The following is a 144,179-nucleotide window of genomic DNA, read 5'->3' as shown; positions in this document are numbered from 1 at the left end:
TGTGTTCAGATGTAATTGTCACAGGTAAACCCTGTGCCATAAAGAGGGGCATTAGCATTTTAATTTAACAAGGTAAAGAGTGTAGAGATATTCTGTGATCCGGCTAACAAATCACTAAGGACGGCTTGCTGATGAACTAAAATGGCAGTAAAATTAACCCGAAGAATTGGGACAAGGAACATTGTGTTTCACTGAGATAGCCATTAGGAAGTGAGGAAATTCAGCTGAGTATGGAAAAGCTACGGTGTCTGGGTTCTTATGCTATCAGGTATTTATTCTTTCTCTCTCCCTCCCTCTCCCCTATTCTTGCCATCAGTACAACTCTCACACAGTCTTTGTAATGCAGTTTTCTCTCAAAATTTTATGTTCCCCTTCAGTAATATCCTACTTCCCTATTTCTAAAGTTGGACTTCATCTCTTAATACAGCAATTTAGGAAATCTGTATTTGCTTTTTTTGTTACTTAAATACTTAAATTCCCACTTCAGCCTTTATCATAAATTATTTCTTTACATAAACTATTCTCTGCTGAATTGTGTTCTGCTAGCCAACTCCTAAGGGAGTTGTTTTGTATTTTCACTTATTTTACAATTATCTATAATCATAACACGTTATCACACTGTATTATGCTTTTGTAATTCTTGATAATCTCTTTCTACTGAGTTAGTATCTGAAGAGCAGGGAACATATTTAGGGTGCTTACTGTTGTACCCATAATGTCTATCTAGTATAGTGCCTGGCCTATAGAAGGGTCAAATAAATATTTGTTTAATTAAAATCTTAATAAATTAGTTGTAGAAAGTTCAGAAGGTGCAAAGTAATGCAAAAGAAAACGAAATTTTAGAAGTTTGTATTCTCATCATCCAGTTTTAGTTAAAAATCCTATGTACAGCTCCATATTTTCCATGTGTGTACAGATTGATGTGGTTCATTGTGTTAAGAGTGCAAAAGATTTTTCTTACTTAGAATCACCACTGTTTCTTGAGGTGTTTTACTTTTTTTTCCCCAAAGTGAAATTTTCTTCATATCTTTTTTACCTTTCCATACATTTGTTCCTTTCTTGCCCTCATACACACTCACACACACACCCTAAAACATACACAGAAATCTGGGGGTTCAGTTTTGTCTTAGATATTTTGCATTGATCAGTGTTTTCTCTCTTGGTTTTCTTTTCAATCCCCAAATTATCAAGAAGAGTCTTCTAGCACCTTCCCTGTCTTTGTGTCCTGTTTAGCCAACCAGTTCTTGACTCTAGTACAGAGAATGAGATAGCAGCTTGGATGCCATTGATGTTTTTATGTTTTGTGCAGCTCTTTAGCTGTCTGGGTGTTCTGGGAAGAGTAGGTTTCTAGAATTTGGAGTGTCTGGAGTTTTGGAACTTTATTTTTGCTTCCTTCTTCTGTAATTTAAAAAAATAATATACAAGTTTTGGGATAGCAGGTCTTCTGTGTACATACAAAGGAATTCCCTTTTGCATCTTTTTATTTCTTTTCCTGAAGGTGAGCTGCCAGTTGCCTTAATAGCTTCAGGCTTTTGTTTGATGTGTCTTTTTAAAAAAATTACATTTATTTTATGTTTGTTGATGTTATTGTTGTTATTCTTTTCCTTTTCTTTTTTTTTTTTCCCCAAGACTGTATCCCTACATTATTACATTTCCCACATACTCTCATTACTTGCTTTGGCCCGAGATGTGGGTGCCATTTTTCTTTCCTTTTCCTTTCCTGGCTAGTATAAAAGCAATATTTGTCATCTGTGAAGAAGACTTCTAAGTGAAGGCTTATAGCTTCAGGTACCATGACAACACATGTGGGAATATCCTAAATGTACCTACCAGTTTACTTCAGTGCACAATTCTCCAGAATCGGGTTGCTGTAGAATTTTCTAACACTGGGGAAAAAAATCTTCAGTTTTGATGAACTTTGGAATCCTTTAGTTGTTATGCCAATGGTATATCCCTAACTCTTTTACAGGTTTTCTTTGCTTATTTTTTTCTGATTATTTGAACAATATTTTCTCCTTAAATCTTAAGGATATTGGCACTTTTTTTCAGGTAATAGCAAATCTCTTTAGATGTTTGTGATATTTTTAACAGAGGTTTTAACATTTGTGTAGTCAGATCTAGTATCTAAATAAAAATATTTGCTTCTGTATTTATAATCTAGACTGACTTGTGATTTTTCTTTTATTTTGCTATATTTCTAAGATTTTAGTACCAGCACTGTGCTAGCTTCATAAAGTCAGTTGGTAAAATTCCATCTTTTGGTAAGCCTTATAATAATTTTGTGGCAAGGAAATTATTTCTTACATGTTTGAAAGAATATAAATGCACTCATAGGACAACCAAATTGTTATCTCAACCCAGATCTCTTAATTAACTACTGACCCACCCCGCTGTGAAGTTTCAAAAGCTTCTAAAATCTAGCATAATCAAAGCTGAATCCAACACATCCCCAACCCATGCTCTGTTCTAATCCCAACACATATTTTCTCTTTTTCATGCCAGTGAATAACCATCAGGTTTTTATCAGGTTCATCGTAGAAACCCGGGTGTCATGCTGACATCTCCTTTTTCCTGAAATGGGTCCATTTCCATGCCCTGCCTGTTCCGTATCTCTTGGATCTACCAAGTCCATTTCATTTTTTTGCTATCATCTTACTTTTAGGCCATCAACATCTCATTCAGCTTTCCAGCTGGATTTCTTTCCTCTGTTCTTGCCACCTTTAATTACATTTCTGTAGTGTAGCATAATCTTTTAAACAAAAGTGGGGTTTTGCCTCTAACCTATATAAAACTTTTCCATGTTTCCCCATTGCCCTTGAGATAAAGTTCACATTCTTTGTATATCTTGCATAGTCTTTCCATCAGTCTCTCTTACCATTCCCCACCTCACACTCTAAACTTCGACCACACTAAAATGCTCTCAGATTTTGAACAAATTTCATCCTTTTATGGTTATGGATAATGGTCATAACTTCCTGCAGTCTGGAATGCAAAATACAAGCATCCACGGATGGCCAGCCACTCTTCCCTATTTTCACCTTGCAGATGTCTCTGAATTGACAATCATGTTTTAGCTCAGAGTCCTCCTCTTTCAAAAAATCTTTTTATAAAGTTGGGTTAGAGATCCTCCTATGGATACAATTATCTTCACCTACCTTACCATTGATAATATTCACTCTAATTGTTCATTTGATGTCTCATACAGATTGTGTGTATGTTATATATATCATGTGTTCCTACGAAATGGAAATATATGTGAACATGTATTGTATAATCAATTTTATAGTTTGATTTTATAATGGTTGTTGCACATATTTCCATATTGATGAAGGTATTTCTAAGGAGCATTTCTCAAAGTCTCTCTGAGAATACCAATTCCATGAGAAATTCTCAGCAAATATTCATCAATTATAGATACACAATGAATAACAGCATATTCCAAAAGATCCTGAAATACAGAAATCATTTTAACATTTAAGTCAGAATTTAAATATCTATTTTGTGATAGGGCCTTTGTCTCTCACATTACATTTTAGTAACTTCAGAATAAATTCTGAGGCATAGACTTTGAGAAATATTATTCAACAAGATGACTCTTATTTAGGCCTTATGTTGGTATTTATTTGTGTGTGATTATTTTCCCTTGAACAAGGAAAGGTCTGTAGACACCAAATATTTGCTGAATGATACGGTGGAGAGTCTCCTTGTTTTCCAATACCTATGCCTAATTAGTTTCAACATCCTTTTGTCAGATATTCATCAGGAAGTTGGAAGATTTGTATAGTTCCTGTGATGCTTTCTGTTGTCCAGCAGCCATTTTTCTAAAAGGAGTCTTCTGAACTGAGGAGGAAGTTCCAGTTTCTGCTACTTCTTAGACTTGTTATGTATCATTTTATTTTTATATTGTTTTCAGTTATTTTAAGAGTCTCCCCTTTCATAAACTGTAAATTGCAAGCTGCAACACCAAGGTATATATATATATCTCGTATTGGTTCTGTTTCTCTGGAGAAGCCAGATTAATACAATGATTATTGGGAAGCTTTGGTTTATTTTTGTGTTACTTAACCCTGCTTTTCTTTGCTTCTTCATTCCCTGTTTCGTGCCTTACGTTGCAATTATCTGATGTTCATTATTCATTTTCTTCTCTACTATGATAAAATTGTGCATTCTATTTATATTATTTATATTATTGCCCTTATATTTTAAAAATGCAAATTAAACATTAAATTTTCTTAACAGTGTGACTACTATGAATTTTCCACATACTTTAGAAGATTCACAATGCTATAATTATTTTCTTCCATTTCTATGTTATTGTAGTCAAAGATTTTACTTTGGCTTTGATTTTATCTCACCAATTTAGTTTTCTAAATATTCTTTATGCTCAAAGCTGACTTAAGTTTATCAACTTGTTTTTTTCCTATTTTTCAAAATTTCTTTTTCTATTTTACCTCATCCATTTCAGTCAGTCTCTTTATTATTTTTAACAAGGATCTATAGATAATAAAGATTTTTACCTTTGAATGTCTCAGTTTTGAATTAGATTCTGGCTCTTTTACTCATGCATGATCTTGGAATATATTGGTTTGTTGAATTATGCATATATCCCAAATAACAATATATAATATCAAAGATCACATTTGTTAATATCACCACTGATCTCATCAGGAAAGTCTTTAACTACTCTGAAGCCATAAAGCTCATTGTAGTGGGAGTGTTTTCTAAAATTCTGATTTTCAATTGAAAGCTTAAATTTTATCATTGGTAACAAATATGTCCATTGTTTCCCTTGAAGTGACAGCTTCACTGTGTTCATTTCTGAAAAAAATCTTTCCCAAATACCCAAGTCTGAATAAATACAATTTTCTGTCAGTCATGACGCTCCATGATGAAGGTAGTTAGTTCTGCTCACAGCTCAAGTAACGGCCCAAGTGCTTTTCTTCAAGACAGCTATCTTACTTTGCTGTGGCGAAGAGTGCTTTTTGCATATTTCTCATTTCATAACACTGAATATTTTTAAAAATGTGCTTACAGGTTGAGATTTAATTAAATAAATAAAAATCACTGCTTCATCAAGGCATGGAGTAAAAAATCACTTGTTTCCTCTGAGGGTGTGATTGCGAAGGATGCAGTGACTGCTGGTATAAGGAGACAGCAGTTTTGCCCATCCTTGTAACTGCACCGTATTTGCTGAAAAATAAACATAAAATCCTAATATTATTATAAACATATTTGACCTCATGGACCCCCTGAGTCTTGAAGACCTCCTTTGGTCTTCTCATGGATCACACTTTCATGGTAATGCTTAGAAAATGGCAAAGAAATAATATTTTTATTTTATTTTTTAGTTCTTTCATTTTTTTTTTTGCTGTAGATTGCTTTTTTTCTTAAGAAATAATATTTTTAAATAGTATTTTTCTCTTGGTGGTAAAAATTTGGAAGATATTTTATCCTTTAGAATATTTTTATTATGTTCTACTATAAGTTCATATTATTTTCATGAAGAAGAAAAGAATATTGTGATTCAGATTCTTGCTTGTAAACTGATAGGCTTCTAAATAGGAGAATAAAGTTTAATAAAGGATACATGTTTTTTTTCTAAGTGTGCAAGATATTTGGGCATGTTTTGGCTGAAAGTGAGTGACGTGGAGGAAGCTAAGTCTAAAGATAAAGAAGAGGGTATCACTGACAAAAAAGGTCACAGGTGACAAGAGGGCAAGTGAGGCCAAAGTATATGGTCCATTTACATAGACACACAATCATTTAAGGACATGGGAAGACAGGTGCTTCTACTTACGTTCTTTTCAGATGGTCTTAGGGTAAATAAATGGAATGAATGTCCATTGAACATGCGAAAGAGAGAACTGAGGTGTTGAGAGTCCTCTAATCAGGACAGACAATATAAAGCATGGGATCTAGTACAAAAAGAAAACGGGGACTCCTTGTTCCAAAATTATTAAGAATTTCAAGATGGCTAGTACGTGTGAGGCCCTCCTAAAGACAGGAGGCTGCCGGGTTGCTACAGAGGCTGCATATTCATGAACTCATACTAGTCTAACAGTCTAAACGTGTTTTAGAGCCAAAATTCTGTCACAGTGTATTTCATTCCCTGAAAAAATTCAAATATTTTCCTCCAATAACATAATAAAAAACATAATAAAACAACAGGATATCTGCCAAATATGGGCTGCTTCTTGAAAAAAATTGTTTTTGCTCTTTGGGGCTTTCAGTAAAGTCAAAAATTATCAGAGCTTCATTTGTGGAAATGAACATTCAAAGGATCATCCTCTGTAACGAGTATTTCTAAACTTGACATGTTATGTTTTGAAGTTTGTTCATTAAATATTTTCTCAGTTTCACACCTTTGTAGTTTAGAATAATCAGTCATTTTGGCATGTGTTTCCAAATGTAACATTGGCTGTTGTATCTTCAGATTTAGGTGTTTAGTAATGTAATGTAACTGAATATCTAGAAACATAATTTATCAGGGAATAAGTGTAAAGATTTTCAGAAAAGTAAAGCAATCATATAATAGGTATTCAATAATAAAAAAGGAAAATAAAATTTATATGTATTTGTACTTTATACATTGTTCTTTCAATGTGGAAAAATTATTTTCTGCTTTCTTTTTTCTTTTCTTTAAAAAAAGTGGTTGGAGTCAAATCGTGTTGTCTTCTGGTAGATCAGTTACAAAATGTCCTTATTTCTAAGGACAGAAAATCAATTCCATGAAAGGGTGATGAATGAGACAGGATTCTTAAAGTTGATCTCCTGCCCTTTTTTGTATGTAGTGAACCACTTTAACTGATGGCAGGTGTTTCTTTTTTAGGTACATTTCCTTTAATAAGGGTATATTTTTTTATTTAAAATTTTTATTTTAATGAAATTTATTTTCTTTCTAATGTTACAAGCAATACATGTTCATTGCAGATAACTAGAAATACATACGAGCATAAAGTAAAAATTAATAATCACCCATAATCCCCACCCCCCAGAGACAATCATCATTAGCATTTTGATGCATTTCTTCCCTGAGTCTACATGTTTATTTCCAATTTAGTTATAATTAACCTGCATCTCTCTGTTAGTTCCAGGTATATATAGCATAGTGATTAGATATTTTTACACCTTACAAAATGATCACCATGATATGTCTAGTTACCACCTGTCACCACGCAAAGATATTACAATATAACTGACTACATTTCCCATGCTGTACATTTCATCCCTGTGACTCATTTTTTTTTTTGAACTATTGTGTACTAAAGAAAAGAAAGAGAATGGTAGATTCTCTCAGGCTGCTCCTGATTATTAGGATATCACTGGGGAAAATAGGAGGTAGGAAACTCTATTAAAAGTAGATCATTCACTCATATTGCAAATATCATGACACTCCAGGGTTTTTTCCAAGTCTGTGCACTCAGCATTGGAGTCAGGGTAATAGTTGCTTTTTGTCAACTGAAGCCAGCACTAGTGGCTTCTGGCTGAGTTTAGAATTAATTATTTAGCTAGTCCAGATCCAGAGTCGCTTGGTATGGTATATTCTCATTTTGGCCCAGAGGCATAAAATCACAAAAGCAATAAGTGCAGTGTAGAAATTGGTAGAAAGCCTCAAGGTGGCTCTTGGGAGAATCACTGCAAACTATACACAGTTGCCTGGTCTTGAATTTTAATCTCACTGGGTGCCGGAGAACTGTTAACGCTTTGTAATTTTGGCCACTAGAGGCAATTTTGTTGTTTGTTTGTTTGTCTGCTTCAAGGAACCAAAGTTCATCAATGAGTCAAAGACAGTTACTGTCTATAATGCACAACAAGTATGATTGGATTGTTTTCCATGTTTCCTTCTCTGTGCCCAGCTTGCTCTCAGAGCCGTCACTGTCTCCTCCTGCTGAGCCTCTGACTCCGTAGACTTTCTGTCTATCCCTGAGGTTTTGAAGCCTGCAATACAAGACTTTAAAATACCTTCTTCTCTTCCACAAGAAGCACCGGGATTTATGTTCACTCTCAGAGTATTGGGCCTGATAGCCTCCTTTTCTCTCTTTGTAAATACAAAATACATGAACAACACTATATTGGATATGGAACTTTAATTTTTTTCCCTAGAAAGTAAACTTGATGGGTTTTATATATAGGAAAACACTTTTTAGAGATAAATTTTCCATTTGGGTTTTTGCCCAGGTTTACTTTTTTCAATATCATATACAAGATCAAAAGAATTCAGGAAATGTTTTATGAGGTGTAGCCCTAGGTGGTAGAATGAAAACTAAGGTAAATTACTATGACATAATAGTAGGGGGATTAAAAGAGAGCAAAATGACTTGATGCTACTACTTAAAGGGAGAACAGGGCAACTTTGAGTGAGGAATTTTATCTATATTCTGCCCCAGAACTTCACTGAACCTATTTACACTATGGTAACCTCTGAGTTTCTAGGAATCTTATCCAATGGATTCTTTTTTCTTCTTTGTCATTTTTACTTACTTCTTTTGAGTAATTTGACAATGTGGACACTCTTCATCTTGAAATTCTTTTTCCTCTTGCAACTTATTCCCTCAGTTTCTTTTGGTCTTATTCTCTGACCACCCCCTCCTATGTCTCTTCAGTAGATTTATTTTTCTCCACCCATGTCTTAAAAAATTCTATTTCCAAGGATTGAAGCCTAGGCCTTCTTTTCCTTCTATTTTATTGCTTTACTCAGGCACTCTTGTTCATGTCTGTTCTTTCATCTACTAATTTATAATGATGAACCCAAATTTATATTTTGATCCAGGATTTTTTCATGTGCTTTAGAATTATATATAAAACTACCTTTTATATATTTCATGTACTCTTCAGACTCAGCATTTCAAAAATAGGAATCAGTGGCTTCCTCTATCTCACCTGAGATGCTTCTACTGCATTTCTTCTCTCATTTTGTGGCACAGACGCTGATATGATGGGCCTGACAGTCATCTTACCTGCCAACTCTTTCTTCATTCTTACACTTTGCTGTAAGTCATACTACTAATGCTTGTTAATTCAGTATCATATTTGGTCCCATGTTCACCCTCTCTATCCCCATTGACAATGACTTATTTCAAGCCTCCTTCATTACTCATTTGACCCTTTAGCAATTCTGATTCACTCTCTCCAGTCCTGCCCTCTCCAATCTATCTTCCATATGGCAATAAGAGCAATCTTTCTAAAATGGTAATTTGAAATCATTCCCCAGATTTCCTATCTCAGTGGCTTCCGAAGTCTATAAAATATGATTCATATTTCTTATGTGTGCATGCATGTGTGTATGTGTGTTGGAATTAAGTCTGGGACTTGAATTCATATCACCAGATTGTGGTGATGGGGGGAGGGAACCTATAGTCATCAACCATATCTATCTATTGGGGACTGATTATCTTCTCCCCAAATTAATAAATGTAAAAATCCAAAATGGTTAGGTCAGCCCACAACACAGGTTAAGGAGTTTGTATTTAATTTTTAAGAAAAAGGGAAATCACTAAAGTTTTTGAGCTGGGTGATTACTTTGTTGGTTAGTACATGATGCTTTTGAGTCACAGAAAAGGATTACTCACTGGTAGAAAATTAGCTTCAACTCTTGCTAAACTTGGTGAAGTTTTCTGTATATAAATGTGTATCTGAGCTCTATGAGTTCATGTTGATGTATTATCCCAAATTCATAACTATTTCTACTATGCTTACTTCTAATAATAATCATAAGAGCAAACAGATCTCAGAACAAATATTACTGGTTTTCAAACTTGGGAGTTTCCTGGGTGAAATCTGAAACTGGCCTCCATACATGGAGGGCAAGGAAAGACCAAAGAAAGAGGCAGACCACTCTAGATTGGTAGACAGCAGACTTAATAAAAAAGGGAACTTACTTATGAGGCTTATCTTGGGCAGCCACAAGAGGAGTGTATCTCCAAACCTACCACTAGAATCTTAAGTTTATAAAGGGGCCTTTACAGGGTTCAGTCACACAATCCAGATGGTCGGAACAACACACTGGTCTCTCAGGTCCATGTCTTTGAAAACAGCTCCCACTGTGGGAATGAAGGGCAGAGTGCACATTCCAAGGACAGGGAAGGGGGTAAGAAGCCCAGATTGCCCTGGTCTTGCTCTCAGGTCAACTGGTAGTCATGTCCTCTCAGTGATCTCCTCCAACTCTTTATCCTTTGTGACTAGCTCTAGCAATCTTATATGTCCTCCTCTTTTGTAATGTGCCCTGAGCAATTCATCAAGGGGTTTTACAAGCATGGAGGTGGCTCCTTTCATGACGATCTGGTTGCTTTGGAGGCAGATACCACAGCAGCAATAGAGGCACATGCAGTACAAAGCACAGATCAAGATGATACCCAAAATAAGTAACAATTGTTTTCATCAAGAGCCCCATGATCCAAATTGCTAATTTATCAAGTTCCCTAGGCTGGGGGTGAGATCACTCAGGGTGATTTTATGTTTTTATATAATTTAATAATGATGATACGTTACTAGACTCATCAAGTATGAACATGTAACATTTTGCTTGGATAATGGCACAGGTGCCTCCTTGAGAGACAGTAATAATGTTCAAGTTCATCTTATTTTGGACGATGGCTTTTTTTCATTAGAGACATTTTAGCGTTCAGTAAAGCCAGGCTTTGTTATCATTTAAACCTTGTTAGATGAATTTAGTAAGGGCTTCTATGTGTGTTATATTGTCTTTGAGGTCAATGGAGGGAACAAAACTTGCAGCCAAATGATCATAACAGTGGAAAACAGGATATGTTCATCTTGCTTTAGGAGAGGGAGACGGGCAATTTTTGTTATCCTGGGGCAGATTCTTCCCTGTGCCCAGGGAAAACTCAGGATGTATTGGTGCAACTACCCAGGTGGAAGTCATGGCCAAAGATTTGTGCCATATAATCATTGAGCTCTATTTGGGATGAGCTATTGAGCCTCTACCACGTGAAGGTAAATTGATCTTATGATTCAGTGGCCAGGAGTCTTTATGACTTTAATGCATTTGTGGTCATATCATGAACACTATGCAACTAATTGATGAATAATTTTGTTTGTTTGTTTTGGACTTTAACATTTAGATTACTTTAAGGCATTATTCTTCAAACTATTGTAATGCCAAAAATTTGGGTGTTCTTGTATTTCTCATTCATCTCTGTACTTATTATTGATGTCTTTGTTTTCTTCATGCATACTTAATTGTGGAGTGAGGGCATTGGATACATCAAACTTGGTAGTTCTTTTCCCCCAATATTCAGAAGACGTTCCCAAAAGCTCCAATCCAGGAGAGGTTTTGCAATAGTTACTCTGAAACCAGTTCTCCCCTTCTACCATCCTACAACAGATCAGGAGGATTGGGCAGCCAAATAAATGAAAAATAACAGTGAGTGAGACTAGCTCTCCCAGCTATATTTCTTTATTCTTGTGGTTTTGGCAACTTTGATCAATGCTAAATTTCTCTGTTGTGGAGTAACGAACATACAAGCATGAATATAACTTATGAAATGATTAAAATTCAATTAAAGTTAAAACACCAAGTTACTTTGTGTCAAAGCCTTAACAAAATTTAAAATTTACTTTACTACTTTCTGTTAAGCTCCAGATGTGGGAGCCATAGTTATACTTTAATAACACTAGGCTATGTTATGTATTTGTCTTAAATGTGTCAACCTGTTGGGAAGAAAAAGTGTCAGAAAAAGATGTTAATATTTCAGTCTCTGACAAGCTGTCTACCAAATGACTTTCCTATGACAATAAATAGGCTTTGCCTGACATGTTTATTTACATGCTATTTAATATACCTTGCATTGAAAGGAGAAAAATAACTTGAATCAGTGCCAGATTACTTTGCTTTACGCATATAAGAAGATAAATTCAAGATCTCTGATACAAAATAACACTAATCTTTCACTAGTGAATGAGAACCACAAATTCTTCATGCCTTACTTTCCTTTGTTTTTCACTTTAGGGGAATCCTGTTCTTGTTTTCTCTTTTTGAAGTGAATGAAGTAACTGAATAAATAGAGAAAAACAAATATGATAAAATTCTGGAATTCACTGTACAATGGTTTTTCCCCTTTCACAAGTTTGCAAATAGTAAATTTATCAGAATATAATTATGGATGATATTTTTCTCTTTTTTTATATTTCACCATTCATTATTTTGGAAAAGTTGTTTTAGGTTTTTGATATTTTAGAACTCATACAGCTTCTAAGGTTAAAGACCAGCATCAGAATCTTAAAATGTACATTATTAATTTTTTTCATAAAAATTTCTTCTTAGATGCAACAAGATTGCTTTTATAGTTCAAAACAAAATGATCTGAGCAGGTGCTTAAATTTAACATAATTTGGGGCTTTGTGGAGGTAAATTATATATTTAAAACAATTCTTGTTTGATAGCAATTTCAGAATTCGCTGAAATATCTATTAACAAAAATATAGCACTTTGATGATATGTTTTATAAATGACCAATATTAAATAACTATAAGAAGCCTTTTCAATGAATATAGTAAAGAAAAGGGGTTCTGGATTGCTGTTGCTGGAAAAAATATGGAGGTGGACAATGTAAACACTGCCCAAAACAGCCCTGAGATCCACCATCTTGATCTCATTATATTCAGACTTTGGATATAAGGTAAAAGTTTAAACAGGTGACCCAAATTGGCTAACTGGAGACCAGTAAGGTCAGTATAGGTAATAAAACCTCTACCACCACAGTAAGTCTCTTATATCAGCAAAAAGGTATTTTTGCAAATAAATAAATTCATTAGTACTTTATAGTATATTACACTTTTATATTTCTTAAGGTATAAATAACCATGGAAAGATATATTGTAAAATTAAAGGAAAGGAAAAGTGAAACTAGTTACACTCCTTCCTGAGAACCTTAAATTTTGCTGGAATATCAACATTCTTCTTGTGTCTGAAAGTTTGGTGTGAATATTTGTAAGGCAGAATGTATTTCCCAGTTAGTCCACACATATCTGTGGTCTTCTTTATATCATACCTGAGACATTTCTCCAAAATTTTGTCCAAATCATCAACAATGAGATCATTTTCATCACTATGTCAGATTGACATAGACAAATCATATCATCACTACCTTTGTAACTGTTTGTGTCAGCACACAGATTTTATTTCAATGACTTTTTTCTTCACCAGAAAGTTAGGCAACCTATAAGAAATTTGGGTGAACACTTAAGACACCTTTCTTGAAATTAAAATTAACTCAGGAAAATATAGCATTAGCAATCCTGAAAAATTATGAGTTTATTTGAAGAGTCTCAACTTTATTATTTTAATCTCAATTCAAATTAATGGAAAATAAAATTCGTAGACAAACCAGGCAGAATGAAAACCATTGAAATACATTTTAATCCCAAAACTGAGGCTTATTTTCTGTTGGTGGCCTCATTTGAACTCTGCAATTTTCTCTTGCCATGTAATGGCAGTGCAGAATACTGGCAGCTGCCTTGCATCAGAATTGGAAGCTGTCAAGGTAAGTAGGTATGAAACCTGATAACTTTGGTCAATTACAGGAACTGTTCTCTAACTGCAATTATGTACTGAGCAAAGAGTTCACAGCATTAATTCAAAAGGTCCAATCCAGATTATTGAGGCTTGCAGTCCTTTGGGGGAATTCTTATGTTACTGAGCAGGCTTTTGAGCCCATATTTATCCAAAGCGACAATGCTTTCATCTTGCAGTTTCACAGTGCATCTCCATTTCAGCTGACACACACACACACACACACACACACACACACACACAAAAGAAGATCCATCTTTATAGCCATCGAAGTAATCATGCTTGGCTTTTTCTGCTTTGCAGTGCCAGAGATCAACATTTTGCTACATGCGTTACTGACAAGTGTTGACACTAAACTGTGCAAATTAAAACTGTGTAATAGACCCAAAAGAAATTCAGAAAAAGCTACCTTCCTAATGGCGTTGTCTGGCATATCCAACACTGAATGTAAAAATCCTTAAGAGTATAAACAGAGAATGAATATACACAGTTAGCATTTGGCTGCCTGATAAAATCTTTTGTTACTTTCTAAACTTAATAGTAGGACAGATTTTTTTCAAATATCTCTATGTATTTATGTGTACATTTAAGGCACATCTACCGCCGTATATCTCTCTTAACATACAGTTATATGTATATTTTAAACCTCTGCTGATACTTTGATCCAATAATTAACTACAGGGTTCAGCTGACCACGTGAAATTAGTTTGAAGCTTTGTGGGGGTATTTGAAATCGGTTAAGCTCTCAGATTTGCTTGTCTTTAGTGACATAGGACTGCTGTCTACAAATTATCACCATCCACATGTATCCCACTCCTACTGTATAACAACATTGACAGCTACTCAAGTTATTTGTTTGTTTCTTTATTTGTTTTGTAGGGGAATTTGCACTTTTACAGACGTTTGCTTCAAACTATTTAATAGAAAATAGGAAAACATATAAGAAGGTAGAGTGATGTGAGTTCTTCTGTATTTTAAGAGAGACTGTTACTTTCTCTTGTGGCTCATACGAGGTTATGATAGCAGATAGAGCCCAAATGTAGGTTCATTTCACCTAGTACTTTTTTAGAAAATATTATTTAACGAACTTTTTCCATTTTTGTATTTGTATATAAAATCTATTTTATTTCTCCAGTGATTCCAGACAGTAACACAATGTGTTTTTCAAATCTTTCTCTTTGTGTTGAGAAATTCATGTATATTCCTCCAGTTCATGAAGGACCCTAAACAAACAAGTTTCAAGTTTCTAAAGAGTAGTTATAAATAATGAAAGAAAAATATTTTTTTCACACTATGGGAAAATTTGTTGAAAGTAACCTTTTAGCTTTGTAGAACATAGCGATCAATACTTGATTATATTTTTGCCAGCAAAATATTCTTGCAGCCTGTTCACTACACAAAATTATTGCTATATTTTTTTTATTTTTTGCAAATAGTTCTTTTGACAGTGTTCAAAACAGTGAAAAGAGTGTACTACTTGATAGCAACTTTTCTTGTTGAGACAGCTCTTGTTGAGAGTTCAAAATTATAATTAATTTTCACACATAGTAGGACTGAGATTATGCTTAGGAAAAACATGTTGCTTCATTTTAAAACAATACAAACAAAGCAAGCATTGCAAGCCAGAAAGGAAAATACCCAAATAACTGTTGCTGGGAGGGATCTAAAAGCCCAGTGCAGTGGTTCACGTGAATATTACAACCAGTTATAGGCTTAACGTCTAGGGTTTTTAATTGCCAGCATGGGGACAGGAGGTGAGTTTCCAAATCTGTTTGAGTAGAAACCAAAACTGAGCCCCATACATAAAGCCAAAAATCCTGAAGTACTGCTTCCTCCGTGAAATGGAGACTAGAAAAAATGTCATTAGCCCAGAGAACCGATGTCACCAACACAAAACTGGAATACCAAGCAGGTGCCAAGTGATGATGTGGAGTCTAATTTCACACGACATAGATGGTAAGGGAATTCTCGTGAGAAAAGTGAAATCAGTCTAGATTCTTTGAAAAGCTTATAACCCTAACAGGAACAAGTGTTATGAACTGGGACACTTTTGATAAAAAGGGAGAACCACACACATCATTAGATAACCATAAATAGTTACACCTATACCAGGAAGCAAACTGCTATGAGTGAGACCTAGCTGATATAAAAACAGAAGGTTTATACACTAAGAAGTTTCTGAGAGTGTAAATCAAGTGTATTTGTTTTTTTCTAAATTTTAGTTTAGTTTAGTTGCGGGCCTCTCACTGTTGTGGCCTCTCCCGTTGAGGAGCACAGGCTCCGGACGCGCAGGCTCAGTGGCCATGGCTCACGAGCGCAGCCGCTCCGCGGCATGTGGGATCCTCCCGGACTGGGGCACAAACCCGTGTCCCCTGCATCGGCAGGCGGACTCTCAACCACTGCGCCACCAGGCAAGCCCAGTTTTCTTTTTACTGGAGTATAATTACTTTACAATGTTGTGTTAGTTTCTGTAGAACAAAGCTGTATGTATACATATATCCCTTCCCTCTGGAGCCTCCCTCCCACCCTCCCTATCCCGCCCATCTAGGTCATCACAGAGCACTAAACTGAGCTCCCTGTGCTGTACAGCAGCTTCCCACTAGCTGTCTATTTTACACATGGTAGTGTATATATGTCTATATTACTCTCTCAATTCGTCCCACCCTCCCCATCCCCCCCATGTCCACAGTCCATTCTCTACATCTTTGTCTCTCTTCCTGCTCTGCAAATAATCAAGTGCATTTGAAATGATCTAAGAGAAAGGAAAGAAATCATTAAATAAGAATGAGATTTATTAAAAATAGATTTTTTTAATTAAAAAAAACACCAGATATTTTAAACATTAATTTATAATCTAATAATGCTGAGTAAAGCATTAGTGGGCTTAATTAAGTGGAATATAGATATGCAATCACTGAATATAGATCAGTGAGGGAAAGAAATAGAAGATGTGAAAATAAATTTGAAAAATGCAGGAGTGCAGGCAAAGCTCCAGCCTTTATCTGTTAAAATTTGCAGAAGCAGGGAATTGAGAAAATGGTGAATGTGCAATATTCTAAGATAGTTTGTTAAAGCTTTTCCAGAATTGAAGAAAGACAGGAGTGTTCAGATTGAAGGTTTATACTAAGTTCCAAGCAGCACAAATAAAAACAAATGCCCACACAGGCACACTGTGGTACAGAGGCTGAGCATCAAAGACAAAGGGGCACTGCAGGTCACTTATAAACAATCAGATAGTAGCATCAGTAAAAGTCAGGTGACAGTGCAATAATTGTGAGGAAAAACAAAGACAATTTCAGACTTAAAATACTGAGTTGCTGCTCACAGAGGCTCACTGAAAATTCTTACATAATTACTTCAGCAATAAAACAAACAAACAAAAAAAGCACCCAGATGAAGTAGATGCAAAGTAATTGTACACAAAGGAACTAGTAAAAGTTGTTACATCTAGATAGGTATTGATTGGAATTAAGAAGAAATTCGGGGCTTCCCTGGTGGCGCAGTGGTTGGGAGTCCGCCTGCCGATGCAGGGGACACGGGTTCGTGCCCCGGTCTGGGAGGATCCCACATGCCGCGGAGCGGCTGGGCCCGTGAGCCATTGCCGCTGAGCCTGCGCGTCCGGAGCCTGTGCTCCGCAACGGGAAAGGCCACAGCAGTGAGAGGCCCGTGTACCACCAAAAAAAAAAAAAAAAAAAACACACAAAGCAAAATATGGTTAATTAGAAACCACGAAACTAAGTCATAGAAACTATTTCACAATGCCAGTCATAATAAATAAACCAAAAAGTCTTCTTAATTTAAAGCAGAAACTTTCTGAATGAATAATTACAACCCAACAATGTGAAAATTATAAGGCACCTAAATGTCTATCAATAAGAGGTTGGCATAGAAAATTGTAGTACACTTGTAAGATGGCACAGTATTTACATAGTATTTACAGTGAATGAATTGGATCTACGTGTACTGACATAAGATAAACCTTGGAAACAATTGAGTGAGAAGGAGGTAAGATGAGGATGATATATATGGAATAATTCCTCAGTGAATAAAAATTAAAGTCCATACAGTGGCTTGCACAGCTTACATCATATGACTCCTGAGTATCCTTAGCTCTGCAAACTTCTCTTACCACTCTTCCCTTCAATTATTCTGACCTATTCACAACTGACCTTTTGTAGTAACTGAGCCAGTGTGTCTTCATTGATTGGATACTCAATTTTTAAATTTATATATTTTAAAACCATTTTATTGAAGTATGATTGACGTACAAAAAGTAAATTTTTAATGTATACAACTTGATGAGTTTGGGAATAAGTATAAACCCATGAAAGCATTACCACAATTTATGACATAAACATATCCATTACCACCAAAAGTTTCCTCCTATCTTATTTATTTATATTATTATTTTTTAAAATTGTGTGATAAGAACACAAGATCTACTCTCTTAGCAAAAATTTAAGTTTACAATACAGTATTGTTAACTAGAGGCAGTATGCTGTGCAGGAGATCTCTAGAACTTATTCATAGTGCACAGTTGAAACTTTGTACTCTTTGCTGAATATCTCCCAGTTTTTCCTTACCCTCAGCCCCTGGAAACCACCATTCTACTCTCTGCTTCTATGAGTTTCACAATTCTAAATTCCTTGTACAAGTGGTGTCATGTAGTATTTGTTCTGTTTCTGGCTTATTTCACTTAGCATCATGTCATTCAAGTTCATCCATGTTGTCCCAGAAGGTAGAGTTTCCCTCTTTTTTTAAGGCTGAATTATATTCCATTGTGTGTGTGTGTGTGTGTGTGTGTGTGTGTGTGTCATATCCTTTATCCACTCATGAATTGATGAATGCTTCGGTTGCTTCCATGCTTCCATGTCGTGGCTATTGTGATTACTGCTGCACTAAATATGGGCGTACCAATGCCTTTGAGATACTGATCTCAATTCCTTTGGATATATACCCAGACGTGGCATTTCTGGGTCACATGGTGGTTCTATTTGCTAATTTGTTGAAGAATGTCCATACTGGTTTCCATGGTCGCCACACCAATTTACATTCCCATCAACAGTGTACAGGGGTTCCCTTTTCTGTACATCACTGCCAACACTTATCATTTTTTAAAATAATAGGCCACCTAATTGATATGAGGTGATATCTCATTGTAATTTTGATTTGCATTTCCATGATTATTAGTGATGTTGCACACCTTTTATATACCTGTTGGCCATTTGGATGTCTTCTTCAAAGAAACTTTTATTCAGCTCCTCTGCCCATTTAAAAATAAGGTTATTTTTTTATTGCTATTGAGTTGTAGGAGTTTCTTGTGTATTTTGAAAATGAACACTTTATCAGATACGTAGTTTGCATATATTTTCTCCCATTACTTAAGTTGCCTTTCCATTCTGTGATTGTTTACATTGCTGTGCTTTTTAGTTTGATGTAGTTCTGTCTACTTTTGGCTTTTGTTGTCTGAGCTTTTGGTGCCATATCCAAAAAATCATTGCCAAGCCTGATGCCAAAAACTCTTTCTCTGTGTTTTCCTCTTGGAATTTTATGGTTTCACATATAATTTTGAAGTGTTTAATACATGTTGAATTGATTTTTGTGTATGGTGTAAGATGAGGGTCCAATTTCATTCTTTTGCTTGGATATATCCAGTTTCACAACATCGTTTATTAAAGACACTATCATTCCCCCATTGTGTATTTTTGTCACGCTTGTGGAAGATTAGTTTATCATATATATGTGGCTTAATTTCTGGGCTCTTCTGTTCCATTGGTCTCTATATCTTTTTGTATGCCAGTACCGTACTGTTTTGATTACTATAGCTTTTATTTTTAGATTATCAGTACATATTTTATTCTTTAAATGCTATTCTAAATGGGATTATTTTCTTAATTTCATTTTCAGATAGTTTGTTGCTAGCATATATAAACAAAACTCAGTTTTGTATGTTGATTTGTACCCTGAAACTTTGCTGAATTTTATTAAACTTTGCTAAGTGTATTAGTTCTAAATTTTTTGTGCAGTCTTTAAGGTTTTCTGCATATAAAACCAGGTCAACTGCAAACAGAGCCAATCATATTTCTTTCCTTCTGATTGGGATGCATTTTATTTCTTTTTCTTACCTAATTGCTCTGGCTAGAACTTTCTGTACTATGTTGAATAAAAGTGGCAAAAGTGGACATCCTTACCATATTCCAGAGCTTAGAGGAGAGGCTTTCAGTTTTTTACCATTGAATATGTTGCTAGCTGTGAGATTGTCATATATGGGCCTTATTATGTGGAGGTACATTCCCCCTATTTCTCCCTGTTGAATGTTTTTTATCATGCATGGCTGTTGTATTTGTTTTTTTTGGGGTTTTTTTGGTTTTTTTGTTTTTTTTTTTTTTGCAGTACGCGGGCCTCACTGTTGTGGCCTCTCCCATTGTGGAGCACAGGCTCCAGACGCGCAGGCTCAGCGTCCATGGCTCACAGGCCCAGCCGCTCCATGGCATGTGGGATCCTCCCAGACCGGGTCACGAACCCATGTCCCCTGCATCGGCAGGCAGACTCACAACCACTGTGCCACCAGGGAAGCCCCGGCTATTGTATTTTATCAAATGCTTTTTCTTCATCTATTGAGATGATCATTTGATTTTTGTCCTTCATTTTGTTAGTGCAGTGTATCACATTGATTGATTTGTGGATATTGAACCATCCTTGTATCCCTGGAATAAATACCACTTAATCACGGTGTATGATTCTTTTAATGTATTGTTGAATTCAGTTTGCTAATACTTTGTTGAGGATTTTTACATTTTTTTTCATCAGGGATATTGGCGTATAATTTTCTTTTCTTGCAGTATCATTACTGGCTTTAGTATTAGGATAACAATAGTAATGACAATAGAACCTGACACATAGTAAATATTAAAAAAAGGTAAATATAATTATTATACCATTATAATTACTTTTCTTAATAGCTGGTTAGTCTCTTCCTGATGATAGTCACAAAACATGGACAAATGAAAATATTGGTCTGGAATCCACATACAACAAAAATCAAAAACTCTATAGAATACTGTGTCTATTTGGGTGCTTAGGAAAGTTAATGTTCGTTTTAAAAAGAAATACTTAGTGAAATCCTCAAAATTCTAAATAAATAAATTCACAGGGTAATTTGTTATTACAGGAAAGTGCCAATATGGGGAGACTCATGCATTTTGATGATACAAGTACATACTGATTGATAAGGTACACTTAATCTCATATTTCGGTAGCACTTCAGCGCTGTCAGTGGACTGCAAAATGCTTTTTCACCAGAATTAAATTGATTGTAATAATAGCATCTTTAACACCTTTTTGCCCACTGAGCTGTATGAGATATTGAATTATATGACTTTATGCAAATACCATCAAAGATACTTTTATTAACCTTTCAGAATACCGATCCCTGTGTTTGTTTGGCAATGCCTAATGGTGGCTGAGTTAATTAATTATCTGGGAAAAGTTCTTACTGTAATGCCTTGTCACAGCATATTTTACTTTTATTAGTGACATGATTTAACACCAAATGATCTATCACTGAGGATGCCTTTTAATAGGATAAAGATATGTTTTTAAATTTTACACCAAAATATTTAAATTGTCAATTTATGACTTCATAATATAAATAGATATAATATTGTTATCACATGTATATACATTTTCTTTAAACTCTGTGTTTTCTTCAGTGGAGTTTTGAAAGGTTCTATGGGAAGGGAGCTGAAGGTAAAGAAAAGATTTTATCTATTTAGAGTCATATGGCTTTCGATGGTCACCTTTTCTTCCAGTATACACTGGTTTTAATGTACATTAAAAATCTATTGAATATTTATCACTATGTGTAAAATTCTGTCCTAAAAGGAATATATGTATGTATCAGGAGTGAGGGTGACAGAGAAACCCAAAGGGTGATTAAAAAGTGATGGAGACTCATGGAGAAGAGAATGTGAGTGGAGATATGTCAATCATTGGCAGAATATGGGATTAACATTCCATGTTCCACTGGTGTTAAAGCACAGAATGAGTTTAAATACTTAGAATTCTTGTGGAACTACCTGTGTCTGGGGACAGGAGAGAGAGATGGATGAAGAGAATATTTTTAAATTCTGTGCTAGTAACTTGATTAATGGTAGATATTCAAGACAGAAAGGAATATCTTTTTGAAAATAAGAAAACATAAATGGACACATTTATGAACAACAGTACCCACAAAATGTAACCAATAGCTATACCTTTCTTCATTGTGACTTAATTGTATGGGCCAAGAGGCCCTGGTCAATAGCTGAGTTTGCACATAGCTTAATGACTCACAGATCCTGAAAGCCAAGCATTCTACTGAAGTGCTCTTCTACTAAGTCTATCACAAGCCATTTATTGATCAGTTGAATGCCTTCATTCATTAATTCATTCATTTATCATTTATTTAGCTACTGACTCATTCAGTAAGTAAATGGAGTAAAGCAGTAATAAGATAGAGTGGAATCAGCAAAAGCTGATTAAATCATTTATTCTTCACATTTAGAGTGTGTTTCATATGCCAGGCACTGGGCCTGTGATTAATAAGTAATGCTCCCTTTCCTTCAAGCAAGTCACAGTATAAAAGAGGGCTGTACATAAACACATATTTGAAAATTGGAATGAGAGATACAGTATACATACTTTTGCATAATGCAGTGAGGTCCAGTGGAAGGAGGGACCTACATTTTTGTGGGGCTCAGAAAGGACTTCAAAAAGGTGACATAACTATGGTATGTTTAGAGTGAAGAAACAGTATGGCAAAAGCACAGAGATAAAGATAACATTGTCACAACTGAACAATCCAGTAACAAAATGAATTTCAGGGAAGTGAATATAAAGTCATCAAAATAACCAAATGAATATGGTTACTTTAAAATGTCATTTTTTAGTGAAGCTATTTTGGTCATAAATAAAATATCCTATTTATTGTCTGCAATCTTACCTTTTATAAGAATGTGAAGGCGTCCATTTAAACTACTACCATTCTTACACAGAACTGATATGGGGTGTTTCCACATATGTTAAGTAAAATTTTATTCAGATAATTTTAGTACTTTTCATGAATTTTCTCCTCTCCTGAACTGTGATTTCTTCAAAAGCAGAAATGTAGGATTACTCTACTGATTAATGATTTCCCTCTTGTCACAACAGTTTTTCCCCACTGCCTGTCAGAAAAAAAAGATAACTTTTGTGAAAATATTTAGTTAATGACTAAGAACTTAAACAGAAGTTTATCAATATTATCATGAATTTAGTGTATAACTTAGCCCAATTATATGTCTCTTGTCATAGGTGAGAGTGTGTCAGTTATACTCAATAAGACACAGTCTCACCTATGATAAGAGAACTAAAAACCTGAATTAAAGAGACATTTTCATTGCCCATAAAGCAAAGAAGGGAAAACAAATAAAAAGAACTCTTGTAATCACCAATCCACAGAATGACCTTCAGTTTGTGGCCTCACCATGCCAGACATCCCATTAACCACAGGTAGAGCAAGGAAAAATAGCAGTTACAACTCTCACTGCATATTTCGTGAAGATGAACGTAGAGTAAATGAGAAAATATTAGTAAAACATTTTAAGCTGCTTTGTAATTTAAGCTGCTTTGTAAGGCTTAAAATACAGAGCAGTATTATTAGTCATTTTAATGAGTTGGGAATTTTTACTGCTTGAGAAAGTTTGAATTATGCTGGTCCTGCTTTGCTGTATGTTCTTTGCAGCACCACAAAGATATTTTAAACTACTAACTTTCTATTGTCTCTGAATATTGGGGATGTGGCTCTGTACTTAAGAATTCCAAAGGGAGAGTTTGATATTGAATAGCTTTTGAATTCCATGGCTACGGGTGGCTGTGGTGAGGTGGATTATTTATTATTGCCATGTACAAACGAAAGTCACAATGAGAAAGGCAAATGCTGAACTAGAAAATAGAACCTTATGGTTGGGTTGGTGGCTGCAGAAATCCCAGGACAAACCTTTTTATTATAATAACTCAGCAGTTCTTCTTCCCTTACTCTCTCAAGCAATAAAAGGCAAAGCAAATCATTACAGGTTCAACCAAAGAGCAAAGCTTTGGAGGATGACAATCCACTCTTCATTTCACATAACTGCAAAGAGTTATCTTGGAGCCCTGAATAGTAAGGCAGTGTTAAGCTTTTCTTAGGGAACTAGATTTTACCAATCTATTTCAGAAAGTGAAACTTCAGGTCTAAGTTTGTGTGAATATATTCAGCGGGGCACACTTTACATTTTCCTCTGGCAGATATACCAAAGTTGGTAGGGCTGCTAGAAGAAAAGAGGCTTTGTAGTAAGAATATTTCTTATTATTTTAAGGGCTGTAACACACAGTACTAAAAGGGTTTCTCCTTTGTGAATCTTCCTGCTTGAATCACATTGAAAATATAACAACTAGCATAAGAACTTCCCCCATTTTTCCTTGCCTTTAAGTTTCTAAAGATTTCGGCGCTCACCCTTTTTATATGATCATTGGTCACATTTCTGTATCAATTGGATCATGTCTTTTTTCCCATTATGTACCCTTCCATCTTCCATGCTAACTTACAACATCCACATTGATACCATTAACTTGGCTTCACATAGCTTTGACCTTCCCGAATCAGGAGAACTTTCTTTTGCTTCCCTTAACGGTCTCCCATGACTGATCACCAGACCACATCATCTCTCAGACTGTTCTGTTTCTGAAACTGTAAACCCTATATCTACACCTGTTCCTTAAATGTGAGTCTTCCTTAGAGGTATGTTCTCAGCCCTATTCTTTCTGTTCTTGACTCACTTCCTGGCTTACGTTATTCAGGACTACAGTTTGGGGTACTAACCCACCTCATATTCTAACATAAATAAGCACACTCTTGCTGCACACACACACACACACACACACACACACACACACACACACCTATACACCTTGTGGCTTATAGTAGTTTGTATGTCTAGTCATGATCTTCTTTGCTTTAATCTTACTTGGGGTTTATTGAGTTTAGGGGGCTTACAAATTTTAACTTTTCATAAAATTTGGAAAGTGTTTGGTCATAATTTAAATTTTGCTCTCTGCCCCATGTCTGTCTCCTATCTTTTGGGAATTTCAGTTACTGCTCTATTGGAAGGTTAAAAATTATTCCATGTATTACTGATGGTCTTGTTTTTCTTCATTTTTTTAAAATTTGTTCTTCATATCGGATAATTTCTACTTGTCTAACTTTGTGGTCACTGATTATTCTGCCATCTCAAATCTGCTGTTGTGTCCTCTAGTGATTTTCTTTTTTTCATTTCAGGTATTGTGCTTTTCAATCTCTAGAATTTTCACTATCTCTTTCATAGTTTCCATTCTCATTGATATTTCCTATTTACTCACACTTAGCAATTTTTATTTATTATTTAAACATACCTTCCTTTGATTATTTGAACCTATTTATTATACATTGAAGTTTTGAAGTCCTTTTTGCTAAATTCAAAATCTGTGCCTACTCAAAGTTTCTATCGATGTTTTTTTTTTGGTGGGGGGGCTGGTCTTTTGTATATTATATTTTTTGTTTGAATATTAAACATTGTAGACAATACCGGGTAGCAACTCTGGATTCTGTTTTGTCCTTCAGAGGGTTGTTAGTTTTGTTTCGTTTGCTTTGCTTTAATAATCAGTTAACTTGCCTGGACTCAACTGCAAAATAGTGTGCAGCCACTAACATCTCATATCAGACTTTTTCTTGTGCTTTTTTTTTTTTCTGTCTACCTTCCTGAGGTCTTTCATTCAGCTCTATTGTTTAGTGATTATGCAATTATTTATGCAGAGGTTATGTTGAGACACCTCAAGCCAGAAAGGTTTCCACTCTGCCACCTGAGCATTGCTCAGGTTGAAGAATGCACTCAAAGATGCAGCATATTCACAAGTCTTTCCAGGGGTTCTGTTTTCACAGTGCTCTCTAACATCTCCTCACACATGTACAGTTTAGAACTTGTTCAGTCTTGTGTTTATTGTCTCAGCACTTTGATATATGTTTTCTCTGTGAGTGAGCCTTTCTCACTTTAACAATATCATTCTTTAACACTTAGCTGCTTTGTTGGTTACCCCTAAACTATTCAGTAAGTCTACTACCTCCATTCCTCCAGCTGGCAACTCTATGAGTTGGGGAGAATGGGAGTATCCTTGGTTAAAAAAAAAAATGGTCTTTTTACTTAATGCAGTATGTAGTTTTCATGAATAAACATTTCTCACGTTGTTGCTGGTATTTGGCCACTTTTCAATGCCCTGAATTGATTGTTTTTACTATTTTTGTCTATATTTTTAGATTCTACAGATTAGAGTTGCCTGACTTCTTCATGCTGCCCTTAAAAATGTACAGCCCAGATTACTATTTTAAAATAAAAATATTTAATCTTCAATTTTATTGAAAATTTGCTTTCAGGTGCAAAAGAGAATCACTTCATCCCCAAATTCCTTAATGGCTAAATAATTATTATGATTATTAATTATATTAATTATATTAGTTATTATTATGATTAGCAAAAATAGTGACCTGGTTATATTACAGGTAGGAAAATATAAACAAGATATAACCATTAATTTTTATAAATTTAAAATTTTATGCTTTACTCATCTATTTGAAAAGCACTTTTACAGTGCTGATTTTTCTCCAAAGAGCTACTTTTGGAATCCATGACCACACAAACTCACTTAGCATTGCAAAACAACCACCTCTAGGAGCCTTCCCTTCCTTCCTCTGGACATCTCTGCAGCTCACACCTGCTGCAAACATGTCTGCCTCTGGGTTGTCAAAATAAGCTCCTTAAAGCAAAGGACATGAAATCTTTGTTTCTGAATTGTAGCATAGTTTCCCAAATAGAGAAGATACTAAATAGACCACTACAAGGGGTCAGTTTTCACTTCATCGATGTATAAGACTTTATTTTTAGTCATTTTACTCATGTTGCTCATGCTCTGCATTTACCAGCACAAGTTTCTAAAAAGTATGTCCTAGTTCTGGGGCAGGATGATGAGAGATCTTAGGACATGGGTCCCAATTTTTGGTTCAAAATATGTGGTCAAGCAAATTATTACTATGTATTGAAAAGAGAGTTCAGAAACTATCAAGCTATTTAAGATTTTGTAAACTTAGAAACTTTCTAGTAGATAACAGTAAAGATCTACCACCTCTTTTATTGTTATTTTTTATGTCTCATTTTACTTATACCTAAAAGAAGGACCTTTTACCTAATTAAGTTGAGGCAATATGTTGCCATATCTGAGTGAAACTCACAGAAAAATATTCATACATATTTTGGGAAGCAGAAATAGCATAACGGTTATCAGCATCACATGTAATGTTTTTGACATAATTCAGTTGTTTTTTTCATTCCCCCAACCTGTCACTAACTTGACATCACATATCTCTTTTGTAGTGTTTTTCTTAGTAAAACAAAAAAGGGAAGCTTTAGCAAGGCAGCAGTAAATTGCTTTTTAAAAATTGCGTTTTGGCAATTAACTTTTCCTTGTATTACGAAAAGCATGTATTGATACACAAGCAAATTCCTGTGTGTTCCCTCCTTCAGTATTAAAGCAATCTAAGAAGTTTTAGTTGTACTCTTTAGGCTAAATTCTCTGTAAACATGTCCCTATTAAGATCAATTGCAGTGCCTTTCTCTTGAAAGGATTCCAAATAGACAACAGTAAATCATGCACCTAGCTTTCCAATATTGCAAATCTGCATAGGAATAACAGTAAACAGTAGATTGAAAACAGTTCTCTGAAACTCTAGAGAATAGAATCAATTCAGAGGACATGCAATAATGAGCTACACTGCAAAGCTGGGATTAAGGAAGATAACGATGGCTGGGGAACAATATTTGACAGTTTTTTAGATTTATTTTTTATTGCAACATGGTTAATAATTTTCTTTGAAAATACTGATCAAAATACAATTGAACATGTTTCACATCAAAATGGAGCAGAGACAAATCAATGCAAATACCCATTGTCACATTTGTAACCCCTGCCTCACACAGTGTCCTTTCAATAGCAATAATATTCAAGTCCTGTTATTTTTTTAAATTTGACATTAATAAACTACTAGAAATTGGCATGTATGAGATAGGGAACTTTTTTTGTTGTTTTTTACACATTAATTAAAGACATTTCATCAGCTTAATTTTTGGCCACTACCTTAGCTGAACGTTACTCTTTTATATTTTTCTTTTAGTTTTGTTTGACCCCCCCAAAAAAAAATCACCAAAATTTAAAAACTGAAGGTTGATAATATTTCAAAACTATGCATGTTAACATCTTTTCCAACAAAAATTGTTTCAAGTGGTGCTAAAGAGAACATTCCAATTTTTAAGAAAGCTGCAAAAAATTAAATTTTTAATGTTAAAACAGATAGTACCTCAGGCTGAGTGCTAAACTCTTTTCAATCAAGATCAAATTGAAAACAATTCCAAAGAATAGTGAATCCAAAAGTAATGCTTTTGCTTTCTAACGCTATTAACATCATTAAGTAAGTTTAAATCAGTTTCCAAAATGTAATTCTGAGTTTAGTTCAAAGAATTCTTGATAATGTAAAAAACAGACTAGTTGGTCAAGTGTGTATATAAGCTATCATTAATTTAGTGATCCAGCTAGAAATTTTATTTATTGTTAGCAGCTTCCTACAATCTTTAGAGGTTGAAATGAGAAAATTCTTATTTATCTTTATTAAATAATCTCACAACTCACAATTACTCCATAATGCAGGATTATAGATTATCACATATGCTTAGTTAATGAATGAAAATTTCTGAAACTGTGAGATTTCACAGTGTTAACAATATTGAGTTATGTCCCTGATTTGTAGTCTACTACACAAAACTGTTATTTGAAAATTTCACTATGTTAGACAGAGGCTGGTGAGAAAACTCAGGCAAGATAAAAAAAATTCCAACTGAGCAAAGCCAATATACCCTGAATAATCCACATTTGTTTTGTTTCATTTTCCTATTAATATATTCTCATACTTCTTGAAGGAATAGATCTAAGAATTTTGAATTAGCCATTCTTCTTTTCCTTCTGCTTTCTAAAAGTAAATAGGTAGATGAATAAATAGATTCTAAAATAAAATTTAACAAATGTAATATATGCAAGGATTCCAGAAAAACTTTTGCTCTCTTGAAGTTTGTATCATAAACAAAATCACCACAAAGCATCATTACCATTCCCCTAACCGCAAGAGAATCTGTATATGTGTTTGTACTGTTTTAGTGTGTATTTAGTTTCATTTTTGTTTTTCTGCTGGTCTTACATCTGTGACCACATCATTGTCTCCAACTAATGTTTTACTTGTTAGAGCATCATTTCTGCAAATAGCACAGCATGGTTTTTCAGTCCATGAGTACAGTGTTTACCGAAAAGGGGTATTTTCTGCTCTGATAATTTTCCTGGCCAGACAGAGTCTAACAATAAACATTTGTTTTACTCCTGATCTCCACAACAGAAGATGTCTGCCAAAATTGTGGTTGTGAAAAGCCGTTCCTCAGAAAGGGATAAGGATATAACCATGGATTTGATTGTGTGCTCTAGTCTATAAAATGACTCAGAATCACGAACCATCAGCTAAACTTTCCCTTCCATTTTTTTCTTGCCTTCCATCTAATAAACAAAGCATGAACTTTTTTTGGGAAAAAGCAATAGAGGACTTTATTAAACAACTCTTAGTTATAAAATTGTCACTCAATGTTAATACATTTTGTTGTAATGAAGATGAGAAATAAAGGAAATTGCTGACTAATTGAGAGAGATGTGTTATTCTCTAAGTCCTTTTCTGCTTAAGACATTGCATGAATGACACCGCCTCTAAAAATTTTGGACTCTTTGAGATATGTATAAAAGAATAAAAAGAATTATTTTTCCCTCCACCTGATACTTTTAAATAAATAATTATAGTACACCTGACTAGGTCCTTATAATTAGAGAGTTAGAACCTTTGAGGCCCACTACTTCTAATCTTAGTGGTTAGATGGTAGGAAGCCAGAGTACATGGAAGGTCAAACACTCATATTGGCAATGATATAAAAGAATCAAATGATAGATTATAGAATAATAGAATACAAATCTCAAGGTTAGAAAAGACTTCTAGATCAAAATCCCATCTGTTTCTTAAATCTCTACTTGTACCTTTCTGCCCTATCTTTGCTGCTATAAAAGGTTGAATATTAGTCATCTCCTTCATCATCTTATTCCATCTTTGAATATCTCATCTTTTAATATTATTCTATAAACTGAGTTGTATCTGTTAATGATGAAACAAACATCTTATTGGTCCCAATTCTACTTCATGTGATAATACAGTATGAGCACACTATTTTTTCCATACGATAGTCTTTTTTTTTTTTTTTTTTTTGTGGTACGAGGGCCTCTCCTGTTGCGGAGCACAGGCTCCGGATGTGCAGGCCCAGTGGCCATGGCTCACGGGCCCAGCCACTCTGCAGCATGTGGGATCTTCCCGGACCGGGGTACGAACCCGTGTCCCCTGCATCGGCAGGCGGACTCTCAACCACTGCGCCACCAGGGAAGCCCATATACGATAGTCTTTTAAACATTAGAAGAAAACTGTCAGATTTCTGGTTAGGTCCTCTCATCTAAATGCTCTAAATTAGCCATCATTTCAACTCTGTCTCACTTCATAAAGCATCTCATTCCTGGTTGTTCTCTTTGGCACTTGGTCCAGTGTACCACTTCACATGTGCCTGAAATTGAACACAGTTCTCCAGATTTATCAAGGAATAAAATTAGAAACAATGCTTTCCTATAATTAGGATTCAGATACACTATTGTATCTGCTGGTTTATACTGTTATTCAAGTCTTCTATTTTTATGTTGATTTTCTCTTTAGTTGCTCCATTCATTATTGAAAGGGGAGTATTGAAGTCTCCAAACATTTTTAGTTGAACTGCATATTTCTTCCTTCAATTCTGACCACTTAATACTACCACATCAGTGGTTAGGGTTTCAATGTATGAATTTTGGGAAGACACAAACATTCAGTCCCTAGCAAAAATCTATGAGAAACCCCACTAACATCATACTTCATGGTGCAACTGTGAATGTTTTCCACCTAAGATTAGGAAAAAGAAAGAAATTCACTCCCACCTTTTCTATTCAATACTGTACTACAGATTTTATGCAGGAAAACTAAACCAAAAAAAAAAAAAAAAAAGGAAAAAAGCATCCAAATTGAATGGAAAATTTAAATCTTTGTCTATCTGCAGATGACATGATACTGTATATAAAAAATTCTAAGGACAACAGTTCAAAACACTTAGAGATGATAAACAGATTCAAGATTAAATGATAACAACTGATATATAAAATTCAATTGTATTTCTATATATTATCAGTGAACAATCAAAAAATAAAATTAGGAAAACAGTAACAAAAAATACGTAAGAATAAATTTAATGAAAGAAGCTCAAGACTTGTACACTTACAACTACAAAACATTGTTGAAAGAAATTAAAGATGATCAAAATGAAAAAATATATATCTGTGTTCAAGGATTGAAAGACAATCTTGTTAGTACGGCAAATTTATCTACAGAATCAAACAATTTGTCTCAAATGCTTTTTGCCCCCTGACATTGACAAACTGATCCTGAAATTTCTGTGGAAATACCAGGACCCATAATAACCAATACAATCTTGAAAAAAATTAGAGGACTCACTTCCCAATTCAAAATTTAAGACGGAACTATCAGGAGTTTTAAAAATAATCAAGACTATGTGTACAACCATACAGATAGATATATAGATCAATGGAATAAAATTGAAAGTCCAGAAATAAACCCACACAGTAATGGTTCATTGATTTTCAACAGATGCCAAAACATTTCAATAGTGAGAGAATAGCCTTTTCTACAAAAGTTGCTAAGAGAACTGGATTTCTACATGTAGAAAATGCAGCTCGACCCCTACCTCATTTCATATAAAAAATTAACTTAGAGTGGACCAAAGAGTTAAATTTAAGTGCCAAAGCTATAAAATTCTTAGAAAAAAACATAGGTAAAAAAACATAAATCTTCATTATTAGTTATTGATTTCTCAGATAATTATGAAGCGCCAACAACCAAAGCAAAAGTAGGTAAATTGGACTTTATCAAAATTGAAACTTTTTGCATATTTACTGCTACTACTACTACTACTAATAATAATAATAATAAAGGTAAGCGGAAACTTTGGGAAGTGATGGGTATGTTTATGATGTTGATGGTAGTGATGTCTTCATGGGTGTATATTATGTCCAAACTCGAGTTGTATACATTAAATATGTACAGCTTTTTAAATGTCAACCATACTTCAATAAAATACCTTAAAAAAGAAAAAAAAATTGAAACTTTTGTGCTTCAAAGGATATTATCAAGAAAGTGAAAAGACAACCAACATAACAGGAGAAAATATTTGAAAATCATATATCTGATAAAGGGTAGTATCCAGAATATATGAAGAGCAGTTAAAAATCAAAGACAAACAACCCAATTTAAAAACGGGCAAAGGATTTAAATAGACATCTATTTAAAGCAGATATACAAATGAAAACGCATGAAAAGGTGCTTAACATCACTATTTATTGGGGAAAAGCAAATCAAAACCACATGGAGGTACTACTTCACTCCCACTAGGATAGCTACAATTAAAAAGACAGGTACTGGGCTTCCCTGGTGGCGCAGTGGTTGAGAGTCCGCCTGCCGATGCAGGGTACACGGGTTCGTGCCCCGGTCTGGGAGGATCCCAAATGCTGCGGAGCAGCTGGGCCTGTGAGCCATGGCCGCTGAGCCTGCGTGTCCGGAGCCTGTGCTCCGCAACGGGAGAGGCCACAACAGTGAGAGGCCGCATACCGCAAAAAAAAAAAAAAGACAGGTACTGTCATGAGTTGGAGAAGATGTACAAAAATCGGAACCCTCACACATTGCTAGTATGAATTTAAAATAATGCAGTTCCTTTGGAAAACCACCTGGCAGTTCCTCATATGATTAAGCATAGAGTTATCATATGACCCAGAAATTCCGCACTTAGGTATATAATCCAAGAGAATTGAAAACATATGTTAACACAAAAAAGTGTAATTGCACATTCATGGCAGCTTTATTTATAATAGTTAAAAAATGAAAACAACTCAAATATTCATCAACAGGTGAATGGATAAACTAATGTGGTATATCCGTACTATTTGATATTATTCATTCATAAAAAGGAATGAGGTATTGATTCAAATTAAAACATGAATGAGCCTTGAAAATAGTATTCTAAATGAATGAGGCCCAAGACCAAAGGCCACATATTGTATGAGTCTGCTTATATGAAATATCGAGAAGAGGCAAATCGAGAGACAGAAGTAAGCAAGATTAGGGGAGGGGCAAATGGGGCATGACTGCTAATAGATAGGTATGAATTTTCCTTTTGGGGTGATGAAAATGTTCTGGAATTAGATAATAATGATGGCTGCATGAATACATGAAAAAGCACTGAATTATATACTTTAAAAAGTTGAATTTTATGGTATATGAATCATATCTCCAAGCTGTTCTTGCTGATAAAATATTTTTGGTGTGTATTTAAATATTCCTTCATGCCTTTACTAAAACATAAACCTGTCGACAGTTATGGAGTTCTTTATTTCAGATATACTTGCATTATACATAGATGCTGAAAGAGATACTCTACATAAGGAAAGCCTTTTTTGGGGGGAGGGGGGTGTTCCTTGGCCTTTCTTCAAAGTAGTTCTTTTAGGTTCCACATTAGGGAAATGTTTCTGGTCTCTAGTATGCTCTAAAAATTGCTCTTCTAAAAAGATTTATAATGTCAAGAATTACATAACTCTCTTACGGAGTACTTTATACTTTTTATGGTCTTTCTCAAGTACAAAGATAAAGAGAAAGCTTTTATTATGGCCTTTTGAAAGAACGATTTAGTTAGTTCCTGACAAGGGCCAAACTGAACAAATGATCCTACATGCAGAGTACAGGTTTATCTTCAGTGACATTATTTAAACACCGTGTAAATTTTACCATTCTAACATTTTATATGCAAAGTAATGTAGGATACATTTTCCCTCATTTCTTCTCCCCATACTAATAAGCTCAGTATAATGGAATCGAGAATGTGTACTTTTGTTACTTACTTAATGCTTGTAATACGAATAAAAAACATAGTAAGGTAGGGGAAAACAATTTTTATCTGTCCAATGCATTTGTGTGAATATTAGTCCTGAATAATCTAATGTAAGGAACAGTAAATTGGTAAGAAAGAGCTAGACAGGTTATAATCATTGTTATAATTTAATTTTTTTCTACACCTATGTTTAATTTTGATGATGATGCATCTCAAATGTTCATATCTGAATATTTCCCCCGTACTCTGCTAATATAAAATTGTCCAGGGTACTGAGGACTGCTCTTTTAAATATCCTTGGTACTTGAATTTATTTCCTAATCAAATAATAATATATTTAACATGAAACTAGATTATATAAATACAGTGCATCAGGCAATTTGATTAATCATATATTCCTGTGGAATATGGGATTTTTCTAGGAGGACAAAAGAGCAGCTCCTACCCCTCCTCCCCTTGTGATATTCTATACACGGATATAAAGTATATATTTATTAATGAGTTAACATATGAAAAATCCTAAAATTTCCTGTTAAAAAGCCTTTTAAATTTCCAGAAATTTACTTAACATGGAATTTTTTGTAAGCCAGAATTCTTGATTGTGGTAGGATAATCTCTAGAAAATATATTAGGATCTCTGCAAGGCTGGGTGTATAGCATTTTCAATATATCTCTTCCTTACTTTCATAAAACCTACAGAAGGTGATGTGCAACAAAAATCATGTCATCAAATAAAGTTATGTTGAAAATAGTGCAAGGAAGTCTTATAAAGGGTGTGAGTTAAATAGTTCTGAAGCCGTTAAAGACCCTTCATCACCTAATGACTAGACTGCTGAAACTGTCTCCAAATATGATTCTTACCCTCTAACCTAGTCCACCTCACTCATTCTTTATACGTCCGATAAATTAATCTTCCTGAAATACTAGTTTTTTACAAGACCTGTAAAATCGTAAAATAATGATCACAGTGCTTACATAACAATTTTCATATACATTATCTCATCTAACCTTTACAATAGCCCTAAGAGGCAGGCAGGACAGATATTATTATATCTTTAACGAAGAAGAAAACCAAGATACAGAGATATAAAGTTACTTATCAAATACAAATAGGTTTAAGGGGAAAAGAGTGGAAAAAGACATATCAGGCAGACAGTAATCAGAAGAAAGTAGACTCCAGAGCAATAATCATCATATATTTTATGATGTTAAAGGGTCAATTCACAAAGAAGCCATCATAATCTAAATGTGTACACAGCTAACAACATAGCTTCAAAATATATAAAGTGTAACCTATTAGAAATAAAAGAAAAAATAGTCAGTTACAGATAATTTGCAGACAGTTAGTAGTCACAGTTATAGTAAGGGCCTTCAATAATGCTCTTTCAGTAATAATGCTCTCTCAGCAAGTAGAAAATTAGTAAGGGTGTAGAAAACCTGAAAAACACTAATTGCATTTATAGAGCACACGATAGCAGAATAATTCACCTTCTTTACAAGATCACATGAATCATTCACCAAGACAGACCATATTTTGGGCCATAAAATACATTAAATTTTAGAAATTGAAGCAAACTGTGCTTCCTGGACCTTGTAGAATTAAAATATAAGTGGGTAGTAGAAATATATGTGAAAAATCTGAAAATACGTAAAAATTAAACCTCACACTTGTAAATAACCCATTGCTGAAAGAGAAAAACACAAGAAAATTAGAAATATTGAGTTGAATGAAAATAACACACAGTATTTCAAAATGTGTGAGATGCTGTTTAAAGTAGTGCTTAGAAGGAAATATGTAGCATCAAATACTCGATTAGAAAAGAAGAAAAGTCAGATATCAGTAATCTAAGCTTCCACCTTAAACAATTACTAAAAGGAAGTAAAGTAAAGCCAAAACAAGCAAGAAGGAAGGAAATAGTAAAGATGCAAGCATAAATTAATGAAATTGAAAACAGAAAATCAACAGAAAAAAATCAATAAAACAGAAGTTTTTTTAAATAAAGTTAATTAATAAACAGATAGCCAGACCAATTTAAAAAAAAGAGAGAGAGAAGATACAGATTATCAGTATCAAGAATTTTAAAAAAGGGGAAAACTCAAAAGACTCTGAGGTTATTAAAATATGAGAAATATTAGGAAATATTTCATGTCCTTACATCCTATAACTTAAAGTGGGCAAATGCCTTGAAATCTATGAAGTACCAAAGTTCACGAGGCAGAAATAAATAATCCAAATAGTCTATGTGTATTAAAGAACTTGATCTATAGTTTAAAACTTTCCAAAAATGAAAACTCCATGCATAAATGACTTCACTGGTGAATTCTTAGAAATAATATAAGTTCTATACAAACTTTCCGTAGAAATAGAAAAGGAAGGGATATTTCCCAATGGATTTTATGACGGAATAATTACCCTGCTACCAAAACCAGAGAAAGACATTTCAAGATAAGCCAACTGTAGGCTATTATATGATCTCTTGAGCATAAACACAAAATTTATCAAGACGATTTTATTAAGTAGAACTCAGTGACACATAATATGGATAATAGATCATAACAAAGTATGTTTCATTCTGGACATGCAAGGTTCATTTAACAGTTGAAAATCAAACAGTGTAATTTGCCATATCAATGTACAAAGGAAGTAAAAACATAGAATCGTTTCAATAGATGCAGAAAAAGTTTAACCCCCATTCATTACAAAAACTCTCAACAAGTGAGGAATATAAGGGAACATCTTCAGCTTTATAAAGGGCATCCACAAACAAGCTGTGATTAACAATAAAGTATGTTTATTTACCAATTAAAAGACGTTAAGTTGGTTTCTGTTTTTGCCTATTATGCATAAAGTTTCTATAAATATTCACACGTGAATTTTTGTATGTACCTATGTGTTAATTTCTCATGGGTAGATACCTAGGAGTGAATTTTCTGGCACATATGATAAATGCATGTTTAACTTTTTAGAAACTTCCAAATTTTCCAGTTTTGCATTCCCACCAGCAATTTCTGAGCATCTGAGCTCCACATCCTTGCTGGTACTTGGTACATTGTGGAGAACAATCCTACAATATCCCACTGTCTTTCAGTATCTCGTAGAGATCATTGCTTCAAGGAGTTTTTAATCCCTCCAGGAGGGATATTTATACTGAGCGCTGTGTGGCACTCTGCTTGCTGGGGTCTTTGATTGCTCGCAGGCTAGATCTCTCAATTTCAGGAGACGCTACGTTCCTGTTCCTTTAGATAATTCTCTGCTGTTGTCTGCTCTTTAATCACTGATATCTTTTCCTGAATGGTGGCCTTCAACAGAACTTCCTGGATGTTATTAAATGTAGTGAGGAGACTTAGAAACAACTGACAACTGGCCAGTGATTACAGTTCTAATAGCAGCACAGCCTCCTCTTGTATTCCTATATCACTTGAAATAGTTGGATGAAACTTCTACCAGGTATCACCTGTGAAAGGTACATGGTCATTCTAAAAGTAACAAACCCCTTTCTTTAGATGTATTTTATGTTCTTCTACAGGTTACCAGGTAGTTATTAAATAATAAGAAGAAAGAACTTATACCAATCCTTTCAACTCTCTCCAGAAGATGGAGTATCTTTCCTCAAAGGTTATTTCAGACTCCAAGGGGGTAAAGTATTCAGATACTTGTTATTGCAAGTTCATAAGACACTGTAGCTTATTATGCATATTCAGAACATTTACAGATAAAACGAACAATGGCATAGAGCATTGCTCTTTTTCTTTGTGAAGAAATGTCACTGTCCAACTTTGAGAATACTTTAGAGAATTATGTGTAAGTAATATAAAAATTATTGACTTAATTTGTTTTTTTGGGGGAAAACTATATGTAGTTAGAAGTTTTATTACATCTTTTTTATGAAAATATAAGTATTCTCTTTCTATTGAATTGTTAATCATGGTTATAATGCTGCTACTAACATTTGTATGATAGATATTTTCTAATATTGCTGGAGATTTTTCAATGTAAAACTTCAAACAGACGTTTAAAAAATTCACTAGCAAAAATATATATATATTCTTTTAAGGATTTTTCAATACTGCCTGAAACTTTTGAATTAAAAACTTCTACTCTTACATGTACAAAATAGATATATGCAGTAGCAGAAATCTTGATTTTTGGATCAAAACATAGTTATCTCAAAAAATTGGCCGTTAATTTTTTCTTATTTTATGGAGTAATAAAGACTTGTGAAATGCGCGGAGATGAAGGAATATCAATGGTAGCTATTTTCTTTTTTTTCCTTAAATTCTTAATCAAAGGAACTGATGATACTGATGAAAATGTTGACATTTCAGGTACTGTGGCAGCTGAATGCTTTTCTGACAAGGGTCACTTAAGCCTGAGATCGGTGCAGCAGATTAATTCTGTTGGACAAAGGCAGATGTGGAAGGGGAAGAAGTCAGTGCCTTAGTTAGTTCCCCTTCAGTCCGTGTGTTCTCTAGTTGTCTTCATGTCTAAAAACTAGTGTCCCAAATTAAGTTGTGAGCTGCTTGAGAACAAGGATTTTGGCTTCCCTGATTAGCCATATTCAGTGACCTTCAAATATTGGTTGAATTGAATTGTAGGAGTTTTTCCATCAGTACCATTGCAGGGTGTGAGAGGTTAAGGTTTTGCTTCAAGCAGGCACCTTCATTTTTACAGGCAAAGACCCCTCCAACTGTCCACAGTTACTGGCAACCACTTTTTCACCAAACTGGTGGCCTTTTATCACTTCTCATTCTCCTTACTCTCTGCAATATCTAGCACTGTTTTCCAGTTCCACCATCTTGTAACTCTGTCTTCTCTTGGTCTCCATAACATCACACCCACTGAACATTCTTCTATTCAATGAGCTATTTCCTTTTGTCTCTTAAACATAGCTCTCCCCTAAGACTCCATCCTCTGATCGAGTGGAAAGAATGCAATTTTTGGAGCTAGAGCAACTGTGTTTGATTCTAGACTGAGTGATCTCTCTGAGCCTCTATTTTCTCACCTTCACTTAGTCCTTCTCTGGCACTCTTCCTTTTTTAGGAAAGGATCTGAGTTTCTGACATACGTCATTTTCCTTCTCTCCAAAGAACTTCTTTTAACATTTCTTGCCAGGCAGGTCTACTGACAACAAATTTTCTCAAAATTTGTTTTCTGTGGAAGGTCTTTATTTCTCCTTCACTTTTGAAAGGTACTTTTGTAGGATGCAAAATGCTGTCCTGCATTGGTGTTGGTGTTAGTTTGTTTGCTTTTTTCTCTTGGCACGTTAAATATTTCACTTCATTTTCTTCTTGTTTTCATGTCCTAAGATTGTATATTCACCATATCTAGGAAGGGTAAATATCAGATATAAAAAATAACTAAATCTTATAGACAATATTACGGGCATAAAATGATGAAAATAAAAGTCAATAAATGAAATATCATTGTGAAAAACATTAACAAAACTAATTTTAAAGTGACTAAACCAGAATATTTTATTCCTTTATCCACCTACAAATGTCCACTTAAACAAACTTTATGCAATTTTGGCTACCAACCAATTTATTTATATCAGTGAAGTGAGGCTCTTTCTGCCCTGCTTTTCAATACACATGTATTCTCATAAAAGATACATGACTTGAAGCTCTTGTACCCTGAAAGTATTATGATTACTGGAAATGATAGTATATACATAAGAAATATTTAAACTGATCACTGAGTCAGTGCAATACTTTTGTGCCCAACATTGAATTAAAGGACTTATTAAAAAAGCATCCCTTGGGAAAAATTACCTATTCTCCCCTTGTACTCTTAATCTCTATAAACTCTTCGAAGGAAGGGATCATATATTTAATTATTTGCTTGTAGTGAGAATTTTAGAAGGTGCAATAGAAGTTATTCTCTGTTAGGATAGGTTATTAGCGATTCTATTTTTATGAGGTTTTGATGCACCTTATGCGAAACACAAAGATGAGATATATTGAAGATGGTAACCAATGTTTAGAATTAAACTCTTAGTCAAGTCTGAGGGATAAATGCTGGCCCTGAATCTCCAGAGAATGTTTCAGGGAGGGAAAAAGCTCTGAGGGGAAAATAAATCAGGATATACCACCTGTACTGATAATATTGGTTAAGTATCAACAAATTTTATTTATATCAGTGGAGTGAGGTTGTGTGTGTGTAGCAAGAGCTAGAACAATGCTTGCAGGTATAGTGTCACCTTCAAATGGAGATGATCCTGATGATAAGTGAAAGAATGTAACTAAGCCACAACAGTAATCACAACTGTCACCTAAAGTCACCATGTTAGCCTGATGGATGGGAATCCCATTAGGTCCTGGGAATATCTCAGGAAGAACAACATGTATTCAAAGAAGAGAGCCATAATGATCCTTCAGAGGACACATGCAACAACTCAGGGCTCTTCAGAGAAGGATGAGACTTAGGAGGTGGGTGTGGGTTTCCTACCTTTAAGCCAGTAAAGATTCAGCCATAGAACACTATTATGTGCCCCTAAAAATATCATACATTTTAGTTCCAGAAGTGCTACCAAGACTTAGCACTGTGTAGCTTTTTGCACACAGTATATGCTTAAAAATACTTGCTGATAATGAGGATATTGGGGTTAGACTAGCTCGATTAGAAGAAAGGAACAAATAATATTACTTTCCAGGATATCTGCCAGGAACAGAAATACTGCCTAGGATACTGTTTACCTGGATTGTGCCAAAGTGGTACAGAAACAACTTAAAATGATTAAAGAAAGAAAGAATAAACACCATTGGGAGTAGATGGAGAGAGATTTAAGCATGGTGGCAGGAATAAGAAACTGGAAATGTCCACTGTAAACACATTAAAAATGCATTTCAAGGTACAGTTACCATGATACTTATATTTCTATGCATGCTAAAGAAATGTTACAAAATTACAAAGTCATTAATCTGAATTTCGTCAATGAAGGAAATAGTGGGCCCTGTCACTACCATTAGACTAAGATAATAGTACTTCTCATTCATAATCTTCCAAGGGAACTCTAGAAATTTAAGTTATATTTGTAGCAGGAGCTGGAAGTAGACAAACAACAGATTGCCAAGTATAGTAATTGGAATTTTCTTAATGACAGAATTATAGATGCCCAGAACATTGTTGATTGCCTGGCTCACAACTGCCCACTGGCCAAATACCAACTCAGGGCTTGTTGCCAAATTAGTAGCACAAGACTCTGCTGATTCATTCCCTTACCCCAACCTGTAGTCTTTTCATTCTCCATTTTTGACAGATATTTAATGAGGACTTGTGCTTACAAATACATCTTTGTAAACCATTGTAAAAATACACAATTCTGGGATTTTTGTATAGGACCAAACTAAGCATATCAGATTCAACAAGAATGCATGCTGAAAATATCAAACTGTTTGGACATGGCTTAAAATACAATTACATGTTGTCTGTTCTGTTTTTTATCTTAAAAATTTATATTAATATATCTAAGTCCCTAATGTAGAGTTTTCTTCCTTCCGTAATTATTTCTAATTATTCCTACATACATTCCATGTATAATAAATGCTTAGTCCCATTTTAGTTTCTGGATTACAAATGATCATGATTGGCAGAAAAGTTTTCTGAAAATTTTATAAACCATTGTATTTTTGACTCGTTTACAAAGCAAAGAATTCTCAAAATATTCCAGTTTAAAACAAATAAACTACTGTGAGCAGGCTGACCTGTTTTGATACGGGCTTCTGTATATTTTAAGGTATGTTTACCTTGGAATGAGCCTAACTTCTCATAATTCTTGCTGGCCTATTTCCCTGCTGCCACCTCCAACTCCAGGTGTTTATGGAAAAGTTTAGCACTTTAAAATGTTGACTTGTCTGATAACGTCTTCATTCAGTTATTTTAAGCCAAGCAGAAAAAGGGCTGAAGCTGAACACCTGGCAGCTTTACTCTTCTTATTTACTACCATGACTAGAACACACATATATACAGAAATAATCAGCTACCATGTTTCAGACCTTCCCAAGGGTATACTACTGGAAATGGCGTATGGTGTAAACAGCATGGATTCAGAGTCAGACTGCCAGAGCTGGAATCCTGACTCTGCTATTTGCTAGCTGACTGGCCTTGGGAAATGTTTTCAGTCTCTCTAAAACACAGGTCCTCAAACTATAAAATGGAGATGGGGACTTCCCTGGTGGTCCAGTGGTTAAGACTCCACTCCCAATGTAGGGGGCACGGGTTTGATCCCTGGTTGGGGAACTGAGATACCACCTGCTGCACAGTGCTGCCAAAGGGGGGAAAAAAAAAAAAGATGAAAGAAAATGGAGATGAAAACAGTACAGATCACATGAGGCCATTTGCAAATTAAATGAGGCAATCAATGTAAAAAAGGTATAGTGTTAGCATAGTGACTGGCACAGAATATGCTCAATAAATCTTAGCTATTATTACTTTATCCCCACCATTAAAAAAGTTAAGCATTATTCTATAGCTATAATCCACATACTATAAAATTTACCCTTTAAAAGTATACAATTTAGTGGGTTTTGTATCTTAACAAAGTTGTTCAACCATCACCACTCAATCCAGAATATTTTTATCACCCCGAAGAGAAACCTATATGCATTAGCTGACATTTTCCATTGTCTCCCCCATCCAGATTCCTAGTAACGCTAATCTGTCTCTGTGGATTTGCCTATTCTGGACATTTAATGTAAATAGAATCATACAATTTGTGGCCTTTGCCTGGCTTCTTTCACTTAGATTATTGTTCTCAAGTTTCATCCATGTTGTGGTATAAATTAGTATTGCATTTTATTCTTGGACAAATAATATTCCATTGTATGGATATGCAGTGCCCTGGCTGTGGAACATTCCCCCATATGGAAGCTGGATGCTGAGCTGCTGCTTGGTCACATATTCTTCTTCCTTACTAGGAATAACTTTTCTCCCCTTCTGGGCACACAGTGAACTTTCTTATATTGCTCAGTGTGTGCTCATATGACACCTGGCCGGCCCACCAGTGTATCTGCTTCCCAACCTCCACCCATACCTGGGAAAGGAATGGGTCTGGCCTGTAGCAGAAGTGGGATGTGTTTAGTACAGCTCCCATGATGGTTGTCAGGAGGGACTGTGGCCATGGGAGACGGGAACATACTACATACGCTGATTTTTTTTTTAATTGAAGTATAGTTGATTTACAATGTTAATTTCTGCTGTACGGCAAAGTGATTCAGTTCTCTCTAAATATACATTCTTTTTTTTAAATATTCTTTTCCATTATGGTTTATCATTAGGATATTGAATATAGTTCTCTGTGCTACACAGTAGGATCTTGTTGTTTATTCATTCCACATATAATAGCTTACATCTGCTAACTCCCACCTCCCACTCCATCCCTCCCCTACCCTCTCCCCTTTGGCAACCACAAGTCTGTTCTCTATGTCTGTGAGTCTGATTCTGTTTCATAGATAGGTTCATTTGTGGCATATTTTAGATTCCACATATAAGTGACGTCATACAGTATTTGTCTTTCTCTTTCTGACTTACTTCACTTAGTATGTTAATCTCTAGTCGCATCCATGTTCCTGCAAAATGGCATTATTTCATTCTTCTTTTATGGCTGAGTGGTGTTCCATTGTATATATGTATCACATCCTTATTTTCCATTCATCTGTTGATGAAGGTTGCTTCCATGTCTTGGCTATTGTGCATAATGCTGCTGTGAACATAGGGGTGCATGAATTATAGTTTTGTCTGAATATATGCCCAGGAGTGGGATTGCTGGATCATATGGTACTTCTATTTTTAGTTTTCTGAGGAACCTCCATACTGTTTTCCATAGTGGCTGCACCAACTTACGCTCCCACCAACAGTATAAGAGGGTTTCCTTTTCTCCACACCTTCTCCAGCATCTGTTATTTGTAGACTTTTTAATGATGGCCATTTTGACCATTGTGAGGTGGTACCTCATTGTAGTTTTGATTTGTATTTCTCTAATAATTAGCGATGTATTGAGCATCTTTTTATGTGCCTATTGGCCATACAGATGCTGACCTTGTTGCATCTCTTCTCTTTTCTGTCAGTAACCCATCGTTCTGACCAGTGCCTTGCATGTTGAGTTTGCCTTGGTCACTCCGAGCCCGTAGAAGCTGCAGTGGGCCAGTCTGTGGGCTTCTGCTCCTGGTGATTGGTAGTGTTATGGCCTTTGCCATCTCTCACACAGTGGCAGGTCCTCACTTGCAATTGGTAGCTGGATCTTCCTGCTCCACAGTTTGCATATGTGCAGATAGAAACAAAATAGATGTAATATTCTTTATATTTAATACTTTCATTATATAGCATAATAGTAATGTTAACTGTCTAGAAAATGTCCTGGCATACAGCTAGAAGCAGTAGCTGAGACTTTCATTAAAAATTCAGACTCCACCATTGGTCTGGGGTGATGAGGTGATTACTAATAGTATTTAAAGTCATTCCTATGTAAAGATTTCTCCCAGTCATTAGGGCCCTGAAATCAAAACTGTTTATGTCATGTTCACTGGCCTCTAAAATGAGCAACTTGGTTACCTGTCTGGGTTTACTAATCCAAAGCATAAATAACATCATAGTTGAAACCATGACTGTAATATTAGTGGTCTTTTCAGAAAGGGCCTGAGTTTGTCATGCATCGAAATGAATCCACCTTGCTTCAGTCAGGCGGAGTTGAGATGCTGATCCAGCGACATGGCCCAAGCGATGTCCTAAAGACTGGAGCTGTCCTCATTCCAATTTTCATTCTTTAAGGGTGCCCATATAATGCCTTTAAATTCAGTTTTTTTAAAAAGGATCTCAACAGTTTTGGGGCTTGTTTTTGTCTCAGAAAAGCCTTTAACAAATGGAATTATGTTCAGTGCATGTTGGGGGTTTGTCCAATTGCATCAAGGGTAATCTGATTTTAGGCCCTGAGTGAGCTAAGGCCTGTAGGAGGAAGATACTGCAAGTCTCATTTTTTCACAATGGTCTCCAGCTTTGTGCTGTGTCAGACAGACTGGAGGAGCTGAGAGTGCTTCATCACCCCTCCTAATGTCAGCAGCCACGAAGTTGCATCAGGATTATCTTCTACCATTGTGAGCTAAGCTCAGTAATTCAAGTTTGAGACTCAACCACTAACATAAACCTCTATAGCATTTCAATCAAAGTGGAACATTTGACATTTTAAGAGTGGTTATTCAATAAGGAGTTTAAAGACATTTCCACAATTACATACACAACCCTGTAATGGTCTTGTTTTCAACTTTCTTTTTCAAATCTACCATTGAAATAAATGGCATCGTGTGTGTATATAATTTTAACCTTGTGATATTATGGTTTTATTTCTCTCAACAGAGTCAAAAGAGAAGTGAGTTTTTTATATAAATTGAAGAAAATTCTTGTAACATAATCCTACATCCTCATAAAGCCAAAAGTAGTACTGGGGGAAGAGTTATTTCCAATGATGGAAGATAAGGCATGGATTTACATCTCAGACATTTAACTACTTTCAAAAAAAATCTTTAGACTTTGCTTAAATCATGCCTTGAGATGCTTTATTTCATTGATAAGATCTAATGTCTGAAAATACCCTTTAAAAAAACAATTTGACTAGATTCTAGTGTAGGAATATAACTATAAAAGATGAAGTGATCACTCAATCAACAAAATTTAAATAAATGATTTCTTTGGCATGATATTTCTTGTTCTTAAAGGAATATTTTCATTTTCTTTACATTTGTAGTTCTTTTACATTATTACTATAATAGATGGGTATGAAGATCTTGATTTTCTGAAAGGTCAAAATTTTTTCTAGTTAAACTGTGTTAATAGAAAATTAGCTTTAATTCTGTACATGAGAAGTAAGGACTGAGAAGTGGTCACCCTAAAATAGGCTATGGGTTAGGCTATAGCAGACAGTTATCCTGGAAATATCTTAATTTCCAAGACATGATCAGGACCCAGAAAGGTCTTTTTTTCTTATAAAAAGTCTAATCTGTTGGGGCCAGAGAGGTCAGACCCCATAGAACCATATTTACCCTCAGCATCCTGGATAGTGGGCAGATTCCTCCCATCTACTTAGTCTGTACCATTGGCCCTCCATCAAACTGAGATTGTCTTCTGTCATGATCAAATCATAGAGGCTTTAGGTCAAGAAGGTGAAATTTAACATTTCAACCCACCTCTGTCTATGCCGAACTATCTGTGTCATGAAAGAAGCAATGGATTGGAGTAAGGTTAGGGCTGAAAACTTTGGGTAGCCACACCCTTTTGAAAACTTTACCTGGTGCAGACCATAATGATTTATACAAAATTTATCCCTTACTCTTCTATCAAATGTGAAATTCACCACTGTTTGTTTCTTTTAGACTTATAAACTAATCAGTCATTCTTTGGTTTTGAGCTATTCCCTGTGCACTCAAACAGAGCAAGAGTTTTGAGAACGGCTCCTTCTTGTCTTATCAGCTTATATTGGAAGGCAGATGTATAAAGTGGAGAAAGGAAATAAAATAATGTCTGTTGAGCATCTACCATGTGCTGGGCACTCAGCTTTATATTTTACATAAACAATTTTATTTAATCTTACAATGAAATTGGATTCAATTATGCCCATTTTGTAGATAAACTGATAATACAAAAGGTGAGGTAACCAGTTCGAGATTGTATCATCAATTTTTGGTGAACTTGAGATATAAACCCTGTCCTCTGTGTTCTGAATGCTAGGCCTTTTGAGATTTCCATTTCTCTCTTAATAGTGCATTCTAAATAATAGAATAGATACTATAATTTATCCTTAGAATACTTAGCAGAACCAAAAAGCATAGCTTATTAAGAGACCTTGTTCCCTCAAAGAATGTTTATTAATTCAGTGGTGGTATGACATTATTTTCTCGATAAATCCTCAAGTTAAGAAAGCTAAGAAAAACAAGTGGGTGGTGATGCCAGGAAAGATATATATATATATAAATCTGTGGCATTTTAGTGCCTCTGAACTCAATGACTTGAAAACAACTTAGTGCTACTTACAAAAATATTAGACAGCAATCATTTACCATGGAAATAAAATAATAACTTTGCAGCAACGGCTTTGTATTTGTATGAGACCATTTGGAAGCTGGAGAATCATTTTCCACATATGAAACATTTTGCTCATTAATGGAAAACATTTGATTCATTGCACATCATAGACCTTTTGGCATTTTGTGTTAGATAAATAAACTTAGGCTCAATTTGATGGAGGGAAAGTTACGTGTAGAGATGCTACTTATGATCAAGTGTGACTGGTACCATAAGGAACAATAATTTGTCAACCTCAGTAAGAATTAAAAACTCTAGGCTCTTAATTCTGAAATGTGACAGGACTTGTATTACACGTTGCTTAGAAATATGGTTGATCAAGTTGATAGGAAGATAGGATTTAAACATCAGTGGCTCCTCTGTAGCTTTCATTTTGATATTTTATGAACAATGTTTTTTCTTTGGAATTTTCAACCCTGCTCTTGAAAGCTACAGCATCTATTTTCCTATCTGTATATTGCTAACATATTTATTAATTCAACAAATGTGTATTAACTTCCTACTGTGGATCTGGCTTTATGCCGATGATGAAAGCATTGCATATGCTGCAGTTACTCTGGAAGTTTGATGTTCTCATTACAGTTTACAGTTCAGGGCAGATATTTGGGTTGCCATGGACGTATTTTCATTTCTAAAAATGGCAGTTGCTTCATTTCTGTACCATAATTTATGCTCAAGGTAGTTTTGTTGCCAGATGATCTGAAATTTAATTATCCATGAGTTGTGCATGTAAATATTTAATAACTTGTCCAGTACTATCACATTTGTATTATTATAAAATTATATGTTTGATAATTAATGATATAATTTCTAAATTTGGGGGCTTTCTTTTCCTTTTCTAATGTGGGAAAATGAATTTAAATATACTACTCTTTCAAAAATCCATAAAAATGCTTTGATATAGAAAAAAAGTCTTACTAAAGTCACTTTCTCTCTCCCACCTACAAGTGTGTAGCCAATGTTGGGTCTAGCTTGCTCATAAGTGGGGTTCTATTTCCCTTTTATACACTCTTGCATTCTGAAATCTGCTTTATTTACACTAGTTCTTCTAAAGCTGGCATTCTATTCAAGTATAGTTTGAAGTCACTCACACACGGTCTGGGCATGATGCTCAAATTTGAATTTTATTATATATTAATAAAAACCAGAATGTGGGTATGCTTCATTACTCTAGGAAAAAAGGGACTTGTTCAGCAAAGCTTGATGATATTGCTATTTCAAATCATTTTGGTTCGCTTATTAAATATAAGGCAACTTGTAAACTTGTTTAACTATGTGAGAGGAATAGGTACTAATATTTGATTTAAAATATTTCAGAATGCAAGTTTACCCTCTGTATTTTTTTTTAATATTCATACATCAACATTTCTTTTTTTAAAAAATATTTATTTATTTATTTATTTTTGGCTGTGTTGGGTCTTCGTTTCTGTGCAAGGGCTTTCTCCAGTTGTGGCAAGCGGGGGCTACTCTTCATCACGGTGCACGGGCCTCTCACTATCGCGGCCTCTCTTGTTGCGGAGCACAAGCTCCAAATGCGCAGGCTCAGTAGTTGTGGCTCATGGGCCTAGTTGCTCTGCGACATGTGGGATCCTCCCAGACCAGGGCTCGAACCCGTGTCCCCTGCATTGGCAGGCAGATTCTCAACCACTGCGCCACCAGGGGAGCCCTACCCTCTGTATTTTAAATTTTCACATTGTAGACTGCATACTGATTTGAACTATCAGGGTACAAAACATAGTTCTTATCTGTGATGCTTTGACTTATTTTTCAAGTCTTGAAGATTTCTTTCTATAATTTTAGGCAACAGGTTTACCCTGCTTATTCTCCCTAAGAATAGATAAAATGTCCTCTTATTAATTTTCTGTATCTGAGGGCAAGTCTGATTTTAGATAGTCCAAAGAAGCATAACACGGCTAGCAATTGATAAAACCAGTGAATTTTGTAGGTTTATAGGTGTAGTCCAACTCTGTCCTCTACTTGTGAGTAAAATATAATAAATGAGCATAGCCAAACTGGGGTTCAAATCCCTGCTTTTCACATATCAGTTGTCTGATTTTGATCAAGTTACTGAGTCTGCATGATCGTCTGTTTCCTAATTCATTAAATGGGATTGATAGTTCCTATAAAATCTCTGCACATAAGTGACTAAAAATTTCTCTATTCTGATAGTGTCTCTGTGCAATACCCTATCTATAGATTGGCACACATTTTCTCTGTCTGTTTTGAGTAATCTTGTGCAACTTGGAATCAAATTTTGACTCAAGAAGGACATTTAGAATAGGGAGTAAAGGATAATTCTTTTCCCATTTGTGTCAAGAAGTTCCTATTTCTTGTGTCCTAATGTAGGCAGAAAAGAGAGGCCTAAGACCACCATTTTGAAATAATGTGGTAGAATACTTTAGAATCTGGGGATTCCAGGATAAAATATGGATTGAAGACATTAGTGCCTTAAAGAAGTGAAGGAACTCATGGCTATGAGTATAAGCTCATGGTTGTCCCCCAACCCCAGATCTTCTCTCCTTCCAGGGGCTCATTGAAGGTGAACAACATCCATGAGCTCCTCAGTACCTACGTGGAGTCGGATGCCACTACTGGCCTTGATCATACAACCTTGATTCTGTCTTTTAAAAATATAACTGGTAATCCATATTTTTACCACATGTTTACAGAGCCACTGATTACCTTTGTATAAGCATGCTCATAAGTAAAATGTTTTGGTTGAAATTTAATTCATTCAAACTATTTATTGAGACTACCTTTATGCTTACTGCACTGATGCATAGCTTATAATTTGGGAGTTCTGAGTTCACTCTATTTAACTCTGAGACATGAACATCTTTTAGTTCTGTTGAGTGATGCTGAGAAAGGAAAAGACATGGTGTGTATCATGGGCAGGGTATGTATCATGAAGACTAATTCTGTTCAGTGTAAAATAGACAATCATGGAAAGCTTCATGGAGATGAATGCAAGGATGTATCACCCTGTTATCAAAACAATTCTTGGAGAAATAGCTTCTGTTGTTTGAGAGGTAATGAATGCCTCAGCAGTTTCACCCATTCAGTTTTTACCAAAATTGTTCTTTGCTTCTAGGCCAAACTTCTTCCCATATCAAAAAGGTCTTAGAGCAGGAAAGTGGTATTAAATACCCAGGTTAAGACCAAAGAATGTTGGCATTAACAAAGTGTGAATTGGTGTGGATAAATTCCTGGCATTTGTGCTCAATCTTAAATGTAACTGGATCACTCTAGAAATACGACTGGAGAGCATAAGAAAGAGGAATCTGGCCAGAGCCACATTTTAGCATGGATATGTCAGAAATAACATAAGCACAGGCTTTTGTACAAGATGGTATTTCATTGTTTGGACATCTGGCTGATTTGCTGGAAACATGCATTTGTGGGAAATATATGGGAACATTTCATTTTGATAAGTAAGGAAATACTTCAGTGGAGATTTAGTATTCTTATTTATTTGTCTGTGCTATTTTCTTTCAGCAGTAACAATGTTTTGCTTTTTCTTTGCTTATGTTAGGGGAGAAAAGACTCAAGCTTTATACAATCTCACTTGCTTTTACATTTTAACAAGCTAGAAAACAAACTAGGAAGCCACATACATTATTTCTGCATGTTTCCAACTGTGTGGAAAACTAGTATTTTGAAAGTTCAGGATATTACATATAAATAAACATACCTCATTCATCTCACAGGTAATGCTGATGTCTCTTTGGGTAAATGATTTGATCAGGCAGTAAAGCAATAGACAAAACATTTGCTTTTGAAAGATTGTTCTAAGCTGCTATTTCTCTTTGCTAAGGTACTGTTTTAACAAAATATTTCTAATTTACATTCTGAACACTCATTTTTCTAAAGTATTGAGATGTTTCTCTAGTCCATTCTGTGTCTATAGGTGGCAGTGATCCTTCATTGTTGCAGTGATGTGGATTTAAATGTACTGAATTGTAAATGGAAGGCAAATTTATGAGATGCAGGCAAATCTCAGGAGTCCATTTTCAAGTAGATTCATCTAGTTTTATGAAAGTATGAGCTTATGCTGATCAAAATGTTGTTATGAATAAGGGTAAACTTCAGTTGCCAGCTTTCAGTGTAATGTAAGTCAGCCCTTCTTTCTGATCTTGAGCCATGGTAGACTTCTGATGGGGGATGTGGGATGGGGGATCATCAGCTCTTCTTAGTATACCGAAAGCAAAATAACTACACATTGAGCAACATGTTTCCCATACCCCTGCTCCAGGAGGTCATAGATGGCTAAGCATTAGTGTAGAGTAAAACCTTTTTTGTTGTTGTTGATATGTAGAATATACTAGGAGAAAACATGGTATTTGTCTTTTATAAAATTTGAAGTTTCATGAGTGCCATGATTCTACAGATACTTCAAGTAGGACTTGTTACAACACTGGTGTTTTGGGGTTTGTTTGTTTTTTCTTTCTTTTGGCTGTGCCATGCAGCATGTGGGATCTTAGTTCCTTGACCAGGGATGGAAGCTGCACCCCCTGCAGTGAAAGCACGGAGTCCTAACCACTGGACCACCAGGGAATTCCGACAACACTGGTATTGATGTTCCATATATTTCTGTTTTCAAGGAAACCCTAGTTTAATATTCAGCATAATAGAAGCCATTGATTAGAAACCATTGTTGTTAGGGAACCAAAAATATCCAGGACTTATGGAGTAGCATTTTCTTTAATTAACCAACTGGAGCTCATGACTATGTGTTGGATTAGCTAGGAGTAATAGTAACTGACCACATTTGGTGCGTTCTTACAAAGTATCAGCCAGTCTTCTAAGGTCTTCAGATTATTTTATTCATTTAAATCCATATGATAACTCTGCTATTTTCCACCGATTCTATGCTGCATACTTTAAAACTTTTGTACAGTTTTAAAGTCAGGGTATGTCTTAAGATTGATGATTTCTTACAATTGCTATCCATGGGACAGCAGTTAAGATGGTATTTGTTATTACCTGCACATGTGAAAACATCAAAATCACCAGTCTTAAAACATGCAGAAGAGATGTCAGGAGCTAGGAAGGAAATCCCAGGGACAGTAAATAAAGCACTATTTAACTCCTAAGAGCCACATGGTTGTTGGTGGGTAACGGGGGAATGGTGAGCCACACAGGTTGAGCAGCATTCCTAAAGCCGAGCCAGCGTAGGCTGGTTCTGTAACTGTAAAGCCGGATGAGGGGCCCAGCACCAGTGGTGTTTAGTTGGGTTTATGTGAAGAAGTGCTGTACCATTAACACTTCTGATAGCACAGTGGACAATGCTATAAGGAAAATCTCAGACATTGACAAATCTGATGCAAGAACTGGTTTGGAAAAGTTTGAATCTGAATATGAAAAAGTCTTAGCAATTTCTAATTCCAATTTATGATGCTTATATTTTCCTCTTTATATACGCATGAAACTGGTATATAATTTAAAATGCATAATTAATTCTAAAAGCGTGTTTTCAATAAGCGTACAAAATAAAATTCATAGCATTAAGAGCTTTCTGTCATATTTTAATTGTCTCTGGTTTTCCTTGCCAGTGGTGTTTAAACTTTTGTCTAACTACTGGGAGCTTTTTAGATTTGATATCAACAGTATTATTATCTCTTTTATATAGATGAGGAAATTGTGACACAGTAAGTGACAGAACTAGAATTTAGATTAAGCCTGTTTCTGCATATGATACCTTTATACCATACTGTTTCTGGTGAAGTGATTACAGAAAAATTATAACATGTTTTATTAAAGCATTTTAGTGAAGTTGTTAAAAGACATTTTCAAAATTCTGTTCTTCCCTTTTCTGAATTCCTGTCTCAGACCGTGTTACTAGGCACTTCTCTCCCTCTAAAGAGAAGCTAAAAAATAAGTTTTCATCCTTTTCTCTACACCTCTGTGGTTCCTTCCTTTTCAAGTTCACTGAAGCAAGTTTAGTCAGAGAATCCAACTCAGAATAGAAATTGGAGGGAGCCCATTTTTGCTGCCAGACCAAGTTGCCCTCTAATCCAGAAACTATATTACTAAGGCAGACACTGTATTTTAACTCCCCTCTGGCTCCTGTACAGAAACTCCACGTATGGTTGCACAGGTTGTGTCTATTCTTAATTGGTTCTGCTCCTCTATCTATTTTTAATCAGTTGGAAATCTATGGGGAATGTGGCTGAAGGATTAATTACTTCTAATCTCCCAACATATTTGCCTTTCTAAATCTATGTCAGAAAAACAAAGATATTTCATTCTATATTCATTAAAAAAACTGTATGAAGAGAAGGTAAACCATCTTTCATTTTATATTATTCTTATGAAATATGACTTACAGATAACAGGTTAAAATGAAAATTGTTCCTTGGGATCTTTATATCATGTGAATGTGAAATATTAGAAATCAATTCACTTTTTGTGATCTTCAAAGCCAGACATAAAACCAAGTTTTTATCTCTACAGTATTTTTCATTTCAGTGTAATATGAAGATTTGATTTCACCCAGGTATATGGCCTGAAAAAGGAAGTATAGAAGCTATCAAATATATTGCATCGGGTTAATCTAAAATCCAACCATTTTTTTTTTCCAGGATAGCTTTACTCCAAAATTTTTAAAACAGAATCTTATAATCAGTGATCATTACTTTTGAGTATCACCTTTCTCTTTCATCTTTTACAAACGAGTTGGGAACCATGATATTCTGCTTTTCATTAAAACATACACACACACACACACACACACACACACACACACACACACACACACACACACACACACACACACACACCCTTTATTTTAACCCTAGAGCTATGAGGCAACACGTTTGGTAGAAGTATTTAGTATGCAATAAACAATATTATCACAGTTATATGTTGAAATTAAAGGAAAGAGTACATATACATGGAAACTCAAATTGATGACTTACATCAATTGCAACTGAAAGTTGGCAAATGGGGCCCTTGTATTCGTGGCTGACAGTCCTGTGGTTTTATAGCAAGTGTCCTTTCACATGATTTTCCATTATTCTCAGGCATGGCTCACAATTTATTAATGGAGAAAAATAGTTGTTTCTTACTATGAATTCAGTATCTGCCATTTATTAAATTCCATTTATTAATGGCAGATTCATAATTCATTATATTTTTCTTCCATTATTTAAAAACTAAATTTCAGGAGAAAATAATGCCAATGCAGTCTTTTGTTTTATTCTCAGAAATCATTTAACATATGTTTATAAAATTTATATTAAAAACAGAATATTGCTATGGAAATACTACTATAGAAAAAAAACTGAATGAGTAAGTAAATGGAAAACTTCTATTAGGCAATCTGTACATTTGATGAAATCTACAAAGCATTAAATAAAGTGACTTATTATTATTATTTTGTGAATTATTAACAGTAAAGTCAAGGCCTTTCTTAAAGGGACATGAAGATAGGAACATTTGATGAAAATTAAAGTGGAGAGTTATTTGATCAGTGTTGCTATTTATGGGAGGAAAACAGGTTCCTCAATTGCTTTCTGTACAACTATGTCTTTCTTTAATATTATAGAAATTTTATAGTTTAATTGAAACGGCATGTAAGGAAGACTTGATACTCTTCCCTCCTAAAAAAGTCCTACCCTATTCATCAAAGACACAAAGCAAGTTTATCATGTAAGGATGCAATTTTTCATGAGTACAAAATCCTATGATTTTTAAAAGAAAATTGACATAATCATGTGCTTTTAATTGTTGGCCCATCATACAGACAATGTAGTTTGGGATTTGAGCTGAATTCTACCTTCAGCAGCCCTTCCTTTTATCTGGGAGTGTGATGAAAGATAATAACTCTTAAAATCACACATTTACATTGCAGCCTTGTGACTTTTTAATTTGAGATGCATGTTGTATATTGGTTATCAAGTGGTTTGTGAAATATCTGGCTCAGATTAGCAGTGAGGTTAGATGTTCGAGTTTTGCTGCTCGGTAGGGACTTCACATATCTCTTTGCTTTTGAGTACATTTTCTGTGATTTTCAGCATGTACTCCATCTCTGTTCTCTCAATCTTATCCCTTTTCTCTAACAAATTTGGATCAAATTTGGTAGATTGACACGTTTTACCGTCTAGCAGTGGTTCCACAGCATTAGAAGAGGTGTATGTGCACGTTGGATGAAGAATTTGCATTTTTATTAAATAATGGGGAGGACACGTGTGGGTGGTGTGCTACTTTGCAGATAAGAAAAAAAAAGGCATTAATTATCTAGTGGCCCAAGGGCCAGAGTTTTATCACTCATCATTATTTAGGATCTTGTATTGTGCTTCCAGGAATATCTGGAGAATTGAGCGGATCTAACTGAGAGAAAAGTATCATATGGGAATATTGATAAGCAGCACTTTCACAATACCATCCATTCATGAGTGTTTCTGAGAGACTGAAGATTTGATACTTTCCAGGAGCTTCATCCATCCTAGGAAGTTTATCTTAGGAGAATGTGCTCTGAACAAGGGGTATAATTGGTATTAGCCTTGGATAGAAAGCACTTTAGCCAAAGTCACGCTAACACTCAGTTTTAAAGTAGATAAGATTCAATTTAAATATGAACCAAATGCCTCTGTCAACAATCCTAATACTGTTTTTGAATATTCTGATTTGTTAGTGTCCCATGTTGAAATTAGGGCTTGCTTGCACATGGTTTATGGTAGACGAACCACAAAGATTTCATTTAAGTAAACACATCTTTTTATTGTCTCAATTTCCAACTCTCTTCTATTAACAGCTGATAACAGACATCATGTATTTTGGCTAACACTCATTGTTATTATCGATGCATTCTTTGGGAGTGTAAAAGAAGATAATGCCGAAAGCAGTTTGAATTTTCTCATACAGTCCTTGTTTCACGTCAACTGCCTCTAATTGTCATTTTATTCGAATTAGTGGTCCCTTTAGGAATAGCTACAAAGGGTCAGTGAAATTGATTCAGAAGTATCTTGGATCTGGAAGCTTCTTTGAGCTCAGCATGACTAAGTCCCCTCACCCCTAATTTGTCTGGTTAATATAGTTATTTTCCAAGAGTCTGATATTGGACTTTTCCAAAAATATACACTCTACAATTTTTGCAAAAAAATGAAACATATAATATTTGTCATCAGCTGCAGAGTTTGTTTCTTCAACAATTAAAAACTATATTCAAAATATAGTATATTTTATGATCTGGTGAAGTGATATGTTTTTCATTACTGAGGAGAATCCCTGGATTTTCAGAAACTCAGTCTAAACATATAAAACTTGTCTTTGAAAATCCATTACAGACTCTAAAATGAAGTTTCTCCCCTGGAGAAGAGCCTAATACGTAGATCATATGAGCCATCATGTGGAGATTTTCATCAAGGCAATAAAAAACTTGAAGTTTACATTTTTGGGTTCTAGAAACAATTGCAGTCTACCTATTTATAGACTGTGTGACCATAAGTGACCTATTTAATTATGGGTGAGGATAACTTATCCATGTAGGATCCTTACTGAGGGTCCCTTTTCTTTTCACAGACACTGCCTTTGATTTATTAGGTGGTATTTTATTACCATTGAATGTACTTATGTATTCTTTTCATTAGAACTAAAATATACTGATTTCTTCTGAAAATGTCCTGCTCATTATTAGCCACAATTTGTAGCTAATGCATTTCCCCTCCACCACCAATAGGGGAAAGAGTTGGAATAGAAACAGCATCAATGCTTATTGTGATTTAGAAGCAAAAAGTTGAATACGGTTTTACATTTGTTCATGAAGAAATACTTTGGGGAAATCATTGCACCAGTCTATATCTGACGCTCTTGGGAAAATTCTATTGGGCAAAGACAGAAGGGAAGTAGTAATCAATATGTATATATTGATATATCAGATTTAACTATAAAATATTTGTTTTATAGGCATTGAGACTTTTTTCTCACCTTAAGAATGTTACTTCTTTTAAACTTGTTTTGTTTCTTTTATCATTCTTCATTCACATCTATGATTGGGCCTCTACCTGACCTCTAGTTTTTCAGTGACTCTTCTTTCATTTCCTTAGGGTGTGCTTAGTTGTTTTTTACAGAATCTAAATTCTAACATAACGTTTCTCCTTAACACCCTTGGTGACTCCTCATAGCCTTTAGGCTCAGTTCTATTTCCCTCTCTCAGGTCTTCCACAAGAACTTGGGGGTTTTGATGAGTTTCTCCCTATGGTGTTTACTCACCATTCTCTAGACCTGCACAAGGAGAGAGTCTGTTATGTTAGCAAGAACATGAACTTGTGATAATGTCACCTGCATTTTAATATGAATCTCAGACTTCCTGAGAGCATTTCTCTTCTTAGCATAACTATGTTTAAAAGTAATCTACTCAAATGCAATCTCTTTTCAAGGATTTCCTAATCTCCACAACAGGAAATTATTTCTCCTTCATGGTTTCATATGGTTCCTAGTTTCTGGCACTTCATTCATTCATTCATTTGTTCATCCATTCATTCATTTATTCAACAAGTACTCTAAGTGGCAGACCTGTTCTAGGCCTCAGAGATACAGTGAAAAATAAAAATAACAAAAAGGTTCTTCCATTCTAGGAGGGGGAGACATAAAACAAACAAATAAGTTAGTAAAATACAGGTGTACAATTTACTGGAAGATGATAAGTACGATGGAGAAAAATACAGCAGAAAGGAGTGCTGGGGTAAGAGACTAGGGAGTGGGCTGCCAGGACTTGGTCACAAAAGGTCTCACTGAAAATGTGACAGTGGAGCAAGGATATGAAGGAGGTGACAGAATGATCCATGTGACTGTCTGGGAGAAAAGCTTCATAGGCAGCAGGTGAAGGTATGACTAGCATGCTGGAGTTGCTCAGAGGAGCCCATAGAGGACCGAGCAGGTGTGACTTTGTGTTGTGGTTCTGTTCATGCCTTAATGACCCTCATCACTCAAGGAAAAAGAACATATCATAACATGTTTATATCCCCACAGTTCCAGGAAAAAAAGTTAGTATTTAATGTATGTTTGCTTGAAGTCTAACTATAGGGGCTTGGGGAACTTTGACAATCAGTATTCCACGCATACACCTAAAATACAGAAAAATTAGAAGGAAAGAAGGAAGCTTCTGTGTAATAGATCTTTTTGCACAGATTCTTTCTTTTTTCTAAAGACATTTGCTTCCCATTCTTTTTTTTTTGGTACATGGAGTCTGAGTACCAGCTATCTCCCAAGCCTGCATTAATTTACAGATTATCTCATTTAATTTTTGCATGAACCTTGAACATTTGACTGTAAAGGTCAAGCCAAGCAACAAATGGTCTGGTGTTGACAACATGTTAACATGTACTATCAGGTACAGTTGAAACAGAGTAATCTTTCTGTAGAAGGACAGGCAAATTGGGGGATGTTTACTCAATGCTCAAATTGAGGTTAATTTCCAGAATCTGTTAAACAGAAGCAACTGGATAAAATGATCATCAAGATTCCAGGTGCAAGAAATCAGTATAAAGATTTTTTAAGACTATATAAGGGTCTTAGATATCAGTATGTTTTGCTTTGAAACAAATAGTGCTGTGGATAGGAAATCTGGGACCATAAAATGAACATCAGGGATTCTAGTAAATGGGAAGCTGAAGTACCCAATGCAGAGAAGAATGTGTATTGGTATAAAATAGAATTGATCCTTAAGCTATTGTAGATGTTATAATCTGAGCCAAAATGTGTCTCAGAGTTTGGAATGGAGCAGACAGTACAGGTGATTTATATGAGTCCAGAGACAAAGAGCCAAGTAACCCATTACTGTAAAAATGGATTACTAAGGGTTATTAATATTGAGGAAGAGCCACAGCAGTACTTATCCTTGGGAAATAGAGGAGACAAACAATCACTTCTGATTATTTAAAGTGAGTGGAACATATGAGAAGCAGAGCATCGACTCATAAATGGTTTGACATACTTGAGCTGTATCCATTTGAAATAAACTTAATCTGTTTAGATTGGAGCCCCCTTTTTTTTAAGAACTGGCTTCACATAGTTAAGGAGAATGACTGCATATATGTATTTTGTATAGTCATTAAAATGACAGTGGTGGGATAGATGTGGCACAGCCGTCAATAAATGGATTTAACTGTTGGAAAAGGCCAAATGTGGTGATCTTATTCAGTTTCAAGATAAATGAAATCCTCAAAATTTAGTTGCTGTAAGTCCAATGTGTAGGGTGAATTGATTCATATATATATATGTTCATATATATATCAATATGAATTGATTCATATATATATTCATATATATTATATATATATATAAAATTTCCTAAGCTTATTTTATATTTTTTAGTCTATTTTATCGTCACACCTATTTAGTGATGCCGTGTTATTCTTTTTTTCCCTCTTTCTAGATGAGAAAATAGAATCAGTGTCATCAACTTCTTGCATTCGCTCAGTTATACTTACTGCACACCACTGTATGCAAAGTACCTTGCCATATATTGGGAATAAAATGATGAACAAATTAATCCTTGCCTTTTGAAAATCACAATCTAGTTAGGAATTGGCTTAATTGGCTTGGGATGCTATAACAAAAATGCCATAGACTAGATATCTTACAATATAGTTGATTTCTCACACTTCTGGGGGCTGGAAAATCCAAGATTAAGGTGCTGGCAGATTAGAGGGCATGCTTCCTGGTCATAGATGACCCATCTTCTCTCTGTGTGCTCACATGGTGAAAGGGGTGAGGGATTTCTCTGGGGTCTCTTTTTTAAGGATACGAATCCCATTTATGAGGACTCCATCTGCATGACTTAATCAGCTCCCAAAGGCCCCACCTCCAAATATCATCACAATGGGATTAGGTTTCAACATGTGATTTTTGAAGGAACATACATTGTCTGCAGCAGGGAGGTAGACATGAAATTCATGTATTTGATAGTGATTTCTACAAGAATAGAGGCAAATTCCAAATGTCTTAGGAATATAGGGGACTAAACCCTGATATACACAAGCATATAGTTCATGTTAAAAATACTTTACAAAATGCATGCATGAATTCCAGACGTGACCATAGTCTGGGAACTTGAATATCAGCCCTGCAAATAGATGAGGTGAGACACTCTACATAAATACAGGAGGAAACTAATTTATCAATAAAATGAAAAATAAATTGTGGAGAATAAAGAGATAATTTTCTGTTATTTAATCTTTCTGTGCTCTCTTTCTCATCTGTAAAATAGGAATAACATAGCAACTCCCTCATAAGACTATTGGTAGGATTAATTCATAAATGCAAGTAATTTAAAAATTAATTGTAAATTTATTTTTACAGGTAAAGTGTTTAAAACATAGTAAGTACTCACATGTTAGCTCATGTTATTACTATTACCATAGTTGTTATGCATCTTATTTGCATTTTGGAGGTTTATACATCTTAAAAATTATACATCAATGTAAATATAAATGTAGAAACTATTCACCCTGACATTGATGTTGAGGCATTTGGTATGGGTGACTACTTTGAGACTCATTTCCAAAACTAAAGTACATGAAAATCTCTACTGTTAATTAGAGTAATTCTTTTAGTTAATAAATTATTTTCTCTAAGATGTGTCAAATATCAATTATCAATTGTCTGCTGTCCTCCTCTGACTGAGATGTGATGTAATATATGGGAAGACAGTCTAGGGTCCTCAGGGTGACCAGTGCTCCAGCATGTGCCACCTGTGATTACACCAGGGAGTGGCCATGAGTGAGATCACGAGCACCCTGTGCAATTTAGAGGAATCCACTTAATGATAGCACTGGGCCACACTCAGAATGAGAAATGCCACTGGCTCCCCTTTGTAACTGCCACCCATTTATTGTGCCCTAATAATAGCTAATGACATTTTCAGCCCCCCTCCCAAACCACAGAAAGAAGTTCTGTATAATAGATTTTTATTGCTTTCATTCCAACAAAGAAATGTGTGTTGTATTGACAGATCTGGGATATAGGGTGTGTTTCTATTTCTCTCTCAAGAAAGCATCACGGAATTCGTGACTTAGTATTCTCATGTTCAAAATAGTAACAATTGTATTTTTCTGTTGCGTTTCAGAGCATCTAAATACTTAGATATGTGTTTTCAAAAATCCATGGAACTCAAAGACTTCCTGAGGTTGGACTGCTAAATAAAGTAGTAACACTTTGAGTTTCTGGGTTTTGTCCAGTTGATGAAAGTTGGTTGGGTTTTTTTTCATGATTGCAAACTCCAAGCCTGTTTGTAGAGACAGCCCCAGTTGATGGTAATAATAAATACACTCCATTGTGAAATATGCCAGGAATATCTTTGAGGCAATGCATGGAATACTCTGACATCGTGATTTTCAAACATCTAAAACAAGTTTTTATGAAAACTGAATGTCTTTTGGATGTTGATACGATTGAATATGAGTATTACATCATTCATTTTCTTTCATGGAACTTTATGGACATGAAGCAGGAGCCATTATTTCAAAAATAAATATTATAACCTAAAGCACAAGGCCACATTGAAAATCGGTGTTTTTGTTGGCTGTATCTTTGACATTTTTGCATTTACACCAGAAACCTAGCTTCAGTTTGAATATCTTTAGAAGATTTTGCAGGATCTAATTATGTGGCAAATAATCTAGCACCCTGAACCCACACTTAATAATGTGTCTTGCATTATTTCTGAAGAGCAGCCAGTGCATTTGAAATATTTAAACTTGATTAGAGGGGACTGACTATAGGTTTATAAAATAACAGAATAACAGGTATAAAACTCTCTAATAGGTTTACTAATTTAAATAAAGCAATTAAGCATTTTGGCTATACACAGTCTTTTTAAATTAAATGATGTCAGATTAGTTATGATGAATGTGAAGTAAAAAAACAGACATGAAACAGTGGAGAGAAGGGAAACAAGTGTAGAGGAATGAGAGGAGGTGTGTGATGTATTGCATGTCTACCTTTGCACCTAAGATTTGCTAAGACATTGATGGCTGCTAAAAGGTGTGCTTGACTGACGTTTGAAGGTTCCCCTTAATTATAGCTCACTGCTTGCATTCTTATTACTTCTAATGAGCCTGTTGCTCCACAGTATACTCATCATTTCCTATTAGCCAAGTTTTCAATGATCAGGTTTCTCCAGTTCCCTTTGACCTTGGATAATTGAGAATGCTGCATTGTGACTAGATTTAAATGGATATAAGAACAATATAGGCAGTGTTCCTGACTCAGACCTGTGGCATTCTCAATAATAAGTTAGGAGAAATAATTATCAAGAACCTGGAAATTCTTGTTGACCTGTGACTGTAGGAAAGCCGAGACTACAGTGATGATTCCTCCATGCTCCACTATTATAAAATATATTTAAATAATTAAGGAATAAGAATAACAAAATATGGAGTAAGAATCTTGGTCATAATTTTTTTTTTTTTTTTGCGGTACGCAGGCCTCCCACTGTTGTGGCCTCTCCCATTGCGGAGCACAGGCTCCGGACGCACAGGCTCAGCGGCCATGGCTCATGGGCCTAGCCGCTCCGTGGCATGTGGGATCTTCCCGGACCAGGGCACGAACCCATGTCCCCTGCATGGGCAGGCGGACTCTCAACCACTGTGCCACCAGGGAAGCCCAGTACTTTTACATTTTTATTGTTGCATGTATTTGCTAAACTGAAAATACTATCATCTAAAAAATGATCAACATTTTTCCTTAAATACACATATGCTAATTCCCTCCTTTTTTGTCTTATTCAGTTGGAGAGAATTCAAGCAACAGTGTTAAATGATTATGGAGAATACAAGTGTGACAGGATGGATTTTGATGCCAAGTGATACACTGGCAGCTAATGCCTGCAGTTTAGAACAGAATGCACCCTGATTCAGAGAACTGCCATTTGGTGAGGTCAGTCTCCTTCTCTTAGAGCTTGTTGAGATGTGTGAGCCAGCAAAGTCAGAATTACCCACCCCACACAGTCCTGACTCCCTAGTCAATAAAAGTATGACTAAGGGAGTATTTACGTTTTAGAAATGTAGTGGCCATGAAGAGATGCTATTTTCTCCCTTCAGCTCGCCTTGGAGTTGAGAAAAAAAAAAAAAAAAAAGGAAAAACTTAGGGTATCTGAACTTTTCACTCTTCCTCTTAGTTGGAGGACAGTGATTATCTCATTTGAATGTTGCTCTGCCATTAAACTGCTTAAGTGTACAGCGTTATACAAATGTAGAGAAAGGAGTAGAAGAGAGCGAAGGCAGATCTGAGAGAAGACTTGCTCTTGGACAACCTGCATTCTCACCGTGTGTTCAGTGGAAACCACGAAAGGTTGCTGGAGCTTGAGGCACCCTGCTGATCACATAGCAATTATGATACAGAAAGAGAGAGATGAAATGGTGACTCTCAGACTAGATGTGCCATGTCAAGAGCTAGATCCTCATAACAGCCTCTAAAATAACAAATATGGCAAATAAAAGAACTGGGCAATGTTAGCAGAACAGCAATGGCGACTGCCAGAGAGAATTCCCACCCTCTTCAGTGGTGATCCCAACGAGACCCATCCTTACTCCTTTATTCCTCTTCCCCATCTGAATACTGGAGTGAGTCATAATTGCTAGAAAGTACTCCTCTCCCCCAAACACATACATGCAAAACAAAAGACACTCCATATTTTGGGTGGGTGGGAAGAGGAAAGAAGAATTTTTAATTAAATGAGTTTGCAATTTTAAAATGAATAGGACTGAGGCTTAAAGAATGAAGCCTCATTCTGTATAATTATGAAATCTGACAACAAGTAAAGTGCTTTGTAAGACAGAGTATTTATGGGAATAAAAAGTTTCATTTTTATACACAAGGAATCAGTTATATATGTTATATGGGTTCTTCATTAGAGTGAGCATACTTTTTTTTTTTTGGCTGTGTTGAGCGGCATGCGGGATCCTACCTCCCCTACCATGCCCCCTTCAGTGGAAGTGTGGAGTTTTAACCACTAGACTGCTGGGGAAGTCCCTAGAGTGAGCATACTTTCTAAGTGTTTCACTTTAAGAATAACCTAGGCTGTGGGTTTGAGAAATAAAATACATTTTTTTTTACAATGTTAAAGACGTATTCTGCCTCTCTCTTCCTCCTGGTGCTGCCTCTTCTTACTACTTCTATTTACTCATTCCCTTCCCCCTAAAATCTAACTTCTAAACTCAACACATTACCAGAATAGCTTTTGCGAAATTCAGCATTACCTCTACCCACATTATTTGTGTTCAGTTCTCATCTTACTTGATCTCTCTTCAATATTTTCTGCTGTTGACCATTTCTTTTCTTTGATTGAGAGGCTTCTCAGTCTCCCAATTTCCCCCTGACCTTTCCAGCTGCTCCTTTTCTGTCTACTTTGTAGGTTCATCATCTTCTAGGCCACTTACTTTTTAGTTATAGAGGGTTTAGTTTTGGACCCTCTTCTCAAATAATTTTCTCTAGTCAATCTCATCCATGGCCATGGCCAATTACCACCCATAGGCAGATGATTCAGAAATGCCTTTCTCCTGCCCAAATCTCTTAAAACTCAAGATTGGAATTATTTTTAAAATATTTTCCACTTATGTCTTTTTCTTCTAATTTCTGACATAATTCCTGGACTTCACCTTCCAATTCTTCCATTGAATTTTTATTTGGGTAATCCTAACAGCTTATTTTTTATTTTCTGATTATTTTTACATTGTACCATTCTGTTCTCATTGTATGAATGAAATATCTATTTGATCTTATTCTCAGGATAGCATTTCAAGTTTTGTGATGTCCTCTTATATTCTCAGAATTACCTTTTCCTCATCTATTTTCCTGTATTTTGTTTTGATTTTTACTTTTAGTTTTGGGGTTTGTTTGGGTTTTGTTTGGTTTATTTTTTTCTTGTATTTTTTGCTAACTCTGTGTTAGAAACATAAATTAGTTTTCTGTGTTTTGGTTTATTGTTAGGTAGAAGGCAAAAATGCTGGGAAATCCTGTTTCTTGAAGGGTCCATGTTTTTATTTTGCAACTACATAGCAGTTGTATATTAACACATTTTTCTCTCTCTTTATTTTTTTTGCGGTACGCGGGCCTCTCACTGTTGTGGCCTCTCCCGTTGCGGAGCACAGGCTCCAGACGCGCAGGCCAAGCGGCCATGGCTCACGGGCCCAGCCGCTCCGCGGCATGCGGGATCTTCCCGGACCCGGGCATGAACCCGTGTCCCCTGCATCGGCAGGCGGACTCTCAACCACTGCGCCACCAGGGAAGCCCACATTTTTCTCTTTTGTTCACTAAGTGTCTTGCAGTTAAACACATTTCTGCAGTATATATGAAGTACTATTTTCTCCTCATATTTAAGGATTAGCTTTATAGCCCTGTGCTACACTATTACTTTATACTCATATTTAGGCCTGGTGTTGGCTAAGAGCAGGGTGTTCCATTCCCTTTCAGTCCATGCTACTGTTGATTAGGTAGTAATGGTTTTCTCAGAATTCAGATAGGGGTAGGTTGATGTGAGTATTTTCAACTCAAGATTCTGATATTATGCAGTGTTTGTGGGTAATTTTGAAAGCTTGCAGAAGGATTTCCTCCAGATCGTGCTATCTAGTATTTCTGATATGAGGAACACAAATTATCCCTAGATTAAATATTCCCATAGTACATTTCTCCCTGATGGTGTCCTCATATCCAAGGTATAATTTCCACTGTCTTTCACCTTCCAATCTTGGATATGTTTTACTTATCAGTTTATATAAAATATTTACTGATTTTTAAAGCAATTAATGCATGCTTATGGTACAAACATTTAGAAGTATACACAGAATAAGTCAAAGTACATGAAGCAGAGAATTATGCTTAATGTATTTTTAAATTTATATATTATGTAGTTCAGCCTCTATAGAAGGTTGTGAGAAATTGAGTATTCTGTTTTTTTAAATCATCATTAGAGAATCATCAACTATGTAATTTACAATACGCCAATCAGTTCTCTCTTAACAATTATGTCACTAAAGCATTACTCTGTATGTTTTAGATTCCCCATCTCAAAAACAATTTCTCCTTTTCAGAAACATAAGATTTATAACCTGATACGCTATACACTTAGAAAAATATATTTTAAAAAATCAAACAATAGGAGTTTTGGTCATAGGATAATATAAAGATAATAAAAGCTTTTCTGCATACATATATATATATTTCATAGAATACAGAACTGACCATATACTTAATACTGTGTGTCACCTAAATGTGTGGACCTAGAGATAGGAAATCATAAAAGCCCACATTTGTGAAACCTTTAGAGAATGTTTGGGAACCACTAGGGTACTATGGTGGTGGAAATCCTCCCATCTGCTCTCTTATCCGTTGCCTTGAGGCCACTGAGATATGTTTTCTCTATTATCGATTCTTCTCTCAGTGAGGTGTATATGAGAGTACAGAGGGCATCTCTAGGGGAATCAATAACTCTAATATTCCATATGTAGATAATTTCATATGGACACAAACACATACAAATACATAAAAAATACATATGGGGCTTCCCTGGTGGCGCAGTGGTTGAGAGCCTGCCTGCCGATGCAGGGGACACGGGTTCATGCCCCGGTCTGGGAAGATCCCACATGACGCAGAGCGGCTGGGCCCGTGAGCCATGGCCGCTGAGCCTGCGCGTCCGGAGCCTGTGCTCCGCAATGGGAGAGGCCACAGCAGTGAGAGGCCCGTGTACAGCAAAAAAAAAAAAAAAAAAAAAATACATATGGAACAATATTTTTTATATAAGCATGTATGTATATAAATGTATATGTATGCATTTAGTATATAATTGGAAAGTTTTTGGTTGGTGGATCAGCTTATACATAGATCAAAAATATGATAACTTCCAGTGACCTTCCATTAGAAGCACATTTTTCAAGCCACTCAGTGATAACCTGGATTTATATTATATTTCAAGTAAAACAGCTATCCTCCTTATATGGTAGAAATTCTACCCTCAACTTTCATTAATTTTTGCTTTTTTTTTTGTTATAATAATCATCTTCAGCAGTTTGTTATGAATTGTAAATATTGTAATTGGTATTTTTCCATTGTTGAAAGTACACTATGGTGTATTCACTTAGCCTGTGCCTCTTTTATAAAAAATATTCCCAGTCCACCATCTCGTCTGAAAGGGTGAACCTAGTCAGAGAGGAATGCACTATTTAACCTCACCTCTCTGGCTTCAGCTGCTTAGGCCTGTAATGAATTCTTGTCTCAAAGTAAACTAATCCATGGGCTAGGCTAATCAAATTTTCTCTCTGGAGATTTTGAACAAAAATACTCAGAGAAAGTCATCAAAGTCATCATATAATGGTGAGTGTGAGACTAACAGAGAGTTGGCACCAAAACAGGTCGAAGCTACATGCAAATAAAAATTATAGAGCAGAGAAGGAAGCCGTTCTTAAATAGAAGAAGCCACTGAGCAGAAGAAAGCAGGGAGCGAAGAGCGCAGGTGCAAAGCACTCATCACTTAGCTCAGGGTGGGTGATGCGCTTGCAGCCTTGCACCCTGTCCTAGGATCTCTGGGGGGGGGCTCCTTTCTCTTGATCCACGTTGACTGCTTTGCTCTTCTTTGTTTCTAAATGTTCCGGTTGGGAGTTTCTATCTTGTTCTTTAGGGCTGGGATTTCTTTCATTACATATATTTTCCCAAATTTCCTCCTTTTCTACCTGTGCTAACATATTTTAAAGTGTTAAGTAAAAAAGATTAAACAAATTACAAGGTAAATGAGGAAGCATACAAAGTACATACTTGGAAAAACAAAATGTATTTCTGTGTAGAGTATGTTTATACAGCAAAAAATTGCTATGTGTTAATGTACTGTGGAGTTTTACTATTGGGAGATACTACAAAAATTGCTGGCTTATTAGATCATATAATTTTGTGAAATTTAATATTTAAAAGCTTAGAAACTTTGAATAAATTTTTTTTATTCGGAAGTTCTTTAACAAAGATGGATGTTATCACTTTAGCAAGCATAAAAAGTCCTAGTTATAAAAAAATTGTAGTGAACTGACATAATTAGTCTCAACATTATTGGACTCTTAATGACACTTTTGTAGTTTTGAGACTAAGGCCAGCTTCTTTAATATAATTATTCATTGGCTTTGAACATACCTGATGGAAAATTCTAATTAATTTACATTTGTTTCATGAACTGAGTTTAATCCTATTATTTCTCTACATTAAGGGATAACTAACACCATATTTTCAATAGTAGCCAAATCTTACAATGTAACTTTATCTATGTGGACATGATTTGATCTCTAATAGTTCTTTTTCTCCTCCTTCTTCAAAATGACTCTGAATGTTCATTTATGCTGTCATTATAATATTGCTAAAGTACTAGAAACTTGAGTATTGTTAGATCATACAATAAAAAACATAGATTCAACAATCTTTTGGAGAAAATATAAACTGTATTCAGTTTATGACTGAAGGCAATTTGTGGGATGATACACGTAGAGGAAATACCATGTAAAATCTTCTTCTTGCTGTTAATGTTAGTATATGTTAGCTGTGAGTGCTCCCCCAGCTGTGTTTGCAGCTGTACATGACAAATCTGATAGCCCAGAAACCATCACAAATGAACATCCCTTGTCAGAAAGAAAAACCATGATCCTGTTGAGGCCTAAAAAAGGAGGATAAGGAAGCCAAAGAGAACTGGTAGAATCAGGACAAGTAAGTAATAAAAACTGGGGATTATTTAAAATGTTTATTTGGAAATACGGAAATATGGTCATATTTCCCACTGCTATTATTTTAAAGAAAAGATGTTGAGAATCAAAGTTCTTTGTCCTCACTATTAAAATTATTTGACATACGCCACAGCTGATTTCAGAAACAGTGACACTCTGGGAAATGAAAAGTAAATCCTTTACATATTTTTATGCCCTAGTTTTTAGCTACAGAATTGTGACGTTAATCAGAGGATCCCAGAAATTAATCTTGTCCTTGCAATTTTTCACAATTAGTTCCTCTCAAAAACCAAAGTAACTCCAATGTAAAAATCTTTAATATCAAATTTTTCTAGTTATGCTACTGTATTAGTACTTATATTTTCCTAAAAATGAATATTTCAGGTGTTGGAATAGTTAAGAGTAGGAAACGTAGTGCCATTTGTGCTTGAGTCACTGTAACAACATATTAATAATTAATTTAAATTTTCCAATAAATTTTCAACTATGGCTCACTTTTTGTGGTTTATGAGGCACAGTGAAGTTTTTAAGAATATTCAGGCCTGCAATATTAAAACCCATGAAAGAAGCAAATATTGTGATTACTGTTGCACATAAACATAATATTGGGTTTTTCAGGGTTTTGTGGTCCTGCAATTAATATCTATTGATACAATGGAATACAAATACAAATTGTCAGAAGGCAATAGATAGGCTTATTTCTCTTATTCAACACTGTATTTATAAACATTAAAATGTTAAAGCAGTCTTTAACAGCAGCATGAAGAGTAAATATGTATGTTTACATAATAGGATTTGTTTATTCTCCAAACTGGGGCTCCGAGTAGACTAATTAAAGTATAATTGCTAAACTTCTCAATAACTTTTCTTTCTCTTTTTCTCTCTGGTGATTTGTTTTACTTTTTCAGTGTGGAAATCTCATCTTAACATGATGTACTTTAGGAATATCAAAGGTATTCCTGTGATCATAAATACAAAGAGACTGGTAAAATCACACTATTATTGTAACTACACTAAAATCACACTGTAAAATCTAAAATCACACTGTAAAATCTAAAATCACACTGTAAAATCACACTATTATTGTAACTACATTTTAGGATGTTGCAGGTTTAAGAACACTTGATGGATTTGCTGTCTGTGCCCTGATAAATGGTGTTTAGGGTGTCCAGGTTTTAATGTTCTATTAAAGGCAGTAATTGGTGCCCTGTCACTTTAACTCATCCCCAGCATCATATTAGAATCATATCTTACTTAGTATTTCTCTTACAGTGATACCTTTCCTACATCTATTTACAAAATAAAGAATTAGGCTGTGATGAACTGTGTTCACCCTTTGTGGAACCCAAAGGCTTTCATGAAAAAGTTTTATGTTTGTGCTGAGAATTTGTCCTTTTTCCAAACATGATATGCTGATTAGACTCTAAAGGGAAGCATAGCCAGAAGTTAAACAGAAAATATTTCGACAGGTATCAGATAGATGTGATCACCTTTTAAACTCTAGGACTAGGCACAATAAAAGTACCTTCTCCAGTATTGAATAGATTTATTTTGGATAAATTTTTTTTTTCTGGGTTAAGGGATGAGTTTACCTAAACATACAAGTAAAAAAGTGATTATGAACTAATATATAAGGAAATTAAGAAAGAATGTGTTGAATTAAAGAGAACTATATAAAGATTTTTATGTTAAAAATGGAAAATTGGCGTAGTAGAGAAAAATACGAGGGAGTGGATTGAAACTTGCTCTTCAAAAGAATAGGCAGTCGATTCTTGAGATTTAAAAGAGAAGAAAAGGACTGAGTGTTGAATTTAAAGTTCTGAACAGCATGGTCTGTTTATTTTTTAGTACAAATCATTTGTAATGGAGATTCCAAAAAACAATCCTAAAAAATCATTAAAAATCCCCTTTCTTATTTCTTAAAAGGTGATGAAGAGAATGAGTAAAATCAATGTTTCTTATTACTGAAGGGCTGACAATACATATGATGCTATGCAGACTATTTTTCTTACAGACTTATGTTTTCTATTTTTTTTAATCAAACTTCATTCACAGGGATTGCTGGCACAAGTTAAAGAACTGTGAGATGATTTGTCTTCATGAAAATTTCTTTGTTTTGCCTTTTTTTTTTACATCTTTAAATTAAAAAGAAACTGTGGTAGTGGTTGTATCTCACACTAGTCAAAATGGAGAGAAAGCGATAAAAGTTTCATGAGTTCATTAAAGTTTTACAGGCACTGCAATGCCTGGAAAAATAGTTGTTGCTATAATCCCCTGCAGTAGTTCTGGTTGGGCAGCATCTTATTCATTACTGGATGAGGGATTGGGGATGAGGATTGAAAAGGAACAAAGAACATGCCAAAGCCAAACACTGATATGTTATTTGGACTGTATTCAAGGTTCTCATAGCTTTCTGTGCTGCCATGTGTAACTTGACAAACACTATCTGGGAGAAAATAGGGTTGTAAGAACTTAAGCCACAGCTTAATGATCATAGGAGATCATTCAGTGGAAACTATATAGGGGATGCAGTATTTTGCTGATTTCAAGATCAAAGTTAAGACTTATGGAGACTGTCCTTCTTAATTTGATGTTTCAGAATAATTTTGCTTGTGTTAAATTTATTTAATCCTGTGTGATTTATGAATTTCCCTGAGTATATACTATATCTGTTATTCCCTGAGTATATACTATATCTGGTATAGTATACTATACTATATCTATCCCTGAGTATATACTATACCAGATATATACTATATCTGGTATACTATATACTATATCTGGTAACTTCTACTAAGATACTGGTGTCACTTATTTTTTATTTATTTATTTTTTTTGTCGGTACGCGGGCCTCTCACTGTTGTGGCCTCTCCCGTTGCGGAGCACAGGCTCCGGACGCGCAGGCCCAGCGGCCATGGCCCACGGGCCCAGCCGCTTCGCGGCACGTGGGATCCTCCCGGACCGGGGCACGAACCCGCGTCCCCTGCATTGGCAGGGGACTCTCAACCACTGCGCCACCAGGGAAGCCTGGTGTCACTTATTTTTTTTTTTTTTTTTTTTTGTGGTATGCGGGCCTCTCACTGTCGTGGCCTCTCCCGCTGCAGAGCACAGGCTCCGGACGCGCAGGCCCAGCGGCCATGGCTCACCGGCCCAGCCGCTCCGCGGCATGTGGGATCCTCCCGGACCGGGGCACGAACCCGCGTCCCCTGCATCGGCAGGCGGACTCCCAACCACTGCGCCACCAGGGAAGCCCGTCACTTATTTTTAATAATGTAGACATAAGCATAAGTTGTATAGGAAAATGTTTGTATTTAACTAGTTGTAAAGGCTTACCACTGAATACATATTTTTGAATGGCAATAATAAATCATTAAGGAAAGAAAGGAATGAATGACTAGTGAAATCATACATCACTATAGAAGGCTGAGAGAGGTGCTGTAACACTAATATTTGAGAAACCATTTTCTAATTAAGAATAGTGAAGGACCAACAATAAATAAAATACCTTAGCAGTGTAAGAGGTTGGGAGAATAATGTGGCCAGTTGATAAATATTTTGCATTCTCTTTCACACCTAAATAGAGCCTGCCTTAGGCTATTTAACTGTTTTGAATATTCTTTTCTATTATTGCTTACTCTCAGCTTTTAGGGAGAAGTGGTAAAAGGTGTGTTATATTGCATAGCTGCTTACCAGGTCTACTAATATCTTAATTGGCTCTGTTAAATTTCCCCGGTCTAATTTATTTCTCCAGTCTTGTGGAATAACTAACTACTGCACAGTTATCAACTCTACCTTATGAGGATTCTTTTGAATGACTTTGAGCTCTTTATTATACTACAATTTTTTTCTCCTGGGCACTACTCAGGCTTATGAAGTTTCCATGCAGGTGGCAAAAACAGTGCTGAAGGCACTTCGTGGTTCTTGTAGGTCTTTCAGGAATCAGTTTACATCCTCAAATATGTTCCTCTAACCACTTTGTGATCACGCCTTTTCATCGTCTTTATTGAACATGACTTCTGAAGTTCTCTTAGTCCTTTTTCTACATGGTTAATGCCTTTCTTCACCTCTTCTCCACAGCTCTGCCTGGTCCCTGGATGAGAACAGGAGCTTATCTATACTCTGCTGTATCCAAACCTGTTTTAAAACATAGCTGGCCACATACTGCAATTTAGAAAATATGTTTTTAATGAATGAATGGGTTCATTAAATAATGAAGTTAGTGTTTCTGAGGAGCATTTGTATAATCAATAATAGGTTTTAAAGATGATTCTTTTAAGACCACACATTAGAAAGAGCAATAATGTTTCTCTCTTACCACTAAAATTTAATTTAATGCTCTATAAAATGAAAAGTTGTTCATAGTATTCTTAAATATGGCATAGAATTTATAAATAAAATGTCAGTTATTCCAGTTTTCCCAGATGAGTTGGATCATATATGGAACGATATGTGCTCTAAACATAGGTACTTTATATGGGACGATTGCTTCTCCTTCTTTTCCCTCGTGTTGACTGAAATGATTATTAGTATGTATGCTTAAGAATTTGTAAAGCCTGAAAGTAGAGATCTACTCAAAACTGTTGATGAGAAACATATCTGCACTTTAACTGCCACACATTCTATAATAGATTTTATTTACTAAAGATAATGGAGAATATGCTATGGAGGAAAAAAAGAATGAATACCTTAGTGGGACACTAACTCTTTCAGCTAACAAAGAGTTCACTGTGCTGTAATTTCATTTATTCAGAGGTACAACTTATTTTAAAGCAAGAAATCTTTCAGACTATCTGGATGTACAATGCAAATTGAGAAATAGACCTCTACACTGTTCCATTCCTCTTATTACAGTGAGGTGGTTAGCAGTTACGAATTATTTTTATCCACACATCTTTGTATTTTTTCCATTCAAAGCCATTTATTGAGCAGTTATTATATTCCAAGTACTATATTCATTTCTTGGGCTAGAAAAGCTAGTAACACATGGTCTCTACCTTCCAGAGGATTACAATGTAATATGGAGGATAAATAGGAAAAAATACAGTAAATCTACCAGATGGAACTATAGCAAGCCTAATATTGACAGGCCTCAAAGCTAGGATGTGTACTTGTCTATGTATTTATCTTGTAGAACTTAATGTAGTCTTTATTTTGAGTATCCCTTTCCACCTAATGATAGAAAACACAGTCTTCATCAATGTCAACATTTTGAGTCATTTTAGATGTAATACTTTCTCAAGTCCCACTGCATGTTTTGGTGATGTTACATAGGTACGAACTTATTTTTATATTTCAAATACATGTCAGCAATACTATATAGCAAGAACTTTTCCTACACAAATGTATTGCTTTTATTTTACTCTTTTTCTAATTTATCATGTCAGAATTTCTGTGGTTAGCACTATTAAAATTATATACCTATAACATGTTTACTCATTATTCTGATGTATCTTAATGTAGAAAATATCTGATTGATTTATATTGATTTCTGAATATACTGGAACATAACTTTTGACCCTATTTTACAGTTGGCTTCAGATCAAAATAATATGGCAAAAAAAACCTGGCATTTCAGTAATAAGCCATTTTAAACAAAACAAAGATTCTAACTGGAAATGTTCGAAAGGAACATGGAATAACTATCCCCTACTAGGATATAAGCTGCACAAATTCATGAATTTTTTGTTTACTTTATTCCTAATGTTTTGCAGACCCTACTACAATTTTGCCTGATGCATAGTAAGGGATGGAAATATATATATGTATATTGTTAACTAAATAAGTGAAACATTAAGGGTGTTTTGTAAACTCAAGTTTACACAATATAAAAGACATATAGTGCTTATGGTAATTCTGACTGTGTGAAACTTACTTCACAGTTTATATACTTTAATTATCTTCTATATAAAGTATCACCCTATATTTAAAGTTATTATATTAGCAATTAAACACTCAGAAGGAATTAAAGACCCAAGGGAAATAATGTCAAAGCCACACAATAAATTTAAATATTTGGAAAAGCTTATTTTAAACAAAATGTGATGAAACAACTTTTCTTCTAATAAATAGAGAAAAGTGGTTTTCCATTTTAATAACAGCATTATAATTAGTCAGACAGCTTTCCTGGGGGATGTTTCAAAGTAATTTCTATACTGCAGACAAAGTAAGTCGTATATCTCACAGAAGTTCCATGTTTTGTTTTGGTTTTTTTTGCGGTACGCGGGCCTCTCACTGTCGTGGCCTCTCCCGTTGCGGAGCACAGGCTCTGGACGCGCAGGCTCAGCGGCCATGGCTCACGGGCCTAGCCGCTCCGTGGCATGTGGGATCTTCCCGGACAGGGGCACGAACCCGTGTCCCCTGCATCGGCAGGCGTACTCTCAACCACTGCGCCACCAGGGAAGCCCAGAAGTTTCATGTTTTCCTTAACATTTTCTCTTAGTATAACTTCTCAGTGGACACAATATAGTATCATTCTTTCTTTCTTTTTAGTACTTAAAGTGTACTTAACTTACTGTAATAAAATTATTTAAAGGATTTTTAAAGTATTTTATTGAGGTATAATATACATAGTATAAAGTTTAGTATTTTAAGTGTACAATTCAGTGATTTTTAGTAAATTTAAAGACTTGTGCAACCATTACCACAATCCTATGTTAGAACATTTTGACTACTCCCAAAAGATTTTTCTTGACCATGTACAAAATCCCTATTCTCACCCACAAACCCAGGTAACCTCCAGTCTACTTTTGGACTCCATAGATAGGCCTCTTCGGGATTTTTCATATAAATGGAATCATATGTTGTCTTTTGCATATGACTCATTCAGCATAATGTTTTTGAGATTCCTCTATATTATAGCATGCATCAGTACTTAATTCCTTTTAATAGCCAAACAGTACTTAATTGTATGAAAGCACGTTTTGCTCATTTATTCTTTAGTCAGTGGACTTGTGAATAGTTCCCAATTTGGGGCTATAAAGAATAATAATTGTATGAACATTTAAATACATGTCCTTGTGTGGACATGTTTTCATTTCTCTTGGGTAAATTCCTAAGAGTTGAATTGCTGGGTCATATGGTAAATTTATGTTTAACAATTTTATGAAACTGTCAACCTGTTTAATAAAAGTGGCTGCACCATTTTACACTCCTGCTTGCAATGTATGAGAATTCCTGTGTCTCTGTATCCTCACTAACACTTGCTATTGTATATCATTTTTATTATAGCCATTATAGTGCATGTGAAACAGTATGTCATTTTGGTTTTAATTTTCTTTTCCCTTATAAATAATGATATGGAACATCTTTTCATTTACCTACTAGCCGATTTTTCACTTATCAGTCATGGTTTTGGTGTCATATCTAAGAATTCTTGCCCTTACCTAAGATTTAAATATTTATACCTATGTGTTCTTCAAAAAGTCTTATAGTTTTAGTACTTAAGTATAGGTCTATGATCCATTTTTAGTTAATTTAAAGTAAAGTTATAAATTCATATTTTTGCATGTGAATACCCAATTTTCTCAGCATCATTTGTTAAAAAGACTGTCTTTTTCCCACTGAGTTTCTTTGGCTCTACTGTCACAAATTAACTATAAATTTAAAGATTTATTTCTAGACTTTGAGTTATGTTCCATTTATCTATAGTTCTATACCTAAGCCAATATCTTATTTCTTGTCTGCATTTCCATACAAATTTTAGAATCTGCAAAAAATTTATCAATTTCTTCAAAAATCAACCAACCAACCTAACAAACAAACAGAAAAGCAATGACAAGCTCAAACCAATGACAAGCTCAAAGCCTCTAAAGAGACTTTAATAAGGGATTGTGTTGAATCTTAGACCAATTTGGGAAGAAATGCCATGTTAACAATATTGAGTTTCCATGAGTGGTCTGTCTCTGTTTTTTAAGATGTTCTTTAATTTCTCCCCACAGTGATTTGTAGTTTTCAGTATATGTCTTACTTTAAAAAAAAAAATTATTCTGAAGTATTTTATTTTTTGATGCCATTAGGAATGGATTTATTTCTTAGTCTTGTTTTTGGATTATTCATTGATAGTATTTAAATACTTGTTGACATTGGTATATAGATCTTGTCTCTAACTTGCTGAACTTGTTTGTTACTTCTAGAAGTGTTACTTCTAGAAGTGCATTTCTCAGAATTTTTTAAGCCTAGAGGATCATTTTGCATACAAAGACAATTTTATTCTTTCTTTACAGTTTTGATGACTTTTATTTCTTTCTGTTGCCTTATTACATGTGTTGAACTTTCAGTATAGTGTTCAGTAGAAGTCATTATCCTTGTATTATTCCCAATTTTAGTGAGAACGCATTCATTTTTTTTTTCACTATGAAGTGTGATGTTAACTGTAGGTTTTTCATGAATGCCCTTTATCATGTTGCAGAGTTTTCCTCTACCTCTAGTTTTCTGAGTTTTTATAATAATGGAGTGTTAATTTATGTTGAATGCATTTTGAATTTTGTCAAACATTTCCTTTCTTTGTGCCGTAATTGGCTTTGGTATTAAATACTGGACTCATAGAATGAGTTGGGAAGTGTTCCCTCCATTTCTGCTTTCTCGGGGAGTTTATGAAGGATTAGTATTTCTTTCTTAAATGTTTGAATGAATGCATCCATGAAGTCACCAGGGCCATCAGACTTACTTTGTGGGAAAAGTTTTAATTACTAACTTAATTACTTTAGTTTTTATTGTTTTATTCAGATTTTCTATTTATTCTTCAGTTGGTCAGGGAAATTTGTAGTTTTTAGGAATTCTTTTCATTTTATCTATGTTGTCCAGTTTGTTAACATAAAGTTCTTCATATTATTCTCTTGTAATAATTTTAATTTCTGTTATATCAATAGTGATGTCAATTCTTTTGTGCTTGATTTTGTCAATTTAGATCATCTCTTTTTTTATCAGTCTACCAAAATATTTGTCAGTTTTATTGATTTTTTTTAAACAACCAACTTTTGGTTTCATTGATTTTTCTATTATTTTTCTGTTTTCCTTTCAAATCTTTACTTTCTCTCTCCTTACTTTATGTTTGGTTTACTCTTCTTTCTTTAGTTCTTAAGGTACAAAGTTAGGCTATTAATTTAGAATCTTTATTTCTTCATATGGATTCAGGTTACTGTCTGTTGTCTTTTCCTTTCAGCTTGAATATTTCACTTAGTGCTTTTTTTAAAGGGTGGTTTGCTAACAATGAATTATCTCAATCTTGACTTAGTGTAAATGCTGCATTTTTTTTTTTTTTTTTTTTTTTTGCGGTACGCTGGCCTCTCACTGTTGGGGCCCCTCCCGTTGCGGAGCACGTGCTCCGGACGCGCAGGCTCAGCGGCAATGGCTCACGGGCCCAGCCGCTCCGCGGCATGTGGGATTCTCCCAAACCGGGGCACAAACCCATGTCCCCTGCATCGGCAGGCGGACTCTCAACCACTGCGCTACCAGGGAAGCTCAATGCTGAATTTTTCAAGAGTTGTTTTAAGCCATTGTATTTTGGATACTTTGTTAACCAGCCATATTAATTCCAATTAAAGGATATGTGTGTGTGTGTGTGTGTGTGTGTGTGTTTAAATGCCTGTTACTCTTCTGTAACTAAATAGCTCTGCCGAAGAATAAATCATATGAAAAGTTAACCTCTAGATGACTTTCAGTGTGAAGAGTTAGGGTAACACAGCTTATAGCTAAAAGGCTATTGGCAACTAATTCTTAAAAGGAGAGAATATGATGATTCGACGTATAGTTTGGTTTATCTGTTTTAACATGATCTCAAGGTGTGCTCTACAAATGTTTTACACATATTTATCAGGAAGAGTGGAAATCAATGTGAATTGTTAAAGGTCTCAAAGGGATGGCTGTGTCTGAAGCAATCAAAGCCAAAATATATGTTTCTACTAGGTAATCTCTGACAGGTTAATGTCTCTAAAAATATACTACTCATTTCTTTTTTGGCATTTGCTACTAATCTCCATTAAAGCAATTACTTAAACTTCAGCTGTCCTCATTTTGGGTGGAGTAGTTTAGCAATGCATTTAAAATCAATTATTTTAAATTTAAAAAAATCATTTGTGCTGCATCCATTACCTACCCCTCTAAAAATTATCTATAGATTCATTACTTTGAGAAGCCATCTTTTTTTTTTTTTTTAGATAAAAGTCTTTTATGCTGTGTAATTGTCCTGGTATATTCTAAACAAAGAAAGCTAGTAACAAGAGGAATAGAGAACATTTGTCTCTTCTAAACCTTTGTCTCCAGAATTCAAAGGTAGGGTTTTCCTGAAGTGATTTGGCTGGAATGTGACTGTTGCGCTGGGCACTTATGTTTATTGTGGTCCTGATATTTTGAATGGATTGATCAGCATTACACACTCATAAACCAAGTGGCTATCCATGGGCTATTCAGACACCACTGTTCATCCATAGAGTACCACCTCCCTGAACACACATACATGCATTCACACACACACACACACACACACACACACACACACACACACACACACGTACATGCAATATCCAACTTTGTGGATACTGCTGCTCCCTAAACTGGAGGAGGGGATGGGATGAGATGGTGAAGGAATCCAAATCCTGAATCCGACTTCATATGGAGATCATTAGTTTGAATATCTGGAGCTCTCCAGTGCTCTAGCCGTTCCTGTCTCAGCATTTCTGTGACCTCATAAAATCGTACTCACAACTCTGGATTGGTTTTTTCCAGCTTTTGGTTAGAGGTGAAATCAATAGCTTGTACACGTATGTACCTGTACCACTTTGGAAGTCTCAAGAGTAACTGTGGACTCAACTTCTTTCTTTTCCTGTCTTGATAAACCATCAACTTCATCTCTGTAGTTGACTGAGGGAACTTATCACAGGGAGTTTCTCTGGCTGGCTGAGAGAGGATTGCCAAGTGTCTGGCTCTGGTGTGAATCCACTGCTGCCCAAAGTCTATTTCTTTTGCTAAACTTCTAGGCTCACCCCTTCCCACACAGCACTTTCATCAACCTTCAGCTACCAGAAGTTCCACTTTTATTTTACTATACTTTTCAACATTCTGTGGTTCTCTTAGTTTCTATATCATATACTATGTGGTGGTATATGTCTGATTACTTCAACATCTACTAAGACATTTTACATAATAGCCCTCCCTGAATTTTTTTATCTTAGCTTTTAAATCATGCCTAACATGTCAAGTATTTTCTCACTTTAACACAAAGTTTCTGTGTAACCAAATGTAATCATTTGCTGGCTTAACAATTATGCCCCCGTAAAGCCCAAATCTCCTGTTGCTACTTCGCCTTCGTGAAGATTTAAAGGCTTCAAATCTGTAGACCTTTTTGTTTGTTTATTTGATAATTCCTGCAAATTCTATATACATCATTAAAATCTTTGAAAACATTCAAATAAGCAGAAAGATAAATAGTTGGGTAGGCTCACCATTAAGCCATGGCAGCATTGGGGGAAAGTGTTTATGCTGGTGTGTTTATGAATGGGTGTGTGTATGTGTGCATTTCTTGAAGGGAGTTTGTTCAGGGAAGAGGATGCAGGTCTGTGTTTCGTGTCTAGGATTGATATGTTTATCCTCACCTTTGCCAGCTATGTTGTGCTCACTATCAGTTCTCCAGGTAACTTTGTATTCTTCACACAAATTGTCAAGGTTCAAGGTTATGGAGTTGTGTATTATGTCATCCAGTCACTCATTTTCACATATTTGGGGAACACAGACAACAGTCTTGGCTTACTGTGAGAATGCTGTAGGATGCTCGATCTCTCTGGAAAGAGTATCGCCAGATGTTGGGTGGCCCACTTAGTTGAAGGGGAGATGTGCTATTGCATAACTACAGCTACAATGTAAACTAGGTTTTCAAAAGTAAAGAAATAAACCAAAACTAAATTCAAATCCAAATGCATTCTCTCAATGAGCTAAGCAATTTAGCACAGAGACTGGGGCTGCCAAAGTCCAACAAAAATCTAATTACTCTAAGACAAAGACAAAGCGTGTACAGTTAGGTGCAGCACTGTGACACTGAAATTAAGCTTGCCCTGGTTTAAAGTTTAACATGAGACAGTAGAATGGCAGGGAGTTTGAATTAAGTTGAGAATGACCCATGCATGCTGTGGGGAGCTCCCTGTGAGATTAGGATACTTACCTCTGTATCCCCCAAATGTGGTCTCTTCATAGAGGCTGAATCACAAAGCAGAGAAGAAAAATCAGCTATAACAAGATAAAGAAGAGACTTTGGTAATGTTGGTATCTTCTCTACATTAGATTCCTTAAATTCATACCTGAATTTGGGAGAAATCATCTAGCAACAGATATGCTTTCTACAAATGTTGACCAGGTGTATGTGCCCCAAGAGCGACAGTGAAAAGGGAATGTCTGCTGCATCATGACTAACAGTTCCCTTAAACAAAGCACATTCAGATTATAGGATAATAGGAATTCTAATCTTTAGCTATGATCCACTTATTGGTTAAAATGTTTTTTTAAACATTTCCAGTAAAAGTATTTTTAATATTCCATTGTGCTGGTTTGTAAGAGGAATTTTTTTCACTTGGGCATTTTGTAAACCAACAACAAAATAGACATTTTTAAAATTTTGTACTTGAAGTTTTCTTTATTGTTACCTTTTGTCCTTGAAAGTGGATTCATTTCTCAGCTTCTTATTCAAATAAGCAGAAAGATGTTTCATATTGATTTCTTCTTTTGCTCGTGATGAAGCTTCTTTTTTGTAAGTATTCCTGGAGCCCTATGGCATGTTTTCTCTGAGTTTTATCTTGGTATAGAGAGTATAAATTACCTTCTTTTCTTCAGTCTAGGCATCGCCTGGCTGTGCTCTCCAGCATCAATGCTTGGTATTGCAGTCACACTGCACTGCCTTAGTTGATAATTTCACGGCACTTTTGTCACACCTGGGTGCTGATGAGATTCAACTGCATCTCCTCTTTATCCTGTATCTGTGTCTTCTATGTGATTATTAAATGCTGCTCTTTTCCTACTGGGTAACTATTTAAAGTTATCCTGACTGTGTCTTCTGGAGAAACTTCTGAAGTATTTAGCTTTTTTCAAAAGGTACCATTGACTTGCAGTGATTGTTTTAACTTGGAAAATTCAAACTTTGAAATTCACAGTTCATACTTGTTTTGGGGGTCAAACAATCTTTTACAGTCTTTTACTTTACCACACCTCCTAAAAGAAATGCAGTCTTCCTTTCTCAAAGAGAATCTGTGGCTTAGCACCAGACATATAACACAAAATAGAAATATGGAGGAGGAACTTGGTAACTGAAGATTTTAGTATAAGTTGAAAATGTGGTTGAAATAGGAATTGTCTCCCTCCTTTAGCTGTTTTTTGTTGTGCACCTTTTATTAATGTAACCAAATCAGAACAACCGTGATGTAAGGTTGTATATTAGAAGACATTTACAGATTTCTAACTCTGAAGGAGTAGGTAGTTATCTTACCATACAGGTGCTGATTATTTGATTCTTGTAATTCAAAAGTAATAAAGTGGAACTTTTCAAAGTCCCTGTGATCTTTAAATGAAAATAGCAGCACTGAATGTCTTTAAGGGTTTTTTTATTTAATAATTTTTGACCATTTTTTGGCCTTAGTTTTGTGTAAAGTTTTTCTATGTTGTGAACCCAGCAATAGTTTGGCACAGATGATTTGATACAGAAACACTTGGATTCAAGTCTATTTCTATGACTCAGTAACTGAGTAGTTTAAAGCAAGTCATTTGGGCTCCAGAAACCTGTTTTCTTTTTCTAAAAAAAAGGGGATATAACACCTCCTCCTCTTTATTTCAAAGACTCAAAATGAACTATGTGCTGAACTCGTACACACACACACAAAAGTTTATATAACTTATTACTAAGTCCAAACTATAAGCCAACTACAACATAAGATAATCAACTGAAGAAACTATTTTTTCCCCAGCAGTGAAGGAAAATCTGCTATATTAAATAATTGAGGGTTAGTGTGTCAGTCTTCAATGAGAAAATTTCCTAATGGATTCCCATTGTTAGTTCTGTGTTTTTATTATTTTCACTTTATGCTCTCATTTTGTACATTTTACTTTGGAACCTAACCACTGAATAAGATAAGAGTGTAGGATGCTGGAAGTTAAACTACACTGAATAATAGGAAGTTATGTGATAATAAGAAACTGGCATGAGAGAATACAGGGATGCAGAGGGAGTAATTAACATGGCCAGATCTAGCAGAGAGAGGCATCACAATGCCAGTAGTGTGGGAAAGGGGCCTTGAAAGATACCTGTGGCTTATAGGCTTATAGTAGAGGTGGAAGAAAGAAAGCATTGTGGGCAGAAAGACTAGCTCATGGAATTGTATATGGTCTAAAAGGGTAGGTTCTATTTGTTGACTGGTAAATGATTCGTTTTGGCTGAAGTCTACCCACGTGAAAGACTGGAAAAAAATGAAACTGGGAATTTGGGGCAAGATGGTGACGACAACTTTTTTATGCTTGACTAAGGAATTTCAAGTTTATACTGTGGGAAAAAATTGGCTACTTTGAAGAAGTATTAGGAAACATATATGTGGTGAATTTTTTTATGAAAAGAGACTACAAAATGGTAAAAATAAGGAGTCATAGAAATTGTATATGCTAAAGTAAGAAATAAATAAGAATTGAACTAAAGCAATAGCAATGAAATGAGAGAAGGGGGTGGATGTGATAAAAATGCATTTTTTCAAAAGAATATATGTATGTCATGGGTGGGGAGTTCAGAGACACTTGGTGTAATGAGAGATACTATTAATAGGAATGCTTTGGATGTGTGAAAAAATGTGGGTTCAAAAAAAAAGAGACAGAGACACTGAAAAAGAGAGTGGTGAGGCTTGTGTGGAGTGTGGAAGAAATTAAGTCAGGAATGTTTTTGATGGCAGTATGGGGATTACAAAAACCAACCAACCAAACAACAAAAACAAACAACAGCAACACAGGATGATTTGAGAGAAAAAAAGAACCCCAGCTAGGAGTGTTCCAATAAAAATTTTACTTCTGCCTTAATTCCCCCAAACCTATATGTGGGAAATTTAAATAAGAAAGCAAGAATACTGACTAATCTGAAGGCTGAGTAAGAAATATATGGTTGGAAGCAGCTCTAGTACCTGGCTTCCCAATGCCTTTTGCTCATTAAAATCTCTGTATAAAATGTGCATTATGGAGATTAAATTGCATATAATTAATTAGTAACAATATTTATGAATTAAGTGAAATTAAATCTAATTGTAGAAGGGCACAAAGAGCTTACCTAACTTTTAATTTTTTAACTCAGTACAGTTATTTAGTTTGAACTTGGTGAAGAAAAGATCAGTAAGTTCAATATCAGAAAATACAAGCTATCCAGGATCTTAGATATGAACTATAGAGTAGATTCTTCCGTCTCTGTATAAAATTCTGCCATGCATCCTTAAAAGTATTATGTATTGGCCTAAAGAACTTTCTACACAAGTAATGCCAGAGAGAAGAGAGGAAGAGTAGATACTACTTTACCTTGTATCCATGCATTCTGGAGGTGTTAAAATATTTCTAATTTAGGGTGTAAGAGCTAATTTCAACATTTCTTCTACTGCCTGTCTCTCTCATTAGTATTTATGAGTGTGTTAAACTGTGAATATTGGGTTTTAATAGAGTGAACTAGATTTCCATGCAGCACAAACTATGCATACCCATGATCTAAAGAGTAGTACTAATAGATGGTATGACAACCAGAATAGATAAAAGTCAGGTGATGGACAACACCAAATTTTAGCAAAAAAGTATAGCACTAAAACTCTCCTGTGCTGCTGGTGGGAGTGTGATATGGTATACTTTGGAAAACTATTCAGCAGTGTCTTATAAAGTTAAACATACATCTGTCTTATTACACAGCAGTTTCACTACTATGTAATGAAAAGATATGTCCACAAAAAATTTGCACAAAAATTTTCATAGAATTTTTATTTATCTCATCCATAAACTGAAATAAACCAAATTTGCATCGAGAGTGGATAAGTGAATATTATTCAACAATGAAAAGGAAAGAGCCACTGATGTGTACAAGTCAATTTCAAAACTGCTAAGCAGATGAAGCTAGACTAAAATTGATACATTGCATTTCATGCTTCTTATATAGGGTTAAAAATAAAGACAAAACCAATCTATAAGAACAGAAATTAGAACAGTGATTGCTTATGAAGGAACGGGAATGGGGGATAAAGGAAATTTCTGGGAAAATGGAAATGTCCGTGTCTTGTTTAGGGCATTAGTTATTTGTTGTTTAAATTGTCAACATTTATTGAATCATATGCTTAAGTTCTTTGCATTTTACCATATAGGAATATTACCTAAATAAAACAAAGGTGATATGGTCATTGCCTCCAAGGCAAGAGTCAAATAAATTCAAAACCATAAAAACACAAATAGACAACACTTATAGGTATTTCATCATATTGTGTATTCCTGGAGTTAACCCTCTTTAAAATTTTATGCAGGTGTAATTGATTAATAGGAAGCTAATTAACATTTATAGAGTAATAAATAGCTTTTCATGTCTCGGAATAGTGAAATAAAATATACATCAATATCTATGTATTAAAATCACACCTTGAATATTACCCAAGATGGAGTATGATCAAGGATATCTCTAAAAAAGAGAGAGCTGTTCCAGGTAAAGGGATAGCCTGAAAAAAGGCTTATTGATGGGTAGAAGAGTCAAATTCAGAAGGACATCAAGAAGGAAAGCAGGCTTGAAATGAAATAGATAACCGAAGAAACATCTGGTATCCTTATGGAGCATGCACAAGTACTTCTGTCAGCTCATTTGTCAAGCTAGACTTCTATGTAAAAATTAGGATATATGGTTAGAGTTTGGAGAGCAGACATTTCAGAGTACAGGATGGAGCAGTATGGACATGATGATGCAGTTTTTTGTAGCACAGTATAACCGCTACCCTGAGTCCTCACCAGCTAGGGGAGCCCTTGGATTGTTCCTAGTCACCTAGATCTTCTCCTTGCCATCCCTCTTCTCTCACCTCTGAAGTTCCTCAGCTATCTAGAAGTATCAGATTGGAAGATGACTCAAAACTGACGTAAAAAAAGGAGTAGAGATCGGATGGTGAATAGGTGTTACTTCTCCCATCAGTTACAATAAGCTAGTAGTCATTGCCTGGAATTCAGTTCTGAGAAGGGATTTGAAGTCTTGTCTAAGCTCAGGAGAAAAAAAAAAAATCATTGATTAGCAATGATTGACTAGCAGTATCTACAAAAGGGACTTAGATGGCACACACAGTTGGGGATCCTAGACTAGAGGACATCTCAGCTTAAAGGTATGCATTTTTAACCGTAGTTTTCCGGAGCAATACCTTTGCTAATAGCCCTTTCACTGCCTCCAATAATGACATATACTATTCACAAGAGGGATTTTCCAGCATCTAGTGGCACTCTGCAAATCACTCTCCTGTCTATAAGAGTTTTAATCAAACTGTTGTTTTGAACCTATGAGTGGATCATGAAATCAGTTTAGTAGGGTATAACTACAATGCTTTAAGGAATAGAAAAGAATAAAAGAATAGAAAATAGAAACTAAATTTCCAGCTTTATATACATATGTGTGTATAAATATGATTTTAAATAAAATTATAAAATATTTATTACTAAGGGGAAGTGTCTAGAATGTAATCTGCTTATTTGTGGGACCATTCCTGGTGAAGTGGGCTTTTTCACTACTTGAAGTGTCAGTGACATGAAATTTTTCACTGTAGATGTTCAGAGGGCTGAAGTACAGGATAAGCATGTGTGTAACAATACACATGTGATACTAGTATTCAGACTTCTTGATTTTAGAAGAAATAGATGACAAATGTCACATCATCTTTTTAATGTTAAATAATTATCAAAGGTTCTGCTACTCTTGCTGTGCTCTGAGTTTGAGGTTACTGATAGAGGTGGATCTGGAATTAACACTCTCAGATGATCAAGGGCAGAAGGGAGGCATAGGCCACACTTGGCAAATGGGAGTGCTGGGGTGTGCTCCTGAGAGGGCTGAGAGCTGTGAATGAGAAATAGTTCACTTGCGTTAAAGCCTGAGCAACACTTTAATGTAGGGTCACTGACTACGCTTCAAAGTGATACATCGATTCTTGGAAGACTACCTGAATTGAATGTCTCACACCAAAGCACATAGCTTTGGGTTCTTTCTAGTAAATATCCAGCCCATAAGTTAGATGCTGACCCCTGCATGTTCCCAGACCTCTAACAGGTCTCTGGAGACAGCTGCACACCTAGAGCATCATCAAGTAAAGGAAGCCCCTGGGAGTCATAACAGGCTCATGTCAAGAGCTAATGCCTTGTGGGGACATCTTGATATTGCTATTTCTTGGCTGAAGAGCAAACCACAGCTCTTTCCCTAGAGATGCCACTCAGCAATCATTTCCATCTATAAAGAACATTTTATAGCTGTGCCAGGGACATAGAGGGAAGCTGTGAGACTGCTTTAGAAATTCCACCTTAGGAAAGTAGAATTTCCAACCTGTGAAACACTCTTATTCCAGCTCAGTCTGCTCCACACCAAACATCATTTCCTAATTCCCAAACAGAGCATTTAAGGACCCAGAGGTTAAATGCCTACCTTGAGTGAATGTTGGTGATTATATTTTAAAACTCCTTGAAGAGTGATTTTGGTTCCTGTGTGGCACTTTACAAGTGAGTGATTTCAGCTGGTAGGAAACAAAGCTTTCTGCTAGTGGATTGCTTCTTCTGTGAAGGAGCAACCTGAGAAACCTAATGTAATGACATTGTCACTCATGGAAACTGGTTCTTATTAGAAGGTTAAATTTTATAGTCTCAGTAGGTACAGAGATCATGCTTAGTACAGAGTACAGGTTCAAATATTTTTGCTGAATGAAATTTTTAAAATGAAAGGTACTGTCCCTTTTATACTAGCATACTTACCTGCTAGTCATGCATGCTGAAATTGTTACAGCAGGGCCAGTGGTGTGCTCACTTTGATATATATACTCTGTCTTACCTGGTTTCCTGCATTTGGGAATGGGGACAGTAGGATTTGGTTATTGGCCATGATATTCAGCAAAGCAAAGTGGCAGTTGTATGAACCCGTAATTGTGGCCTTTTAGCACCATACCATACAGATAAGAAAGAAATATTGGATATAAAATACCAGATTACTTTTTATAGCTCTTTTATATGAGAAAGTAAATTATGACATGCATATCCAAAAATGAAGGAAAAAGGAAAACTGTTGTAGGCGGCTTGCAAGGCTTGAACATGGAATTGTTAGCTGGTTCACAGATTTGCAAAAGTACTTACAATCAAACTGTATAGTGACAAATCAGAGCTGATCCCATTTTCATGCATTTTTCTTTACTCTCTTTCACACAAAGTCTCTGGAGCTCCGAGATGCAGTTTATAGCCATAATGGTGCATGGACTTGGTCTGAGTTGCCCAGTTCAAGTAATTCTGAGGCAACCCTAGACAGGGAGGGCTTTCAGTACCTTTCTCAGATGCCAAGCCCTCTTAAACTATTCCTCAGCTAGATCTCTAGTCTCTCCCACACACAGGCTCTGTCTTGTCCCAGATCTCAGACCAATCCTGAGTGGTGGCAGGAAGCACATAAGAAGTTTAACATTGAGGACATCCTTTATTATGCTGCCTTGAGACATCATGGTGCCCCTACTCCTGCTGTTTGGGTGTTTTTATGGTACTTTAAATCACATGTTTCAAACCTCACCTGGACCTTATGGCCCTGTGAAGTTTTCTGGAATTCTATACCATTTCCCAAGTGGATTCTCACGTTCTCGTATTCCTGAACCAGTGATTCTGTTCTGATTGTCAACCTCCAATTCTTAAGCTCTTCAGCATGCTGACTCCAGATTTATAAAACCAAGACTGCTAACTCATAGGGTATTTTCTACAAATCATAATAAAGAGCATCTTCTGAGTGGGCTGTGTTCTGTGCACATGGTGAGTGACTTGGTGTGTAGACCATATATTATGCAGCTTACTAAAGGAGGCTATGCTCTGTGAAGATGCAGCTCCATGCCAGGCTAGATGGCTTGGAAAGCAGAGTAGGTGCTGAATTTTGGACCCATTCATCCCTCAGCTGGGTGTCCATGTGCATTGGACAACCTGTATAACTATACAAATGGCTTAGGTCAATTTTATGAATTATTTTTCTGGTAGGATGTCTAGTCCAGAAATTGCTTTAGTACCCCTTCTTAATCTTACCTGGATCTTGACTTAGCATAGCAGGAGGTAGGATCATTAGGTATAAATTCTGGTTGTCAACCACCGCTAAAATATGCAATTCTGACATCACCTAGATTTAGCAAATATTCTATTCCTAATAGCCTAAAAGTCATTTGTACCAACATAGTCACATAGGCATCCTTATTAACCTAATGCCTAGAACAGTACCTAGCATATTATAGAGGAAGTATAATAAAAGAGACATGGGTGAAACTAATGGACCGCGGCTTTTCCCCACCATTGGCACCTTTCTGCTGACCAAGAACCAGATGTGAACTTCTCCCCACATTGGCCATATCTTGCTGCCAGAAAAAAACACCCTACTTGGTCAACAAATCCCAAGATATAAGAGTAAGGGTTAAAAATTGCATTCAAGAGGGGTACTAAAATGAAGATACCAATTAAAGACCTAAATACATGAAAATAAGTAATATACTGTGTATTGAAGGGAAAGTTCTGTTGAATGGTTTTGGGTGCAGTTGTTAAATTATTTTACCAGAAAGAGTAAGGATGTCATAGACATCTGTAGATACCACAGTATGTTATGTTTCTTCCTTAGGTGGTTAATAAAATTGAAGTTGACCCTGGGAAAACTTGCACTGGTTGTGTGGATCTTGACTTCCATATTTTCCCTTGTACCTTCCTACTTGTGACTTGTTTAGCATCTTAAAATCCCTAGTAACGAAGTTGTTACATCGCTTTTCCCCCATGTTTCTCTTGTGGACATTTTTTTTTTGCTTTTGCTTTTTATACACACAGTGTGTGCATTTTGTGGGGACAGCATAGTGAGAGATATTTTCTTTTCAAGCCTAAGGGGTTGTGCACCAAGGGCAACCACTGAAGAGCATTAGTGGCCTTTTTATGTAATAGAAAATTTCAGCTGCTCAGACAACTTAGAAATGTACCAGGAAGGAAATGAATATTTTCTTCTCAAATGTGTCATTCTGTATTAGCAGAACTTAGGCAGTTTGAGAAGTATTGCTTGTACATCTGGAATTAAAATTTCGAACGCTTTGAATGCTCATCCTTTACAGGGGTGCCACATCCTCAGAGGTTTAGCTAGTAATAGTGTTTTCTGCCACAATAAATACATGTTGGGCTAGTTCATCACAGCCAGTTTTCTTCCTTATTGAACAGATTGAATGAGCATCATTGCACAGATAAAGCAATCAAGAAATAATTTTTTTTCTTTTTTAGCTCAACTGGAAAGTGATAAGCATGCTTGCTGAAAAAACTGTGAGGCCAAAGAAAACACTAAAATAAACTCGAGGATTTGTTCCTGTTTAAGAAACAATAGACTTAAATGCTGTGATGCCTTTCTGAAATGAATCATGTGGGAGTTGGATATATAAAATGATTATTAAAGGGGGCAGTACAATTATCTTCCATGAGAACACACATGCTTATTTCCTCAATCACTTGTCTTCAGTCATTCCATTTAGGTGAAAATCAGTCACATATTTCTAAAGGAGGAGGGAGGATCTCATAAAAACAATCAAAAGTGCTATCAGAATGCAAAAAAAAAAATTAAAGCAGAAGGTGAACTGACTCTTGTAACAGTGTAAAATACATGAAATGATGCTATAAATCTACAATTGCAGTAAGATGACGAATACAGTGACATTTGAGTTGAGCCTTAAAGAGCATATGGGATTTTGACAAGTAGAAATGAAGAGAGCAGATCAGGCAGCTGAAATAGTATGCAGATAGGTGCAGAGGGGAGAAAAGGGCTTTGAGGGCATGGAGTTCAGGCATGTAGACATGGCTTGCGAATTCCATTGCCTACAGGGAGCAGACCGGCAAGATGACCGGGTGAAGAGGGCAGTGCAGGCGGAACCAGCCGAAGAGCACAGGCCCCATCTAATTGGCAGCAGATATGAAACTCCTGCTTTTTGCCATTTCAGAAGACAGGTACAATTTATCAAAAGAGGTGTCAGGTTTTTAGGTGATATTTCCTGTTTTTGCTTGTTTTATTGGAAGAGTCTTCTGCCAACTGCTATTCAACATACATCTCCACCATGTCCAGGACATGCCTGGCGCCACATGCACTGTGTGTGATTGTACTGCACACATGGCACACCTGCACTTCACCGCCCTGCTCCTGACTCAGCCCTCCCAGCAGAGGGCGCTGCAGACAACACTTCCTTCTGCCTCCTCCAAGAGTCTGACCTCTAACCATTTCCAGCTGCTTGCACCAATGTGGATCCCGTTTGGGAAAATGTTGATATCGTTTAGGCCCAAAGTTCTTTTTTATTTTTTGAAATCGGCTTTGTTGACATATAATTTGCATACCATAAATATCAACAGTTGTAATTTTGTGATATGATTAGTTGTTTTTTATTGAAGAATAATTAATTGATTTACAATACTGTATGTTTCAGGTGTATAACGTAGTGGTTCACAAATTTTATACTCCATTTATAGTTATTATAAAATATCAGTTGTATTCCCTGTGCTGCACAGTATATCTTTGTAGCTTATTTATTTTATACATAGTAGTTTGTACCTCTTAATTCCCTTACTGCTATCTTGCCACTCCCTCTTCCCTCTCCCCACTGGTAACTACTAGTTTGTTCTATGAGTTTTACATTTTTGTTATATTCACTAGTTTGTTTTTTTAGATTCCACATATAAGTGATATACAGGATTTGTCATTCTCTGTCTGACTTATTTTGCTCAGCGTAATACCCTCCAAGTCCATCCATGCTGTTGCAAATGGCAAAATTTCATTCTTTTTTATGGCTGAGTAGTATTCCATTGTGTATATGTATACCACATCTTCTTTATCCATTCATTTGTTGATGGACACTTAGGTTGCTTCTGTATCTTGGCTTTTTGTAAATAATGCTGCAGTGGACATTGAGGTACATGCATCTTTTTTTTTTTTTTTTTTTTTTTTGTGTTACGCGGGCCTCTCACTGCTGCAGCCCCTCCCACCATGGAGCACAGGCTCCGGACGTGCAGGCCCAGCAGCCACGGTCCACGGGCCCAGCCGCTCTGTGGCACACGGGATCCTCCCGGACCAGGGCACGAACCCATGCCCCCTGCATCAGCAGGCAGACTCCCAACCACTGCACCACCAGGGAAGCCCGTACGTGCATCTTTTTGAATTAATGTTTTCATTTTCTTTGGATATATACCCAGGAGTGGAATTGCTGGATCACATGGTAGTTTTATTTCTAGTTTTTTGAGAAACCTCCATGCTGTTTTCCGCAGTGGCTGCGCCAATTTACATTCCCACCAACGTTGTACGAGACTTCCCTTTTCTCTGCATCCTCACTAGCATTTGTTATTTGAGGTCTTTTTGATGATAGCCATTTTGACAGGTGTGAGGTGATATCTCATTGTGGTTTTGAGATAATGATTAACGATGTTGAGTATCTTTTCATGTGCCTGTTGGCCATCTGCATTTCTTCCTTGGAAAAAGGTCTATTCAGTTCTTCTGCCCATTTTTTAATCAGGTTGTTTTTTTGATGTTGAGTTGTACGAGCTACTTATATATTTGGGGCCTTGAGATCAGTCATATCATTTGAACATATTTTCTCCCATTCAGTAGGTTGTCTCTTCTTTTTGTTGATGGTTTCCTTTGCTGTGAAAAACTTTTAAGTTTAATTAGGTTCCAATTGTGTATTTTTGCTTTTGTTTCCTCTGCCTTGGGAGACAGATCAAAAAAAAAAAAAAATACTGCTATGACTTATGTGAAAGAGTGTTCTGCCTAAGTTTTTCTCCAGGAGTTTTATGGTTTCCAGTCTTAAGCATTTAAGTCTTTAATCCATTTTGAGTTTATTTTTGTATATGGTGTTAGTATATGGTCATTCTTTTTTTTTTTTTTTTTTTGCGGTACGCAGGCCTCTCACCGTTGTGGCCTCTCCCGTTGTGGAGCACAGGCCCAGCGGCCATGACTCACGGGCCCAGCCACTCCGCGGCATGTGGGATCTTCCCGGACCGGAGCACAAACCCGTGTCCCCTGCATCGGCAGGCGGACTCTCAACCACTGCGCCACCAGGGAAGCCCTAAGAGAGAATCTTTTTATAGGAGACTCTAAAATGAACCTGATATTAAAATTAGAAGAAATGCTATTGATGCTGTCTTTTGGAATGAAAAGTATATGGACCAGTAAGGTCAATACATTCTACTGGAAGGATGAGGGCTAAAACAAACAAAAACAACTAGCAAATATAGGAAAGATAAACTCAGTTGTTCTTTTTCTTTTTGGCCACACCCGAACAGAGATCGAACCCATGACCCCTGCAGTGGAAGCACAGATTCTTAACCACTGGACTGCCAGGGAAATCCCTCAGTTGTTCTTTTTTGTCATTGCTTTAGGATACTACTAAAATTTAAGAAGTGACTAAAAGTATAAAAGTACTAGCTGATAGAGGAAGAAAATAACATTTTGTCTTTGCTAGGTTCTGTTGTGTTGCAGAGCTATTGATACTTAACTAGATATAGTAGATAAAATACTAAAAATTGGCAGGAAAACAATAAAACCAATAGACAACAACAGAAACTCTCTGGAAATTTGCAGTTCATTAAATGGCACATTTTGAAGAGCATGATTTAAAGAAAGCCAAAATTGATAGAAATTGACCTTTTCTTTGTGGCAGTACATAGCTGGTAATGTTGAAGCACTATATATGGTTTGGGATACCTGTGTTTATTCATTTTTAAATGTGTTGAGCATTTCCTAGAAAATAAGAAGTGGTGCTAAATTCTTTAAAAAACACTACCTCATTTAATCTTCTCAAGAGTTCTGCGGGATAGATATTGTTGTTAACCTCATTTAACTTATGAAAAACCTGGAACTTGGAGAAATTATTTAAATTTATGGATTATAAGTAATATCTCATTATTTGAGCATTAATATACTACATTTGCCTATAATTTAAATATAACTTTTATATTTAAAACTTTGTTGACTATGAGATCATTGTAAAAATCAAATTCAGTCATTCCCTAGTGTAGAATGTTTTAGGCATAGACAGAAATACATCTGTTACTAGAAGAAGTTAAGATCAGCATGATGAAAATGTTTTATAACCTTTTTTGGATTGTTTAATTTCCTTTAATTTATCTTGTGTTTAATGACAAACTGGAGTGCATCCTTAAAAATGTCAGATTGCTGAATAATGGACAGGCAATCTCCCTAAAATGCCCAAAGGAGATTGTTAGAAAAAGCTGAGGCTAGTGAAGGTATAGTTTATATTTTTAAAAAATCATAAGGTGACGAGAGTCGTTCCAGAAGCTAGGATTTTGTACACAAGTTTGCAAAAGTTCATCTCTCTCAAAGATGAAACTGAGTGTCATGAAATATAGCAGCAGATTGGCAAAGATGTGAAGCAAGTGGAACTCCCATACACTACTGTGGGAGAGTACGAAGTACAACCACTCAGAAAAACTGGCAGTTACTTATAAGTTAAATATACATGTACCTACAGTTTGACACAGCAATTCTTCTTGTAGGCATTTACCCAAGAGATGTGAAAACATATACACAAAAAGATGTGTATTCACAGGTTGACAGAGCTTTATTCGTAATATCCAAGAGCTGCAAACAGCCCAAATGTCTATTAATAAATAAGTGGATTTAAAAAAAACAGAAGTATATTCACACAGTTGAAAAGAGCTCTCCAAAAAATAGAAGCAGACAGCTGATACACACAACCACAGGGATGAATCTCAAAAATACTTACCTAAATGAAGAAAGCAAGACACACACAAAAAAGTAATATTATATGATTGCATTTATATCAAATTCTAGAATAGACAAGGTGATAGTGATGGAGAGCAGCAGACAGGTGGTTCTCCAGGGGCTGAGGGAGGGAGTGGTTTAGTACAAAGTGATGAGAATGTTCTTTATCTTGATTGGGGGGATTATGTAAGTATATATCTTGTCAACACTTATTGAGCTATAGACTTAAAAGGAGTATATTTTTGTGTATAAAGTATATCTTTATAAGAAAAAAGTGCTCATGTTGCATTTTATATTTTAACCACTTAGCAGTAAAGAATAAGATGTGGAAAAAACTACAGTGATGAAAGAACCCGAGTAAACAAAAGCTGAATCATGAGTTCAGACTTTAACTTTATCATAATTCAGAACTAATATAGTACCATTTTTCTAAAATGTTCTGAACTCTATGCTATGTCTGTAGGTTTTATTGCATAGTCAAATATTTAAAAGGTTAAGGTAATTATTTTTTATTTTTTCAAATGCAAATGGTGAATGTGAAAATATTCTGAGTTTCTTATAATTTCCACATAAAATCAAAGTTGAAGGCACTCTATCTGGAAGGCCACACCAATGCTGCATCAATAATTACTAAGTGACAATGACAAAGGGTAAAATAAAGTATTTTGAACACTTTAAGACTATTCATATGCTAAGACTTAAAAACTCAAATTCTTAACAAGGGAAATTTCACAATCTCCATTTGTTGAAAGGACATATGGGCACTTAACCTCCTTAGACATAGAAGGCAATGAAACAGAGAAATGGGAAAAGTCAATACTCTAGTATGCAGTTTGTGACAATATTAATGATGTTAATATGCCACTGTTCCTTCATGTTTATTCTACCAAAAAATCTTTATCATACCTCTCCAATGAAGAGGAAGTTTTAGTAAAAGCAAATAGGCCTTAAAATAGCTGAAAACACACTAAATATTTTTATATACTAAAGAACTCTAGTTCTTTTATAAAATGTATTTGCTTTACTCCCTATGTACTGTTGACTGAGATTTGACTTCTAGAGGGAAAATATGATGTAATAAAAATGTTAAGCATTAGGCATCTGAGCCAACATCACTGATGTTGATGAGGGAAATTTGCTAGATATGTCATAGTGCTAGGTTCACAGTACAGATGTGAAGCTATAAAAACATGTGCATGCACAAAATAACTAGAGGGATATTTAAATTGCTGCTATACATAAGCTCATGGTGGTTTTCTTCCCCTAATGGAGCACTGTTTAGTTGGTCAATCAATCCTCACTTGTTACAATGTATGCGGGCATTTTACTAGAAATAAAATAGAAATTGTCACTGCCTACAGGAAGTTGGAAATTGAATGGAGGAATTGGATAAAAATAAACAGAATCATTAAAAGAAACATATAGAAAGTTGTCTTCCTCCCACAGTGAATTCTCTTTTGTACACATGTATAATCCACTTAATAGATTTTTGCTGTCTGATACTCTGTACAATTTATCACAGTCATGACCAGTTTCCACTGACTTGAGCTGGTATTTGTTTAATGAGTGTAAACTATTTTAAAATTAGTTTAAATAATTAGAAGATAAGTTATGATGTTAAAAATAAGCATAAGTCCAAAATGAAATACACTTGATGTAAAGATTATGTTGTAGTTATTCTTTATTAATACGGGAACTGAGCTACTTATAGCCAAATGTGAAGAATACGAATATAGTGATGTGTGGCCCAGTAATAAATATTAGAAAAATGCATCAGAATTGAGATTTCCAAGGTTTCTTCTCCCGCCTTTTCATTATTGCTCTCTGGACTTGCTTTCCATTTATAATCATTGACCATAAGTGTTCTCTGACATTTCTGATTTCTCTGCATTTGAGTTGACTATATATATTATCATGCAAGCTGTGACACTTTTGAGAGAGAAAGGGGATGCTAAAAGATTAAAAAACTGTAGTGTTCTGAGCAAATCAGGCTATAAAATTATCCAATCTAAAATCCTTGTTTTGGGCATTATAAACGTTCTCATTGCTTTTTTGAAAATGACTCCTAAATATATATCTTATATCAAGCTCAACTCTTTCTAATCAGCTAGCCTACTCAAAAACTTACAAAAGTAATCCACTACCATGTTTTGCCATTCAAGATTCCATTATATAACCCAGATTATATTTCCAAATAATATATTTCTCTTCTACTCTCTACTGTATACCATATAATCCATTCAGTCAAACTGGGTTTACTAATTATTTCATAATTAATCTTTCTAATGTCTATGATTATAATTGTGTCCTCCACCTGGAATTCACTCTTTAACTCCTCATTTCTATTTTTATTCACATAAAAATATTTTTGATTCTTTAACCATCTTCTTGAGTTCTGTCTACTTAATTCTTTCTTGAAGTGACTTCTCCTACATAAATAAACAGGAATGGGTTCTCTACCTCTCTTGAGCTTTGTTTATAATTTTTACACTACTACCTCATCTTTGTTTTATTTTACTAATGCTTTATTATACAAATGTATGAAATTTACTTTTAAGCAGCAGTACAACCTCTCTGAGGACTATGGATTTCATCTTTTTTTATTATTGTATCCTATATACTATCTTGTTTTGGGTATAGTTGATATTCAGTGTAAATATATTGATCTATTAAAAAACAGCCATAATATTAAATTATGAGTATATTATGAGTACATAATTTTATTATTAATAATAATTACTTATAACACTGTTTATTTCTTATGATTCTTTTTTCTATTCTTTTCTAAAAGAACTGAATACTGTTTTATGGAGATGATTTTGGTGGTTTGAAATGTATTAAAAATGATTGGTGTACAGATCTAGAAACAAACCCTCCTACTGTTTTTTAATAGTAGGCATTCAGTAATTCTAAGACTTTGAGCAAAAATATATTCATGCATGCAGAAAATAGTTTTGTGAACATGATTGAAGCTCAAGTTTTATATTTCTTTAGAGTTAGACAAATATTTCATACAGTTCAATAAATGGTTTAAATTAGAAAAGTAAATTATATTAAGTCCTAATTAAATTATATAGATTTTACAACTTATAAAAATAACTTTTATTCACCAAAATACAGGGAAAAAAAATAACTGGTACAAAATTGTATTTCTAAAATTTTCTCATTTTTATCTAAGAATGATGTTTTCTAAATTTGTAAGGATTTAGACTTCATTTTGTAAGGTTATCTCATGTTTTATTTCATCTTTTAGAGGTGAAAAGTCTTCATTTGAGCCATATTAAACTATAAAGTTTTCCAGCTTCATTTTATATACCACCACATATAGGACTGCTTACAAAGTTGTACTCAGTAAATACCTGTTGCAAAATTTAATTTTTCTTTAAAATTCTTACCTAGAGAATAAAATGTTATTGTTTTCTGCTAGAATTAGAAATTTGTACAGACGTAATATTGAATTTTCTGCCTATAGTAACCTATTCGGCAGAGTATTTATTAAAAATTACACAGTCATCTCCCAAAACTACTATATTCTTTCTAGAGAGTAACTTTATTTTCCCAAAATCATTTGAAAGAACTTCTGATGGAATTCTTACAGATAAATGACCTGAACTGTCCATGCCATGAAAACAGGATTTCAAACTTTGAGTAGATTACTGTTTATTTGAATAAATGTTCTCTGGTGTGTGGAGTTTATCACACAGGCAAGAATCAGGTTACATTTCCACCTTTCCCATTAACTGGCTGTATGGCATCTGTAATGGGTTTATTTGGGTCCCTCCCAGAATTCACATGTTAAAGCCCTAACCCTCAGTACCTCAGATGTGACTGTATTTGGAGATAAGGTATTTAAAGAGGTAATAAAGTGAAAATGAGACCTTTAGCATGGTCCTAATCTAACCTGACTGGTGTCCTTATAAGTGGAGGAAATTTAGCAGGTGTGCATGTGTACAGATGAAAGACAGAGGGAGAAGATAGCCATGCTCAAACCAAAGTGAGAGGCTCAAGCAAACTAATACAGCATCTAAATCTCCATTGCTGCTACTCCTGGCTAGACTGCTTGGGCCTGCCTGCAGAGCCAGCTTGACTAGACTGCTCCATGAATTCCCTTAGACCCAGTTTAGAAAGACCATTAACTCTCTGCCATAGATATTGCCTGGATGCACAGCCCCCAGATCTTCCTTCTTTCTCAAGAGCCAGTAGACCCAGATGAGTCTGCCTTGATGCATAGCCTTGTTTTTCTTATCAATGACGATATGGAAGAGTAGCTTTCTATTGTAACATATTACATGGGAGAGGTCTAAAATAGAGAAAATGTGACATTTGATTCTGCTTTTATCATCACACAGAATGGAAGAAGGGATCCTTTCAGTGACTGTGTTTGAGAGCTAATTAGCATGACTAGGGAGTGCTGCCCTGCATGTGCTAGCATGTAATTTCCCAGCAAGTATAGCAGGATTCTTAATATCCTGCTATTAAGAATCCAGCCCAGGGCTTCCCTGGTGGTGCAGTGGTTGAGAGTCCGCCTGTCGATGCAGGGGACACAGGTTCATGCCCCGGTCTGGGAAGGTCCCACATGCCACGGAGCGGCTGGGCCTGTGAGCCATGGCTGCTGAGCCTGCGCGTCCGGAGCCTGTGCTCCACAGCAGGAGAGGCCACAACAGTGAGAGGCCCGCGTACCAAAAAAAAAAGAATCCAGCCAAAAGTATCATCCTAATCTCTACCTCAGTGTCTTCATTGTTAAGCTGCTGTGCTATCACTGTAATGAGGACAACTGGCCTAATTCAGTGAGAGGCCTCTACTATTTCCTCTTGGTCGGTTTTTGTGAGATAAATTATCCACTAATGTGGAAATCCCAACTGTGATGTTTTCCACTATCATCTCCATGTAATATGGCTTATGAGGGAAGCAACCATGCTTGCCTTTTTCTTTAAAATCCCACCATGACACCCATTAGGATGTTCTGCACAAAGAATGCACTTCAAAACCCAGCTATCTATTCACCTTATGGAGTATACACAGTAAGTATCGAGTCAGCCACTATCCACATTCTCTAATTTTTTTGTTCAAATCTTTTTTTTTATTATTTTAGTTTATCAAGGTATAAGTGCATAACTATATTAGTATAAATTTTCCATTTTCAATGTGTTCTATAACCTCTACTGACATTCATTCAGAATGTATTTATGAAGGCCCAAAGTATTTACATGATACAGTTAATTTTTAGGCATATTGGCTTATTTTTGATATACTGTGGTCTACTCAGCTATTAGTCAAAACTGAATGCTGAACTCAGGGATCTTACAGTCTAGTACAAGGATAATTCATGTATAAAATTTACAGTAACTTAAGACTTTAGACTTCTGAGGGTTTACTCTGTAAATAAGGGGAAAATACATTTTCATTATTGCCTTTCTATATTCAGAAGTTGGTAGGAGAGTCTAAAAATTTGATAATCATTAACAGGAAAGTGTTATTTTCCATTTTTAATTTTCTTCCAGTGTATTTACTGCAAAGGTGTTAGATTCAGGGGTAGATGGCTATTTATGTAATGGAGGACCTAATGAGTTTTCTCCTATTCAGATGCTGTGATGGAACCTATTTGGGGTGAGTAATAGAAAGCCAATTACTTGTCATAAAAAAGTTAAAACAGGAGAACAAAAAAGCATGGAGGTTGAGGATTGACACATAGAAAGAGAGAAGGCTCTTGACTTCTTAGGATGACAGTATTCCAATTTCAGTTGTTGGTAGTCAGTCAGCATTCTAAAGTCCCTCTTATTAAATCAAAATTTCAGAAAAATCTCTTCTGAGTAATCCATCCTTTTGATAGTGTTGTTGTAGTAGGACATAGTACAGAAAAAGGGCATAGCAGTCATTAGAAATTGGTCAGAGTGTAATCAATAATTTAGTGAACAGAAAGCTATAATAGAAAGAAATAATTTACCAGGAAAAAATGCAATTTATACCAAGCCCCCAGCCCAGAGTTAGTGGAAGAAAAGATAGATTTCTCACTAATTATAGAACAAGGGTCTCTCAAGACATCCTACCTGATTGTGAAAGTAAAGGACAACCAAGAAGGGTTAAGGGAAATGTGAAACATGAAAACAAATATCTGGATTATAGTATTAAATGACCTCAAAGAGATTCAGACAGAGCTCAAAGCATATTCAGGTGAGGAGAGAACAGTCTGCAGTAAGCCCTTAATAGAATGTGATTAACTATGGCTGCTGCTGCCAGGACATTCCCTGGAAATCTTCCTTTTCAGGAGTATTATCTTCTGCCCTGTTTTTCAGGCATCATTTTACCAGTTACAAAACTTAATTCTCCTCTTATTTTGTTGCAGATCATTATAATTTAACCAATCTCCAATCTATGCAAAATCTGTTCCTCCTTATAGACAAATGGATACCAAATTATTTTATCACTAATGAACAAATCTAAATATCAAAATTCTAAAATATCATATAATTTAAATAATATAGGCAACAAATTGTGGACACAGTTTGTTACATATACTACTAGGTTCTCCATTCTAGATTTTTACCTAGTCTGTATACTTACATGAATCATGGTTGCTGCAAAGGACTGAAACCACTGATTGCAACATTTAGCAAAGTGGAATATATATGGCCAAATATTATTAATATAAATATATAAAAAATTAAAACATCATATGGGTTCTTTAGAGAAAGAGGGCTCTGTAAAGCCATAGTAGCATCAAATATTATTCTCTTACCATCTACTTAGGTCCTTATAAATACTTTTCCATATGCTAAAGAACCTTAAGGAAAACACAGTCTCTGTTAAGTGTGTGTATAGTTCAGAAGTTATTTTATAATTTCATAAAAATATTTTGATAAAATGTGATAAAATTTTATAAAATAAAATTTTCATAAAATGACCATTGCCAGTCATGATGTCATGCCTGCATTACCTCAGTAGTCTATACCGCAACCTCTGAGGTAGATACTGTCACATCTAAATTTTACACAAGAAGGAACCAAAGCACAGAGGGGCTAAGTACCTCACCCAAGTCATCATCTAGCACATAGTGGGCTTGTACTTGACCACAGGGGTCTAACTTCCAAGTTAATACTTTTTTCCACCATCGTTGGTAGCCACACACTTAGCAATATTACAGTCTATTTTCAGAAGCAATGCTGTGTGTCAGTTCAGTTCAGCAAACTTTTAATGAGTACCTGGCACTCTTCTCTGGACTGTGATACAAAGATGGGTAGCAATAGCCCTTGCCACAGTCAGGCCCTCTCTGTACTCTTTTTCTAACCAGCACTTCTTATGAAAACAATCAACTGTATTCCTGCTACAGGGTGAACTATCAGAAGTCTCAGTGGCTGTCCTGTAAGATGGCATGTGACTGACCTAAAAATGCAGTTGTTCAAGAATGTGTCCACTTTTTTTATATCATAATTCACTGCAGCATTAATAAATCATGGCTGTTAAACGTGGATAGCATTTTGCCCCACTCCTGAAATCCACTCCTTTACTAAAGTCGTTCCTGGGAAGATGGAGTGATTGATCTGACTGAAAAATTTGGGAAAATGCTGCATGCTTTGTTCAGCCCTTCCATCTACCGGGGAATGAATTGCTGTCAGGGCTGGGTTCCTCTGCTTCCCCAGAAGCTGTGCTCCTGGGGATGTGGAGGGCTGCAGGGGCTGGATGGGGAGTCTGTCTAGTTCCGAGATTCCATATTGATAGCTCAGTTCAGCCAACAGGCTTCAGCCATGTCCTCCTGCATGATTTCTCTCAGTCTATGGGGTAGAAAAGGGAGCATTTTTGTTGGGAAACCCACAGCCATTTATTAGATATAATTCTGTTCTCCCACAAGGAACAGACAACTGATGAGTGCGTATACAAGCCATTATTACCCAGGAAAACTTAAAATTTGCTGAGAGTTGTCACCCTTCACACACACACACACGCACGCATATATGTAAACATACATACATTTACATGTGTGTATATACACAATATATATAAATGTACATATATATACACATATGTGTATGTACAGATAGATACATGATCCTAAAAAACAGTAGCCAAACTCTTATTTGCTTCTGTCCTTTCTAATAACTGTAGTGTCTTAAAATTTGCACTTCCTTGCCCAGAATTACCTGCTGTACTCTAATCACATGGTATCTGAGATCATTTGGAAATTGAGATTAAATCATTGGGAACATCAGTTACAGGAAATAGGTTTCTTAGATAAAAGTAATGCTTCTATTTTTGTCCCATACATTTGACATTTTGACTCTCATAGTATAGCTTTCGCCAAGAGAAAGACCTATCTCTAGCAGTCAGCTTCTAGCCTTAGTGCATTCATTTAAATTTTAGTGTCAATATTATAACTATGTTATAAAGTTTATAACTCATAGCTTTTTAGTATAGTCATAGAGAACAAGGAATTGTATCATAATTGCATAAAGGGGCCATTAAGTCGCTGGCTAGAGTGAAAACACTTATGAATGAGCCCACATTAAACTCCGTGCCTCAGGTGAAGGATCCTGTGCTGCAAGGTCAAGCGATGTGGCACTTGATCCTGCTTGCCTAAGGCTCATGCAACTCAGCTTTTAGGAGGCACTTATGAAATTCATGTTTCTCTACATAGCATCCACGTGGCTACATTGCAAATACACTGAATTCTGACCCCTTTTACAATGCTGAAAAGGTAGAGGAACAACAGTCATTTCACCACTGATTTACATGGGAGTTATTACCTGCAACATCTGTATGCCCAACACAAGTTGATTTAATTTGCTCAAATTTCCTGGTAGTCATATACATCAACCTAGAAAGGACATTCTTTCCTTTCTTACTTTCTTGAAAAAAAGAACAACCACCCAGTTCCTCCATTTGAATTTAATGCATTTTCACCAATGGCAGCCTTTGAGAGTAGCTTAAGAGTTGGAAGGGTTAAGGAAACTTTACTTGGTATCATTCTGGGAAAATAGAATTCTAGCATTTTGGCCTTTAGGGTTTGCTTACTAGACAGTGAAATGCAAAAACTGAAGGAAGATAAACTCTCTATTTGTAGTGAGGCTATGTGAAAATGGAAGGTGTTTAATCACTGAAAAGACGAACTATGTCATCTCCTTTTTTCCTCTGGAAATACAGAGTTAGTCCCTCTGGTGTAATCTTTTTCTTTTTCTCTGTCCAGTCCAGACTTAAATGATACCAGATGTTGGCGATCCAGCAATATTTTGCTCATTTCTCAGTTGGAAAATTGGTTTTCTTCTTTTCCTCATTTCTTTCAAAAACAAAAGGTAAAAGAAAATCTAACAAATTATTATTGACTGCAGCAAACCATGAGTTAATGTCAATTATGTTCTGCACCAGTTATTAAAGAAACATTTATTAGGTGGACACTACACCAGACTCAAATTGACCCCAACCTAGTAATATAAAAGTCTCAAGGATTTCTAGAATTAACAACTTTATATAAACAAAAAGCATTTATATAAAGTTGACCTATAGCAATGGCTGTATCAGTCTGTTTGAGCTGCCATAACAAAGCACCATAGACTAGGTGGCTTAAACAATGGAAACGTATATCCTCACAGTTCTAGAGGCTGGAGATCAAGGTGTTGGCAGGTTAAGTTTCTCCTAAGACTTCTCTCCATAGCTCTCAGATGACTGCCTTTTATTGTGTCTTTACATGATCTTTTTTCTGTGCACACACATTCCTGGCGTTTCTTTTGTGTCTAAATTTCCTCTTCTTATAAGGACACCAGCCAGATTGTATTAGGGCTCATGTAAATGGCCTTATTTTAACTTAATCATCTCTTTAGAGGCTCTTTCTCTAAATTACAGTCACATTCATAGGTACTGAGATGTAGAGCTTCAACCTGGGACTTTGTAGAGGGGTGGACATATTGCAGCCCATAACGATGGCCTGGATGAATCTGGCCATGGATGAATCTGGACAGGAAATGAGGTATTGGGTTGGATGCCAGCATGGATAGGTGACAAGTACAGAGAGACAGCAGCTTCTCACTGACCAGCCTGTGTCTTATAAGCCCCATGAACTAGAAGCAACCCTGAGAATGCAGGCAGGGTGAGATCTTAAATTGAATGAAGAAACACTGAAATGGCTAAGATTGCCCTGAGTTAACTAAGACTGGTTTCTACCATCTGAAAAACATAGCCATTAAGTGCAGTTATAGGAAAATTTTAAAAGTAGCTTTCCTCTGGCCTGTATCTGTGACTCGGGATTATACCTGCTGCATCCATACTTTCTACATTGTGTAGCTATACCATGAGACTGGGCTGCAAATAGCTGAAAGAAATTCAGGCTCATTGAAAAAGCAATGTATTGAACAGTTTCAGGGAACTCGCAGAATTAATGGAAGCCTGTCCAGAGCAGGTAAAGGAATGACAAGCACCAAGAATCTCCAGGAAACAAGAAGCAGGAAGCAGAAGCAAAACAGCTGAATAGACCTAGACAGGATGCTGGGACACTATACTGGTGACTGCGACCACTGGGGTGAATGACTTGTGGCCATTCTACTAGTCCTTGCATCACTAGCTCCAGTAAGAAGTGTATGCTTATTTCCTGTGAGGCACTAGAATAAGGAGAGAAAGGTCTGGCCCCTGGGCTTTGTATCAGAAGACAGTCTCTTGGAATTTCCCTCAATTCTAGACTGTACACAGTAGGCAAGATCAGTGTTCAGTTGAAGATAGGGATGACAAAGAGCAGATGCTGGAAAACCACACTATGACATCACCCACCTTCCTAGCACAGAAAGAACACCCAGTACAGCAGCTGTTGCTGTTTCTCTAATAATGATTATTGCATGTGATCAATTCCAAAAGTTCTCTAGGGAAAAGGAGAAGGGAAGATTGATGTAGCCTAGAATAGTTGGATAGAGTTTAATAGAAGATGTCCCGGTGAGCAGATCTTGAATGCATAGCATATGGATAACTAGATTGGGCATTGGACATAACCCAGGGAGGAGTAGTGTGAGCTCAGGTACGTAGATGGAAGGGAACTTGATGGATGCTGAGTGTGAAGATGGTTGCCTGAACTGACTGGGGGCTCCTTCTGGCAAGTTGTGACAGACCAGTTTGGATACTTCCAGGGGGGAGATGTATATAGAGGCTCTTATGTTTCCACAAGGAGGGGTTTGATTTATTGGTTCAAAGGAAGCCATGGTAGGTTCTTGAGCAACAGTTTCCCAGGGGTACAACATCTCCTTTGTTTGAAGTTTAAGGACAGAACAGCAGAAGTTGTTCAGGGGCCTAGGAAGCTCAGTTGTCATCAATTTTCCTTTTAGCTACTGTTAAGTGGTTCCCTGATCCCTAATATTTCTTTTTCTTTGGAAATTTTGTTAGTGCGCTTCTTTCTTCGTATTTTTTCTTTCAGTTTCAACAACAACAAAAAACTATCATATCTGCTACTTATTTCTGTTTATAAAACAATTTGAAAAAATTTTGTCTCATCATAATAACATGGAAAATAAATTTTTTTGAAATTTTTTCCTGTTGCAAACAACTTTTTATTTAGAGCTGGGAAATGTTTTTGTTACCAAACAGAAACAATAAAAGCATGAACAAGGTAGCTGGGACAATTTTTGGTATTCTGAGGTTTGCACAAAACACTGATTTGGAAATCCACGTTAGATGTAAGCGTATTTCAGTTCAAACTTTGTATTTTAGCTTTACAATAAGCATTTATTTCCCCACATGCCTTACTTTATGGAATGCTTTTTAGACTTTATCTTTCTCTAAAGTCTTTGATACATTTGATTGAGTTCGTTCTATTCAGAGGTCAACACAGATCTATGATTTTTAAAAAGAGGTTTGGATTTAAAACAACAACAAACAACTCTTCAATTACTGCCATAACTCCTGCCCTCTGCTTCTCATTTTCCCCACCTTTGATCTTACACAAATCCTTAGTAAAGTACTGAGCTGAGATGCTGGGCAGGCAGTGAAGGGCACAACGGGAATTATTAGAACAAAATGCCATGGAAATGGTTGCGCATGAATTATGCCTCCAGTGAAGAAAACATTGCTGTATCCATTCCCCTTTGCAATGCCCCATGGTTGCTTCTACCATCAGGAGGTGGGGTCTGTTTCTCCAACTCCTTGATTCTAGGCTGGCTGGCCTCTTGATTGATTTCGATCAGTATGTGTGGTGGAAGGTAATGTGGTGGAAGGGCCGTGTGGAAGAGACTGAGGTGCCCCAAACGACAGGCACCACAGATCCTGGAACTCTCCAGCCCCTTTGAGTCACCCAATCACTGCAGCTAAATGAGTGAGCCCCAGTTAGACCAGCAGAAGAACTGTCCAAATTGCCAGTGCACAGAATTATAGGGAATTCTAAATCATTGCTGTTTATATATATATATATTTTTTTAATAAATTTATTTATTTTATTTTTGGCTGTGTTGGGTCTTCGTTGCTGTGCACGGGCTTTCTCTAGTTGCGTCAGGTGGGGTTGCGTGGGCTTCTCATTGCAGTGGCTTCTCTTGTTGTGGAACACGGGCTCTAGGCACGCAGGCTTCAGTAGTTGTGGCATGTGGGCTCAGTAGTTGTGGCTTGCAGGCTCTAGAGCGTAGGCTCAGTAGTTGTGGCGCATGGACTTTGTTGCTCCGTGGCGTGTGGGATCTTCCCAGACCAGGGCTCGAACCTGTGTCCCCTGCATTGGCAGGCAGATTCTTAACCACTGCACCACCAGGGAAGCCCCAATCATTGCTGTTTTATGCCACTATTTGGAAGGAATTTTGTAGCAGGAGCAATAGATAACAGATACACATGCTTTTTTTTTTTTTTTTTTTTGGCTTAATACTTAGTTCAGGCTCCTTATGTATATAATACCAAATATGAATCACTTTAATTATCTACTATGTGTCACAGTTAAGAACTCATCAAATATAAAGCAGCTGTCTCTACAGGTGGAAGTGTTTGCTCACGTCATTGTACCTATACAGGGCAATCAAAATTCAGTGTCTTGTCCTCATAGGGCCTACACGACTGATTCACACTAATCAATCTATCTGACAACATAGTATTTATTCAGAATTCCAATTTCTTAAAATAAGATTTGTACTGCAAGGTGGTTAGAATTGTTCGTCTCTGTTGAGGATAAAATTCTGATCTCTGCATGGCAATCTAAATGAAAAACCAAAATAATCCAAGATGTAAAGAGGGTCATTTGGGATGGTATTATAGTGTTACATGGTCCTACTGCCCCTTTCGATGATAAACAAAGGAATCCAGTAGTTCATCCCAGCAAATAGGACCACTCCCACTCTGAATAGTGCTGGAAACAATAATAGCCCCTGTTTCCTGTATTCTACTTTTTAAGACTCCACATGAGCATGGTTTCTAGAGAAACCAGCATCGTATCACCTGACATCATTGCATTGTGATCTCATTTTCCTGGCTGTGAACTCTTAATGGAGACAAAAAAAAACAACTCAGTAGTAGCACATTTACCACCATTTACATATTTATTTTATTTTATTTTATTATTCAATGAAAGATTCTTTAAATTCTGTAGAGCTTTACAGTTTTCAAAACTTTCACACACATAATTTTATATAATCCCATAATAACCTTTTTTTAAAATCCCCCTCTCCTATATTGCTCCTCTCCCCTTCCCTCTCCCAATGGTAAGCATTAGTTTGTGCTCTGTATCTGTGAGTCTGCTTCTTTTTTTGCTTTATTCACTAGTTTGTTTTTTGGGTTTTTCTGCGGTATGCGGGCCTCTCACTGTTGTGGCCTCTCCCATTGCGGAGCACAGGCTCCGGACGCGCAGGCTCAGCGGCCATGGCTCAGGGGCCCAGCCGCTCCGCGGCATGTGGGATCTTCCCAGACCGGGGCACAAACCCGCGTGCCCTGCGTCGGCAGGTGGACTCTCAACCATTGTGCCACCAGGGAAGCCCTGTTGTATTTTTTTTAGGTTCCACATATCAGTTGTATCATACAGTATTTATCTTTTCTCTGTGTGACGTATTTCACTTAGTATAATGCCCTCCGAGTCCATCCATGCTGCTGTGAATGGCAAAATTTCATTGTTTTTTATGGCTATGTGGTATTCCATTGTGTGTATATATACCACAACTTCTTTATCCATTCATCTGTTGATGGACACTTAGGTTGATTTTATAATTTGGCAATTGTAAATAACACTACTATGAACATTGGGGTGCATGTATCTTTTCTAATCATTTTTTTCTGGTTTTTTTTCGAGTATATACCCAGGAGTGGCATTGCTGGGTCATACGGTAGTTTTATTTTTAGTTTTTTTGAGCACTCACGTATTTTTGCTAAAGATACTTTGTCAGTCTTGTCCCCACATTTTTCAGCATGTCGCTTTATTTCTCGTATGTCCCAATTAAATTAACCACAAATCTCTGAGCCACTTTTACATCTTTGGCACATTCTTAAAGTTGATATAATCATTTACATTCTTCTGAATACTTGCAAACCAAGGCTGTATTTATTATATTAGGAGCTCCAGTCTCTCAAAAGCAATACTTTAAGACATTATTTTGATACAATAATGGTGCTAAAATGTCATATTTAAAGAAGTATGGCTTAAAAAGTTTCACGTCTATACTGTTTATAGCTCTCTTGTGCAGTACATAATTACTGGATATCTTTACCCCAGTGGAGAAAAGATATTTAAGATACTGAATTAAGCATTATTTTCCTCAAAATTAACGTCTGTGCTTATATTTGCACATTCTTAATTTTTTATACTTCTTCCTCTTCTGGTCGTATCAATAAAACTATGTAACCAACCCTCCTCTCATCCGCCATCAAAATAAAAATAAATGAAGTAATCAGTCAAAATGAACAAGACACAAATGTAGCTTATCAAAATTTTTATCACTCGGTAATTAGTAAACATCCTCAGTAGCGTGCCACATTTCTTAAAAACCTCAATGCAGTTTATATAAGCAGTATACAAAATAAAGGTTCCTAATTACTCTTTCACCTTTGTATTTTTAAAAGGAACGTATGTAACTTATCACGAAAATGAGAAACTTAGGGAACAAAGTAAAGTTTTATGCCCCTATATTTTCATCATTCTAGTAGTAATATTTAATTTTCTATTCTCTACATGTTATAAATAAGGGAAACGCCCCAATTAAAAGGTTGAAAATATTATTTTCTATCATTTGAGGGGAATTTTCAGCCAAAATATCTGAGTGGCACTTGTGAGGACAGGTGGACCCTTAGCATCCCTAGTCGTTTTCTTCATTTACTTGTTTGGGTCAGAATGAGCTCAAGTGTGTAAGAGCCTCCAAGCCTTCGAAGCCCTTTCTGCCTCAAACCCAATGATGACTTGTCAATAAGATGTTGTCTTGCTGGTGACCACTGTTATTAACACCATGAAGTTAGGGACAAAAGTTACAATGACGGCAGCTTCTAATTCTTTGTGTTAACAAAGAGACAAAGAGCTGCCAACCAGACACATTCAATAACTGTATTTTAAAAGTTGTAAAGAAAGCCACACTTGATAAGTTTACCAGTATTTCTGATATGTTATTCAGGCACTTTGGTCCTTGTGTATCTTTGATTATTAACTCTTGATTGATTATGGCTTTTGAAAATCGTCATTTATATTTAGACATTTCTACATTGGACATACAGTTGTTAGAATCTTTTATAACCTTTGTATTGAGAAATGGGTCTAATACCCAATATGGAAGGTGAAATAGGACACACCATATTTTTCTTTCTCTTTGGTCTTTTTGTGAACAGGAATATCATGCTAACTCTATTTTTTGAGAGAAGTAGATATATAAAAATAATATCTTTAAGACATTATCTGGCATTCATTTATAATTATCATGTATAATGTATGGTACAATTACTTTTTTTTTTTTAACATCTTTATTGGGGTATAATTGCTTTACAATGGTGTGTTAGTTTCTGCTTTATAACAAAGTGAATCAGTCATACATAAACATATGTTCCCATATGTCTTCCCTGTTGCGTCTCCCTCCCTCCCACCCTCCCTATCCCACCCCTCCAGGCTGTCACAAAGCACCGAGCCAATATCCCTGTGCCATGCGGCTGCTTCCCACTAGCTATCTACCTTACTACGTTTGTTAGTGTGTATATGCCCATGACTCTCTCTCGCCCTGTCACAGCTCACCCTTCCCCCTCCCCATAACCTCAAGTCCGTTCTCTAGAAGGTCTGCGTCTTTATTCCTGCTTTACCCCTAGGTTCTTCATGACATTTTTTTTCTTAAATTCCATATATATGTGTTAGCATACGGTATTTGTCTTTTTCTTTCTGACTTACTTCACTCTGTATGACAGACTCTAGGTCTATCCACCTCATTACAAATAGCTCAATTTCGTTTCTTTTTATGGCTGAGTAATATTCCATTGTACTTTTTTAACATGTCTGCATATTTTAATGCACCAACTAGTCTATGAGTAAAATGGGGATAAAGACTTTTTGAATGTGTCATTATACCTCCAATAATAAAACTAACATGAGTAACAAGAGCAATACATAAATAGCATCTGTTCATTGAGTTCTTTGTTCCAGGCACAATGCTAAATACTGCTTATATATATCTCCTTAACCCTCAAAACCATTCCATGAAGCAGCTATTATCCATATTTTACATATAATGGAACAGAGGTTCATATAAGTAACTTGCTCAAAGTCATGTTTTGCTAAAGGGAAGGTTCTGTTGTTTTTATTAGTGGTAGTAGCTGCAGCAGTGGCAGCAGTGAGCTGTTTACTTTCCCTTCCCTCCATTAGATCGTTTGCACCTTGAGGTCCTCTTGCTCACATTTTCATCCCACATGAAACTCTCACGCATCATTAATATAATGCTGAGGATTGAATGCTGAGGGTTAGTATGGGTCTGGCTTAAGCCCCGCTCCTAGAGGATCACATCTGTGTAAGTCAGGGGCTTCTACATGTGGGGAATCGTTAAGTGGGGGAAGATTATGAAGAGGTTTTCCTGTATATACTTTGTAATAATTTACAGTGTTTGCTCAAATGCATATCCTACATGGCAGAGCAATTACACAGGTAATAAACCATGTATCTGAGAACACAGAATATATAACATCTAACCTTTCCCCGCATACTTGATTTCTCCTGATTTATTAATAACTTTCTTATGTTTAAGTGGTTTTTCTTATTATGTATTGCTTTGTATCTCACTGTGGCGTGACCTTAGCCAAGCAGTTGCTATATTAAAATTCTCTCATGATACTTCTTAATCCTACATTTGCTGGCGTATAAAATGTTTTGTTTTATAGCCGACAATATGGTTAAGCAATAGGGAAGAAAGATGAAAGCAGGAACATACAAAAAAACCATTAAGAAACTTATGAACAAGTAAAAATATACAGAAACTAGAACCAATTCATTCTCTTCTGCTGCAACCAGTTATAAGCACATCATGGCATTTTCTGAAGCAGAAAACATTTCTACAAAGCTGTTTTCAATGCTGTATCAAACACCATACTAATTTGAACACAAAAGCTCTTCAAGTGACAGGTGATACGTTATAACACAATATTTTTAAATGTTTCATGTTATTTAAAATACAAATGACAAAGGGAGCAAAACTACTGGCATTCTCAGTTTATAAGCTAGGTTGTTTATCTTTGTAGTTTAATGACATAATATTTTCATCAGTGAATTCAAATAAGCTCGCATCTTGATTTGACAATAGATCTATTTTTGTTGTGTTTGTTCTTAGAAGCTTTTTCACTGAGAGACAGTAATAAGTGATGGAGGCTCTAAGTAACTGAGACCATGCTAACATATGACACTGAATAAACCATAAGTGCTGATTCATTTTCACTGCTAAATGATTTGATTTGTTACAGTTAACGCTATTTGTTTACTGAAAAAGGTGAGATAGTCAGACATGTTTTTAAAATGAATGTAATGGCAAAAGTGAAAGTGAATCTGTTTTTAAATAAGTGCCTAAAGAAAACAGATATGACCTTTAAAGATTTGAGTAGTTTGACTTCCTATGACTCATTAAACTATTGTTGTGAATAGAAAGCTAGTATTTCTAATAACAACTTTGTCGACTCTCTTTAACTTACATATATTACTTCTGATTCTCGAAAGGACATCTGAGAAGTAAATACTATTCTTCTTCTTTTACAGATGAGGAAGCACAAGGCCAGAATAGTTCGGCGAATTGCCCCCAAAGGCAGTAAGTAAACACTATAACTAAGATTTCAGCCCAAGTCTGTCTGGGGCTAAAGTCCATTCCCTTTCCAACGTAACATTCTACTTCCTGAATTTCAGTAAATTGGAGCAACCAAGCCTGTTTATTTCAAATTTTGTCTTTTGTCTAACATATGATCATAGTCCTCAGTAAATTGGAAAATAATTAGCCACTATCCATTAATAATCACAGTCTGAAAAGAGAGTTAAACCAACAAAAAGACTTTTCTATCATTGCAGGTGCCTGCACGGATATAATCGGTCAATCAAAAGGTAACTAATTTCTCAAAACTCTACAGATATTTTAGAATGTCTTATGAATTGTATACTGTTAAACATTTCTATCTCAGAGCTTAAGATACCTAGTACTTATTTCTGGTAACAAGGAAAGGATTGTTTGGTGATCTGAAATCTCAAACTAGACAATTTAAATCTTTCTTATACTGGGATATAATATGTGATTAAAACTGTCCACCAAAACAAAACAAGTATGACAGGCTGCTATATGACAAGGTAGTTTCCTCCTGGAATTCTTTAGAGGAAATTTAAAGTTAGGAAAAACTAACAATAGACAAGAGAACTATTATTTCATATATAATCATATTTCAATGTGCAGTTATATACAATAATCTCTCTTTGTGTAATTCAAAAAAGGTATTTTATATGTAGTCAGTAAACGTTTCAGGAACATAGTGTCGAAATGACGTGCTGTTCTTTAAAGATTTATCTTTGGTTTTAATACATACAAGCTTTACAGTAAAAACAAGAGAATAATTGCCAAGAATTAGCATTTCTTTAGCACTTAAATTTTCATGACACTACCCAGCCCTACAAAAATGAGAAGGCATTTATTATGTAGAATCAAGACCACCTTCTTCAAGGAAAAAAAAAAAAAGGTCTAGCAAGTAGAGTTCGGAAACATAATTCATTGGGTGGGGAAGGTTTTCAATGAAATGATCTTTAAGGCTCTTTCCAAGCTCCAATTCTATATTTTCATTATTCTAATTGTAAAAGCTGATTTGTTCACTGAGAGGCAGCAAGGAAACATCTGTATAAGTTGTGTTGTTCACTCAGTAGGGATAATGCAATGGAGGGGAGGGATGAGCACTTGGCTGGAGTCTGGTGATATCTGTTTAGTCCTGTGTCAGCCACTCACGGAACAATAACCTTGTTTGAGTAATTTGAATTCTTTGATTCTCAGTGTTTCTTTATAATCTATGAAATGGAAGTTAGAAAACTGACACGGGGGAATTTTTTAAAAAGGGAAAGAGTTTGTTGGCACAGGTTTGTGTATATCTGGATGGCAGCGTCAAGTGTTAACAAATAACTGCACCTAAATCAGAGTATTCTGCAGCTGTAATGAAGCAGAGGCTGTCTGGCGGGGGGCGGGGGGCGAGGGATGTGTATACACCTGAGATCCTCTTTCCACTCTGACACTGACCATGCCAAGCGAGGCCAGTACCCTCTTTGGGATTGAGGTGCCTTTGTAGAAGAAAGGTGTGGAGTCAATGGCTATAAAGATTATTCCTTATTCATTTTGATTCTTGAAACCCCTCACATTCCCTAACAAAAGAATTGGAGTTCAAGATTTAAAAAGATGGAAACAAGGATGGTACCAAAAATATCTTGGACTAAAATTACTCAAGAATGATTGAAAGCCTCCAGAGAAAAGGCATTTTTTTTTCATCCTTTTAAAATCTTTTCTCTGCTGAAATCTCTTAGTATAAGAGTAATAGTGCTTGTAAATTTTGGAGATTAACCCTTTGTCAGTTGCTTCATTTGCAAATATTTTCTCCCATTCTGAGAGTTGTCTTTTGGTCTTGTTTATGGTTTCCTTTGCTGTACAAAAGCTTTTAAGTTTCATTAGGTCCCATTTGTTTATTTTTGTTTTTATTTCCATTTCTCTAGGAGGTGGGTCAAAAGGATCTTGCTGTGATTTATGTCATAGAGTGTTCTGCCTATGTTTTCCTCTAAGAGTTTTATAGTGTCTGGCCTTACATTTAGGTCTTTAATCCATTTTGAGTTTATTTTTGTGTATGGTGTTAAGGAGTGTTCTAATTTCATACTTTTACATGTACCTGTCCAGTTTTCCCAGCACCACTTACTGAAGAGGCTGTCTTTTCTCCACTGTATATTCTTGCCTCCTTTATCAAAAATAAGGTGACCATATGTGCGTGGGTTTATCTCTGGACTTTCTATCCTGTTCCATTGATCTATCTTTCTGTTTTTTGTGCCAGTACTGTATTGTCTTGATTACTGTAGCTTTGTAGTATAGTCTGAAGTCAGGGAGCCTGATTCCTCCAGCTCCATTTTTCGTTCTCAAGACTGCTTTGGCTGTTCGGGGTCTTTTGTGTTTCCATACAAATCATGCAGCTAAATATCAAAAAAACAAATAACCCAATCCAAAAATGGGCAGAAGACCTAAATAGACATTTCTCCAAAGAAGACATACAGATGGCCAACAAACACATGAAAGAATGCTCAGCATCACTAGTCATTAGAGAAATGCAAATCAAAACTACAATGAGATACCATCTCACACCGGTCAGAACGGCCATCATCAAAAAATCTAGAGAGAATAAATGCTGGAGAGGGTGTGGAGAAAAGGGAACACTCTTGCACTGTTGGTGGGAATGTAAATGGATACAGCCACTATGGAGAACAGTATGGAGGTTCCTTAAAAAACTAAAAATAGAACTACCATACGACCCAGCAGTCCCACTACTGGGCATATACCCTGAGAAAACCATAATTCAAAAAGAGTCATGTACCAAAATGTTCATTGCAGCTCTGTTTACAATAGCCAGGACATGGAAGCAACCTAAGTGTCCATCAACAGATGAATGGATAAAGAAGCTGTGGCACATATATACAATGGAATATTACTCAGCCATAAAAAGAAATGAAATTGAGTTATTTGTAGTGAGATGGATGGACCTAGAGTCTGTCATACAGAGTGAAGTAAGTCAGAAAGAGAAAAACAAATATGGTGTGCTAACACATATATATGGAATCTAAGAAAAAAAAAAAGTTCATGAAGAACCTAGGGGCAAGACGGGAATAAAGACACAGACCTACTAGAGAATGGACTTGAGGATATGGGGAGGGGGAAGGGTAAGCTGGGACAAAGTGAGAGAGTGGCATGCACATATATACACTACCAAACGTAAAATAGATAGCTAGTGGGAAGCAGCCGCATAGCACAGGGAGATCATCTCGGTGCTTTGTGACCGCCTGGAGGGGTGGGATAGGGAAGGTGGGAGGGAGGGAGATGCAAGAGGGAAGAGATATGGGAATATATGTATATGTATAACTGATTCACTTTGTTATAAGCAGAAACTAACACACCATTGTAAAGCAATTATACTCCAATAAAGATGTAAAAAAAAAAAAAAAAAAAAGTGCTTTCTAATCCAGACAGAGAAAGTCATAGGTTTTTTGTTGGGAATATTGTAAGGTAATTTTTTTTTAACTCTCTAAGTTGATAATATGAATGTTTTATGTGTATGAATTTATGGCTTAGTATTTAACTTGGTTAATAAAATTGGTTTAGAAAAAAACACTTTACAAAAAAAAAGTTTTGAAAAAGTGGTTTAGCGGTTCAGAACAGTGGTTGTTAGATACAGAAAACCAAACTCTTATGCTTTAAAAAGTGAAGGAAGTTTATTGGTTTACAAATACAAAAGCCCGAGGATAGATGGACTTTAGTCAAACTGTGAGCAGAATTCTGTCTCCACGTTTCTTGATTTACTAGCATTTCCATCTCTTGTCGGTCATCGTTACTCTTAAAATGTTATCCTGTGTTCATATGCTGTCTGTCAGCATTTTTTACACATCCAATGTGAGAAAATGACCACTGTCCTTAACTACGGAATGAATGCCCTACATTTGCTATCACTGGCCCATCTTAAAGATGGGCTGAACTTTGGACTAATTTGTTTGGGCACAGTGAGTGGGGCCTGGTCTTGGTTTAGGATAGAGTTAGATAATGAAACACTGATAAAACAATCTTAATAGTAAAAAGCAGTGGGAAAGCAGCAGCTATCCTTGTATCTGTGGATGAAGTAAATCCCATCCAAACTCCCTGGCTGCCATACAAAATGAGTGGAGAAGTGGTAGGTAGGATGGAGGTCGGTAAGATAACCACAGTACCTACTGCAGAATTCCACCACTTTAGTAAATATTATCAAGAGTAGTAAGTTTCCCCACAGGAAACTTGGGGTCAAAACATGAACTCCATGCCTTCCCAGAGTTATAGTGGCAGAAAGAAATTAAAAGACAACCTAATCTAGTTGTCATACTTTGAAGATGGGGAAATTGAGGCTCAAAGAGGTCAGATAATTTGTCCAAAAAATATAGCAGAACTTGGAGGTAGTCTCCATATCACTGCCACTAGTCCAATGCCCTTCCAATTACCCATAAGCCATTTATTCATTCAAGATGTAGTGACCATTGCTGTCTCCAGTGTTGCCTATTGAAAAGTGTCTGGCTTCACAGCCCACTTCAAATGCCACCTCGTCCATTAGAATTTTTTTCAGTCTTTGAGTCAGAAATTTCTTCTCCATATTACACACACTCATGGCATGCTTTACTTCTCTCAGTCACCTTCTACTTCGTATTATATTTTTTGCCTTTATCTCTCTTACTGGAGTGTGAGTTCCTTAAACAAAAAGGCTGTGTTCTGTTCATTTCTGTATCTTTCAGAGTACTGCCCACATATTAACATTTGAATATGTGGATGAATGAGTAAATGTTTTGGCTCAGGAAATAGTGATTTGAGAATTTCTTAGGAGTAGACCATCGGCACCCTTCATAATTGACCAGAATCCCATCTATCATCCCTTAGTTGTAGCTGGGATTGAACCAGGCTTGCTTTCAGTGACCCAACATTTGGACTCAGGCCAAATATTGAAGTGAGTGCAGTTTGCTTTCTTCCCTTCTGCACAGTTCTTTTCTCCTGAAGAAGCTGGTGTGGTGTGTACACAGATAGCTGCACCACAGGTAGCTTTCCCCAGCCCTATCAAGATGTAAACTGTTCTATTCCATTCCAGCTGACTCTTCTAGGAATCATCTGAGATACATTTATTCTAACATTATGCTCCTAATGCTCTCAATGGCATTTGATTTTTACAGGCACTCTTGAGGTAGAAGTTCTAAGAAATCTAAATTAAATGTTGAGTTTGCAAGAGCATGATAAGGTAACGTTGTGACCTTTAAACACAAGATGGTCTTCTATTTCTTTTTTCTACTTAATTTCCATTTCTACTTGCCCATTCATAAGGCCAGGCCAACCTTTACTATGTTGTGGTTCATTTTACAATAGCCCTTGAAATTATGTCATGATGGAGAGAGGAGCAGGGATTGAGGGAACATGGCAAACTTCTCTACAATAAAATATACTTCATTGGACCCACTGGGACTCCAGTCTTTTTTGACAAGTACAAACTTGATGATATGTTTGTTATGGGAGAATCTGAAATAACTCTAACATAAGTGTCACTGCCTCAAAGTCATAACAGAAGTATTGCAGACACTGTTATGTGAGAAAGAATCTATGTTTATTAAGAGACCACACATTAACATTTTTAGGGAACTGAATCTGCCCAGAGGGAGATATACTGAGACATATTGAGATGGGCCCCTTCTTTCTGTCAATATTACATTATGATTAATTTGAACAGGATAGTAAATCTTGAATTGCAAATGAGATAGCTAAAACTTAGCAGTTTATCTTTGCTGTCACAGTACCACATATCAAAAAGAGAACCCTTCATATTAAATGAAAATGGTCTCTAAAAGCAATTTTACTGTATCATTAGAAATTTGGGGTGTGAAATAAGTAAATTATTTCATAAATAGATAGTCTCTAGGGGAAAAATTAGTGATTTTTTTACACTCCACCTCTCAGGTTATATTTTTACTTTATTTTTCATACATTTTGCCAGAAAAATATGGATTGACTTCTTAATATATGTCTAAACAGCATAGGTCTGTATATAACAATAAGATCAGAAAATGAAAATGGGGTGTTAAAAGTAGTGTTTATAGTGGCAAACACAATATAAAAATGTGGATTCAAATTGCCTTTTATAATCCTATGTTTTCAGTCCCTTGGATATTTATAACATTTTTTGGCTTTAGAATTCAACTTTTCCACACTTCATCTAAGTGATAAGGTGTTTCTTTTGGAAAGCTCTAAGAAAAATAATCCTTTCAGTTATTTTTGAATTGTGAAGGAATAGTTGCACTGATAACGAAAATGACTGAACACAACCGGCATGTGGTTAAGCCTCCAAAGAAATAGCTGAAAATGACTGAACACAATCCGGCATGTGGTTAAGCCTCCAAAGAAATAGCTGCATTTAAAGGAAAGAATACAAAGAAGCACACAAAATGGTATAGCCTCTTCTGAGTGCCTAGCTGGCATTTACTGAAGTTTGATTTCAGGTTAAAGGAGACATTTGTCCTTGCTTGTGTTAGATGTGATTTATTTCTGAACAAAATTTTTAAGGATATATGATTCTTATGGAATGGCAATTTGGGTTTTGAAGAAATGTGGTATTATTGATTCATTTTGCACATCATCCAAATTTGTACTTCAGATGACAAGGGATGCTTGAAACAGGATGGAATTCTATCTTACTGTACTCAGGAATCCCCATTCTATTTTACTCCTTCCTCCCCCTACACTTTGAATATGGGAAGAACCCACATTATCATTTTTCTGATGGAAATAAAGATAAGCCAACTCACATCATTTTTATTCTTCCCATTCAAGCTTCATGGGGAGCAAACCTAACCAACACATAGTGATATATTAACCCCTCATTTATCTTTTGCTGTCAGAGGTATTTTTTCCACAAAAGCAGACTTTTAAGAAAACTAAAATATATATACTTAAGTGTTGAATGTTTTTCTATTAAATAGTTTTTTTAATCCTAGAATGCGTTACAAATTTATTTCTTATCCTTCTTAAAAAAGGGTCAGATAGCTATAACCTCTTACAGTTTTATAATATCTCAAAATTATTTATTGTAATGCTTAATGTAATCTACTAAAATATAGAACACTATGGAATCATATGAGTATATAAAATTATTTGACCCTATAATAAAAGACTGTATATTTATGGTTTTATTTTAGTAGTTCTTGAATAGTTAAAAATTATTTGCCCCTGCAATTAGTGGTCCAGGTATTTGTGTGGTTTTGTTTGTTTTTACCATTTTATATGATGTTCTCTCATCTCTCACTTTTAAACTGCCAGTTTTTGCTTCTTTAAATATGATTCTTCTAGTAGTCATTCACTCCATCTAAAGTATTGCTTATAGTTTCTTTGATCTGGAAAATGGAATAACTCACTGTTTTAACAAGCTAAGTACTTTTAAAATATGAATCTGATCATGTCACTTTTCTGCTCAAAACCTGCAGTAATTTCCCATCTCATGCAGTGTAAAAGCCATTCTTTATAATGGTCTCCCAGCGCCTCCGTGGCCTGTCCCCACTGTTTCCACATTCCCGTCGCCTTCCACTCTTGCCCTTGTTCACTGTGCTCAGACCTGCTACGTGATTTGCTGTCCTGGAACCCACCATGCATGTTCCCACTTTAGGGCATTTTCACCCGTTCCCTCTTCCTGAAATACTTTTCCCCCAGATATCCATCTGGTTAACTTGCTTACATCCTTTAAACCTTTACTCGAGTTTTGCCTTCACGATGACATCTAACCTGATCCCCCACCCTATTTAAAATTACAACCTGTGCATTCTCTGCAGCGTCATGTCCCATTACACCACTCTATCTTTTCCAAAGTATTTATCACCTTAGAACCTATAATATACTTTAATAATTTATTATCCCTTTTTTTCTTCTTCCTCTTACTAGAAGATTAGTTCCAGGAAGCAAGGATATTGGTCTTTCTTATTTATTTTTCCCCTGGCAGATAAAATAATAGAACATCATGAAGCACATAGAAAGCATCAAGCAATGTGTTTTGAATTAAATGAATACATTTTCAAATTGTGTCCAACATTTTAAAATCAGTAAGAGCTGAAAGTGTTACTGCTGATCATGAAAGTTTCAAAATTTTTGTCAAAATTGTTTTATCATTTATTGTGACTGCTCAGATTCATTCTATGTTAATTTAAAGATTCTTTCATTTGAATCAGTGAGATTTGTGGACGTCTGATCTTTAGATAAAAAATCTGTTACTGTTAATAGAAACTGAAGCTATTTAATCCAAAATGTGACTTTAATCCTATATGTTAACTCTAAACTTTAACTAAAGAACAATAGAAAAGTGCTTGATATTCATTTATTCTTTGCTATCTATGACTTTTCCTAATTATTAAGGAAAAATAGTCAAGAAATTTTAGAAATAAACAAAGTGTATGATTCTCCAAGGTCACTGCTGAAATAACCTCCCTGCTGAAATAACTCCCTTATAATACCTCAGTAAGTACAGACTCCCCACATTTATTCTGATATTCTCATCAATGTGTTCTAAATTAGTTTTAAAACACTAGAAAGACAGAAGTTTCATTTATGAAATGCAAACATATATTGTCTTTATCAAACTCCTAAAAAATAGAAGCAATACAAGAGAGTTTGTCATTTCTGATATGCGGACAGAGGGATATCACTACCACGTTAAAAAATAAATCTTACAGTATTAGTCCAGGGCAATGTCTGAGCCTAATAGCTAAGTTTAATGAACACAAACAGAAAACTAAAATAATAAAAGATGTGTGCCCTCCTCTGTTTGTTCACAGTGTGAAGTACTGAGCTGCAATATAAACTAAGTTTATCATGCAAGGAGTTGAATCCTAATCAGTTAAAGACTTAAGTAAATGGGAAAAGCAAAGACTAATAGAATAAAGAGAAAATTTTTCTTGTTTGGATTCAGCACATAACAACATTTGATACAATAGAGCCAAAAAATATTTTGCAATGCCTAGGACTAAACTTTGTGAGATGGAATGCAGATAAAGTATCTATTAAATGAGGTATAACTCAAGTTATTAATATTTAGGGGAAATCACATTTGATAGTAATTGTTAGTGGACTAATAGTTTTTGTAACAGTGATTTATTTTCATAATAAGTGGACATACTAGTACATATCAATAGACCAATTAGAAATTACAATATCTAATTGTCAAGGGAATATCAGTATCATGAGAAATCAGTTCATATAAATAGGTGTCAAAACATGATTAGATATTACTTATCTTGACCATGGAACCTAATCATAAAACGATTTTATAAAATTAGACTTGCAGAGCAAGCACTGTCTCCTGAGACTGAGTATAAAAGCCAGTCAACAAGAACACCCTGAATCGTGGAACAAAATGAAGGGATCACAACTGACTGGAACTCTAATGACTAGAACTAGAAAGCATTAATATGTAAAGTGTATTAAGCAATGAAACTTGCAATCTGTGGAAGTGTCAACTGCCATGGAAGTGAAAGGTCTCCATCATCTTGCCATCAAGAGCACATTGCTGTATACCTGTATTGTAGTCAACAGTTCCAAACGATAACAGAGAATAGATGAAGATGATAGGGTGTGTGCACTCTGATGGAGCTTCATGAGGAAAACTAGTAGAGGTGCTACATGGCTTTGGTGTTTCTAATTAAATATGCCTCCAATTTTCAACTAAAAATCTATGAGTAGTTTTAGCAACTACCCCATGTTTCAACATGTTTCAACAACTCCATATCATAGACAAAAAAATTCTCATATTTGGAAATACCTATGTCAAGTTTAAAGCACCTCTTCCAACAAGGTTATACCATCAATTGAAGTGCTTTGTAATGATTTGCCTTACATGTCCTTTTATCTTTTCTTCTAGACTTTCTATTAACCAGAATGTTGATGTAACAAGTAAGCTTCTTTTTTTCCCAGTGTATTAATTAGGAGAAAGACTACAGTGTTGTAAATAACAGGCTTTCGAATCCAGTGAATTAAATATGACATGTTTTATTTATCCCTCATGTAACTGTCTATCCTAGGCCACGATGGCAGTATACATCCTTATGATCATTAAAGGCCCAGGTTCCTTCTATTTTGTCGCTGGCCATCCCCTAAAAAGATACTGTACTCATCTGAAAAATTGAAACTTGATAACTGCCCCATGGTCACATCAGCAGGGAGGAAGTGGGTGAAGTCAACGTCCAAGAGAAGCAGTTTGACTTAACTTGGAAATAGATTTGACTTTTTACAGATCACTTCCCCTTACGTCTAGTTAGCCTGGAGTGTAGATTCCTGAGCTTAAGAGTCCACTTCACTTTGCTCAACCACTCTTTTGGAAAAGAACACTTGAGCTATATGTTTAGTTGAGTTCATTAAACTGCATGAAATCCCCAAGTGCCAGGGAGCAAGCCTGGCCCTATCAAGTAGTATTAGCACTTCTTAATATAGTTACTGTGAAAATGCAAAGTATTTTTCAAGTCTCATGTAAAGGATTTCTACAGACATAGGTATTATTATGCTGGTACTAAGAACATGAAAATATTACACAGAAAAATCTTGGCTGGCATCATATTTGAAAATTCAAATCAGTTCACATTTTTCAGTATGGGTGTTCTAGGAGTTCAGTTTGCTTTCTCCTACCTGAAATTGAACAATGAACCAGAACAGGAAAGATGGAGTGATTTTGGTGGTACTTGAGTGACTTTTAAGGGTTCAGGTTCACTTGGATTTGAATAATTGCTCAACTAGCACACTAATCTCTATTTAACTGGCTGCTTGTCATATATGTATGCCCCAAACTACTCTGAGTACAATAAATGGTATGAAAATAGGATTGCCTGATAAGTGTGCCCAGATTTCCTCACCTAGACCAAATATTCAATCAGACATATATTTATTTTGTACTCTAGAGTATGTACAAGGCCTCTATGATTATTCAAGCAAATATTTCCTGCTTGAGAAAGTATAATTTCTGTTGGAAAATATGGTTTCTATCCATGCGGAAATAAATGCTAAGCCTTGTTTTACACTGATATCACAGAGTACTTACTGAAGACCTTAATATTAATTGGAAATGGTTTGGATTCATGTGGGATTTGGGTTTGTGCATACAGGTAATCTCTTTCTCCTCCAGGTAATGATTCCCCTCTATTCCATTAAGAGAGTGTTTTAGGTGTTTTATCCTGGTCACAGTCTGTGACTTCAAGGCAGGGATTATCTGAGAGGCAACCAGCATTTAACTTGCTTTTTATTTCTATTCTTCCTCAGGTAAAAAAATAAAACACATATCTGCAACAGACCAATATTTGGGGCCTGAAACGGTCTCCTTTCTTTACAAAGGGAATTTTTATGAGTTAACCAATTGGGCAGTAATCGCTTTTTAGAGTGACAATTAGTGTAATGAAATAAATTCAGGGTTCTCATCTTGCCCTCATGATTCATTCATTAACAGCATTCCAGGCATCCCTTTGACACTGTAGAAGACCAAATATTTTCAGCTTATGGCCATCTTTCAGAAAAAGGGAAAGTCTCCTCCAAGATGCTTTCAGATGTTTTATTTACTTGGTCTCCACTGAAACATTTTTTTTTAAATTGTCAACCACACAATTTCAGTTGGTTTCAGCCTTTGTAATATGGATTACTTTGAAAAAAGTTAAATATAAATCTTGGCTGGAAAGCTGCTCTTTTAATAATCTTGACAGATCTTTAGAGTGTGGAAGTTTTATTCACATGAGGTCTCTGTCCTTCTCATCAAATATTCTTTATAGGCTTTACCTTTTTTGTCTTCTCAGTACTGAGTCTCTTGGAAATTGACAAAATCCCATAGTAGATTGAGGGACAATAGAGGTAGGAGATATGGGTGACAATTAAAGCCACTAGAGGAATATATTACCTAAGGAGGAAGAAAAAACTAGACAGTGAGTAGCTAAGTGAGTGATGAATAATGAGATCCCATTGTATGCAGATATTGTGCTTTCTCAGAATTTTTGTACTCCATGGTCCCTTGCTTGCCCTGTAATTTTATTTGACAATGAACATGAAACTGACACATTAGGTGGCATCCTTTCTTCCCTCTTATTCTCTCCAGTTTTCACTATAGATACTTGAGTCATTTATTTATAATCTGGAACTTCAGTTGAATATTAAGAAATATGATTGCAGTGGATAATTTGGGGGAAAATAAATTATTTATTATTTGATTGATTCCAAGCATATATGATCTTATATTCTGCCAACAAAATATATACAAATAGTAATTTAGTGAAGCCTCATGATATCAAACTTTATGTGCCAGAGCACCTTCACAATTATCAATAAATTAAGACATGTAACTAAACTAAATTTCTTCCTTTATCTCTTCCTTTCTCCCTCCCACTCTGCCTTCCTCCATCCATTCTCCCTTCTCTCCTTTTTTCGTTTCTTCCTCTTTTCTATGTCTAGTTGTCCATCTTAACCAAGTTTTCTTGTAATTCCTCAAATCATATTTTATTACTGAAAGTTGTTGATTTTGTTCAGTTTAATATTATTTAGTCTGAATTGAACTACTTTATACAAGTCATATTCAGATATTACTGTGTTATTTTAATAGATCAAACTATCTTTATTTTGTTGTTGACTTATTCTATCATAAAAAACCTGAAATGTCAAATAAACCACTTACACATGTCACAGTGCTTTTAGAGCCTATTCAAGAGGAACACAGATTTTGAAACTGCCAAAAATCACATTATAAATCTTAATGTGTATTACCAATGTTCTTAAGTTCTATGTACAATCACTGGTAATTTTAATAAATCTGCTTAATTTCAAGCTCATTCACTATTTTCCATTTGAGAGGACATGTTTAGAATTTATGTCACAGAGAGTGGTGGGTTGAGAGTAAAGATGATTAGTGAGAAAAAGTGAAAGAAGAACAAATTTCAGTTAGCCACTTGAAAAAACACTAGACTTTATGTCAACTTCAGTTTCAGATAGAACTCAGTTAAATATCCAGCATTTGCACACAGCTGAGGTCTTATATGTTACACTGCCTTAAGTTTCTATTACATTTCTCATTATATCACATAAAATATTGGGGCAGACACTGACATTCAAATTGTTTATCTTATAATGGCTATATTTGACTGAATTTTCCATGCACTATCAACATTGCTGCTTTAGAAGGAAAAAAATATCCAAGGAAGAACTGACATTTTTAAAAGGTAGGAGGAGCAAAATGTTGCTCCCTAAATAACTCTGAGTGAGATATATCTGAAAGTAAAGATTTGATGGGAAATACGGTCTTAGACCATTAATAATAGAGTTCTGGGAACTGTCAGAAGCCAGTAGAAGGGGAAGGTCTGCTTTCCAGATGAAGCACCGTCTTCAAATATTGATATGTATTAGTTGACTTTTTATGACAGTAGATAGCAAACATTGTTGGTTTACTACTCAACATCTCTTTCTTCTTTGCATGCTAACCAAAATTCCATTTTTCCAGTTATGCCACCTCAAGGAGTGGTACCCTAGCCACAGTTTGTTTTTGGTCAAAGTCAATTATAGTAACTCCATTCCTTTTGTCAGCGACTTGTACAGGGGTGGACATATAACTCACTAACTCACTTTTGGTCAGTGAAACTTGACAAATTTAAGAAAGACAGGAGTGGAGGCTTCTAGAGAAGTTTTTCTCAGTCATAAGATACTAAAAGAAAGATGGTCCCTTTATACCTCTGCTATGTCTGAATATGATTCCTGGAGTTGCTTCAGCCATCTTGCTATCTGAATGAAAATGGGACAAATAGAAGGAAGAAAACAGAGCCAAGAGAATTACAGAGAAGTGAAAACATTCTGGCAATACAATGCCAGGAGTGACCCTGTCTCTGGACCTATTGTTTTGTGAGCTAATACACTATAACTACACTATTCAATTTAATTTGAGTTGGTTTTTCTATTACTTTTAGCCAAATAGTTTCTACCTGATAAAACTTATTTCTTTTTAATTAAATTACCAGGCTTGTCCTGGACTTTCTGTTTAGCAAGCTTTAGTTTTATATAAAGATTGTTAGTTTTCATTACGTTAAACCAACTAAGTAAAGCCAAGAAAACATTTCTAATTTAGGTTGGCATGCCTCTAATCTTTCCCCTCTTTAATCTAACCCCCTTACCCTACCAGAGTGATTGTCACAAATCTGATCATAACACTTCAGTTTAAAAACTATCTAATTGTGTTCTACCATGTAAATAGTTGCATAAAACTCCTTAGTACATTTTTTAAAACATGGTTTTTCAAGCATTACTTCTTCTGTGATTCCAGTTGCTTTACTGGAAGCATTTGAAGCCTTGTTATGCCAAAGAGTGTCAGATTATATAATCCACCATATATCAGAGTTCCTGTTTCCCAAACTTCTGTCACATGGGCCACTGGGAGTTAGTCCATGGAAATACTTAGAATAACAATGAAGCAACCTATTAATCTAAAGATATAGTTGTCAATAACATCAGATGCTACCGAGACCAGTCTATGAGTCTGATACTCAAATATGCCTTACAGCATTTAAACTCAACTTCTTATACAAGACTGTATTGTCTTAGTTCCTTATAACTTTAAAAATGGCTGTCTTGACAACATTCCATAATAAATTAGACAAGGACGAAGCTTCATATCTTTTCAAAGTGGTCTCCGCACTATTACTATGTGATTCTAAGATTTTTAGCAGTTTTCATAATTACAAGTACTACTTATTTATTGCTTATTATGGGCTTGGCACATACACAGGTTCACAGAGGCGCACACCTGAAATAACATATGCAGATGTGTTGAAAATTCACTAGGAAATGGAAACACAAGGCTATTTTTGTTGACCGTTATCTTGTACCATCATTTGCAGTTGTAGTAACTGTCAGAGCAGCACCAGATTACTTTGTGTTTCCAAAGGTAATGCAAACTTTTATGCCACTCTAAAACTTTATTATATTTTTATGAAACAATTTGGCTAATGTAGCGCTTGTGTAATTCTAGGGTATGTAACCCAGAGAGTTTTGAAGGTGGTTGTTACTTTGAGCAACATGAAGTACCTTTTAGCTCCATTGTCTATTTTGTTTTTTCTTATATGTTTTCTCCCTACATCAGCTCAGTCACAGTTGGGTGAGTAGTGTAATACTCTTTCATTCTGAAATATTCTCCATGCATTGCTGTTATTCTTATCCTTGGTTCCAAGGGAAATCTATTCTGCAAAGCAACAGGGAATTATGGTTAAAGCTAGCTTTCTTGTAATACCTTGAATGTGTCAGAGAAAAGTTTTAGAACAGGAAGGATGCAGTGGTTACTTCCCAGAGAGAATAATCACTTGCAAATACAGTTATCCTTGTGCCACAACAAAGGCTAAGTGGGACTGATCCTGTGCAGATTGTGGTAGTTCTTGCTGTGTGTTCCAACTTTCATCCCTAGGTCAGAGATTTAAACTTGCTGAAATATACACGTACCTTACAATTTTGCCATTTGTCTCTGTTGTTTTTGCTTTCTGTTTTGTATCACTGCATACAAAGCAGCTGCAAAACAAATGGGGGGGGGTCAGTTTGTCTGATTTCATCAGGGATAAGGGATAAGACAAAGCTCCACCATGTAGACCTGAAGAGACGTGTTCAAGGTCATAAGTCACAGGTAGCCAGAAAGACGAGAAACAAGAATTAACAGATTTATCCTGGGATCAATGGTAGCTATGTGATCCTTGATTCAGTGAAATTTGAGAGTTTCTGAGGCATTTGTCTACTTCTTGTAGAGTATAAAACAAGGTGATATCTGCCGGCATGTTTTGGCCATCTGAGTTCAAAAGGATTCAGACCAATAAATACAGAAACTCTGTCCCTTGGAATACAACTTCCTCAGAATGCTAATAGATAGTAGAAGGAAGAGGGAAGGATTTATTTGCATAACTCTGGGGAATTCCAGTTCAACTAAGATAAACAAGATTCCTGCAAGACTTTTCAGATCTTTTAATGGATTTCTAAAACATATCAGCTCATAAAAAACTTTCTAAATTAAATATATGGTAGAACTAGTGAACTACACAAAATTCTTTAGGAAACCTTAAGGTAGTATAGTTGACCCTTGAACAACACAGATTTCAACCATGTGGGTCCACTTATATGTGGATATTTTTCAGTAAATATGTACTACAGTACTACACATCCATGGTTGATTGAATCTGTGGATGCTGAACTGTGGATACCTAGGGCCAATTGTAAAGTTACATGGGGATTTTCGACTGGTCAGTGCCTGTAATTCCTGAATTGTTCAAGGTAAACTTCAAGAAACAGAATCTGCTACATTGGCAACATGCATTTCTATATTCCATAACTAAGAGTTGGGTTTCTAAATTCCTGGTGTGTAATTGTGGTTTAACCAGTTCTGTTGAGAAAACAAACTAGAAAGTTGACTTCTTCTGTTTTCATTTTACCTCATCCTAGTAAAAGCTAATCAGTCCCATAATGTGAATTTTTACCCCATTCTATTCTTGTCAGTTCCATATTGCAAGCTGTGAATCATCCCTAAACTACAATCATATATCTCCAGCAGTCTATACAACTATTCAATAGGATATCTTAAACCATACTCAAACTTCCCCCTTAAATGGATTGTCTAGCGGGTCTTCTAAAACATAAAAATATAATCATCACCACCACAACAGCAATAACAACAGTTACTAACATTTATTGAGACATCATATGTCAAGCACTTACATGAACTACCTTTCTTAAAAAACAATAATCCTCACAATAAACCTAACAGGTAGGCACTGTTATTATTCCATTTTATAGTTAAGAAAGAGAACCTCATAAATACTATGTAATTCGCTCTATGTTCCTCAATAGTAAACTGTTGAAACAAGATTTGAACCAGTTTTTGCTTTAGACCACACATTTAATTGCTATTATTTCATCTCTTAATGTTTACTCTTTCTGTCTACAACAATATAGTTTCCTGATAATAGAGGCTTAATAAACATTTTGGAGTTCTCAACCCTAAACTTAAATTCCATTTAGTCATTTAGTGTTGTAAATTTCTTTAATTATACTTCTCACATTTAGCCTGTTCTTTTCATTCCTATGACCAATATCATATGCTTCCTTCACTTGATTTGTTTTTATTGAAATATAGTTGATTTACAGTGTTGTGTTAGTTTCAGGTGTACAGCAAAGTGATTCAGATATATATCCTTTCCATTATAGGTTATTAAAAGATATTTAGTATAATTCCTTCTTCACTCGATTTTTTTGTTTGTTTATTTTTGTTTTTATTTCCATTACTCTAGGAGGTGGATCAAAAAAGTCTTGCTGTGACTTATGTCAGAGAGTGTTCTTCCTATGTTTTCCTCTAAGAGTTTTATAGCGTCCAGTCTTATATTTAGGTCTCTAATCCATTTTGAGTTTATTTTTGTGTATGGTGTTAGGGAGTGTTCTAATTTCATTCTTTTACATGTAGCTGTCCAGTTTTCCCAGCACCAGTTATTGAAGAGACTGTCTTTTCCCCATTGTATATCCTTGCCTCCTTTGTTGTAGATTAGTTGACCATAGGTGCATGGGTTTATCTCTGGGCTTTCGATCCTGTTCCATTGATCTATATTTCTGTTTTTGTGCCAGTACCATATTGTCTTGATCACTGTAGCATTGTAGTATAGTCTGAAGTCAGAGACTCTGATTCCTCCACCTCTGCTTTATTCCCTCAAGACTGCTTTGGCTATTCGGGGTCTTTTGTGTCTCCATACAAATTTTAAGATTTTTTTGTTGTAGTTCTGTAAAAAAAATGCCATTTGTAATTTGATACGGATTGGATTGAATCTGTAGATTGCTTTGGGTATTAGAGTCATTTTCACAAAATTGATTCTTCCAATCCAAGAACATGGTATATCTCTCCATCTGTTGGTAGCATCTTTAATTTCTTTCATCAGTGTCCTATATAGTTTTCTGCACACAGGTCTTTTGTCTCCGTAGCTAGGTTTATTCCTAGGTATTTTATTCTTTTTGTTGCAATGGTAAATGGGAGTGTTTCCTTAATTTCTCTTTCAGATATTTCATCATTAGTGTATAGGAATGCAAGAGATTTCTGTGCATTAATTTTGTATCCTGCAACTTTACCAAATTCATTGATTAGCTCTAGTAATTTTCTGGTGGCATCTTTAGGATTTTCTATGTATAGTATCATGTCATCTGCAAACAGTGACAGCATTACTTCTTCTTTTCCGATCTGGATTCCTTTTATTTCTTTTTCTTCTCTGATTGCCATGGCTAGGACTTGCAAAACTATGTTGAATAATAGTGGTGAGAGTGGACATCCTTGCCTTGTTCCTGATCTTAGAGGAAATGCTTTCAGTTTTTCACCATTGAGAATGATGTTTGCTGTGGGTTTCTCGTATATGACCTTTATTATGTTGAGGTAGGTTCCCTCTATGCCCACTTTCTGGAGAGTTTTTATCATAAATGGGTGTTGCATTTTGACAAAAGCTTTTTCTGCATCTATTGAGATGATCATATGGTTATTATTTTTCAGTTTGTAAATATGGTGTGTCACATTGATTGATTTGCATTTATTGAAGAATCCTTGCATCCCTGGGATAAATCCCACTTGATCGTGGTGTATGATCCTTTTAATGTGTTGTTGGATTCTGTTTCCTAGTATTTTCTTGAGGATTTTTGCATCTATATTCATCAGTGATATTGGTCTGTAATTTTCTTTTTTTGTAGTATCTTTGTCTGGTTTTGGTATCAGGGTGATGGTGGCCTCATAGAATGAGTTTGGGAGTGTTCTTTCTTCTGAAATATTTTGGAAGAGTTTGAGAAGGATGAGTGTTAGCTCTTCTCTAAATGTTTGATAGAATTCACCTGTGAAGCCATCAGGTCTTGGATTTCTGTTTGTTGGAAGATTTTTAATCACAGTTTCTATTTCATTACTTGTGATTGGTCTGTTCATATTTTCTGTTTCTTCCTGGTTCAGTCTTGTTAGCTTATACCTTTCTCAGAATTTGTCCATTTCTTCCAGGTTGTCCATTTTATTGGCATAGAGTTGCTTGTAGTAGTCTCTTAGGATGCTTTGTATTTCTGTGGTGTCTTTTGTAACTTCTGCTTTTTCATTTCTAATTTTATTGATTTGAGCCCTCTCCCTCTTTTTCTTGATGAGTCTGGCTAATGGTTTATCAATTTTGTTTTTCTTCTCAAAGAGCCAGTTTTTAGTTATATTGATCTTTGTTATTGTTTTCTTTGCTTCTGTTTCATTTATTTCTGCTCTGATCTTTATGCTTTCTTTCCTTCAACTAACTTTGGGTTTTGTTTGTTCTTCTTTCTCTAGTTCCTTTAGTTGTAAGATTAGATTATTTATTTGTGATATTTCTTGTTTCTTGAGGTAGGCTTGTATTGCTGTAAACTTCCCGCTTAGAACTGCTTTTGCTGCATCCCATAGCTTTTGGATCATCGTGTTTTCATTGTCGTTTGTCTCTAGGTATTTTTTGATATCCTCTTTGATTCCTTCAGTGATCTCTTGGTTATTTAATCATGTATTCTTTAGCCTCCATGTGTTTGTGTTTTTTATGGGTTTTTTCCCTGTAATTGATTTCTGATCTCTTAGTGTTGTGGTCAGAAAAGATGCTTGATATGATTTCAATTTTCTTAAGTTTACTGAGGCTTGATTTGTGACCCAAGATGTTATCTATGCTGGAGAACGTTCCATGTGCACTTGAGAAGAAAGTGTAATCTGCTGTTTGTGGATGGAATGTCCTATAAATATCAATTAAATCTATCTGGTCTATTGTGTCATTTAAAGCATGTGTTTCCTTATTAATTTTCTGTCTGGATGATCTGTCCGTTGCTGTAAGTGCGGTGTTAAAAGTCCCCCACTATTATTGTGTTACTGTTGATTTCCTCTTTTATAGCTGTTAGCAATTGCCTTATGTATTGAGGTGCTCCTATGTTGGGTACATATATATTTATAATTGTTACATCTTCTTCTTGGATTGATCCCTTGATCATTATATAGTGTCCTTCCTTGTCTCTTGTAACATTCTTTATTTTAAAGTCTATTTTATCTGATATGATTATTGGTACTCCAGCTTTCTTTTGATTTCCATTTGTTTGGAATATCTTTTTCCATCCCCTAACTTTCAGTCTGTATATGTCCCTAGGTCTGAAGTGAGTCTCTTTTAAACAGCATATATATGGGTCTTGTTTTTGTATCCATTCAGCGAGCCTGTGTCTTTTGGTTGGAGCATTTAATCCATTCACGTTTAAGGTAATTATCAACATGTATGTTCCTATGACCACTTTCTTAATTGTTTTGGGTTTGTTTTTGTAGGTCCTTTTCTTCTCTTGTGTTTCCCACTTAGAGAACTTCCTTTAGCATTTGTTGTAGAGCTGGTTTGGTGGTGCTGAATTCTCTTAGCTTTTGCCTGTCTGTAAAGCTTTTGATTTCTCTGTCGAATCTGAATGAGATCCTTGCTGGGTAGAGTAATCTTGGTTGTAGGTTCTTCCCTTTCATCACTTTAAATATATCATGCCACTTCCTTCTGGCTTGTAGAGTTTCTGCTGAGAAATCAGCTGTTAACCTTATGGGAGTTCCCTTGTATGTTATTTGTCATTTTTCCCTGCTGCTTTCAGTAATTTTTCTTTGTCTTTAATTTTGGTCAATTTGATTACTATGTGTCTCGGCATGTTTCTCCTTGGATTTATCCTGCCTGGGACTCTCTGTCCTTCCTGGACTTGGGTGGCTCTTTCCTTTCTCATGTTAGGGAAGTTTTCAACTATAATCTCTTCAAATATTTTCTCGGGCCCTTTCTCTCTCTCTTCTCCTTCTGGGACCCCTATAATGTGAATGTTGTTGCATTTAATATTGTCCCAGAGGTCTCTTAGGCTGTCTTCATTTCTTTTCATCATTTTTTCTTTATTCTGTTCCACAGCAGTGAATTCCACCATTCTGTCTTCCAAGTCACTTATCCATTCTTCTGCCTCAGTTATTCTGCTTTTGATTCCTTCTAGAGTATTTTTCATTTCAGTTATTGTATTGTTCATCTCTGTTTGTTTGTTCTTTAATTCTTCTAGGTGTTTATTCTTTAATTCTTCTAGGTCTTTGTTAAACATTTCTTGCATCTTCTGGATCTTTGCCTCCATTCTTTTTCCGAGGTCCTGGATCATCTTCACTATCATTATTCTGAATTCTTTTTCTGGAAGGTTGCCTGTCTCCACTTCCGTTAGTTGTTTTTCTGGGATTTTCTCTTGTTCCTTCATCTGGGACATAGCCCTCTGCCTTTTCATCTTGTCTATCTTTCTGTGAATGTGGTTCTTGTTCCACAGGCTGCAGGATTCTAGTTCTTCTTGCTTCTGCTGTCTGCCCTCTGGTGGATGTTCAAACAGTATATATATATATTCTTTTTCAGATTCCTCCCCATTATATGTTGTTACAAGATATTGAGTATAATTCCCTCTTCACTCAATTTTCGTAAAAAGTATTACTAATCTCTAAGAAGTAATAGCCTCTTCTATTCCAACATAGTTTGCATATAGCTGCCAGATTAATCTTCTGCAAACATTGCTCTCACCATGTCACCTGTCATTCAGCCATCTGTATTTGTCCTTTTTCTTAAAGTCCATAACCTGCAAGTGGTATTACATAACTTTTAACATGTGCTTTTCATTCTTCTTATGAACTGAGCCTCCATTCCAACAAAGAGAACTACCAGTCATGGCTTCAAAGCACCCTACAAATTCCTGGTTTGGGTTTTGGCATACAATTCCTCGATTACAGAATGGACTGTCCCTTTCTTTTCACTATTCAAATTCTGCCAGTGCATTATAAATGCATGAGAATTCTTTTATAAGTCACCACATTAAAGAATGTCAAGATATTTTGTAAGATACAATTATGAGAAGTCATTCAAATTAACTATATGGTTCTGCTTCATCCTTCAGTACACTTTGCCAGCACTGCAGTTTAGCTATTGTCCTGTAAGGAAATTGGTCCTGTGATACAAGACTCTTTATCCACTTAATAAACAGTTTTCGGCCGATAATATATTTTTCTTGCTATATTTCAGGGTTAAGACTTTGTGATAAGCCATTTAGTTGATTGTGGAGGAAGAAGAGAGCTATAATAAACTCATTGGAAGCTTCTGTCCATTTATTATTTGTGTGTTGCATAGAAATCCTATAGATAAACTGATCTCTCTCACTCTTCCTCTAAAATTAAAAACTATCTAGTTAAATAATTTGGGAAAATTACTCAGTCATCCATAGTTTCAATTAAAACTCCCACTAAAAGAATGAGGAAGGCAAATAATTTTGAGAGTATTTTAAATATCCTCTATCCTAGATATCCACTATCTTAGAAACAGTTTCACTCTTGGCTCCAGGATAATTTGGGGCTTACCCACAATATTGGGTTCAGTAATTCAAAAATATCAGTATTTTCTGGCACTTCTTAATATAATCTTAATCTATGTCCACAATTTATCTAGCAGTGTTAGAGTTGATTTTTCAAAATTTTAAGCAGTGTATATAATGTTTTAACCTTTGTAAATACAGTGATAACATTTTTCTGTAGTTCTTTCAAAGTTGTCTATGTCTATGAGCATAGAGGGATGTGGGGAATTGAAAGTATTATGATATTTAATTTGATTAATTACCTCATTATAGCTTTAGTTTTCCATCTCCCTCTGTGAGTGAAACAAGCCAAAATATAAGTTTTCTGAAATATTCCAGGTATCAAATTTCAGGGAGATTATTTTTAAGGAAATACTTAAAATCTCGTGAATTATATCACCTAACCAAGTTGTATGTATCAGTGGTAGGAAATGATGAATATTCACTTAAAATTAGTTTGCATCTTTAAATCAATCCTATAATTTTGTATTTCCTATTCAATTAAATGGATGGGTTGAATCAAAAAGCTGAGTTTTATTTTCTCCTATGTGAAGAAATATATACTGGGAATCTCAGTGCTGGCTCCATTCACAGTAAGTTTACAATTCAGTGTAACATACAGCTTAAAATGATCTGCAATTTGATTCTTAAATTTTTAAATGCCAGGCTTGTGAATTGGAGATGTTAAGGAGGGGTTTCAAAGTCTGTATGTAAAACACAGCACAATTTGTATGTGGACAGAGTTACCTGCTTCTATTACACTGCATATGCTCCAGAGAGAGTTTTGTCTAAAATGAAAGAAAATACTCCAGTCATTTTTTAGCTATTAACTTGTGGAACTTCTGATCTAGTGTGATTTATTGCTATCACCACGTGCAGTTACATATCAGTCTACTTTGAGCTGAGAAATATTCCCAGGTCTACAATAATTTCCATTTTCAAATTGGAGCATAGCAGCTGATGTACTCTCATCATCGTGAGAGTGGACCATAGGTTTTTGGGAGTGAGACCTAACTTACTTAGCAGTCAACACCCTTTCCTTCTTTCCCTTGTCTCTTCTCTGACACTGAGTCATGTCCAATCTAAAATACCCATTTCCTAATAAAACGTTACAAGAAAGCAAAATCATGTTGATAGAACACACTTGTAATAACTACCCTACACAGCTCCAGTTTCAAAGACAATGAATGATTCACCCAGCTAGTTCAGCTGAACTGAGAGGCTCCCATCTCCTTTCATGGAATTGATTCGAAGACCTAGCAGTTAAAACTACTCTGACTAAACTTAAGTCATGTTAAGTATTTTGCAATATAGAGATGGGAATTTTAAACCAGTAAGTGTATATCTATGTTTGTGAAAGAAAATTACCTCTGATTTAAACACAAAAACCAGATAAACAAAAAAAGAAATTTCCTGTCAACAAAGTGAAAGAAAATTGGGGGATTGCAAGCTAACAAAAATATTTTTGCTTCATTTTAAACTTTTCCTAATGATCAAATTAATTACTTCAGTTTTTAATTGGAATTTATGTATGGACCTGACAGATTATCAAATTCATATTCCTGATTGCCATAATAGCCCTAGCCTTTTTAAAGATGAGGCTATGTAATTAAGCTTTAGAAAGAAACTGTGTATCAGTGAGTTCTGCCTGAAATAAACTGAAATTAATATTATCATGAACTTGCATGTATACATGCATATGGATGTCTTATAATAAATTCTACATTCAAAACTTATTTTCTTTCTCCACAAAAACAGCATGTTGTGCAATTTGCCTAATTATTCATTATCCCTATTACAACTTCCTTCTCAGCAAATAGCCAGATTAGTTCCCAGTCTCCCTTTGGTTGAGAAAGGAAAGCATATGACTGAATTCTGACAAATAGAGCAATTTAAAACACTTTCAAATCTCAGTGTGTTTTCTTGGCTTCTGAACCTCTGAGTGTTCTTCTGAATTGGTATTTTTGTCAGAAACCTCTGTAAGGGCATGGAACAATAAAATAGCCATGCTTGAATATTTTTTTATGTCCAGAATATATGTGCTCTGTAATGAAAAAATAAAGTGTGTTTTTAAATAAATTAACAATGAATTATATGTACAGTAAACATATGTTCTAGCTTGCCCAGAACTTACCAAGTTGACACATTTTTCTCTGGCATAAGTTTTTTTTTAAATTTTTATTGGGGTATAGTTGATTTACCATATTGTGTTTCAGGTATACAGCTAAGTGAATCATTTATATATATACATACATATATCCACTCTTTTTTTAGATTCTTTCCCCATATAGGCCATTACAGAGTATTAAGTAGAGTTCCCTGTGCTATACAGTAGGTTCTTATTAGTTATCTGTTTTATATATAGTAGTGTGTATATGTCAATCCCAATCTCCCAATTTATCCCTCCCCTGCTTATCCCTAGTAATCATAAATTTGTTTTCTATATATGTGACTCTACTTCTGTTTTGTAACTAAGTTCATTTGTACCCTTTTTTAGATTCCACATGTAAGCAATATCATATGATATTTGTCTTCCTGCATCTGACTTCACTCAGTATGACAATCTCTGTGTCCATCCAGGTTATGGCATAATTATTAATATGGCTCCCTTTCACTCTCAACCTATTGTCCTAGGCTGCAATGATCTAGTTCTTGTCCTGTCTTTCCTGTGCAAACCACTCCTCAGGATAAGCTCATAGATGATGAGTGTTGGTTCTCTTCATGGACGTATTCTCACTAGTAAGTGAAGAATAATTGACAAAATGAGATGATTACCACTTTCAACACCCCCTAATGCAGTAATGGATTTAGGCGGGTGGTCATCAGTGGCTGCTGACACACATCAGAGAGCCACCAGATGAGCTCCCAACACTTAGAAATCTTTCTTGCAAAAACAGCAAACCCAAATCTGATTAAGCCTCCAGATTTAAATAACAATGTTCAGGAAACACAGGGACAAAGGACACAGTAAGTGACATTGCTGGAAGAAATTCTGCAAAATCCAGTGGGTAGAAAATTCTACAAGACAAAAAAATTAGTCTTTTGAAAAAAAAAGTCACCAAGAGAAAGAAAAAATGAGTAGGGAAACCTAAAGGTCAAAAGTTTTAGACTTCGGAAAAATATCGACCAGTTGCAACATATGGATTTGATCTAGATCCTGATTCAAATAAATAAACTTAAATAAATATGACGTACACAAAAAAGCTCTGGATATTTAGTTATATTAAAGAAGACTCTTAATTTTAGTTACATGCTGAAATATTTACAGATGGAATGATACAAAGTTGGGAATATGTTTCATAGTAATCCAGGGGGAAGGAGAAATGAGAGGTGGTATGGATGAAATAAGATTGGCTATAGTTTGATAATTGCTGAAGCTGGATGGTAGATATGGCCGTTTTATTATATTATTCTATTTTGCCTATGTTTCAGTTTCTAGAAATAGAAATTTTTTTATAAGGACTGGAGAGCATGGATTTCATTTACTTGATTTATTCTTGAGACCACATTGTGAAATGATCAAATGTCATAATGCTTCGTTATCTTAGTATTTATGAGAAAACACATCATGTTGCTCTTTTACTTTGCGTCATAAATTGAGCACTCGACTTTGACAGATTGTCAGTTTGTGCCTTTATTATTCTTAAAAATTTTTTTTGTGGACGACTTTGATACATATCTAGTTCTTTTTGTTTTTCAGCTGGAAAAAAAAAAAAAATGGGTGTGTATGTGTTTCTTCCCCTACTGGGTCTCCACTATCCTGCCTTTCAGGAGACACTTCCTTGTTATCAATTGTCACATGTCATGAGGGATCAGAGGGACCACTTCTTTGGGCCTTCAGCCCCACTGCTTTGGTTTCAGTTTCAGACACCAGCCAGGCCTTCAAATCCTTTTGGTGAAGATTCTAGAAAGAGGAACATGAACTTCTTATCCCCTGTGAAAGTAAGAGGATATAAATTATAAATGAGCAAATAACTGGTAAGGAATAGAAAAAAAAAATAGAACAGCTCAACTCAAAGTGGATAAACGTAGCTGTAGGTGCACACCTTTAGTTGAAGAAATGAACAAAGTGCCATGGACTCAAAATAGGAGCCAGAATATGTGACATCTAAATAATAAAAACACCATCTAGTGGCTCAAGACTAAAATCTAGCACTTACTAGATGACCTTTGACAAGTCTTTGAACAACTTTTGAGTCTCACTCTGTTTATTTGTAAAATAAGAAATTAGAAATCCTGTGTGATAAACTTGTATGAGCAATAAATAATGTATGTGAAAATACCTGGCATATGGTAGGAGGGATCATTTTGAATTATATGGGCTACTGAGTACAAGTACAAAAAGGTATTTGTTAATGTAGTACATACACTCAGTTATTCTACCAAATATTTATCAAGTACCTACCACAAGCTAGGCATTCTTCTTAGTGCTGAGGATACAGCAGTGAACAAAACAGAAAAATGCCTGCCTTCATAAAGCTTAAATTCTAGCAATAATAACTCATATATAATACATGGTTAATATAGTTTTCAGTATATATTTATTAAATTAAGTTGCTTTAAAACTTAAGCTATTGTCTGAGCAGTTGCACACTCACACACTCTAAGAATGAACCTTCACTCACATCTTTCTGTCATGAGTAGAGATTAATAGTGAAATTCAGGTTAATTTAAGAACCACTTCACTCATCAGTATTCTCTGAGGGTGAGAGTAGTGGTCGATGTGTTTCCTAAGAACTTGGCAATGTACTTCCAGCACTTCCTGAGCCAAACTGAGGCAGGTGGTTACAATCTGCAGCAGTTTTACTTAACTACTTTCCTCCATTTTGCAAGCTTTGCTTTCTCAAGTTCAATGACACTGCACCTGAGAACTCATCAGTATGCAAAGACACGTGCAACTCTGACTCCTACAGTAAACATAAATCCCTCTTAAAAAAAAAAAAGAACGCCACAAGACAGCACTTTCCTTTGTAGAATTTGTCACTCATCATTTCAAGGGTTGTGTTTTTCTGGGGGTAAAGCTTGTTTTGTTTCATTTTTAAATTTTTCATGGATCCAAATGGTGAAGACGCACAGGTGTGAGGATTTCAAAGGCAGTGATTGGCCTGCCCACCCACAATGAATTCTAACTAGAAAATTAAGGCTGTTGCCAGCGTTTGCCAGCTTGATTGCTCCATCCAACATTAATTCATGAGGTCTGAGGTGCTTAGCATGCCACAAGGAGATCCTCCCCATTTTTCTCTAAAACCTACTGGGAAATCTTATTATACCCATGACTAAAAATAACATACCCAGACCAGGCAATGTAATTGAAGTGATTTATTTTAATTGTTTGAAAAATAGTTTGCTAGATAGTTTCAGTACATCCCAGTCATCGTGATCCACTTGGCATTAACATTCTGTAGTACCTCGGCCCCTCTTTTTGACCAGTTAGGAAACAATGTTCAATTAGGGTAGTGTTTCCACAATTGCTGGATTGCAATAATTTCCTAAAATAATTTTGACTTGCCTCAAATCCACACAATCTTAATTTCCATAATAGGGATTTGGGAATTCATAATTTCACAATTACTGAGGAGGCAGGTAAAACACCAACTTAGAGGATATAGGGCTGAAGATCACAAATAAACTACAGACATACGAACATACCATGCAAGGAATCCAAACTGGCCACACCATGAGACACTGGATTATGATGGTGAAAGCAAATCAGCATTTCTGATTTCAAAGTGCTTACAATCAAGTATGGTGGATAGAGTGGGGCATAATAAGTATAGTCTTTAGAAAGAAAATTACAGTTGACATTTGGGAAATGGCTGGTGAAGGAGTGAGATAAACTGTAGATGACAAGTCAATAGTTGAGATTATGTGTTGAATCCCAATCTTGATGACTTGATATTTAAGATATGATAAACCATAAAGGCTGTTCTCCCATTTCCAAGAAAAAAGAAAAAAAAGAATGTGAAAAATGAAAACTTAGTTAAGGCAGGATTATACAACTTATACACAGAATGGTTGTATCTGAGGTAATAGCTGAGTAACCTTTCCAAACATAATTCTGCTATCCTCAAAAGCATTGACTTACAGTTTGGAACCCCAAGAGGAATTACATAAATAGAATTATTTGAGATTCCAAGAGAGAATATATACATAAAATTGTTCATCCTCACATAGTCCTTTCATATTTTTCATTTCTAATTTTCTCCTTGTGTTTTTGTATTAGTGGTTTCTTTATCTACCTAACAAGTGGATATTCATGTAAAGCTGAATTTACTTAATATTAGAAAAATATTTTTAAAAATTCCACCTTTGTTCTCCAGATATTTTATTTGCACAGATGAAAGATCTTTCTCAAAATTTAACATACATAAATCAGTGATTTATGAATTAATTAAAAAAAACTTTTTAGTGAATGATACATGGGCAAAGAGTAACAGGCAGTTGCATATCATTTAAATGACAACTAAATGTGAAAAACTACTAGTTTCTTTAAAGAAGAAAAGCTTAATACCCACAGTACGTATCCATCTCGTCCCCTATGGCCCTGCATTTCACAAGAACTGCTCTTGAACTTCTACATGTGGTTCATCTCTAAAAGGGAAGGCTTTGGGGAATCAATATTCATGGATTTTTCTACAGTGTTTACTAGCATTAATAAATGCAATATAAAATAATCATTTTCATAGAATTTTCTTTAGTTTCTTTAGAAACAAAAACATTTCACATAAAACTGGTCAGTGGTATGTTATCTGAATTCAGAAGCACAGGAAAGAAAAATCCATAAATAAAGATTTCAGAAGTAGGGATGATTAAGTTTTTCCAGTTTTATTGAGATATAATTGACATGTAACTTTGTGTAAGTTTAAGGTGTACAACTGGTTCATTTGAAATATTTACATAATGCAAAATGATTATCATAATTGTATTAGCTAACACCTCCATCCCATCATGTATTTACCATCTTTTTATGAGTGATGAGAATATTTAAGATTTACTCTCTTACTTGGCAACTTTCAGCATATAATACAGTATTATTAGCTATAATTATCATGTCATATATTAGATACTCAGAACATGTTAATCTTATAACTGGATGTTTGTACTCTTTGACCAATATCTCCCCATTTCCCCCACTACTCAGTCCATAGTAACCACACCATTGTACTCTTTATCTGAGTCAGACTTCTCTAGTTTTCGCATATAAGTGATATCATACAGTATTTTTTTTTCTGTCTGCCTTATTTCACTTAGAATGATGTCCTCAAGTTTCATTCACAAGACAGGATTTCCTTATTTCTCATGGAAGAATAATAATTTTATCTATCTATACTTTTTTTTTGTCCATTCATCCATTGATGGACACTTAGGTTGCTTCCATAACTTGACTATTGTGAATAATGCTGCAGTGAACATGGGGGTGCAGATCTTGTTTTCATTTCCTTTGGATATATGCCCAGAAGTGACTGGGTCATATGGTAGTTTTATTTTTAATTTTTCGGACCCTCTATGCTGTTTTCCAAAGTGGCTGCATCAATTTTCATTCCCATCAACAGTGTGCAATGGTTCCCTTTTCTCCAGACCCTCACCAAATACTTGTTATATCTTGTCTTTTGATGATAGACATTCTAACAGGTGTAAGCTGATACTTCATAGTGGTTTGATTTGCATTTCTGATGGTTAGTGATGGCAAGCACCTTTTTCATGTATCTGTTGGCCGTTTGTATGTTTTCTTTATGAAAATGTCTATTCAGTTCCTCTGCTTATTTTTAACATCGGGTTGCTTGTTTTTTGTTTTTGCTTTTGCTATTGAGTTGTGTGAGTTCTTTATACATTTTAGATATGAACCCCTGATCTGATACATGGTTTACAAATATTTCCCCCATTCCATAGATTGCCTTTTCATTTTGTTGATTGTTTCTTTTGCTGTGCAGAAGCTTCTAAGTTTGATATAATCCCACATTTTTATTTTTGCTTTTGTTGCTTGTACTTTTGTCATATCCAGGAAATTGCTTCCAAGACAAATGTCAAGGAACTTTTTCTTTATATTTTATTCTAGGAGTTTTATGGTTCAGGTCTTTAATCCATTTTGAGTTTATTTTTTAGAGTGGTGTAAGATAGGGGTCCAATTTCATTCTTCTACATGTGATTATGCAGTTTTCCCAGTACCATATACTAAAGAGACTGTCCTTTCCCCAATGAGTATTCTTGACTCCCTTGTCAAATATTAGTTGACTGTATATTCCAGAATTTATTTCTGGGCTCTTGAGTCTATTCCCCTGGTCTATGTCTATTTTTATGACAACTATATTGTTTTGATTACTATAGCTTTGTAGTATAGCTTTGAAATCAGAAAGTGTGATACCTCTGGCTTTGTTCTTCTTTCTCAGAATTACTTTGCCTATTCAGGGTCTTTTGTGGCTCCAAATAAATTTTAAGGATTGTTCGTTCTATTTCTGTAAAGAATGGCATTTAATTTTTATAGGGATTGCAGTGAATTTATAGGTAGTTTGGTGTAATATGGATATTTTAACAATATTAACTCTTCTGATCATGAGCACAGAATACCTTTTCGTATGTTTCTTCAATTACTTTCATCAAAGTCTGTACTTTTCAGCATATGCATCCTTTGCCTTCTTGGTTAAATTTATTCCTAAGTATTTTATTTTCTTTGATGCTATTGTGAATAAGATTTTTTTCTTTATTTTTAAAAATGTTTGTTGTTCATATATAGAAACACAACTGTTTTCTGTATGTTGATTTTGTAGCCTGCAACTTTACTAAATTTTTTGATTAGTTCTAGCAGTTTTTTGGTGGAGTCTTTAGGATTATATATTTAATATATATTATAGTATATATTATATGTATAATATACATATATAATATGTATATATTTGGCAAACAAAGATAATTTTACTTCTTTCTTTCTTATTTGGATGATTTTATTTCTTTTTCTTGCTTAATTGCTCTGGCTAGGACTGCCAGTACTACTATGTTGAATAGGAGTAGTGAAAATAGGCAGCCTTGTCTTGTTCCTGATCTTAGAGAAAAAGCACTCAACCTTTCACCATTGAGTATGATGGTAGCTGTGAACTTGTTATGTATGGCCTTATTATGCTGAGATATGTTCCTTCTATATACAATTTGTTGAGTGTTGTATTATGAAAAATGTATTGTGGCAAATGCTTTTTCTGCAT

The sequence above is a fragment of the Leucopleurus acutus genome (genome assembly GCF_964270905.1).
Source record: "Leucopleurus acutus genome assembly, chromosome: 21".
Taxonomy (NCBI): Eukaryota; Metazoa; Chordata; class Mammalia; order Artiodactyla; family Delphinidae; genus Leucopleurus; species Leucopleurus acutus.
The sequence above is the reverse complement of the archived record's forward strand: the minus strand, read 5'-3'. Positions refer to the sequence as shown.